The sequence below is a fragment of the Chelon labrosus genome (assembly GCF_963514085.1).
Source record: "Chelon labrosus genome assembly, chromosome: 17".
Classification (NCBI taxonomy): domain Eukaryota; kingdom Metazoa; phylum Chordata; class Actinopteri; order Mugiliformes; family Mugilidae; genus Chelon; species Chelon labrosus.
The window spans coordinates 2089906-2203697 of NC_140350.1; the positions used below are offsets into that span (position 1 = coordinate 2089906).

At 39.5% G+C, this 113792-nt stretch overlaps 3 protein-coding genes across 6 annotated transcripts; 1 reads left to right on the plus strand and 2 right to left on the minus strand.

Moving 5' to 3' along the window:
* Nucleotides 1-5381: 5381 nt before the first annotated feature.
* Nucleotides 5382-30254, minus strand: LOC311502509 (GDNF family receptor alpha-4-like). Its single transcript, XM_084564762.1, has 8 exons — nt 30022-30254; nt 18758-19024; nt 18580-18672; nt 18103-18472; nt 15969-16078; nt 13969-14103; nt 12341-12477; nt 5382-8248 (listed from the first exon to the last, which is right to left on the minus strand). The coding sequence occupies exons 1-8, from the start codon at nt 30074-30076 to the stop codon at nt 8057-8059; spliced, it is 1359 nt and encodes a 452-aa protein (XP_084420888.1). The 5' UTR covers nt 30077-30254; the 3' UTR covers nt 5382-8056.
* Nucleotides 30255-33965: 3711 nt separating this feature from the next.
* Nucleotides 33966-37060, plus strand: LOC311502640 (ADP/ATP translocase 2). The gene is made up of 4 exons (XM_084564960.1): nt 33966-34184; nt 35010-35496; nt 35589-35729; nt 35834-37060. The coding sequence occupies exons 1-4, from the start codon at nt 34074-34076 to the stop codon at nt 35989-35991; spliced, it is 897 nt and encodes a 298-aa protein (XP_084421086.1). The 5' UTR covers nt 33966-34073; the 3' UTR covers nt 35992-37060.
* A 3934-nt stretch (nt 37061-40994) lies between these two features.
* On the minus strand, nt 40995-73654 carry zbtb20 (zinc finger and BTB domain containing 20). 4 transcript variants are annotated; one of them, XM_084564954.1, is made up of 6 exons: nt 73445-73654; nt 66415-66521; nt 64027-64105; nt 55088-55232; nt 52271-53794; nt 40995-50196 (listed from the first exon to the last, which is right to left on the minus strand). In XM_084564954.1, exons 5-6 carry the CDS (start codon nt 53772-53774, stop codon nt 49661-49663), a joined length of 2040 nt encoding a protein of 679 aa, XP_084421080.1. In that variant the 5' UTR covers nt 53775-53794; nt 55088-55232; nt 64027-64105; nt 66415-66521; nt 73445-73654; the 3' UTR covers nt 40995-49660. The 4 variants fall into 4 exon arrangements, with proteins under 4 accessions (XP_084421080.1, XP_084421081.1, XP_084421083.1 ...); XM_084564955.1 differs by lacking the exon at nt 66415-66521; XM_084564957.1 differs by lacking the exon at nt 64027-64105.
* Between the last annotated feature and the right edge of the window lie 40138 nt (nt 73655-113792).

The following is a 113792-nucleotide window of genomic DNA, read 5'->3' on the forward strand; positions in this document are numbered from 1 at the left end:
TGCAGTTTCTTCGTGTTAACGCTTTTGATTTACGTCTGTAGGTGATGAGTGATGGTTATTTCTCACCTCACACATCACCTCCTCTGGGGTACCTTCACTCTTTCTCACATGCAATCACCATAAACTGTAGCTAGGCCTTTTTTTTCTTTGTATATTGTCAGCACACAAAGCAATCAAGCCTGACTGTGCGTCATCTTTTTAATTTGCATGACATAAATCTGCTCCGTGTGATGGCTGTAGTTGTCTCTGCTGAAAGTTTTGAGGACACAAGTCTTATTTTTATTTATTTTTTTAAGAAAGGATTGAATACATTGTGCATCGAAAGCTTTGCACTAGAATATCAGTATCTGTGTTCTTCTCTGCATGTGGCAGCCCAGAGTCTGTCGGAGAACGCCCTCTGATAAGAGGTCAAATGTCAGGTGAGATATTCTGGTTCAGAAAATTACCAATCACAATTCCAATTACAACCTATTTCAAATGGGCAAATCCTGATGAGCAGCAATACAGAAACCTGCAGGTACTGTATCTACTCATTCAACCCCACTGCACTGTAAACAACTCAAATTAAGTGTAGGTTTCAGCTAAGAGGCAAAAGAATGGAATAGATTTAAACTGTTAGTTTAGGACTAGGGTGGCTGTGGCACAGTTGGTAAAGTGTGTTGTGCACAAAGCAGAGGGTTTCGGGTAATGTGCAAATAAAGTGTCACTGAGAAAGACACTGAACCCAGAGTTGGTTGGCACAGGTGTATGAATGTGTTGTCTTATCACTGTGACTGTAAAGCACTTTGAATACCAACCAACCAGGTAGAAAACCGCCATGTAAAGACAAAATCATTTACTGCTTCACTAACAAAGACCACGTCTCAGTTGATGCAAGGAGTTTTTTTGGTTGACAGGAGGTGAGGGAAATAGAGGGAGGGATGAGAGGAGCAGAGGGGATGGATAATGGGGTCTGAAGGAAAGGAATTAGAGGGAAGGAATACGTAGATGGATGATGGTAGAGGACTGAGACTCAGGGTGGCGTCACTTCTCAGGAAGCAACAACAACAACAAAAAAAAAAAACATTCAGCTATTGTCCTCAGACCACTAGAAATCACAAACTGTTCATCAGTGTAAAAACAAGTACCCCCCTTAGCAAACATCACTTTGGAAACTCAGCATCTCCGAGTCCATTTGTAGCTCATCACAATAGAAAATGTGCAATGTTTACAGCTCCGCCTGTTCTCCTCTTGCAGGCAAAATTATCTCAAAGTAAAAGTGTGGCTTCACAAGAAGCTGAGCTGGAATGAAGTCGCTACAAACAAGAAACCCAGCGCTGCACTTGCTTTTGCTGATTAGTTTACCCTTTCTCATCCAAGGTGTGCTAATCAGGGAAATCATCCACTGCTGTGTTTTTATGATGATGAAAGGCTACAGATATTTGACCTTCCAGGGCACACTGTCATCCACCCCTGCTTTACTGTTTTCTGCACAATTAATTCTCCTTTCACAAATCTGTTATTCTGCTCATTAGGCTACACAAGCAGCATTTGTGATTCTTTCACAAAATTAGTGTCAGCTGTTTAGGGGACTTTTCTCCCCTTCAGAAATAATTCATTAGATACCAATTTGCATTGCCTGTTCAACTGTAAGACAGTCCAAGTCAGGTTGAATAGACTTCACAATTATTCGTAGTAATTAACAGTGCCCAACAGAGCACCAGTTCCTGGACGGTGAAACACTGGATTGCAATTGTTTGGCCAAGGTAACATTCTGATGTTTTTTTCAAGGTTTCACACTCACTTGGCATCAGGAGCAAATAATCTATATATGTCAAGTTAGAACTACATTGTTACCAAAACACCCAGACAGTCAGACAAAACCAAAGAGGCAAAAGGTATACCTCATAAAATGGGTTAAAAGTGATGACAACCTAAAGTTGGTAAAGATGTGACTGCTGGAAGGTGTACTAATGGCTAATCAGGAATGTAGGCCATTATCTCATTTGGACTATATGCTGCTGCAGCACTGCAAAATTAAATTATCTTATCTTAACTATGTTAAGTGTACCCGTAAGTCATGATGTTGAGCCACCAAGCACAAGACCGGGACCTTAAATTGCAGCAACTATACTGAATAGGTCTTGATTTATTTTGTTTTCAGTCTTCACATAGTTCTTCTGTGGAAAGTAGAGATGGGATATTTTAGATGAAGCTCTGCGAGGCCAAAAAGAATTTCTTCCCTAAAATATCTGTAGTTCGTAAGCTGCGTAATGTTTCCTCCACACTTTATGAGAAGTATTCAAATATAATACTTCTGACTTACAACATACTGAATAATGCAGATTTCCCTATAAACATCTGGCTTCTTTTAAGGAAGTCTACTTTTTGCACCAAACCAACATTAGAAAAAAGTCTTAAAAGTGAATATAATCATTTGCGTAGTAGAGCTTGCAGTCTTTCACAGTCCTTTGTCTTTTGATGCTTTTGAGGGCCCCAACCCATAAGTTGAGTACAGGTGGACAGAACAACTTTATTAAACCGTACAGGTGTTAAAACTCATGTGAGCTCGGTGGAACAGTAGGATGCCGTTAAGAAATGTGCATCAGCATTAACAATCTAATAATGTAACATGTGATGAGATATTTCAATCCAAAAATCTGAACATTTACTTTGATACTTGAGTACATTTTTGATGATAATACCATGCACTTACTTGGCTGAGTGCAATCATGTTGCTTGCAGTAGAGAGTTTTCATATTGAGTATGTTATATTACTCGAATATTTCAGACGATGCTTTGAAGAACACTGTGTTTTTTTGATGAAAAAAAATCCGATCTGCATCTCTTCCCTTGTTGAAAATCTGTGATCTATAATTATGCAAATAGTTTTCATTTCAAAAGGTTATGATGATGTGTGTTACATCACTGAAAGAAAAGGGCCTTGTCTATTGGACCAGGACTGGCTTCTAAAAAGTGGCCAGTGCCTTAAAGTCAGATTTTAAGTTGGGCTCAGAGAAGCTTTTCATTTAAACTGAGTAATTTCAAAACAATCCTCTATCATAATCTGCATCGATATGATTCTTTGCAGTGAACCTCAAATGAACATAACAATGAACTTCAATGAAGTAACATTGATCAAGTACATTTTTAAATAGATAGGAACTTCAAGTAAAGGAACCGGTGTACTTTTCTTCTTCCATCACCAGGTGACTGAACTGTCCACAGTCCTCACATACTCATGTTCATGCGGCCTTTATCTGAAATGATTTCTTACTCGATAATTCATCATTCTCCTAAAGTAGAATGATGGAGATAGAATAGAATAGAATAGAATAGAATAAAACTTTATTGTCAACCGAGGTGGAAATTTGGCTTCGGCTCACCAACACAAAGGACAGTACTAAAATACCAAAGTTGACAAACAGAGGAGAAATACAGGAGATCTGATTAGACTTTGGAGTTTTTTTCCTGCACAAATTGTCATGTTAATAAAAAAAACTCATTTTATTGGTGCTTTAAGATTTTGAGTTCATGCCTGAGTTCATATTAATAGTCTATGTACTATATTAAGACAAGTACTGCATGCTGACATAGGATTATCCTTCAAACGAATGTCCTGATTTAACTATCTAATAACTAATAATTAACATAACTGCTTATCTTTTATACATATTATGAGTACATTGCTGGAATATAAGGCAGTTCAAGTGTCTCCCGGGGTGGCACAGAGGCTCAGTTGTGATTACTGTCGCCTCACAGCAAAAGGATCCTGAGTTTGAACTTAAATGGAGCTGTGCTGTGTGTGGAGATACTGTACATCCCCATGCTTGCTGTCGTTTCCCTTCACCCAGCTTAAACACTGGAAATTACTGCTCCCGTTAAATTACCACATCTTTGCAACACATATATCATGTATATTATACACTTTTGCCGACAGTTTGCAAATGCATGCCATTTGATTTGACATATGAGGATGTTCTTCTATTAATCCTGCGGCCATTGGTTGCCATTGATTTAAATATGGTTTGAATTTCACCAAGCACACTTATGAGGGTTCAAAAGTCTGCACTCTATTACCTCACAACAACAGGCTAATGTAACATTAACAAACCACTGTGTTTAGCTTCATACTTTAAGGGCCTTAGCAACACAAAGCTCGTGTGGCTAAATATCAATTGTCTGAGTTCTGTAATCTGTAACAGTGAGATCAACATTAGCAGGTCATTGATAGGCCTGTCTCACATCTTTGATATGTGACAGTAGTTGAAAATAATAAATGAATGGCACAATTTCACTTATTTGCCTCGGTTTCATGGTCTTACTATGGTCATAGTAAAAAATGGCTGCATGTGTAGTTTGTTCAAGCTGCTTATTTTGACCAATAACAACACAAAGTCTGCGATAGCCTGCAGACCTGGCGACCTGTCCTCTCGTCCTATAACAGCACCCCCAGGACCTTTCACTAAACAAGCGGTTACAGAAGATGAATGAATGAATGAATGAGCAACACAAAGTAGGAAATCTGTTGTTCTTGTTTTATGTCTTATTCTGTCTCCAAGATGTCATGGCCTCAAATTGTAACAGTAACTGTAAGCAGTGACACTGCCGCTGCTAGGCAACTGTTGGTATCTAGAAGCTACCAAATCAAACAGTCTATCAAGCTAACGACTGGGTTACTTAATGTAGGAAATGTAAAGGCATATTGAAAGGATGAGGTTATAAAGAAACAAAGACAACTCCCTACCACTAAATACTAACAATATTTTAACTGATTAACTTAACTTACCATTTGTGAGAAAGTCAGCAAACATGTCACAAGGAAGTTGTGAATACCGCAAGAGGGAGCATTTCATGTGAACATTTCTCGTGAGCAGTCACAAAGTGTAGGGAGAAAGTTGGGGTGGATAAATGGATCAAAAACTTTGACCAGGATGTTCCACAACCACAACCTGATTAGTACTGTAGCCATAAAGAAAGTTCTCTAAATCTTAATGTAGTTTTCTTTATGACAACAACAATAGAAAACCAGTATTTATTTTTAAACAGTGATTTTTAACTACGTGTGTAAAAGATTATGGACGAGCAGCAACATCAGCATGGTCTAGAAAATGTTTAGCTATGATTTTACGTGGCAATGTTTTGTAGTAGATGGGTTGACATGAAAAACCACATATAAATTCATAGCTGGTGGCCGCCCAAGACTCATGAATAGGACAGGTAAAATGCTGATTTTTCCTCAACAATAAACTTTGTGTTGGTTGAGTTTGGGTATGGGTATAATGAACAAAAGCCCAATGCCAGGATCTTTTTAAGCTCTTAAATTTCTTTTCCTTCTAAAAATCATTCCACTGTAGCTTGTTTGTGCCACGGTGGTGTCAGTTTTTGATGTAGGACTCCCAAGACTCTGTAATCGTTTCTGTTAATCAGGGGTGAAATGTTAGAGTCCTGGCCAGAGAAAAAATACTTATCAGCATGCTAAGTCCCACATAGTACTGTATATTTTACAGTGCAGATTTGACAGATTAACTCACCAATTATCACAAAATTTAACCTTTTGGACAGTCCCATCAGGATCAATTCCTGTATCATCTGTAGAAAGAAGAAAGGTAAAGTAGAAGAAAATGCAAATATAGTAAAACACAGCAGTCAATTTCTGGTCATTCGTTCGTCAGACCTGCAAATTTCCAACGTGACTTTTATTCTTTTAACAAATCGGCACACTTTTATATGTCAGAAGACTACATAGTTGTTACACATTATAGTCACGTTTTTACAAGAAGGTTAGCATGTGGAACAGTACTGTACATGGTGTCGCATCTTTCATGATGTAACCTACAAAATGGGATATTCACATATTTTCTTTAAGAGTTTGATCACAGATGGAGAGTACAGTGAGCTTTCAAAAAAACGTTGAAAAAAATACAAGCCACGTTTGATGTACATGTTTAACTTTACATAGTTTACAATATAAACAAACTTAACTGTGAAAATACAGGTAGACTCATGGCTGGATGAATGCAGTCACTGATACTAGTCACTGGGTGCTGTGGATGTGAGAGGTCTGAATTGGCAGAAGTGCTGATATATTTCTTTATCGTATTGATTTAACGGGATGTTTCTTCCATGGTTTATACATTTAAACACCAGCTGGTTGACCTTTTTTTTTTTTTTTATACTTTTTAGCTTCAGTTATTCTGTTCAAATATGTTTTCTGTGAACCGACTAAGCTTGCTGTCACACTTCAGAGCTTTGCGAACTGGCCTTTCCCATCCTTTTCTTGGCTTCTCTCAGCAAGAAAGTGGTTAAAAACCTGCATGATGTAATTTTGCCCTGAAGTGCGTCAATGCAGGTCCACTAACCTTACAACATCTAGACAAAGTCTAACTTTAACTTCCAAAAACTCTGGAGCAGGATAGACGTCCACTCAGGAAACAGAGCTTACATGCTTCCAGTGCATTTTCTGCACTTGGATACAGATCGACAATAGTCAATCTATATGAAATAAAAAGAATAAAAAGAATAAATAAAAAGTTGCAGTGTCATACAGTCTCCCAAAGTTATATTTAAACACACAAATGTTTTTTGTGACACATAATTGGATTTTTTTCAGTGCTGATGCTTTTTTAGAGTGGACTGCAGTTTAAAGTCACCCATCACTGCAATTACTTTGTTAGATAAAATTATTTTAAAAACATGACTGTATAGCTGCAATGAATTGACAGAATAGAATAGAAGCAATATAAGAAGTTTTCCTTGCACAACTCAGATGGGTTATTTCTTGCAAACTCATCATCAGATTAGACAAGTTTGTCCAAAACTTCCCTCTACTTTTTCTTTACCTACAGGCCAACAGCGGCCTAATTTCACAGGAAAATGAGCCATATGAGAAAAAAATCATTAACATCAGCAAAAGATATTTCAGGCAGAGAGAATGGCTCAATGTGCTGCTCAATGATCAGAGCAGCCAGCAGGCTTTACAGCCTCCTGTGTCCCTATCGCTGCATCTCGCTCTCACAACATCTAAAGTACATGATGGGGAAGGAGCACTAAAACCACATCTCCTAAGGATAAAAAAGTGAGAGGGTATGACAGCAGTAAATTGGCTTTTTCCTCCCCTGAGCCTTACTCCAGACTTGCCCTGCATGCTGAGCAATTTGAATTGTGCTGTAATTGCTTATGTTGCTTTTCTCTCCTCGTCATTTCTACAGTAGAATTTGATCTCATTACTTTTGCCAGTGGTTGAATTCTCAGCCATTCACTGATGTAGGAATAATACTAAGTGGCGTGTTAACAAAAGAACAAGAGCAGAGTGACTGTTTCACTTAGTGTCTGTTTCACACTGCTCTGGTGAGAAGAGGTATACTTAATGCGACAACACATTAGTTTACATCTTATCGCTTTTTAAATGAAGCAATTTTGCAAAGTGTTTTTTCAATGATACAAAGCAGTCTAAGTGAGGAGCATTTTCATATTAACTTGTTGTAAAGTGGATTATCTTAATCAACCACCATATGAGGGAGGGAGAGGAAAAGCCGAAGGGGCAGCACAGAAACGGATGTGACATGAGTCATGAAATAGAATTCAAAAGCTGTGCTTGTGCCTGGTTGCAGTGGAGTGGACTGGTTACGGTTTTTGGAGCACGTACAGTGTATGTGGCCTAAGGCGATGTGCTTCTTGTTGAAAGAGGGGATGTACTTTGAGTGTGAAGCAGGCTCTAGATAGAGTATTTGCCCAGACAGCACTTCTCAATCCACCCATGCACTTTGTGTATCTGCTCACGTTGTTCCCTTCCTTTCACAGGAGACGGCTCAAGCAAAGACATGGTAGATACTGCAGGACTGCTGATAGCTTGAGGAAGCTCCAGAGGAAAAGAGGAATTATAAAAAATAAAGCCAGGACATTTAAAAAAAAAAATAAATAAATGAATCAGGGAAACAGAAAGAAATGTTGTAAGCATTTACAGTTCTTCTTCACAACTGTCCTGTGTGATTCATTTTTGATGAGATGGACTTAACAATGGCAGCAAGAGTAAAATATAAGCGAAGTAGGTGATAAGAGTCTGCTGTTGCTCCAGTCACTCCCAGTCAAGGATGATTGCGGGCAGCAGCAGCAGCAATGGTAACACAGGTACTGCTAGGCTGGCTGCTCCCCGCTGACTCCCTCGAGCACCCGATTCAACATTAGAGTCCTTTTCAGAATATGGCGGGATGACATTGAAGTCCTTGCTTGCTTCCTCCTCCTGTTCATCTTCCTCACTGTCCTCTATCTGTAAAAGCAGGGAAAGAGTGATTCTTTTAATTAACAGAAGTGCTGAAGCGTGGAGGGAAGATCAGGAAGAGAAAGTCCACATTAACACAACGAATTTACATATGATACCATCTCAAAGCTACAGCCATAAAAACAAGGAGACTGTGGGTCAAATGACAAGTCAAAGCTATGTCAATACATCTATATGTTAGCCTTTGGAAATACATTTTGAAGAAGGTTGTTCATGTATTGCTTTTCGTGTGTCTTACTTGGATTTTATTTATATTGTTACATGATTTCAATCACCAATTACAATCACAACTGCAGCTATTTTTTCCCGATGACAATGTTAGTGCAAATGCAGTAAAATATTGCCTTACTTACATTTCTCCTGATTTGGTTATACAATAAAAGAAGCCAGTCATGTATATAAGAGTCTTCCTATGTATTGTTGCTTTGAAAACAAGTATGCACTGGCAAAAATCCCACATCTTGATCTACACCAAAATCAGTTTGACAGTTAATTTGCTCGAAAGTGGTCAGTCCACTAAAATAAGTGCCTGTTGTTAGCTGCTGGCGGAAATACAAACCTATTACAACAGTCTGTATCAAACATTACTGACCCTTTTTTTAAAAAAAATCAGATTTAGTCCCTCTATATCATTTTGCAACTGTGGGACAAATTAATGGGACACTATACCGTATATAAGGTAGTAATCACGCTGCAAGCAAGTATGCTTTATCCAGATGCATGTATGAATTTATCTGATTGCTTCGAAGTCTCTCTTCCCCCTCCCTCTATTTCCCAGCCAGTCCTCCCTCATGAGCTGGGTTTTGCTCAAAGTTTTTTCTTTTTAAAAGGGAGTTTTTTATTGCCACTGTCTCCTTAGTGCTTGCTCTGGGGGTTTGAGACTCTGTGTTGAGTAAAGCGCCTTGAGACCATTTTGATGGTCTACTGGTGCTGTATAAATAAAACTGAATTGAATTTAATTGAATGAAGCAAGAAATAACTGTCAGCATCAATGGTCAGCATGGATAGTGACACTAATCAATTTGGATACTCTATAGACTAGCTGATCTCGAGACTCTTGATGCAATGCTATAACCAGTAAGACTGCCACTGTGTACTTTACAAGATATCAAATAGTGAAGTAGTCTATAACACTTGATGAAAAATTATTAAATATTCCAAAAATAATTTTTTAATATAAAAACAGCGATCATAAATACTCAAGACATGAAGTAAGCCATCTTCATTCAGAGTACTATAGAGTCCATGATGTATATTAATAATTATCTGAAAATCCTTCTTACAGATTCCAAAACCCTTTGTATTACTCTCTGTATTATTCTGTATTATATCATTTTACTTTACTTTACTCGGCCATCTTTGGTTGACCTGTGTATGGTGGAGCACTGTGTAAAAGTTTCAGACGTTAAAAGTAAAACTGAAAAAAATAATGGCAAGGTGCAGCAAACAGAAAAAAAAGATATCAGAACAGCACCAGGTCTCCAGGTACACTTGCACATATATATATATATATATATATATATATATACATATATATTATTATTTTTATTTATTTTTTTCACAGTACACGGCAGGCAGGTTGTTCCTATCATCTCGGAGACCTTCTGCAATTCTTCTGTGGAGTTTGGCTGCCTCAGTGTCTGCTGTGTCTTCGTGTAATTCAAGACTGACTCCAGCTGAGATCTGGACTCTGGGGCACCGCAACATCTGGTACACAGCTGCTTTTCTTGTCATAGAAGACAGCTTTGAAACTCTGGCTGTATCTTTGGGCTTGTTATGAATTTGGGACAGATCAGATGCCTCACTTAGCCATCAGAGATGGATAACAATATAAATAAAAAATGAAAACTCTAAAGTGCCTAAAGGTTTTGCACAGTACAGTATAATAACCAGTAATGGGAAAATCCCATGGTTTTGTAAAAAGACACCAAATGTTCATTTTTTTTTTCATTGGTTCATACTGAAATGTGTCCCAAACTCAGACCCTGTTGACGTTTGGTATTAACATGCATCCTGGATGATCCAGTCACAAGTGGGCAGTGACCACTTCAGCTCTCAGTTCAGCACTTTATATGCAAATAATATAACCATCATTTGGGGTGCAGTAGAATATTGCGGAAAACGCTGTTCTCTCACAACAGCGGATCACTGTCTGTTGCTGATTCAGAACCATGAAAAGCCCTGCTTGTTGTGGGTGGTGACATGATAGAACATGTGGACCATTACAAGCTATGAGTCAGTCAGCGAACTGTAAACTGGCTAGCTGGTTACTTCAGTAGTGGTAGCGCTACATACAGGCTAACAGGTCCTGCTACAGTGATGTAGAAGTGTACTCCAGCATGTACATCATAGTTGGGTTACAGGCGTAACAGAGCCCATTTAGGACCACAGCCAAACACACCCACCAGTAAACCTGGATGTGGTCAGAGGTGTAGCACAATTCACCCTTCGTTGGCTTTCTGATTGGTTTGCAGTCCACCAACGAGAGGTCCCCTTCCCTTAGTCAAGTCCTGACTGCATATGTTAATATTGCTGAGTTAGATGCGGGGGTCCAAATGTTGAAAACTTGGAGGTGGAGAAAACAGCTAAAATTAGCAACTGTGCTAAGGGAGACATCGGAAAAGCTACTAGTCTTTTCACCAGTTTTCAGTATTTATGTAGTGTTATTTCCTCCACTATCAACACTTGTCAACTGTATGACAATAATTGTAAAGAATCACAACTGGGAGTTTCAATGCTAACTTAGTCTACAGGTTTTCAAAGTTTTTTCTACAGGAACCCCCAGATCACTACTGTTTGTCTAACCATGCAACAGTAACACTGAAAGTGAGGACTTTGCAAATGAAAGGACCCCTCTGCTCGGTGGTCTACAGACCAGTCAGAAGGTCAGCACTGGTTCAATTGGAACTGACAACCAATAGTCCTGAAGCTTCCATGGTTTGCTCTAAAGTTATTTATTCAAATAAGAAAAATCTATAACTTTTTTTTATTTGCATTCATGTGTGTTACTTTGGCACATCTCAGCCACCTAAATATTGTTGAAGACCAAGCACAGGCTCCCATAGCAATGGCACTCTCCCAGCAAAACAATGCACACTGCCATACTGCCAAGGAGTTTACCCAGCCTCCAGATTCTCCAGACACCAACGCAATTGATCATCCATGGGATGCAGTGGAACAAGCGCGATTACCTGAAGCCCCATTACACAAGTCACAAGGCCCAAAAGATGTCCCAATGCCAGACAACACAGAACACACCCACAGGTCCCTTGTTGGCACCAAGAGGACCTATACAGTATTAGGTAAGTGGTTTTAATGTTGTTGCCGATCCATGCATTGGATAATACAATTAAAGTGAAACCTTCACTTCGATGTGAGAGCGTACCCACTGGAATCGATTATTCACCTCAGATCTTCGCCTGAGCTTCACTTTTGCATTCAATACTTTCAAAATGGCCTTGGTCTGTAGGAAATAACTTATTCCTCCTTTCTGTTGCAGCAATCGATTTTTCAGAATCCACTTAAATTCTCAAATTTAAAGTATAAAAACATCATGGGAAGATTTGATTTACTGCAGAAGATGCTCACTGTATGATTTCCACTAGAATACATCATCTGTGAATTTATTTCAGTGGTAGTACATATTCATAACAAATGAAAACTCAAATGCATAATTTATAAACAAACTAAGTTTCCAAACGTGCTTATATAGCAACCTGTGGAAGAACTTCTGTGATGTAATGGTTCATGGGGTGAGATTGGAGGAAGAGGAAATGCAGAATAATGAGGATTAAAATAGTGGGAATACAGAATATAGAGCGGATGGGTGTGCATACATGAATATAGACACAGTAAGAGTTGAGTCTTATGCTGCAAAAACCTAGGGCTAATCCTCTGCTACAATGTGATGTAGAGAGGAGAGGTGGGGGGAATAATCTGAGGTTATACAAGGAGCTCCTGGGCCCAGCTCACAGCTATAGTCCCTGGTGATACTCTGGTGTTACTACCTGATATACAGTCAACTCCCTTTTCACTGTGTCTAACATATGCTGAGACAGCGAAGAAGTAAAGAGTACTTACGCTGTTGAATTCAGGGAGAGTGTTAACTCTGACATGGACCCTCTCCTGGTAGACACGTGGGGAGGGCTGAGAAGCTGGCACGGGAGTGTTTTCCACCGGAGGAGGTGCGGAGATTCCCATGGAGCTGATGGCAGTGCCTGAAACAAAATCAGCAGGGGCCGTCTTCATTAGATTCACATCATTATTCATCTCTGAAGTATCACAAAAATATTATCAGGGACTTTTCATAGCATTATAAGAACTACCAGCTCTGCAAATACCACGCATGATTGGACATGATATGACCATATCTATTTAAACATTTATTTTATTATTTTATTAATCATTAGACCAAACAGAGACTTTCTGTTAGATTCATACACGCATAAATGGGATAACATAATTTAACTATACGTCACACATGGACTTTATTGCACCTGATCTAAATCTGAAAGAGCAAAGAGAGACTGCCACGGAGAAGAAAAATGTCAGCTTGTCAAATTTTCTACTCCAAATGAAAGCTTGAACATCTCAAGTACATGTTACAGAAACTGATTGAGTCAGATGTTGTTGAAGCTGTTCTGCAAGTTAAAAGATGGAAAAATAAATATTAAAACCTTAACTTTAATAAACACTGATCGTTAGTGCTTTTTAAAAAATAAATGACATTGGGGGGTAGAGTTTGTAACACATCTGAAGCCCAAAGTCAACTTAGACTATAAGACTACAGGGTTAGGTTTAAAAACATGCTTTGAGTTAAAATAGACCCTTTTACAAATTTAACCATGTGTCAGAAAGTCTGTCTGCCAGGAAGGCACTCTGTTAGCGCCAAAACAGCATTGTTGTCTACTGACACCAGGATGCAAATAGCACCTGTTGAAATATTAATTTGTTAACTGACCTATGATCTATGCTCCCTTTTTCTTTCTTCGTTGTGTGATCACACCTGATTTTTTTAGTGTTTCATAGTGTTACATACAATTTAGAGTAACTGTGATCTTTATATTCAAATGGCACTTCTTCCATAGAAACTTTCATTGCTTGTCCATCCATTCAGGTTTGGCAACAGTTTAACAAGAAGTCACAGGATGTTTATCAGATGTGGTGAAGGGATTCATTGATTCCACAGAGCTTGGAAATTACATTCACATTTGGCAGCCAGCCACACACCAGGGACAATGTCTCTTGCCATTCATTTATTTATAAGAAAACATTACGGTTCAGTGGTTTTGCCCTATCAATCATCAATTATGACCCACCTCATTTGAATTATGTATTAATGCACGTGATAAAATGCTCAGTTAGAGCAGAATCTTTCAACATTAATTTAGATAATAATCACATTTGACAGCTAAAAGTTAATATTTCTTCAATCATTATGCTGACACAAGTACTGTCAGGTACAATTGCTGGGTTTGATTTGTAAGATGAATGTTTGCTCTTTGGAACTTGTTGCAATACCACAGAGTGTAATAAAATATCCACTGCTATGTAAATAGAATAAAAAATTGCAATGAAGCCCAGATGTGTGAATGTTAATAGTCAAACACTCATCCAGTTCTTGAAGTTGTGAAAACTTTACATACATTTTTTACTCAAGTTTGACAATCCTAAAACTACAGGCCATAACCTTAAGATGGTTTACTCACGCAGACATAAATTGCTGGTGAACATCTGCAGGATGCGCTGGCAGCCTTGCCATTCATTCCCACTGCCGTCACATGTGCACCACTGGGACACCTCTGTAGTGCTATTGCTCACATAGTTGGGAGTCATTATGGTTCCTGGTTACAGAAAGAAGAGTTAAAGTCTGCAGGTACAACTTTAGGAAAGTGTTGAAACAGAATTTCTCTTAGGTACACAAAATTACGCTCTGATTATGGGAATAATATTACCCATGTCCAGTGTTGGGCAAGTTACTTCAAAAACATAATACATTATGTATTACTTGTTACTGTCATTTCAAAGTAATTTGTTACATTATAATATTACTGTCTCTGAATTGTAAGGCATTACAGTACTTCTGCATTACTTTTAAGTTACTTTCACCAAAATAAATATATACTTATTCTAAATGTATCTTATTATGCTCCTAGGCTTAAGGCTAACAACAGAAGAATGTAATACATTCTAGGGTCAGAGCTTTAGGGGTGCTGAGCACCCCCCACCAAAGACTGGAAAGACAACAATAAATGAGACAACACATCTTCCTTTAATGGCAAACTACTGTGTCACAAAGCTATCATTTGGTTTAAAAAATAAAGAAAAGAAATTGCATTTAAATGAGAAGATGAGGTAGGAACAATAAGTGCAAAACAAACTTAAGGTCAATAAACGTCAAAAAAGCAACCCCGCCTAACCTCCTGACTACCAGGAAAAAAAATGTTATCCAATCACAATTTTTTCTTTTTTTAATTCCCCAATCTTTGTAAGGTAATTAGAATGCTGAAAAAAATAAATAAATAAGTATTTTAAGATTTCATATAACTGATGGATGACATTTTCCTTAATGAGAAAGAGAAAGGTACCAAAGCCCCACCCCTTTACGTTTGTCATCATTGCAAAAGCTGTAAATGTCCTCTGTAGATAGGCAGTATTAGGTAAACGAGAGAGGTGGATCATACCACTGGGGGGGTCCTCGTTAAAATATTATTTTTAAACCACATACTTTCTTCGATTGTGCTATTTTTGTCATCTCATCATAGACAAAACCTTTTAAAATAAAACAACCAATTTTTATTTTTTTTCAACTCTTATTTTTAGGGGTGCTGGGACAAAGTGGTGCTGGGACAAAACGGGCTAGAGACGCCTATGGGCGCAGTGATGGCTCGTAATGCAATACAAGGAACAATCATAGCCAGAATTTAGTTAAAAACAGACCTTTAACTGCTTTGTCTCCGCTTTCGTCCTCAGTTTGCTTTCTTTTCACTAACTTAATGTTAGCGTGGCACCGCTCTAAATGTTTCGTTGGATTACTTGAGCTATTTCGCGACATAGATAGATCTTTTGGTTTCGCACATAAAGTGCACTTAACTACTATGCTCCTCATATCTTTGTCTCTAACAAACTGAAAATAATGAGAGTAGGCTATGTCCATCTCGAAAATGTACCGTTCGATGTCGAGCCTACTTCAGCCATAGGCCTACAGGAAGAAACGTTCTACAATTTGCGCGGAATTTTTCTCCTCTGCTGATCTGGCGATAGTATAAAAACAAAACACCACTTAATTTCAGGTTATGCATTGTAACGCGCGTTACTGACCTTTGTACCGAGTAAAATATTACCCAATTTTTTTTGGAATGCCTTACATTACCGCGTTACAGCAAAAAGCAGTACATTACAGTAATTATATTACTTTTGTAACGCGTTACTCCCAACACTACCCTTGTCACTTTGTTGAGTTGCTGGAAAAGCAATTTTTGAACTGATCTTGAACTGAAAGTTTCAAAGTGATTCTGACTGGATCCCTGGAGCAACAGTTTTTGGCAGGTGAGTGAGCCTCTGTCAAGATATTTTGAGCAGAAACTTGAAACCCATATAAGCCAAATATCACTGATAAGACACCTACTGATAACAATTCAGATTTTTCTCTCAACTATTCATACTTTTAGTCTCCTCTTCCTATTTAATTTGTTTTTCTCCATCTCACCTATGAGTCCAGCGTAGGCCTTCAGGCACATGGCTCTGCTCTCTCGCATACAGCCGGAGGCGGACAGGGGGGAGGGCTGGCAATTGTGTTGGAAATCAGCAAACCGGGATCTGAACATACGCAAACAGAAAAACACACAAAATAGTTTTTCATGCGTCAGCACACAAAACCAGAAAGTGTATTTTAATGTGATTTGGCAATATGCCTGTGTCTTTTTGGATGTGTTTTGGCAGTTTCATTTTGGGATTTGAGGTGGTGTTAAATCAAAACAAGAAAAGCAACAAGAACAGCACGAAATACAAACCAGAGACAGAGATATTGCTGCACTTGTATGACTGTGTTTCTTTTAGTTCACCTTTCTAGTCTATCAATCACATCTGTGTGGAAAACCAATCTCGTAAAAAACCTATACACCAATAGTCACACATACAGTAGTTTAGTTCAAACCATTTTACTTGTTTTCACTTACTGGTAATGAGTTTGTGAAAAGACCTCTTCAGTGCTGACAGTGAGAGCTTATCACAGAGGTTTACAAGCCATCGATTTTACAGGCTGTTTCTGTTATTAAAAAGGGACCTGCTGCCATTTTGAAAAGGTTGCAGAGTTTGGCACACTGAGCTATGTCCGCTATGACTATGATTGAAATGGATGCAGTGTCATCTGTGCTTCATTTCTTTTGTGTCAGATTCAATGGAAACGCAATTGAGAATTCTTGGAATATAGACAACAGCATTAGAGTCTACTGTGTTGTTGTTGTTGTAGGCTGTTTTAACTCTGTAATTTAGGATATTGATTAGGCTGAGTTTTCAAATCCCACTCTGGCCAGCTGAAAAGTGCAAAGAGTTATTGTACTTGAAAATTCTCTTTTTGTCTCTTTATTCATAAAGCCCATGGTTGTTCTGTGTGCCCTTCCAGTTGTAGAGCTGTTCCATGTCACCTGTCATCAATAAACATAAGAGAGCTTCACTCTTTACACTTTTCGTTTTAGTTCTGATGCCATTAATGGAGCAGGGCATTGTTACTAACTTCTGCAGCATTTACACACAGAGAACAATTATTGTAAGATGAACAGTAAATATACAAAAACTGCTGTAGTCATACAGATGAGCTGGGGCGTTCTGTTGGGCAAAATGCACCAACCATTAGCTCCCACTTCTCTCTTTTTTTGCAAGCCGATTTCTCAAAAGATACATTCTAAATATAATCTGACTCCTTATATTGTAAGAGTTTGATCGGTGAGCTAATAATCAGGTATATTCCAGGATTTATGCACAGCAATTCACAGGTTGTCGTTATTTCCAGGACGTGGATAGACTGGGTTAACATGCTAAATTACCACAGGCAAAATAAAGCTTGAGGCCTAACGAAGCCACTGAATATAATCTTTGCGTATAAAAAAAATGCAAATATGATTTTTGGATAATTTGACTAATTAAAATGTTTACTTCCATGTTTACATCAGTTGGTGGTTCTTCATTGTCAGTCTGATGGAGTACAGCAGTACCAGCATAAACGAAAGTACATTATTTAGCTTGAATGAACAACAGATTTATATCAGTACCTTCTCTTGTCAGTGTCTGTGTGTATTTCATTAGTATCACCTCTTGCGTGTCTACAGGTTCGGGCTATTAGAGCAAGATTAGTCATTTACTTGATTCACTAGCGAACGGAAAGTTAATTTGCAACCGTTATGATGATTGATGAATCAATTAAGTAATTTTTCAAGCAAAATGCCATACATCTGAGGTCTAAAATATGTTGATATGCAACTTTTCTGTCATATTTGATTGCAGTCTGAGTATGTTTGACTCAGTGATAAAAACTGGTTAAATGTATCATTTTGGGTTCAAGAAAAGGAGATGGGCATTTGTCTTACCTATAGTTTCATCAAGAAAATCCGGAAAAGAAGACTAATCAATCAAGTCATTCATTAAAAACTCATCTGCACCTTTAATATTGACATTTTTGTGGCCTGTGTTGAGTGCTGTGTTGTTGTACTTACCTAGTCATTCTTTGTGGTTAACTTTATCGTAGTTTGTGGCACATTCAGTTACTACTTTGTGCCATTTAATGTACATGGTAAAACTGTATTTAGTTAATGCACTGTATAAATACACTCAAACAGCCTTCTTACCTACACAGCTCATCTTTGGAGCAGTAGTTCTGTAGGCTGAAGCAGTTGGGCTTTCCCACTCTTTCCTCCCCTCTCGCATTCTCCTCATAGGAACATGACGGGACGATGGTTTTTCTCCGGCGCTCCCCACACAGGGTGTCAGAGCATGGACAAAAGAGCAAAGCGAAACTGTACTCCTCTGGCACACGCTCCAAGAAGCGACGCAGGGCTTTATGGCATTTCTGGCGGTTACAGCTGTTGTCAGAGACCGTTGCGGGCTTGGTACAGGCCACAACATATTCTGACCGAAGGGAGCCACATTTCTCAAATAGGCCACAGTCCTGAGCGGCCTTCAGACACTGATTTTGGCCATCCACAGAAACAGAGGAAGCTGGTGGGTTTAAGGAGGAGAACTGATTAATGTACACCAGAAAATAAAAACCATGACTTACTATATATTTGAGATTTGAGATAAACAAAGTTAAAGTGGTGCTCTACCTGACATTATGGAGGCCATACGTGACATCTCTATGTTCCTCACTAGATTTAACTCCAGTTCTTCATAAGGAGACACTTCATATTCATCATATGCTAAAACAACAATGCAGAGCACATGTTATATGCAGCTGCGATCAAAGAGCCTCCCACACAAACAGATTCCAGTGCATAAACTCACCTGCAAATCTCACAGTCCAGTAGACCCTGAGGCAGTGTTCCTCCCTGCGAGAACCACGCTGACACTTGCAAACTTGAAGGGGGCGATAATGCTGCAAGGAGTTCTGGGCCTCCAAGCACTCCAGACGGGCATCTGAACTGAGGGGCGACACGGCCTCCTCGGATGCACAGTACTCCAGCAGCCGATAGATGACCTTGCAGGACTGCTCCTGGATGCAGCGCTGCTCTGCGACCAGACAGTCTAAGGATGCAGATACTGGCACACTACCTGGAAGGGAGGTTGATAATAGTAGTGGATTGAGCTTTTCCTTGCCAGCATGACTGGCTTTATGATCCCACCATCCTAAAGCTAAATAAGTTCTAATTAAGACAACAAGGCGAGGTGAGTACATTTCAGGTCACGATAATATCCAACATGAATGTTAAATTGAAAACATGCAAGTGTAGTAAAGTGGCAAGGTGGACAAAACTTAAACGCTCCTCATAAAAACACAGGAGTCTTGAGAATAATATAATAACGCCATAGGGTATGTTGTAATTGCAATTATATCAAAATAATTTTTTATCTAATCTTTGACTTTTTTATTAATGCATAATCTTTTATTTATTTATTTATTTTTATTTAATTTAATTCAGTTTTACTAAAAACACAATAATTCAGCACAGCATCTCAGTGTTGGTACCGATGAGAATTACAGATACATCCAAGCTTCTGGAAATGCTGCCAGCCATCATTCACTTCATACACAATGTAGCCAGGCACTGCGAGTCAGCCTCATCTTTCTTATCACACACCACAATGTTCCTGGACAGGTGAGCTCAACACATGCTATAGCATTTTTATGAATCTATGGTGGCTTCCTGTCAGGTTTCAAACCAGACTGTCAGCCAGGAGCTTATCCTCCTCCCTGCAGCTGTTTTTCCTTGTGGATTTCGCATAATCTCCTGTTGTTGTTGATTTTGGTGCAACAAGTGAGAAAAAGAGGAGAACTTATTGACATTTCATACATTTCCAGCTTCTACACATGCACAAAAAGAATTTACTTTGTGAATTAACACAACATGACTGTATGATTCCAGCAGATCCATAGTGGAGGACCTTGCTTGGTCTTTCCAGGAGTCATCATATTAATTACCTCTTTACACGCTGTGATTTATCTCATTAAGTGCAACATTAGGACCGCTGACAACTTTCCAAAGCGTAGTTTTAAGATTGATTTCCTACCTTTAATTTTTATTTAATTTTTTTTCCCATATGTTTATTTTATAGCTACAATATTTTACAGCTTTAATTCTTGTCTCAATCCTATACTAATGTCACATTCAAAACCGTAGGTATCATTATGTGTAATCTGCCTAACAGCTTTGCATTCAAAAGCCAGACTAAAGAAAACAGGAAGCTGTTCATTAGACAGCTCTTGGGTGACTCTTGGACCTGCAAATACTTGAACCACAAACAAAAAAGCATTTCTGGAATAGTCCCTTCATACATTATGTGACAACAATACCATTTGGCCTAAAAGATAATGCATGTGCTATTAAAAAAATGCAATATACAGCTGAAAATCATTGTAAAATCTATAGCAAACATGGGTATGGTGCTTTTACATGTAACATATGGTATATCATATTTTCATTTTTTTATTTTTTGGATACATGTACTCATGGATGTCTTGTCAGAAGCACTGTTGCTTTTAATGTTACATGAACAGCTGGGGCTAACGTCGTGGCCAAGTCCTTTCCATTTGGAACAAGCTTTTCACCAGTGTCAGACACTGTCTGTATACATAATTCTAGAGACAAAACCTATTTATTCAGCACTTTCCAGCAAACCAAACAATACTCAGTGTGGATTTCGCATTCAGAGAGTGACTCAACTCAAATGTCCAAGATGCTTTCACTCTGAAGGTCTCCATTTGAAGCAAATGTTTCTTTATCTGACAGATGCATCAGGAAATACACCTAAAAATGTCCTTCTTTAATATACTGTAGATACATTAGCCTTGTGTGTATTTAAAGTTATCCATCCATGAAGTTAAAACTGTCATTCCATACAATTTGGTGCAAATCGCTGACAAAATGTTCTTTTACGGTATTTAGTGGAAATTCATGTTGGACCATAGTGATTGAGCATTGAGCTTTTTTTGATTGGCGGGGTTCTGTCTGTGAGTGAAAAACTACAAGTCATTTCATAATGCTGATTGTTGCTCCATGAAAATCACAATGCAGGAAGGCCAGAGGCAGCCTCTTTTTTTAAAAAAAAAAAAAAGTATTCACAGCATTTCAGGAAATTAATTTTCTCAAATGTGACACCTAATTGTCCCCACAAATTACACTTTATACACAGCACTTCCACAGGAAGACAGAAAATAGCTTGGGTAGGCAACATGCACGCACTTTTCCCATTTTATCTCGTTAATTTGTTATATCCTGTCACTTTTTATCGGCACATAAGAAACAGGCTTGCAGACATAAAAAATGTGTTGTGTAGTTTGGAATAAATTGAGTAAATCTTCACGTTTCTTCACTCAATGCAGGGCTGTTAACGAATATCTGTACCTACTTTATCGTCACATGTGCTCATGCTTTAGTCTTTAAACATATACAGTACATCACAATTAAACACACACAGCATTGTGTTAGATCGGTCACACACTTCGATTAAGCTCCTGCTGACTGGCAGCACAAAGCGCACAGCGATCCAATTCTGCTGCAGCATGTTTTGCAATCTCAGGCACCACATGAGGTCCACGTCTCACTTCGGCACAAGACATATCATAAACAGAAGCTACGCTTCATCGCCGCTGTAAAACGACATCCAAAACTACTGCAGTGAATCCATAGGGGGAGGTAGGGGAAATTAGACGACACACAGGGCAATGAGTCATATTCACAGTCAGAGCTCCCCAATGTATGCAAAGGTGATGATTACCTGGCTATGTGTCTGTCTGCCTATCAATGTATTGTGACACCTTTACAATTATAGCAAAGTATTTATCTTCAGTTTTAAACAGGCTTCGCGTAATCTTTGTTTGGGCAGTGAACAGTTTGTTCAAAATTTCTTTTCGGTGTTTGTTCCCTCAGGCTTACCACTGACAAAGAGAGACTATCAGCAGTTTTAGTTTCTGACTGCCTTTCTCTGTATGCACACACACGCATGCCCATATATAAATGTGCTGATAACAAAAACCTAAGAAAAGTACACAGCCGCTCAGTCAGAATGATTTTAACATTATTTAATGTTTTGATGATAAGAAAGCACTGTGTTCCATTAGGATATTCACCATGGAAGAAACTGCTAAAGTAAAAGTCTGGGTTAAAGGAACTGCTGGTGTGATGGGGGTGTTTTTAAAGTAAGAAGAGCGAAGTGAGCAGGAAATGAATTACTGTGATATGTGAGTCACAATGCACTCTATTGATTTCTCACTGCGGTGATTAATAGAATTTGTGAGGCAAAGCTGATGAATGTTAACACCATGAACGGCAAACTACACACCACCTACCAGCATTTGCTGGGGGAAAAAATGGTTCTAAAACTTATTTTCCATCCTTTCAAACACACTGGGATTGGTTGCAGACAGAGCTTCCAGATTGTTGGGCAGTAATTTGACTTGAGAAGAGGCCGGGGCGGGAGAGTGTGACTCTGATGTGAAATGTGCTTGGGGATTGTGACAGAAGGGACTTCTTGGAAGGAAGTCACAGGCTGGAGGAGGATATGGGAGCAAGGCGACAAGACGGAGCTAAAGGAGAACCATGCTTATGACTGACACTACGTCACACTACTTACTATACTTGCGCTCATTTACCTCACCTGTAGTAAAACCAGGGGGATTTGTGTCTCGTTTCACTTGAAGGTCTGCATTTATATTAAATATGGTGACAATCAGTATTTATAGTTTTGTAAGTGGGAATATTCTAAAGCTTGAATGGACTTTCACATGTAACTGGACGTCCATTACATTCAATGCCTTAGTTCACGGTTAATCAGCGGCCAGTGAATGTATTACGCAGACTAGTGGAGTTATAAATCTGTGGTGATGTTCCTGCACTGGTGTACTGGCGCTGATGCGTTTTATGTCAGCCGCCAATTTTCCACAGCTGAAGAGGGGTGCAGCAGCGTAGGAGTAGCAACAGAAAATAGAAGCAGGGTAGACACTATGGAAGAGAAACTACAATGTAACTTACAGTCTGTGAATTTACCATCTCCTGAACCTAGAAATCATGCAAGAAAGTTTCTGATGCTCGAGTTAAAGAGGATGATTTAAAGCGATACACAGAAAGGATTAACATGTGGACTTCGTGGCTTGTATTGGTTGGAGAGCATTGAAAGAAGAAAAGGAACTGAAGGACTGTAGACTGTAAGAATAGGTACAAACACACAGCGATGTCGACTGGGCTTGTGTACTTACTCTCACTGCCTGAAGTGGAGACAACAACATCTGCATAGCAGCTTTATGTAGAGTTGAAGGGCAATAAAAAAAAAAAAATTCAGCCTCCAAAAATGAATACTTTATGGTTTTCTCAGTCCTTTAGTAAGGATTTTTTTTGGGAGATTTGGACTATAGTCAAACAAACAGTTTGATGAGGTTCAATTTGTAAAAAAAATCTGTAGTAGTAGTAGACAAAGCCTGTATTTTTACAGCTGCAGTGACAATTAAGTGTTTTAAAACGCTGATCTGTCTAATGTTCAATATCTGCCCTGTTGTGTTCATTGGTAATGCTTTATACAGGGATACTGTGCTTGCATGCTAGGGCTGGGGACTATGGATGGGTTTAAAAAAACAGTTTTCTGATTCATATCGATCTTTGTTTTGAAAGATCCAGCACTGTTAAATTAAATCCTTGCATCAATCTTTTGAGTATGTGCCATTTCCTGCATCCTCTCATTAGAAATCTCTCTGAAATCAGTAGTGACACCACATACCAGAGCTAATATCAGGCTTCTCTGCAGAGGATGTTATCCTGGTTGATGTAAATAGAATATAGCATTTACATATATATTTATATATATACAGCGTCTATGCAGTTCAGTTAACTGAATGTTAATGTGCAGGTTATCCGACTAAATGATTTAATCGGAAACATGGGACTAATAAATGGGAGCGAGTTACAGAACAATAGAAAACATATTTTATGGCAAAAAAATAATAGCCCAGGCAAAATTATCAAATCTAAAAATACACAAAACACTTAAAAATCTCTGAGTGACTGCATGACCCCAACTCATTCTGAAAATTAAAACGCCTTTTCACACAGTAAACTGGATTAAAAGCATTGCACCATCTTGTTCTGTTAGTGTTAAGCAAGGACAGACATTTTGCTGAATACTCCAGATTACTGAATCATATTGTAGTGTGTGAGTGCAGAGGTGTTTCTTCAGGAAGGACACAGATGGTTAATCAGCATTAATTGAAGTGCTTGTGTGGCTCAGTCATTTCTGCTGAACACTAAATTCTGCAAATTCCACCACTCACTTCAGCGCCTTCAAACTTAAAACGTTCTAATAACATTAAACATATGCTTAACAGTTTGCACATATTCTCTTTGTTATGAGAAAAGTCCTGGCATTGCTCCCGGTGACTCAATGAAGCGAATCATTTTAAAGTAATGGGAAAAGTTCATTCTCTTATAAAAACTTATTTTCTAAAGCTTCATGAATCCAAAGGTGACATCTCTGCTCATGCGTAGAAAAATTGTGCACCATTTTGTGCTCTGAATCAACAGTTACAAATGCGTATAATACATGGATAATGTGTCATTTAATGAGCTGTGCCTGCCACATCACACATGCAGCATCCATCCGCTGTACTCCAGGTAAAATGAATCAGGTGCCGCACAAGCCAATCAAGGTGTTGGGAGGTGTGCAAATATTTCAGTCCAAAATTTCAATGTGCAAAATCATTTCTTGGCCAAACACCAACAGTTGTCATCGGGCTGTGGGTATTTGTTTTGGCCATCAAGAGTGTGCGAATATAATCGTGATAATCAAGATGCTGAGCACACACAAACAAATTCAGTGCACAGGCTCGGACTCATAAGACAAAAATTAACATTTGAGAAAGTCTTTTTTACACTATGAGCTCGACAATCAGGTGTCATTCAGAGCCACGTTCTGGTGTTCTCCTTGATGTGATCATTTTAATGAAAACCATTCTCTCTGTATTTCATGATTTTTTTTTTTAATCTAAGTAATTCAGTAGTTCAGTGGGCATGCTGCCAATTTCATTTGTGTGTGCTGATGTCCTCAACAAAGCTGAATTACAGCCGCAGAGTACATAAAGACAATGCCTCAGCATAAAGACAGGAACAAAAGAAGAGTCTATAGCACAGCGGGAAAGATAATGAAGCCAGGAATTGGATAAAGCTGTGTGCAAAAGGTGAAGAAAAACAGTAAAACAGAAAGCACCCAAGAATATAGTATATAGTGATATTGGTCTACCTAATACCTAGTAACTTTACACAGCCAGAAAATTAGCTTATGACAAGCATGTTATGGCTCAATCACGTCCAGTAAATGAGGTGCTAAAATAGCAACACTCAATCAGCAGTTGCAGTCTGTATGGGGACTTACACAATAATCCACATGGGACTGGCAGCAAAGGGTCAAAGTTGGGTTAAATCTCATTGAACAATAGCTTTCCATTGATATTTCCAGCGAAAGACACTATGACCACTCAAAACCATTCACAGTGGTTCTATTCTTTCTTTCATGTTCTTTTAATTTAGAAAAGAAATATGTGCAAAACAATAAACATAGATAGAAAACAATAATTAAAAAAACAAAAAGTGGCACAACTACTGCCTAATGAAACAGTGTTTATACTGAGATTCCATTTGAATGTAGCTGTACATTCATGGAGTAGTTTGGCTGTGGCTGTGTGGTGCCCTCTCTAGTTAATAATTTCCTCTGCCAGTCTTTCTACGTTGCCAATTTATGAGAGGCGTGCCTGAGGTAGGTTGCAAAGCACAACACTGCATGCAAATACTGCATATTAATGTCTGTATGTCCTTTGGTTGAATGAATGAAAAATATTAGGTTTAGTAACTAGGTTTAGTAAGTTGTATTCATGCATGATTAAGTGCCTTGTTTTTGTAGTAAAACCATTAGTTCAAGGAGAGTGCAGGAGGCCTGAGGCCTTGGTGCCACCTCAAGGAAGACACTCCCAACATGCTTACTCCCATGCTTGTTGATAGGCAGCATGACGTGTACTGAAAATAATCTACCATTGTGTATAAATACTGTTTAATTTTTCTGTTGTGGGAGCTCCTCTCCCATAACCTTGTGTTGTGTGAGATTCTGTGCACTGCTTGAATAAAGAGACGCTGACTTCATTGCAAGAATGGTGATTCATTTTTTCACCTCACATTGAACATATTGTTATGATTTGTGGGACTGTTAATGCGAAGTACTGTGAGTATGTTTGTTCTGCTTTTTATGTATTGAAATGGAAAATAACGGCAAAATGCACTTTCGAAGCTAGTTAGCAAGCATCTGTGCTAAAATAACTTGCTGTTGTTTGCAGAGTGCAGTGCTTGAGCTAATCCATGACTGACCAGTATGTATGTTGTCCTGTCCAGGAAATATACTGTGGAAACCAGAGATAAACAAGACTCCCGGCCATCATTATCAACCAACCGCAGAGTTGAGGGTTTATTTAAACCAGCCAGTTACAGTGAAGTGTAGTTGAGCCTGGTTACACTAACTTAGACTTAGATAAACTTTATTGATCCACAGGAGAAATTGCTTGGTCACAATAGCTTAGTTGCACATAAAACACTCTTAAGACCTACAAGTAAAAAAAAATGATTAAATAAAATAAAATGTAAGTGAAATCTAGAAAAATAAAATGAAAACAGTATAAGCAAAGAATGTACAGAAGTAGCATATGAACAAATGTACAAGAAATAGAGATGGAAGAAAATATATTATATACATAGGAATGATAATAAGGTGCAATAGTGTCCATTAACATGAATAACATGGAGTTATCTGTTACAGAAGGGTGAGTTGTTGGACAGCTGGACTTTGAATGGTATGAAAGAAGTCCTGTAGCGTTCACTGTGGGAGCGGAGCTGGATCAGTCTGTTTGAGAATGAGCTCTGCTGTCCCTCTATTATCTGGTGTATTGGATGAGATGGATTGTCCATGTTGGAGAGCAGTCTGTCCAGAGTCCTCTTGTCCCTCTCTGAGACGAACGTCTCCAACTCACTGCCAATCACATGACCAGCCTTTCGGATCAGTTTGTCAATCCTACTTATGTCCTTTTTGCTGGTGCTGCTCCCCCAACAAACCACAGCAAAGTACAGGGCGCTCGCAACAACAGTCTGGTAGAAAATCTCCAGCAACTTGCCGGATACATTAAAAGACCTAAGTTTCTTCAGGATATAGACTCTACTCAGGTACTTCTTGTATACAGCATCGCTGTTGTCCTTCCAGTCCAGTCTGCTGTTCATGTGGACTACCAGGTACTTATAGTGGTCCACTACTTCCACCTCCAGGCCCAGGATGGTGATGGGCTCCGCTGGTGTCCTCTTCTTCCTGAAGTCAATAACCAGCTCGTTGGTCTTGTCCACATTCAGGAGTGGGTGGTTTGCCTGGGACCACTCTACAAAGTGATCCGATCAGTGTCCTGTACTCCACCTCCCTTCCATCTCTAATACACCCAACCACTGCAGAGTCATCAAAGACCTTCTGCAAGTGGAAGGGCCCAGAGCTGTACTGGAAATCAGAGGTGTAAAGAGTGAACAGAAATGAAAACAGGACAGTCTCCTGTGGTGCCCCCACATTACTGACAACAGTATCAGACAGGGAGCCCCCAGCCGCACAAACTGGGGCCTGTCAGACAAGTAATCAGTAATCCAGGAGACAATGGAGGAGCTGACACCCATCCTGAGCAGCTTCTCACTCATCAGAAAGGGCTGAATGGTGTTAAAAGCGCTGGAGAAATCAAAGAACATGATCCTCACAGAGCCCTTCCCACCATCCAGGTGAGAGTGAGCACGGTGCAGCAGGTAGATGACAGCATCATCCACACCAACATGAGGCTGATACGCAAACTGAAGAGAGTCTAAGACAGGGGCCACCAGGGGTCTCAGCTGAGCCAGGACAAGTCTCTCCAGGACCTTCATGAAGTGTGACGTCAGTCCAACCAGTCTGAAATCGCTGAGGCTGCCAGATGGGATGGGCTTCTTGTGCACCAGCACTACGCAGGATTTTTTCCACAGCACCGGTATCCTTTCCAGCTTCAGACTCAGGTTGAAGATGAAGTGTAGGATGCCAGTCAGGTGTGCAGCAAAAGTCCTCAGGACCCGGGGGTTGACACGGTTTGGGCCTGCTGTCTTGCCTTCCTTGATTCTCTCCAGACATCTTCTCACCTGGCCTGTGTCACAGTCACAGGACTGGTCTCCTCAGTGGGGGTGGGAGAACAGAGGTGATAGGCAGGAAGGGGTCAGTGGTGAGTTGTGGATTGGCCGACTGGGGTGGTGTCAAGACTGGAGTGGTGAGTGGTCGAGAGACAGCAAGGGGTCCAGTGCTGAATCACTTACACTTACAGCACAGAATTTGCTTTCAGCAAGCAGATGTGGAATTTTTGTTCAAATGAGAGAAAATCTGTCATCTACTCATACAGATGTGATTCTCCTGTTTCATCTAAAGCATTTCAGTCTTGGGTGTAGATATTTGGGATGGCTCTACCTCTTAGGTTCTTAATGCCATTGTTGAAGTCACATAGTGGTACATGGTCATATTTATATATATATATATATATATATATATATATATATATATATATATATATATATATATATATATATACATAAATATAAAAGGTAAATATAACATAGCATGAAATGGGATACAGTTCAGTGGGGGGAGTCTATTTATACAATGCCCCAATGCCCACAGACATGAAATACCATACTTAACATTATAGAGAAATGGCATGTAGAAACAAAGCATCTGATTATAAGATTTTGCTCATATTTCACTTTTCTTTTTGATCGAATTAAAAACATTTGAATGCATGAATTTATTTTGCAATTAGGTGTAACGACATAACATAGCATCATGACAGACTTGTTTGAATGTGTAATGATTCAGATCTGGATTAATTAGAATAAGAAAATAATTGCTTTTCCTGGTGTGATTCCACCTACGTCCCTGGCAGGTGGGGTTGACATGATCGCGGCGATTTAAGTATTGCATGATGTTTTGCAGCAATGAGCACAGAGGGAATTTATGTTTTGTATATTTTATATGTTCTGCATTAACAGTGGGCATGTAAGCAAGCGCAATGCTGAAGAACACTTCAAATCAAACAAGGATAAAAACTGATGTAATTCAATACCAATAACCACAGACAAACAAGCTTATGCTCCTCTGGGAGCCATCTTATCCAGCCACAGTCACATTATCGACTTCAATCATCATAACTTGTTTGGCAGAAGGCTAATGTGTGTGTTCATGGCAGGGGTGGACTCCAAATTCATCTACTGAAATATCACAGGCAGGTCTTTCTCCATTTGATCGTCAATAAAGACTACTACTCCACTGATACTGTTCCACTGTGTTACTACCACAAAGTCATGAACGTTTACTTTCAGGTCTAATCCTTCGTCTTCACAGCTTCTAGTGTGCAATTTATATAAACTATAAAGGTGAGGTTTAACAGTTCATGTGTGATATATTTCCATGATCTGGGACACTCCAATCAATACATGGGAGAACACATTAGCTCTTTTTGGAAGGGGTCCAATGCAGAGATAGTAGACATGAACCCATGATGTCATCCACATGTAAAATCCAAGACTGCTGCTCTAATGAAAGTGAATTAGACCCCTTTAAATGGATTTTTAAAGGCTGCATAAAAAGTTTATCTCAAACCTTTGGTATTATTGCCTATGAACCTGAACATAGTTAATCTTTTGCTTAGTCTCTCCCACGTTTCCCTTTTTTTTTAATTCTATACATTTTTGAGAAGTAGCCTATTGTTCTTTGTTAGATTACATGGTTGAGATGGACAAAGACTTTTTAATTAGCCTACCAAAAAGTTTGAGTTTTCAATTCTATTCATATTTGCTCATGTGCATCAACTGGGCTTTTTTACAGTCTATAATATGTTGCCCTATACAGAAATTCCTGCAATACTTTCATGCATTCCTGTAGTGGATGACAATGTGTTTCCACCCGACACCAGACTGTTTTAAGTGGATGATACAATCTCTGTGATCGGTACCGCCGTTCGAAATTAGAAATATGCAGCTTACCATGACAGAAGACATTGAGCAGAAGTCCAATGATCATCATCCTGTCCGGTGACATTGGACAGTTGGGGGGTACTGGGAAACTCGCACCCGGTTCGCTGCAGATCAGTGACCCGTCTCCTGCCACATCCAGCCTCCCACTCCTCTGCTGCTGCTGCGCTCGCTCGGACTGAGGCAGATCGGAGGGTCTACACAAAGTTGGCAAAACTGAACCGGAGCGATTCAAGTTCTCGCGATTTGTGTTGTCCCATTTATTTTGGAAGATTAAAATAATAATAATACTAATGTTAATTACCACCCACAATCTACAAAAAAGAGAAAGTTTCTTAGCAGCGGATCACCGATGAGCTCCTATCAGCCAAGGCTCCAGTCTCCGAGTGCGAGTTGCACTTGCGTGTGGTTCCGTCGCAGCTCCACAGTTGTCCAGCCGGAGTTGAGGTCAGAGCTCTGAGACTGCACAGCCCAACTCTGTTAAAGGCACGCTGTGATTGGCCGATGAAAAGAGCGTGCCCATGGGATATTTCCTGTGGGAGAACAGCTGGGTTGATGCAAGTTCGGGTGATAACTTGATGGACAACAGAAGGTGAAGCTACACTATGAATTACTTTAATAGTCCATTTAAAAAAGTCAGATTTATTGCAGGTTTAAAATGTTCAAAGCAAAACTGTACTAAATGATCATCTTTGTCTTTGACCTTGAAACTGAGCTTAACAATAGTGTTTTTTTTTGTGTTTATACCAAGCTGCATCCAGTGAGATCCTATATCCATTTAGACCATATTTCCATGGTGATAAATACTGGTTATGCCTTTTATACTCTTTTGCCACAGGTGCCTCAGAATGTCTGCTGAGTTGAGCTTAAATATGAAACTAATAGGTCCCTCCTCTGCCTTGAAAACAGTCTAGTTTTCCCTTCATATCATCTCGCAGCAGGAGTGAAAGTGTGAAATGTTTACTTGTTCCAGTTGAACTGTGAGTAAAATGTGGTGACGTGGGGAGAAACTACTAAAATATAGGCTTCTCACCTGTCCTGAGGTGTCTTTAGTGGTGTGTCTATGCATGTAGACAAAGTCTGCCATTATATTATTTCCTCCTAGAATATTAACCAAACCAACTAACATTTTATCACACCATGGCTCTCATGCAACCTTATCATTTCGCACAATATTTTTTTTTGCTTCGTTCCATCAGAAGGAAACAATTAGTCATAGTCACCAAATTTCTTTTTCACTTTAATGTGTTTACTTATAATTTATAAGAAGTTCACAAAATTGACAAATTCAAAGTTGCACTCAAAATTTGTTTAAAGTGACCCACAGCTGCCTCTCACTGAGACTGAACAAAAGCAATTAAAATTTGCAAAGTGCATGCCACTGACCTGCTGTCCTTGCTGTAATTAAAAGACAGCCGAGGGATTAGTGGATGAATTTACACATCCTGTTTAATTGGATATGCAAGTGGCAGTAAGAAAAACAAGTGAAAAGTGACTGTCGTTAAATGCACATCGAACCAAACAAGAACAACAAGGCAAGGACTTTAATAAGGCTACAGTGTCAGCACAAGACCTCTAAAGGACCCTCTTTTGCTAAGGTTGCCTCTACCATCAAACCCAATTCTGTGATATGAGGGTGACTAATTTCTGACAAATCACAGTGTGCTCCCAATTAAGTCAGGTTTTGATTCACTGTTATCTCCTCCCGCTTCAGAAGTCGTTCTGTGGCAGGATTCATCATAGGAGCTTTGGCAGACTCTACTGCATCACAGCAGCTCCTCCCTGTGGTCAACACTGCACATGAGATAAAATATGAAGGTAACAGTTTATTATACAGATTCAGATCCACTGACATTACTGTGAAGATTGCTTATTGGGCAGTCAGTGCTTTAAGCAGAGGAGAAGATGAAGTTTGAGACATAATGAGTAGTTTTATTAGTAATAATAATGTTATGAGATCCACTAATGTACAGTGTGAGGGCAACTGGAAGTCACCATTATAGGTTCAATATAGATAGATTTACTACACACCCACTTAACAGTTCACCTAAAGGGACCCTTCTGTGAAACTCCTGAAGTTTGCAGACGACACCACCGTCACTGGACTCATCCGGGACGGCGACGAGTCTGCATACAGAAGGGAAGTGGAACAGCTGGTCCTCTGGTGCAGTCAGAACCACCTGGAGCTAAACCTGTTCAAAACTGTGGAGATGACAGTGGACTTCAGGAAGAGACCCCCATCAACCCCTCCTCTCACAATACTCAACAGGACAGTCCCTACAGCAGACTCATCTTCTACACTGCAATAGTCCAGTCTGTCCTGACCACGTCCATCACAGCCTGGTTTGGATCCGCCACCAGGCACAACAGGGACAGACTGCAGAGAACAGTCAGGTCTGCAGAGAGGATCATTGGTACTGACCTTCCCTCCATCCAGGACCTGTACCGGTCCAGGGTCAGGAAGCAGGCCAGGAAAATCTCCACAGGCCACTCACACCCCGGTCACAACCTGTTTAGACTCCTCCCCTCAGGCCGGCGTTACAGAGCACTGTACGCCAAAACCACCCGCCACAAGGACAGTTTCTTCCCCCGGGCTGTCGCTCTGATGAACTCTGAGCAGTCACAGAGTGTGAGTCCATCCACATGACCAATAAACAATAACTCTGCACTATTGTATATACTCACTGTACAAAACCCTGGTTTGGTGTATATATCTGCTCTTATCCTATATTTTATGTGTAGAGATTGAGATTTATTTTATTTTATTTTATGTTTCTTTCACTTATTTAAGTTGTTTCTGTACAAGAGAGCAAAGTTGCCAGAGTCAGATTCCTTGTATGTGTACAATTCATGCATTCTAATACAACAGTTCTGCATCTTAGTTTCATGAAGGTTAGAGTATTCAGCATTTGCTTAAAATAACTGAGAAAACTGTTGATTCAACTTTGTTTTTATTTTGGAGGCTGTGGTTTATAGGAAATAATGCAGAAACAATCCAGTTCAATCCAGTTTAACAGCACCACAAAACTACATCCTCCAAAATGATCATACAGTTAAATTAACAATTTTCTTATGCTGCTTTAACATAAACTGAACATTATTACAGTCATAAAGGAGCATTTAGTGCAGGACTGTAACAGAGTGTATTTGTTTTCACTAAGTGTACCTAGTGAGTGTATGGCATACCTTCTTCTGCTGTTTGAAGGTGAAGACACGGGTCCTCTTCCGCCCTCTGGTGGACATTTGGGATAAAGTCTAATCTGGATGAATGAAATTTTCATTTTATTCAGCGCCACTTCACCTTCACGCTAAGATTCCGCATTGGGCTGTAGTGCCAGCAGAGCAGGCCCAGACACGACCTGTAGCTCAAGAACATTTTGAAGATGAAACCAAATATGTTCCATTCCATAGCATATGTGGTACTGGCAAACAACACAAGGTTAAATGGACTCAAGTGTCATTCGAAAATCCACATCCTGTTAATAGGTCACAGATTGAAAACATATATGTTAATGCAGAAATGCATCTCACTGAAGAGTAACCGTGGACATTAAGTGTCATTTTTAATTTTCCCCGTACAACTGTAAAGATTAATTAAAGCGATTAGGCCTCCATGCAGACCTTGACAGACAGAGTTTGTGTGTCCCAATGACTTTCCTCCAGGAGAGCACTAATCTGTAACAGACGGGTTGTTTTCGTGTACATGGGCGTGACTGTGAGCAGCAAACCAAATAAGAGAAATTCCACACAGCAACTCGTCTTTAAAATGACTCACTTCACGTGTATTTAATTATAATAGTGTGTTTTTTGCTAGATAGAAAATACGCATAGTGACGACGTCATAGTACGAACACTTCGATTGGACGGAAAGCGATGCGTGCACAGGCATGACCAATAACGTCAAATCACAGTTCCCGTGTATTATCGCGATTTGTTGCACTCGATAAATCCGCAACGCGGCTTTGCAATCGGCCATTTCGTCGGTGTAGGCCATCAGTCGAAGAGGGCAGTTGGGTATATCGTTTGTACTGGTTATCTGAAAGGCACATCAAGAACATCGCAAGATGAATGAGACAGCTATTTCATTCGCCAAGGATTTCTTGGCCGGAGGTATCTCCGCTGCCATCTCCAAAACAGCCGTCGCCCCAATCGAGAGAGTGAAGCTTCTCCTTCAGGTAAAGCCCTGCCTTCCGGGAGGCTCCTTTAGCCGGCTAACTTGTGTAATCTTGCTAACTGCTATTGAACTCGCTTTTCAGGATTTACCGGTTGCTGCTGTCAAATATATATCTACATACTACGCGTTTCAGAAGGATCAATTGTGTCAATGTGTTGCTATTATAGAATTAAGGAAAGACTTAAGAGTGATGGTCTGACGGATTTGAGGTCACCATAGGAGGGAAATGACCTACACGCATCCGGCTGCTAGCGTTAGCTTTACACGTTAACCTTAGCCGGCGTAGCTAACAAAGGGCAAACGCCTGTAGTCAACGTCAACTCATATGGTTAAAGTACAGCTCCAGCATTTAATATGCAGATACAACAGGATCGTATATCCGTTATACTTTCGATTTAATTAACATCTAAATGCTTGTGGCGGCTAATGTACCCGTTCATATTAGCTACCGCTTAGCGACGGGGCTTTGCTAAGGCCCGGCAATTCAATCCACCGCCGGGTCGACTGGTTTTACATCCTATCTTGTTCGACCCGGACAGCGACATTGGGCTTTTATTTAATGACCACTGACCATCTAATTGTCATTAATTAAAATCTTTGATGATTGACAAATTGACCCCAGGTTGATTGATCACATTACTGATTGCTAGTAATTACTGATAGTTGTATTAAATTGCTCAGGAGCAAAGATTTTAAAGCAACTTTTACAACTTTTAAAACAACCAAGGTCGTAGCAAGGGGACCTTGTGATGTGACTTGTCATGTGCCCAACAGTTTATTAGCTTCCCTATTTTAACTTGCTCTTCTTTCTTCATTATTATTCCAGGTCCAGCATGCCAGTAAGCAGATCACAGTAGATAAGCAGTACAAGGGTATCATGGACTGTGTTGTCCGTATCCCCAAGGAGCAAGGAATGCTTTCCTTCTGGAGAGGTAACCTTGCCAATGTCATCAGGTATTTCCCCACCCAGGCCCTCAATTTCGCCTTCAAGGACAAGTACAAGAAGGTCTTCCTTGATGGCGTCGACAAGCGCACGCAGTTCTGGAGGTACTTCGCCGGTAACCTGGCATCTGGTGGTGCCGCTGGAGCCACTTCCCTCTGTTTCGTGTACCCCCTTGACTTCGCCCGTACCCGTCTGGCAGCTGATGTGGGAAAGGCTGGAGCTGGGAGGGAGTTCAATGGTCTGGGCGACTGCCTGGTCAAGATCTTTAGGTCTGATGGTCTGAAAGGCTTGTACCAGGGCTTCAATGTGTCTGTGCAGGGCATCATCATCTACAGGGCTGCATATTTTGGCATCTATGACACGGCTAAGGGTATGTGGATTTTACATTGATAGTAGTTGTGTCAGAAGAGGCCAGTCTGAACCTTTTTACATTTGTAATTTGTTTTCCTTTTGTGCTTGCAGGCATGCTTCCAGACCCCAAGAACACCCACATATTGGTGAGCTGGATGATTGCACAGTCTGTGACAGCTGTTGCTGGCCTGACCTCATACCCCTTCGATACTGTCCGTAGGCGTATGATGATGCAGTCTGGACGTAAAGGAGGTGAGTTTATTTGTATAAGTACAGTTCATGCATTGTATGAGTCTGAACATGCATTAGTTTTTATGTCCGTCCACTTCATTTAACTTTCTCTTTACCTTCCTCAGCCGACATCATGTACAGCGGGACCATTGACTGCTGGCGCAAGATTGCGCGTGATGAGGGTGGCAAGGCTTTCTTCAAGGGAGCCTGGTCCAACGTGCTCAGAGGCATGGGCGGCGCCTTTGTGCTGGTGTTGTACGACGAGCTTAAGAAAGTCATGTAATTCCTCTGTCACGTCACTGTCCAATATGGCTAAATGTAATAACTTTCCATTTGTATGGACTCTGCATTCTGCCTTATTTATGGGAACAAAACTAGTGTCTCACCAGTAGCCGTGGGCGATGGCTGTACATTGCATCTTCATGATTTTAAACGTTCCGCATCCTCTCTTATCAATGTCATTCCTGATAAATCTGATACCTCCTCCTGTTATTCACTAGGTTTGTATGGTCCCAATTTAAATAAATTTATTCTGGGGAACAACCTTAAACCACTGCTGTCTCCTCCACTGTCATAGAATGAGATGAACACTCACTGGATAATCAATGCACGGAGTGGATTACTCCCAACTGCTATATTTACTCGCGCTTATCTCCTCCTGAGCCTTTCTTGGTTTGACCGTGGTCACTTCTAGGATTGTAGAGTAGAGCACCTGGAGTGTCCACTCCGACTTGCCACTTGCACAGTCTAGCACATTTTATTTTATGAATTTGGATAGTTACTAGGATACATTTCACAGCACTTGCAGCAAGGAAATGCAGATTATCTCATGGGAAAATTTCATACCAAGGTTTCAGTATATTTGGAAGGCTCAAAGGAACAAGAAGTGTTGAATCATGCATAGGTCTATATTGATCTAGGCTACAATCCAAATATCTTAATGGTGTAGATTGGCAGTTATTTTGATTAACTTTTATATAATTTTGTTCTTGGATGACAGAAATTGCCAGCTGATGTAAGGTGCGGTGAGAATTGGTTGGCAGAGAACGTTCAGCTTGATTACTTGTTTTATGTGTCACATCTTCAGCCAGAGATCTCACATTGACGGCAAGCTGTAGAGAAAGGATATGCTGTCTAGGTATTAACCCAGAAGGTACATTTAATACAAGTTACTGTTAAGATAATTTCTTCCAACACCATATGAGACCTCCATTCAATCTCAAAACAAGATTTTCATGGCTCTTCTATTTAGCTTGAGCTTCTCTAGACTGACCACAAGGGGGCGCATGTGGCAAGCAAGTTTGGTCGTGCTTCTCAATGAGGAGCTGTTAAGCTCAGACAAGCTTGGGGGGGGGGGGGAAATAATCTCATAAAAGTATCCCAAAACTTTGTCTCAAGCCTATTAATATGGACACAGACCCTTCAAAAACAAGTGAACAGTATAATTCTACACGATATGCTTAAATACAGAGCTGCCGTTATGACATATTAAGCTCAGACACAATAGATTAGGATGTTGCAGCCTGTATTGTAACTTATGTTGTTGTTTCCTCCCATTTCATTGTACAAAACCTTCCGATACAGTACAGTAACAACTTGACAAAAATAAAGAATACTTGTCTTGTGCATCAAAAATAAGCATTAATAATTAACGTGTTCTTAAAGCCGCTAATAAAGTGGATACGGAAACGTGTAGCTTTGCGTCTTAAATGAATTTACCTTGTGTGTCATACACTTGAATATAATGACATTCCTTTTACCCACGCGGCACCAAAAGATGAAAAGGTGTGATCAGGTATGACTGACCATCCATGAAAAAATATGTAGGATCACAAATCATTTTCGGTCATTGTTGTTGGTTTGTATTCAAAGGTGGTATTAGGCATTAGGGAAAACTGAATATTCAGGGGCAAACGGTACAAAAGATAAAGCCAAGGCAGTGTAAAGCAACCTTCTTTATCGTCACACAGGCTAATTCTATCACAGTTGACTATTGAAATGAAAATCACTGACGAGTTTCTTTACATTTTTTCTGTGATAGTGGTTCTAATGTCTTTATTTGCATTTAATGGTTGTCTGTGGGTCATAATAATCTTTATCAGTAAAAACTAATATTGATCTTGTTCAGGTTAGACATGCAGATAACCTGAGTGAGCTATAGCTGATTTGGTCATCTTTATTCATGGCCTGTGTGTCCTACAGTAGAGCAGACACCTCACAGCGGGACCAACACACTCGTTGGTTCCTGGAAAATCTTTTCTGTGTAGAAATTCTGCGTCGCCTGCGTGAGTTTCCTCCCACTGTCCAAACACTTGTGAGTCAAGTGGACTGCACACTTGAATCGCCTGTAGGTGTGAAGTGAAGCTTGAGTGTGACGGTTTATTAATCATTGTTAGGTTTGTGACAGCTTGTCCAGGGTGTTTCCTGCCTTCTGCCCAGTGGATTCTGGGACACAGTCCAGCCTGTTGTTCAGGATCTCGTCACTTCCAACTGTATTTGGAATCGACACACACCACAACGCACCAGGCTAATATTATATATTGGCTTAATTTTAGGTACAGCTGCTAATTCATTTGATTATATTTACTCCTAGCACAAAAGCTAACTGGTTTTATGGATTCACTACACGTCAGAGCGGAGAAATAACCTTTTGCAGCTGATGTTATATGGACCTACAGGTGCATAGAGCAGTGCAGGGAAAGAAAATGGCAACAAGACTTTCTGTGAAGTACAGGAAAGTACTAGTTTTTATTCCTTCATAATCAAACTTCACAAACAGCTTGAACTTGTACAATACCTCAGAGAGTGAAAATTACAAAAAAAGTGCTGGTAACATTTACAAAAATCATCCTTACTTAGCAACAATCAGTTTATTCTTCCACACTTTTTTTAGTCTTTTGTATTAAGGCTTAATACTTCTGTATAAAGTATATGCAAGATAAGTCTTCACAGTTTTTCGAAAAAAGTCACAATATTATGTAACATAATGAAGCTTTTACGGCTATTTTCTTTATAATAACAAATACACATCACTGGTAAATATATGTGAAATACAGGGCTTATTGTAAAATGGCAAGTAATGATACTGTTTGCTGAGATAAATTGATTCCACACACTGTTATAGGAAAGTTTTGACATACCGTTGCTATAACTGAAGGAGGAGGAAAAGAAAATGATAAGCATAAACACTTGGGAGATCGCCTCCAAACTTTGGCACATCCCATGAAACAATTTCACAAAATATGAGATTTTAGTTTTCAAATCATACTTTTGGAAGAAGAGCTAAACTGGCATAAAGTGAAAACATGCGCGTAGTAAGGTGCTAAATCAGAGATATTACATTGCCAGCCTTTTTTTTTTTTTCTCCACATGGACTGACATGAATAAGGTGCATTTGTAAGACTCAAAGCATGTAGGCCTTTCTCAGATGTCAACAAAATATGTAATAAATACACACACAAAAAAAAAAGAATTAATTTTTGACCAATAGTCTTGAGGCGACCTCGTATACTCATGCATTCCCATGGATTCAGAAAAATGAATATCTCTTCTGCAGTTGTGTAACTCTAACTGTGGCATGTGAAAGTAAAAGCTGTATTGTATTCATGGTATGTGATATTTCATTCTTTTTTTTTTCTATTTTTATTTTATTTTAACTGTTGAAATAGTGAAAAAACTTGATGAGTAAGGAGATGGGGATTGAAAACTAAATGCGAAACTAAGCCAAGATATATTCACAAGATCCTCTAAGCTGCACTGGTTTACAGGTCAACAGATGAGAGCTCTAGCCCTAGACTTACCAATTTCACCCTCATGCATACTGTACGGTTAAAGTGACGCAACAAGCTTGCTTAAATAGTCTACATCACGAAAGCAATTTGGTTTTAGTGCAAACACAATTGGCTGGCTTCAGCTTCTCAATAATAACAAGCTCACCAAGGAGATTACAAGAAGGCACATACTTATGCTTCCTCTAACACGCAACATATTTAGACAAACCGCAACATCTTTCAACAACACCACAAAGCGGTGAAAACAGGAAAGCTACTACATCCAGATAAAATGGTGAAGTTTGTGAATTATTGAAAAATTTACACATCCATCAACAAAATAATGATGCCAAGGTCAGCAGTCGCTGCTATATGACCTCGTTGGAAAAGGATGATTTTGGTGGAGACAGATTCTCTACATAAGTAGCCAATGACGAAAAAAAGGTGCGTTTGAATTTTTTTTTCTTTTAGTCTTAAAGCATTTATTTTTTTGTAACATCCCAGAAAAAAAAAACACTCAGAGTGACCAAATATGCAAAGATCTATGTGTTTTTACGGGAGAGCTGGGTTTCAATTTTGGCATTTGTCTTTAAAAACATGTGTTGGAGTCTGTGTGATGAAGACGACGCGACTCATGGTGAATGATTCCTTCCCTCATAACATCCCACATCTCACTTCAGATCTGTCAGAGCTGCTTGATTTGTCCAAAACAATCACAGGAGGAAACAACAGTTTTAATGCCCCTCAAATTTGGACACTAATACTCTGGGGAAGGTGGGGGGGTGGGAGGGGGTTCTGCTGGGAATACAAGAAAAATAAAGAAAAGGAAAGGATACCCTGCTACAAACAACAATATGTGGATGTCATTTAAAAAGGTGACCAATTCTGTACCTCTGAATACAAAAAACATATTCGTCAAATATCACCATTTACTCAGCATTCCCACTGCGGGGGACAGCTACGACCGTCCGATACTATGGTTCAAAAAGGTGTTGAGTGAATTATATTGCTTTTGATAGAAGAAGACCTAAAATCAGTCTAGTGCAAATCTCTTTTCTGGTTTGAGAAGTGGTGGTTGGTGAAATGAGACACAGCTGCTCTACCATAGAAAGAACATACCAGGTGAATTTGATAACCGGATAGCGAGTGTGAAGTGGTATCCCTTTATGATTAGTTACTGAATATTTAAGAGAGCACTCTTTCAGAAAAGAATAGAAAAAAATCCATCACCAGTCTTTGCCACGTAGCAATTTGGAAGGAGAAACCCTAATCAATACTTCCTAATATTTCTCTCTAAACATATATGTATATGTAACCCATCACCCAATTAACCAGCAGAGAGGAAATATATTACGTCCAAATGCCTTCTATTTTGAATGGGAGGGATGGCGGCCATGTTAGTCGCCCTCCCCAGTAGAGCTTGGGAGGATGCTCACAGCTCACATCTGTGCTAACGGGTGTCGTTCGTCTGTGCAGTCATGTCTGTCAAATATATCTCTCAACTTGGAAATGTTGGAAAACTCACTCCAGTCCAGTGTTTGACAAATCATATCATATCATATCATATATATATATATATATATATGTATATATGTATATGTATATATATATATATATATATATATATATATAAAACGCCCTTGCACATACATTTAAAAAAAAGAAAGAAGAATCTTTATCCCCTATTTCAAAACAGCAGTCAATACATTTCAAACAAGCTTGTTTCATAACAATAATAATAATAATAATAAAATACAAACCAACTTGGAGCATAAATTATCAAAAACAAACTGAAAACACATTACTGCAGCATATATTTCAGGGTTGCTTAGTTGTGATGTTAACTACCTCTTACTACAACAGCTCCACTTCTGCCAAGTTCATAACTATATAGGAGAAGTTTTTTTTTTTTTGTTGTTTTGTATTTGTAGGGAAATAATAAAATATCGAGCTAACATAGGCCAAAGAAAAAAACAAAACAAAACAAAAAACAATAAGCCTAACAAAATATACACATATTTATAAGCACATCTCATAGTTTGACTCAAGTGCATGTTTACAAAAGCATCTAGATACATGATATGGCACCAAAAGCCTGAAAGCCTGATGAAAAACAAACAACAAACAAAAAAGAGCTGCTTTTTATTAGGGTGCCTGTAATTTCAGATTTACAATGTTAATATCTTCGGCCCAGGTACAAAACTTTGCCTGGATTACAGTAATTAAATGTCCTATTTTGAATACACAGGATGAAAAATGTACAGCAGATTCACCTAGAATGAGAGCTTACAGTGATACTATATTGTATGTTGCCAGATTTTGCCAAATGGTTTGCTTTCTACTTGCAGATGACGTGTTGCTATTACAAAAAATATATTGCGTTGTTTCATGAATGATACCTAACCAGTTGAATGTATTTTTGTCGTATTAGTGATGGCCGGCCCTGATGCTTTTTATCTGGTGAACATTAAATATTTGTATCATTATTCTCTTTCCTTTTTTTTTTTGGCTTTATAAACAACTTACAAATATGTGCAAACTTAACATCTTGGTCCATCTCAAGTATAAATGGCTGAATGTACTCTAAGTCAGATTCAAAGGACACCCAATGTTAGAAGATAAAAAATCCGACAAACTATTTAGTTAGAATCCAATGTGGAGGTGAAAAAGGTGTACGCTGATTTGTTAAATGTGTGTGGTGACCGATGAGTAACTACGCGACATTTACAATCTTCTACCTATTTTTAACGTGCAATAGTTGACATCGCAGCTGCTGTGATTAATTTTTATGTTTTGTTGCATTTCTTATCAAAGAAAATCTATTTTGGTCTACAACAGGCAAATGAACACAACCACAAAACAACCAATCAAGTGACAAAACATATATGCAACTTCACAAGCACCCTGGCATGAGAAGAAACCCCATAAAACAATAATAACTGTAGCAATCTAACTCAAAATGTACGAACCCCACACACATTAAAAAGAAATGTTATTTTCTCCATAAACTATTCTAACCCTTCTTTGGTTTGTCAAAACAAAACATTGTCTAGTTTATTTTTTATTATTGTCCTTTAATATCTAATGATTAGCATGGCCCCATTTTGAAAACTACCAGCTGCAGCCCCTTTTAGGAACAGTGCTGAAGTTTTGAATCTGCAGCGATGGCTGAATACGTGTTGGCTGAGGCCAGCATCATGGACATCTCTTTTTGCGTTTTTGTTTTTTGAAAACGTAAGTCTCTGCACTATAAAAGAGTGACCTACACACACAGAGAGAGACAGAGTGTTAGAATAGTGCATGTTGTCTATAAAACCAGTCCACACAAGCATAAGCTGCAGTGCTCGACACTCATGAGGCTTGTGATCTCGTAGCAAAATTTGATTTTTTTTTTTTTTTTAAACCACAGAAAAAAGGGGGATTTATATTAGGGGAAAATTTTGCGTAACTTTAATGCAACGTTTTTCAAATATGCAACAGGTGTGTAAAACGATTAAGCGCTGGAATTTCTGCTTAATATTAGTTAAGTGTGGAAAAAAACAAACAAATAACGACTGCCAGACCCGGAGTTGGAATGTGCTGGACTTTAAACAGGAATGCATGTTTTTAGTTACGCTGCTGCACACTTTAAAAACGTCCCATCAAGCTGAACTAAGCCCAAAAGACTACAGTGACTGAGAGCGCAGGGAGGGCTCAGTGTTTAGTCTTCAGAGGCTAATTGTGATAAGGAAAAGATACTGAGCGCTTGTTATCGAGGGACACTCAAAATATAGTTTGTGCTCCGTCAACGACAAAGTACTCCCCTACAGGAAGGAAAAAAAAAAAAAAAGGCTGGCTGTGTAGGCAGGACTGCATGCTTCATTTGGACTGATCCATGGTAGTAACCTGATGATGATGCTTTATTAAAAACCTCATCAGGGGTAGTGTAATAATTGCATCATAGTGAATATAATCTAGCTTAGTTTAGCTGTAGAAATCTGAACAGCTGCAAAAAAACAAATCAAAATCTGGATATTTGACAGGGAACAGATGCGGTTTCTGAGTCCGTCACAGTGTGACGTTTGGATGACAGGGACTAGCTATATCACATTGCCTATATCTTTAATGCTTCATTTTAACAATAAATGTCTATGAAAGTGTATTTGATAATCATAGCTGTTTTCTCCTATTTACTTGAAAGCTATGTGTTATGGAGGATTTAAAGATTCAAAATAAAGGCAATCACTTGCTTTTGCTACGCTGCTCGTTAGGTTTTACAAATGTCTAATCTATTCCTGTATTTCTATTTTTTTTCTGCTTGGTTCTCACTTCAATAGTGCAACAATAGTGGTATCATTTAAAAATGCCCCCCCCTCATCCCTAAATTTGGCTCAGTAACTAGGCTGGAGAAGGTTAGAGAGAAAACTGTGGTAATTAGTCCACAGGGAACAGAAAAATCAGCCATCCCAAAATGCTTTTATCTCACAGCCACCCTGTCCTGAAACTTGATTTGTGGTTTTCATTTGACCATATCTTCTTCTAGCTTAGTTTTCATGTTGTTCATCCAGCCACTTAAACGCACACATTGTGTGTGGAGGCCGACGTTTATCTGTAGCCAAAACTTTCAATTTGCAGTTCTTCCTCCAAGTTGTGGTTATAATATTTAGTGTAGAATTGAATATATTCTTTTTCTTTTCACGTTGCTCTTTGCTTGCCCTTTACGATTTCAAGCTATACTTAAACAACAAGGCTGTCAGATAAGATAAAACTTTAATGATCATTGTGGGGGGGAAATGAGCACTGGCTGGCACGTGGAAGGGCCTGCCACCAAGGTCACAGCACACGAGGTGCACTTTGGAACCAACCAAAGCGGTTAACAGCTGTTTCATTCATTTTTAAAAAAGTGCCGGTGGTGTCGCTACTGCCATACTTATGTTATTACATTCTTTTACCAACAGAAAGATTCAAAAATAGCCAAAGAGTTGAGGTCATGGTGGCAGGCAGTGTGTAAACTTCCACTCTTCCAGCTGATACGGGGCTCCCCCTGCTGTTCACAAAACACCACTGCCCGTCCCCCCCCATCAAACATACAGTACGTTGCAGCATATGGCTTGTTTGCAAGTGACAAAAAAAAACTAAAAATAATAACGCCTTATCGATGAAAGAGAGAGCAACGCGAAAGAAAAGATATTTCTAATTCCCATCTACTTCTACATTTTATTTAGACGTGTGATTGCAGTTTATAAATATATCTTTGAATCCTCCAAATGGTATAAATGTAAGATAAAAATAAAACTTGCAGATGTAGCCTTTATATGAATAAACCATTTCAGGTATTTTAAAGGGTTCTCTTACAATGCACTCACAACCACCAGGTTTTTAGCAGTAATAGTATAAATAGTATATTTTCATTAGTCCATTGTGTATATACTGTATTTGTGCAATGTAGGAGAGAAAAACTATGAATCTTCTGTATAGTTGCTGTATGTACTGATAGGCACTTGATAGGCATATTCCCTATATCCCACAAGGTATTGTATACTCTAGCTGCAATTATGATTTTATCAAACTATCTGAAAATGTATTCTTTATCTGTGTGGAGATGGTGATACTTAAAATATATATAGTATATTTGTAAGATCTATTTCACTCTTATGTGTTCTGTAGAAGGACAAAAATGCAGTTACTGTACGTATTATATGAACGGTTTTATGTTCTCTGTGTTCTACTTTGTGACTTTATTGATGCCTAAATAAAAAGAGAAAACTGACTTAAAATGTGTGGAGACAGACTGAAAGACAAACAGGAAGACAGACATGCTTATCAGAATAAAAATGATCCTGTTCCTTACTCAACATGACCCTCACCATTACTATCTTCCATTTCCTTGTTTTCAAAGCCAAGCATATATGCATATATAGTACACCATGAAAAATAGCCAACTATCCTTTATCCAGTCGCATGAAGCTATGTATGTATTAACAACACCACTATGACCACCAGGAAAAAGCAGGAGGAATTCAGAAATAAAGGAGTATAACAATGAATTCAACTTACTGCAAGAAGGACAACAATGTACTGTAGACCCTGTGTCTCTACGCTAAGATAAACAGAACATAAACAGGAATATATTTCAAACACAACACAAACAGCTGCAGGCTCAAGGCTATCATCTACTTTTCAATATGTTTTGTTCTGGAAAATATGCGTACACTTTTGAAAAACATAAAGTCTAGACTAACAACTAGAAGAAGCACGATTGAGATAAGGACTTATTTTCTGGATAATGTTGCAACTCTTCAACAATTTTCAACCGACTCTTTGCAACACTGAGAAAAGAGAATTAAGCACCACCACGAGTAGCTGAAGCAGTATAAGGAATATATAACTATGGACAGTGAAGAGCATGTGATACTAATGCAGCGGGGGTAGGGGAGAGGGCTGGGTATGCTATAGCACGTTATGACACACTGGAGAAAAAGTTCTTCCCCTTCCGAGCCTGGTCTGCTATCAAACACCTTATGATACAAGAAGTCAACTGACGATGGGACGAGTTATTAGCCCTCATCCAGATAACGTTGAGATTGGCTACTTTTGTTATTCCAAAAAAAGTGATAGAGAAACAATTGATAGTGTAATTCTGAAATTAAATATTTCAAAAACCAACATCGAGCTACTTAACCTACTATTTAGACCAATGATACCACAAAGCTGGTTGTACTCATCTAGCTACAGTCAATAGTGCATTTGATATATGTGTTTACACAAAATATGTAAAATTTAGGTGCCATGAAGGAATGCTAGATTACTGAACACACACGTTACACTGAAACAATTCAATTCATGTCTCTGCCTTTGCTGTTAAAGAAGTGAGGATGTTAGTTTGGCAGTGTTTAACTCGGTACTGAACAGACAACGAACACCAACATCATGAGCTGTGTGCCATACACGTGGCAATACTTTTGGAAAGAGATCTCGGCAGTTGCTTACATATTCTATTTAGTGCATTGTCTGTTAAGGCATGAGATTACCCTCCACGTGCTGTGTAGAGACAAATATAGCACTAGCATGCAGCAATATTGCCATCCCGGCAACGACAGCTACAAACAAGAACCATACAGTTTAGGCTTATATGCACACCATAAGAGACAGGCCCAATCAAATGTTAAATAATGTGCTACTTTTACTGAGGACTAACCTCACAGCTTTTCACTATTATTCTCATGTGTGGTCAATATTTTTTTTTTCTTAGCTGAGAAAAAACAGAATGCAGAATTTCTCCAGGTCTCATCGCTGACTCCACAGTGATCGGAAATATAGTAGCAATCATGTGAAATTTAACTTCTCCAAACTTATCTGACAAAGTCAACAGTACTTGACCTAAGCTTTTGTCAAATCTCAGAGAACAAATGTTCCAGGTGTCCTATTAGCCCAAAGGATTTGGAGAGCTGCTTCTCAAAGTACCTGCGCTGCATATTGCAAAGGAAGCCCTACAGTTCAGATATTCCACTTATCAACAGTTTGATTAGGCTATATACCACACACAGACACTCACAGACATACAAATACTAAGGAAGGGACACAAGTGTGTACAACTGACGGACAGATATCAAAGAAGCTGCATTCCATCACCTCCCCACACCCTAAACCCACACAAAGTTGTTCTAGGACACACATATCATTTATGTTACACACACACACACACACAGTATAAATGTATTATTAATAATATAATAATAGGTATTATTATTATTACCTCCACCAACAGAGTTGGGCAGGAGTTTGTCTATTATTACTGTTGTTGTTTCACTGTTTTATGTTGTTTGGCTTGGATGCTCTCATAGGAAAACTCGTATTTCTAAAGCAATCAAATAAACTGTTATAGGGAACCAACTCCATAGAAGAGTGAATTCAAAGGTTAAAACATTGACGAGCACACATAATGGTACAGGTTTAAATAAAAACAAATGCTTGCATTAACACGGCACAAGAATATACTGTAAGTAACTGCAAGCAATAACGAAAGCCAAGAATCGCTGAATTACTTAATGAAGAAATTGAAACAAAGCTATTCTATTACAAGTGAACTCTACAACCAAATGTTTGATTTAAAAAAAATCCTCTTTTCTAAAACTATAATATCTCTGTTAACAGTAGTGCACTTATTGGTTTAAGCAGTGCAACATATATGCAAGAAAATAATGCAGTCCACTTATCAAGATTTAAAAAAAAAAAATGTTTGTTTCTTTTTTCCTTTGAAATTGAATAAAAGAAAAATCATAGAAGTTCATTTCAGGAAAAAAATGATTAAATAATAAGCACAGGCATTTTAAGAAAATGTGCAAAGTAGCACTTTGTTTTTATGAATCAACAGCAGGTCTTTTTAAGACCCCCGTATGCAGTTAGTTATTCTTTTAACAATACAACTACGAAAGTGTTTGCTCACATTCAAGGAGCAAATCCTTCAGATTGCAGTTGCAGGCAGTTGCATGTGTGTGTGTGTCTGTGTGTTTCCTATTTTGGATAAAAAGATATATAAGAATTCAAAAATTGGAAATGAGTCTTAAGTGATGTGAAGTGTGGATGACAACTTGCGCACACTAGCTTCCAACTCTATTCTGTACATGCTGTGTCTAGGTTTTTAGAAACATCAGGAATGTATGCTATTGTCTACAAAGTCCATTTGCAACTTGTGGTATATCATGAAACAGTGTGATATAAATCAGTGGAGCTAGTTGTTTAGCTTTCAGACTGTATTTCAGTTTGACATGTTGCAACACTATTTGAGCCATCAGGGAGAGCCAATACATAAGCAGTAATGCATTTAGCTCCCACCTGCTGAAATAGCTTTGCAACCATCATGAACAGGTTATACAGGGGTTCTAGGATCAGGATGGCATTTATTTCAATTTCAATTTTGACTCAAATTAAATTACCCCCTCTTCAACAACACTGTTCTAATCAACAACTAGCCTAACAGCCCCACCACCCCATCCCATATTCTAATTCAGTTCAGTCAAATTAAATCCGCATAGGCTACTCAATAACAACAATAGTTGAAGTGACAATTTTTTTTATCTAAATCCCATAACAGTCAGGTGCAAGTTGAGGAGCAGCAATTATGAAGGAGAGAGTTTAGTCGCATATTCCAGCCTGCCATAACTGTGAATGGTAAAAGGCTAAAAATAGAAAGAAAAAAAAAAAAAAAAAACAGCAAAAGAATCTTTCTTTTTTTCTTATGTTTTCAAATGGAAGAGGACTACTAGCCTTAACAGTCTTTTAAGATATTAGTGGCAGTGTATGCAAATGAGTTAAACTCCAAACTTCAGAAAAAAAGAAACAGATTTTTGCTCATCAACACACCATAATTTAGTAATCATCAAAATGCATGGACGAGAATTATAAAACATGTGAGAAATATCTGTCCCCGTCACTGCTGACAGGAAGTTACATTTCAGTAAAATGATTGAAATTGGTACCTTGACAACAGCTGCATTATAATCCCTTAATACCATAGGAATAAATAAAACCCAGTGTCAAATTAACTACTCTCCTTTGTTATTTTATAGAAGAAGGCAATCTTGTGACCATCAGTATTTTTAGAGGGAATATGTAGCCCAACCCCAAATGATTTTTTTGTTGTTGTTATTGTTGTTGTAAGTTATACCACAGTAAGCTTGGACATCTATAGTTTCCAAACTGGTCAGTATGGGTTCACAACTGCCATGATTTATGTTTCATGGCAATGTATACACACACACACACACACACACACACACACATACACACACACACGCACACACTTGGACAAACAGCTGGACACATGCAAATACATAAATGCTCAAACATATATGCACATGTATATTCATTCGGACCAATCTACACTAGGTGTGTTTGTGTGTATGTGTTTCTTTCGTAGGCCTTTCGGTAGTGTTCAACACATAAATCAGTATTTTAGGAAAGCATACATTTAGAGGCCTGTAGTTAGGATCCATCCAGTAGATCAATATCAAACTACTAAGCCTTAAGGCCACCATCTTTTTTTTCTTTTAGAATAACAGAAAAAAAAACTTTTTTTTTTTTTTGGGAAACTTAATGTGCCAGTGTCTATACTCATTACTCTTCATACCTCAAAATAAGAAAAGGAAAATCTAGTGCCATTTTATTTGTCATTCTTTTTGAAAGAAGTTTATCTATTTGTACTTATCCATCAGAGACATGCATTCGCATGTGGTCATTGAAGAGCTCCATTTGGTCGAACTTGGCAGGGCAGACGGAGCACACGTAGGTGGTCCCTTCTTGGCAGCTCGCTTCTGCAGCTACACCCACTCCTGTTCCAACCCCAGCCCCTACTCCAGCACCTCCACTTACTGGCATGGCGAGGGCCACCACTCCAGCTCCTGGCTCAGGGACAGCCATAGGCATGGGAATAGAGACTGGGCCCGAGGTGCCTGGACTCCCTGACAGCCCTGTGATGGCGTTGGCTGTGCTGTGCAGGGCCATGTGCCTCTCCAGCAGGGTCTTGTGTGAGAACTTCTTCTTGCAGATGTAGCACTCATATGACTTCTCTCCACGGTGCAGCCGCATGTGGACATTGAGAGAGCTCTTCTGGGTGAAACGCTTGTTGCAGATGCTGCACTGGTAGGCCCGCACCCCTGTGTGTGTCACCATATGTTTAATTAAGTAATCCTTCAGGGAGAACGAGCGCCAGCAGATGCTGCACTGATGAGGCTTCTCACCTGGATTTACATGCAAGACAAAAGCATTGAGAGGAAAGAGAAGAGAGACATTTTGAGGATTATGTTTAAAAAAAAAAAAATCAATTGCTGAAATCTTTTGGTGTAACTCTGATGCCACACTTGAAAATGTTGTGTACATAAACTCAATCCTTCAGGAAGCACAATTACTGACTGATCAAGCAATGTCTCATTTTTAGAATAATCACTCCTAGGAAAATTGTCATGAATCTAAACCTTTCCACTCTATTTCCATTTCTTTCTCTAAGGCTAACCTAGCACCATCTGTTTATCACATCAACAGCCACCTTGATAAGGGCATTCACTGAAATGTCAGAATCTGTGCGGCACAGCCATTTTTAATGAAAGATTTCAGCATGTTGCTGCATGTACATTACTCATTATGGCAGCACATGTCTTTTATTAATGACGAAAAATTTGAGCAAATTAGTAGTTGGGAATTGAATCAAGGCATATTTTGATGCTAAATGCTCCTGAAACACTGCCAACAGACTCTTAGTGCTGAGCAGACAACGTGGCAGCAATAAGTGACTTGTGCAGCAAAAACAGACGCCTGGAGCCAGCAGTGTTGCCTTACCAGTACAGGAGTAATTTAAATCTGTAGATGCCTTGTTTTGATGTAGGTTGCAATTTTACAAACATTTGAATACAGCTGCAAACGCATTAATGTATGCCCCTATTCTATATTTCTACCACTTTGTTGAGATGTGAGATAATTTTCCGTAACTGACTCGGCTGACATTACGAGCTGTAAAACGTAAACATATTAATAATGACGTGAAATGAACAGGTAGAGGGAGAGACTGATAACAATGCAAATAGGCAAACTGTGCCACACACGTTAATGAAGTCCTGTCTATCTACTGTTTTCTGCTGCACGGACTAAATTAAAATGCAGCCACCTGCTTTAATTTAATGAAGTCAATCGTTTACATTTCTTTTCTTCTTCTCTAACCTGATCCACGGAAAGCTCGGATTTCGGGATCAGCTGCACATCAGCATCATGCAGCTAGCATATACTGTATGTAACAGGTATGTTTACTCATTTCATTCACAATACAGTGACTCATACAGTTGAAAAGCTGCCTCCTGTCTCTGACAGATTTTTGCACATTATCATGCAGGTGGTCGAATAGCTACTATATTTGTGAAGAAGTATTATATTACATTTTTTTCTTTCACAAATAAACATTTTGTATCAGATGTATTCTCAAAAGGACAGGGATACCGTATCATGCTAAATCATACCGACACCCTATTAGATTGTGAATAATATTTTTTACAAAGGTAATCAATCATTGGCTGAGATGTTCAGATGATCGCCTATAGGATTGATCGATCAGTGACTTTATTTATCAAAATCTCATCACTCTGGTGTGCACAATTGTTTGAGTAAAACAGGAAATTTAGTTTGCAATAGTCTTCATGTGACAAGTGGTTCTGGTCGAGCGATGGATTGTAATGAATAATAATGGCTATTTGAGTAGGCAATTTTTATGAGATCATCTAATTATATGATATTTGACTCTTTCTTTCTGTGATGATGATTTCTGCAGCATGTGATTGATAAGGCTGTCAGAGCTAGAAGAAAGCACAGAGAAATGATGCATGCGTACTCGGCCTGCATTGTAAGTCTAATAGAAATGGTAACAAAGACACTAGTCAGCTGTGACCTAATGGATGTGATTGGTAGGCTGTTTTTATCAGTCTGTAATTAAGTCAAATTACTGAGATAAGTACAGGTTTATTATTTAATAGAAGACTGTAGCAGTTTGTGAAATATTCACACAATGTGGTGCTGGGCCTCAGCTTCACATTGGGCATTCTGCATTCTGTTACTATACACTATTCTGTGTAGCATGAGCAACTGACATTTCATGATGAGGATCTAATGACTCATAATTAAAAATAAGGCATTTGATGTTAAAGCTTCGTACCCACTAATCAAAATATTTCTATAGTATTTCAGCAACTACAAGCACCTATACTGACATGGATGACACAAGGATTTAACTGAGTTGATTAACTTTACTACATATAAGGCATTTTGACTTACCAGTATGGACAAACATGTGCTTGACGTAGTTCTGTTTTGCAGTAAAGGTTTTACTGCAGAGAGTGCATTCATAGGGTTTCTTTTCCCCCTGACCAATTCCTCCAGCAGTCTGTTGTTGCTGAGCTGGCGCTTGTTGTACCGACATGGTGTTCGGGAATGATGGCATTGCAGGGGGCGGCACTGTCACAAACTGGGGTTGCTGCTGGCCAGGAAGGTAAAGGAAAGGCTTGTGGTCTCTAGCCGGCTGTGTGGGAAAGAGTGTGGGCAGGAAGGTGCTTCCAGCAGTGCCCATCACTTGGGAATTGCTGGTCACGGTGAGCGGCATCCTCAGGTTGCTGGTGTGTGATTCTGCCTGGCGCATGTACTGGGACATAGGACTGAGTTTGACTGAGTTTGGCAGGGTCTGCATCATGCTACTGTCACTAGTGCTGTGGGATGTGTCCCCGTCCTCTGTCTCTTGCACTTGCTCTGGAGACGAGTCATTGACCTCTATCTGCACTGGTGCTCCTTCAACCTGCTGCCCTTCCCCGCCCCCCTCTCGGCTAAAGCCCGTCATGTACGGCTGCTGCTCCATGGTATCTGGCTCCGTACTGAGGGAGGAGCTCACCCCTGAGTCAAAACTTTCAACCTTGGATTCACTCTCTACACCCTCAGTGTGGTCAGTGTCATCTTGGCAGTCCCCCATATTTTCATAGCAGCTGTAGTCATCTTCGGCCTCTTGCTTTATGTGCATCCCTCCTGTTTGTAGGCGTACCGGTCGGGGTTGCTTGCGGCAGTGAGTGGACTCTGCTGTGGAAATGAAGCGATCGACCTGTTGAGATCTTTCCCGTGCATGGTTTATCCAGGATGAATCTTGAGATTGCTGGTCCTTCTGAGTATTGAGATTCTGATCATAATTTGACAGAGGGTTAAGGTAAAGGGGTCGCTCGCGGGTGCCATTCTGCAGTGAGAGGCCAGAGTAAGGGTACAGTGATGTGTATGCACGATCCATGTTTTGCTGTGATGTTGCTTGCATATAACCTGACTCTGCATCGCTGCTGGGCCCAGAGGTGCCAGACTCTGGTGTGCCGCGAGGTGTTTCCTGACCAGAATCTCCTGGTATAACAGGGAACCCCCCTGGCCCAGCCAGGCCCACATTCTGGGACACAATGCGGGTACACTCATCAATGACGGTCTTAATCTGTAGGATGCTGGCAGCAGTGAGGATCTGCAGAGCCTCTGACTGAGATACCCGCAGAATCCCGCTGTACATAAAGTCTATCAGCTTTTGGATGGATTGCACCGAGACCACAGAAGGGATCTCAATGTCGCTGTAGCCCAAGAGCAGCTTGTCCTGAAAGAAGGGGCTTCCAGCAGCCAGCACGCACCGGTGAGCTCGCAGCATACTTCCATGGATCCGAACAGTCACGTCACAGAAGTGCCCACGGTTGCGCTGCTCATTGAGGGTCTCAAGTACAGAATTGCTGAAGTTGTGGAGATTGATGTTATGAATGCGCTCGGTCATCCCCTTGCAACTGATGTCACCTGCAAGCAGGAAGCAACACACCTGACTGAAAAAAAACCTGGACAGCTAAAATAAAAACTTTAACTAATAGTTTTTCTCATATAACAACATAAAGTGACTATTATATTATTGATAATTAAACTGCGCTGTGTACATACTGTTACTACGTACTAATTAGTGTATGTATCACAAAAAAGAAGGACAGTGCCTTTTTCTAAACCACTTTTGCATATATAACAACCATGACGCGGCATTACAATCAGTTTTAATGTATGACAAGTAATATTGCAGTTTATTATAAACCGATATCATACAATTCATTAGAAGATTCCCAAAACAATAATTCAGGTTTGGTAATGGTAATATTTTCCATTCTCAGAATATTAGAATGACATTCAAATAATTTCAACATTTAATTTTCAGCTTCCTAATTTATTTCCTGAACTGCATTTTTCAAAAAAAAATCCTCATCACCATGGTGAAAGACAATTTAGATGGATCCTATCTAATTACTCTCAAGTTCCTTTTATTCAGTGCGTATTTGTGAAATTCCTCCAATGACCATAAGGTGGCGCACTGGGCTTAGAGGACAACAGGCCTCTTTTGTTAGCCATGTGTTCACTGTGATGGCGTTTTCTATCTAAGGAATACACTGGATGTGACCCGGCTGATCAGCCTGCAAGTTAACTTTAAGGTGCCTTCTTACACAGTTATGTGTTAAAGAATGGATTTCAAACCTAAAATCTGATAGATGGTAAGTTTAAAAATTGTGTTTTTTTTTAAAGTGACTGTGAAATGAATTTATTTGGCACATAAACATGCTGGACTATAATTTTGGCTTTAAACTAAAGCACCTGACCTCAGTTGAAAGGTCAGATGCTTTAGTTTACAGTTTACTTCATATCAGGAAATCTGTCATCATGGAAAAAAAATATATATATATATATTGTGGATATGATTCATGTACACTACATCTGTCAGTGTATACAACATTTATTTATGAAAACATATTTACGATAAAATGTCAGGCATGCTAGAACACGTTGCTATTGTTTATGTGACAAAAACCTGAACACATGGTGAAACACTTAAGATTTTGGAGGATAATTATATTCTGAATATAAATACATTTAACAGGGTTACTAACAATTCAATTATATTTGACAGTGACAGATTTTTTCCTCCATTCGTGTATACTTTAGCTTAAATTGCTACAGTGTCAGTAAGAGTGCTGTCCAAAGTATTAATGATTATTTCCCGCTTAATCAAACCTAAAGGGGAAAAAATGATAACGTAAGCAGCCCAGTACTCACAGTTAGATGACGTTTTGATAACAAGATGCTTGTGTGGCTGGTGATGAAGTGCGGGTCAAGCTTCAGTTTGCTGGTGGAGATGGCTGATCAGAGGCCTGGTGCTAGGCAAGGCTGTCAGTCCTCTCTGTCCAAATCTTGTGTTGCTCTGCCACAGTGTTTGGAGGAGGGGAGAAAAGACAAAGACAAATCTTAATGCCACAAACTGACTCGTCGATACTGCCACTCCTTTAATGAACCCGGAGCCACACTAACGTGAAGATCTGCCACCGACGTGCTGCAACAGATGAGCGAGTGAGTTTTTTAAACGAATGGGCGTTCCTGTATGCACATGACCACAAATTACAAATCAAGGTTGGAAAAAAAATATTGGCACTGCAGCCAGTTCTTTTCTCAACAGTTACCTTACCTGCTGAGCAACAAAACCACGCCCTTCCCAAAGAAATAGATTTGAATTTTTTCAGCAATGTCTCCCGCTTTTTTTATGTGCTCAAATACTATGATATTTGAGTATAATACAGATGTAGAGCAACATTGCAATAATAGAAAAGAGTCAAATATTAAACACACGAGGCATTCATTGAAAAATACAAGAAAGGCATTCAACAACATTAAGCATGTGATGAGCTGGTTTGGTGACGCTAAGATAGGCTCACACAATTGCTCTTATACTGTACAAACACATTAGTAAGCAAACCGGCATCAGAATAATATAAAATCAACCACATTAAAATCACATACTCATGGTATCATTTAAGGTCAGGCAGGGTGGAAAAACTGAATTTACAAATTCTCTCTTACTAGTCCTACATTGTTGCCAACAAGAATTACAACAAATGAAGCTTTAAAAGTATCTGGAAATTAAACAGCATATCAGAATGTGAATATTTATCATTAATTTGAGTTGGGATTTTAATACCACGTATAATCTGACATGACTTTTATGTGTAAAAGACACGCTTGCTACCGCACGGACATCAAGTGCTCTCTGTGAAATGCCAGTGAGCGCAGTGTGTTGCTGAATGAACAGAGTGTGGCTAGGATTTGACCAGACCTGCACATTAATGTTGACACAAATTATTCTTTTGCAGCTATCGAGTAAAAGAACACACCTCCCACTTTAAGACACCGGGGAGAAAATCCACAGATGAAAACAATTTCATTTTAAGCAGGTGACCTCACGTACCCTCTGGTAGAGGGATCACTATCTGCATGCACTTCCGTATGCTTTTGCGAAAAGGTAATAACATATGTTAGGCCAAAAATGCTATATTATCTATAATTTTGAAGCAGAATATCTGGGTGAAAAGTGTAATATCTGTGGTCGCAGGCTGCTTTGCTTCCACAGGCCTCATTTAAGAAGTACAACAGAGGTGATACGACTGTTTGTTTTCCTGAGACGTTGTTTCGACTAACAAATTTGATGATCAGATATAGACAAGTAATAGCGTGTTTAGCAGCAGAGGGGATTACTCGATACTGAGACGGTTTATTCTTTGACACTAAAGTGCGCACACACACATTTGGTGTATTCCTCCATCTTGGTCAGGAAGAAAGGGTATAGTAAAGTGAAATTCTTAACCACTGCAACAAAAATGAAGTGTTAACCCTTTTCTGTTGTACCTGAAATAACCCATCAAAACCTTTTATTATAGACCTCAATAAAGGCCTGAACCACAAGCATGATACCTAACTCGGCATAACCCAAAGCATAGCCAAGTATACTGTAGGTGTTACTTTCCCCTTAACCTCAGCGCTATTACTTAAATAAATCGGAACTGAAAGTCAAAACTAACAGAAATGCCATCATTACAAAGCCTGCTTTTTATCACACTGCGATACATGTACAATTTGACCTTTTTTGTTTCCTGCAGTTTGAAATCTAACTGTGCGCTTTTGTTGTGTCTACTGTAAAGACAATGCAAACATATATGTTTCCTTTCCAGCTTCCCTCTCCCATCGAGACATGTAAATCCACCTGCCCAAGGGGTAAAGTGAGGTGAATACTGGCAACAAAGGAGCAGGCCAAGGCAAGCGGGCTTCAGTTGCCCAGACTGCCACTCACAACACTGATTCCATTTTAGCCGTGACACAGTGGGTGAGCAGCAGCCAGCGCCTACCTGCAGTGAATTCTAATCAGCCCAGGGGTCTGTCTCCCTCCCTCCCTCCTGTACCCTGCCTTGGACTAAAGGGGCTGATGATCCTTCAAAATTAATTAGATCCTTGTAGGAGGCGGCCATTTTCTTTCACTTCCCAATGCTCAGACCAAAAAATAAATTTTTAAACCAGACTAAATTAAGGGTGTGTACCCCACCCCCCATATTGATTTCTTTCTGTGTGTGTGTGTGTCTACCTGTTTCCTGTTTCATCATGTTGAAACTCTCTCTGTCTTTCCTTCCATCCATCTATCTCTCCGTCTGTGCCCCCTCCCTCCCTCCCTTACAAACCTTCCCCGACACCCTCCGCCCCTCTCTAGGCTGCCTCCATTCTCCCAGCTCTGTGTCTGCCTCTGTGGAGTTTGCTGTCAATAAATCCCCAGAGGTCAGTTTGTCTGCTGGAAATCAGACACAATGCTTCAGACCGCCAAGGCAATGCATGCTCTGCTGCTGCCGCCACAACAAAGACTGAGAAAGGGGTGGAGGATGAGGGAGAGGGAGGGGAGGGGGGCAAAAGAAGAAGAAAAAAAGAAATTAAGACAGGGAGATGAGGGCTGCAACTTCACCAGCCAGACTCCAGGTTAATCAGCTGCCTGTATTAGGTGACAAGCTCATGAAATACGCTGCATCGAATTGGACATTAGTTAATCAAGGGGGGGTGGGGGTTAAAATTGTCAGGATGGGGGATGGGGGTTGAGAACAGACATAAGAGGCATGCTCATGAAAGGAGCAGTATCAGCCATGTGAATAATGTACATCTTGAATATGCAAATACTGCTTACAACACACACTACAAGCATATATTCAAGGCCCCTGGTGCATTTCAGTCTGGAGACAAAGGGGCCACGGGGCATTATGAAAAGCTCATGTCCATGCTTGTGCATACAGCATCCTGATGAATCTCACACAGATTTGCATCTATCAAGAGCGTCTCGTGTTACACCTTATTAACAATAAGTTTGCTTAACAATCACTGTCCAACGTTGGAATTATTCATTTAAATCATCCATTCATCTCAAGCGCATTAGCATATAAACTACCAGAAATTATGCTTTAATAGTGTGGTTTGGATAGGTGATCTAATGTAATTCACTTCACAAATATGCAAATATGTAAATATGCAGCGAGGACAAATTCTACGTGAAGTGTCGATCTGAGGGGAGACAACTGAAGGTGTGCTTGATTAAGACTCAACTTCGTTTCTCACCTCTGATAAAACACATCCAGACACACCTCACTGTTATCGTAAACTTTTCTGAAGAGAAACAACAAAATAAAATAATAAAAAAAAATTTCAATGCTATTGTGTCATGGGTTCCCTTTGATCTGCGCTATTAAAAATTATTCATCTCTGGCCAACAACAGTGCCGGCTGATTAAATTGGAGTAATTCAGAGCGCCCTGTCTCTTATTACCTTTTGAGTGTTGCTCTATAAGGCAGCAAAACACTTAACAGGTAAGTAATGCGGTGTAAACTCCTGTACAATTCAGGAGAAGTTGCAGAAAACACATCCCAGTCTCGAGATTTAATTGATTTGCCTTTATAGCAGTCGCTGAATATCACCAAGAAGCACTCGTAGGCTGTTGACAAGTTGAGCCAAGACTTTCACACACTGTTTTTTTTTTTTGTTTTTTTTTTTCATTTCTCCTGCTCCCTTGACTGAAATTGTAGGGTGCAACATCACATAACCGATGAAATATTTTTGGAACCTGTTTGAAATAATAATCTTAACACATCTGAATCACATTTGATGCAATTGCCACATGAATTGTCTTTCTGAACTTTGAACTGGCTCTTCACCTACAAAAGACGTGGGACTAGTGATTCTTCCTACTCTAGTATAGTTTCGATTTTAAGCTCCCCACCAGAGACGGTTTCAAAATATGCAAACATCATAAAATAGTATCTCAATAACAATTTCCCTCTGTCGATTGCTGTCTTACTCAGCCGGTGCCTTGTGTTGTGAAGTAATTACACCAGTATAATGTTGTGACCGCTGCTCAGTTAAAATTGCTTGAACAAACGGTATTACTCTCGTGCGTTTCTGTGAATCACACACTAACTTGTACCACTGTTAACTCCTTATAGCACACGAAATGTAATCAGACTGCTCTCGCTTAGTTCCACTGCCACTAAAAATGTCTCAAATAGTACAGCAGATTAATGTGTTAAGATATTCGGCCCAACAGAAAGCCACTCGGTGTGACAGGATGTGCGGCTTTCAAATAAATTCCTCAAGCAAACAAATAACAATAAACACTGCAATACCATTACACAAGTAGAAGACAGTTAAAGGAGGACAGCTTGTTCAACTTCGTCATTTTCTGTCAAAAACACACCCACTGCCACCCGCTATCCATTGCAGTTCCATTGTGTATTTACAGATGGGAGGATAATCTACTTCTAATATACTTTCTTCAGACAAAGTCCACACAAACACTCAGGAATTAGCAAAATTTCTATAACTGTATTTTATGAAGTTTCCTCTAAGAGCACAGATGGAGGAAAAAACTAACTGCCAAACTCTTGGCTTACGTCCATTTAAAATTAAAAGCAGTACGTCACTTTGGTGATGGAACTGAGTTTTTTTTTTTTTTTTTTTAATATCTCCGATTTGGCAAATGGCTCCGCTTTTGTTAATGAGCATTTGACCAAAAAGAACCATCTGACTACTCACATGATAGTCTCCAAAACACCTCTAACCCCCCGAAGCAGATAATGCTGAATTCAAGAGTTATCATTTAGGCACAAGTGTCCACAGCAACTGCCTCTCTACTGCTACTACACACGTCAAGGACATTTTGCCACTCCAAAAAAGGACCTCACAGACCATTAAGAGATCTTCATGAACATATGCTCACATAGGACTTCTCCGTCTATTACAATAAAGAGCGATTAATACGTGCAGTGAGCCAAGAGGTCTTATGTCTCTATTTATGCCTGGACAGTAAACAGAGGTGCCATAAAGCCAAAGAAAACAAAGTGTCTCTTGACTTTTTGTCCTTGAGAGATAAACAAGGAAAAAAAGACTGAATTATGAGAGGACAGTGTGGGACCTTTGTTGCCAGGCAAGCAGTTCTTACACTGTGCAGTATTGCACAGGCTCTGGATGCGTTGAGAGTAAGTGTATACTGTGTTTGTCACTAGAGAGACCAAACTAAATGAAGACACACACTCTTATGTGCTGTATTAACAGTTCAGGAAACAGAAAAAAATGTTTGATATATATATATATATATATATATATACACGCACCCACGTGGTCTAAACAGCATTAGATTCAGCATTAGAACTTCTAAACAGCATTAGTATCTTAGATATGTAAACACTTTTTTTCTACACTGACACATGCATTAACACACGCACTATAAATTTATTTGACATCTGAACCTATAATCCAGATGATAATTTAACCACCTGCAGTGAATGCTGACATTATAAATCCACCATGTGTTTGAAGTAATTGTGAGCAGCTTCAGGAGTTCTGCTGCCATGTGTTTCACCAGCAGCTGCACGAGGGAGCACGAGCCAGTGCCGTGATGGTCCAGCATAGAGCTGAACTTTTACAAAACGCACAAGGGGGGTGCTTAAAGCAGTTCAGCAGCTCTGGTAGCTGGGCCTGCACTTCAAGGGTCAGCAATCTAGTGTCTCTCACAGAATATGGTGAGCTCAGTTAAAAGGATTCGCCAGGCTACAAAAACTGTTAACACGCTGCATGTTTGCCTAGGAAACAGTGAAAGTGGTCATTTCAAAAAAGTGATATGATGTAACGTAATTCTTCTGCCTGTAGCTACAACAACACAAATGCCACCAGGCTGAGATAAAAACTGAGTCATAGTTCAGGTTATATCCGCAACATACTCCTCCAGTGAAGATTTACCTCATTAATGTGAATAAGATATTAAATCCAAAGGACTAAATATAAACATTTTGTGCTTATTTTGAGCCCTATGTACATTAGAGGGGTTTAGAGTATTTATAGTTTGGCAAGCTGTTGTGTAGTAAATACAGATTATATATGTCACCTCAGCTCATTTGACATCTAAAAGTGTAATGCTGACACACTGTAACACAGTCGACCGCAAGATTGCCCTATATACACCAGGAGCTGGCAAGTTCAGTGGACTGCAGGCTGGCTGACCAGTTAGATGTAGTGACTGAAACAAAAGTTGGCACAAAGGGTTTCTGTTAATACAATGGGGGTTTTGGAAGGTGTGTGTGTGTAAGTTTGTGTGTGTGGGGGAAAGGGGGCAATGTACCACATTAGGAAACTTTATCCATACAATACTGTGTTGCAAGACAAACTTGTTAAGCAAGCCAACTACAGAATTTCACAAGAAATGAGAGAAAGGCCAAGATTTCCCCCTTCTAGTATTGTGTTAATCTCATTCTACCATAGAAATGGCAAAGAAAATTGAGGCCTAGATATTTAGGAATTTGAGCTAACTGAAATGTTACGGTGCTGCATAACATTTCAGTCAGCTCAAATTTCTAAACACTGAACAGACAGATAGGTCCCATGAAAACATACGAACAATAAGGTCATTCAGTCTGAAGACAGTATCAGTTGTCATAGGGTATTTATGAAGAGTAGAGACAGTTTGCAAAACTGTACTCAAAGAAAAATATAAGATACACACAGCTACTCAGTTAATATGAACAGATAGCATCACAAAAATGTGTGCACAACCTATGATGTTCACTGCAGTGCGGTACACATCGTAACAGAAAACCAGTAAAACTGTGTCTACATTTGAAGTAAAATGACATACTCTAAACGCCTTTTTAATGTAATGCTGTTGTACAAGCTTTTACTGTACGACACTGTGTTGTAAATTTGTCTCACATATGCACAACCTGTTTTTATAAGGCAGCTGACAGCTAAAGACTATGTTGGGGCCTCCAGTTGGTGCGGTTACACGAGTTCTATGGCATACATGTGGTGGTGCATAACTAATTACACCATGCCAACTTTCTTGTACGTACAATAGATTTGTATGCCAGATTGTGTGGTTAGGTTGTGTTATGTCAAACTACGTCAGGTGTGTGCCTGACATACCAGTCAAAACCGGTGGGTACTGGCGGGTTAGTTGTTAAGTGCACGATATTTAGTGAATGGACTACCCCGTTACCTAAGATGTGTAGTTGTCCAAATAAAATACATATATTGTATTCATTCATTCATTCATTCATTCATTCTTCTGTAACCGCTTGTCCTCTGGGGGGTCTTGCACACCTACGGCCAATTTAGAATCATCAATGAACCTAACAGCATGTCTTTGAGGCATCAGTGCTAACCACCACGCCACTGCCCACACGGAAAGAACCTATATAAACATATAGGTTTTAATATAGGTTTTGAATGTATGTGACATACATAAAATTGGCCGTTTTCATATATACGCATATATGCACAGATAAACTGCATATAGGTTTCATATATCCTCATATACCCACACAGAACGAACCTATATGAGGATATATGCGCATATATGAAACCTATATGCAGTTTATCTGTGCTTATATGCTGCATATATACGTTATATATGCAGCATATATGATAACATATATGCTGCATATATATATATAGCATATATGCGTATATATGAAAATGGCCAATTTTATGTATGCGTGCTGCAAGTGTGTGCATTCAAAATATATTAAACATATAGGTATTAAAACCTATATGTTTATATAGGTTCTTTCCATGTGGGTGTTCTGTCCCACATATATAAAAATAAAAAAGTAAAGATATTTTAAGAAATAAACTTGAATTAAAATGCACAAGGGTGATGAGGTGGCTATTTTTACTGGATAATAAATGCAGTTTCTGTTATGTTCTTTTATATCTGCTTTTTTACATCTTCTATTGGGAAAACCAGTGTAGCTGTACAAGCTGTAATTAAAGCAAACCCCAGTTGGTTTGTAATGTGTTTGTATTACATTACTTGGCTATCGTTGTTTGTTGCTATGCAGTCACTACCAACACTGTATCATATTTGTTTGTTCCCTAGTAGTAGTCCTCTGATGTATAGAAAACACTACGAGTCAATACAGAGTGAATTCAGCATGAAGTAAAGTGATAACATGAGCAGCCATCAGCCGTGTTTATAATAATCATATGGCCATAATCATATGTGTGGTCTGTTGTAGCAGAATTATTATGTTTGATGGTAACAGACACCAGTGTAAACTAAGCTGATCATTTGTTTTGGGAAACAGTACTAAAACCAGTCAATGCCTCCACATTGTATGCCTCCGGTCAAATTGTAATTTACATCCATGTCTGTCAGTTCATATATGAAGTGAACGATTTTAAGGAATTTAATACAGTTCTTACAATATCGTTATGGGACTGCTCTGTCACATTTTCTGGTAATATTAGATTCATTTTAGATGTTAGAAATCTGGGTAAAATTTTGTCATAATTACTGTGTGAATTCTTCATTTGTTAGAAGTCCCTGTGACCTGACCTAATCAGTTTGTCCTATAGTCGAAGTGAACCTCTGTCCCAAATTTGGAGAAATTGAGAAATCAAGCAGTTCCTTAGATATCCCATCCATGAGAATAAGACAAAGATACGTCCATATTGACAAACCAAAAACATTACTCCTCCAGGAACTCAAAGCTATGAACATCAAGGTACGTAGGCAAGGTATTTTCAGTAGGTCATATTACAAAAGTGCTACTTCTAAATCATTTGTACTGCCCTGGTTAGATGGAGAGCTTCAAGAATTTTAGGCTTTAAAATCTAATAGTATACCTTTAAGAGCTAGCTCCTATTACCTTTGTGGTTTCTCCGTTTGTGTGTTAGCCCAGTGACCTGCCGTCTTCTAAATGCATGCTGGGATACACTGGACTGGCCCTGAACAGAAGTACGAACAGAAAAAATACTGCATGAATGAATGAATGTTGAGACACTAGTCAGCAACAAAGCCCACTACAGTCAAAGGGCTACAAACGACATTTTGTCTGTAACGCATTCAGGTGAGTTAACCCATTCATTGACATTTTCCAAGAAAAATAAGCTTAGTTTACATAGCAGCTGCTACAAGTTCTTATTTAAAGTTCTCAACGAAGTTTAAAGTGCTGCTAGTGCTGAACCATTACACATCTCAAGAAGCCCGACACAAGGACTGCATCTGCGGTGAAAATTTGATGCTGCTTTATGAATGCCACTGGAATAATCACATTGTTATTTTTCCTTTCTCACTGATAAATGTCAAACCTTTTGTAAAACAGAGCAACGTTGATAATTGTCTTGCCATTTGTTTGTTTTTGAACAGGTTAAGAATGCATTTCCTTTGTCATTTGGACCAATTGTCAACCGTATAAAAAAAATAAGCATTTCTTTACTAGTTGTTAAAACAGTGAGTCGTTGGTCAAATTAACAATGGCTTTGAGCTTCTTCATTTTAAATATGTCTCAACAAGGTTAACATTTACAAACGCGTGTGTGTGTATATATGTATATATATACACGCACACAGAATAAAGGCACATTTTGGGGCAATAAATGATGAAGTATCAGAACAAATATTCCTTTCATTATCACTTAAAAATGTACGAAGTGTTTTTGTTAAAGAATTTCAATTTCAAAAAGCAAAATTCCTGACAGTGATTTCTTGCAGTTAAAGCTTTCTTGCTGTTGATTATACCCCTAAAAACCTTGACATCTCTCCTAAAAGATCAATGATAATAGTGAAATTAAAATGTTATGGTGAGGTGACGGTTTTCGTACTGGATAAATAAATGCTGTTTATGTTATGTACTTTTAATTTTGCTAATTTACTATTTCCATTGTGAAAAAACAGAGTAGCTGTACACGCTGTCTTTAAAGCAAACTCCAGTTGGTTTGTAATGTGTTTGAAGAATTACTCAAATTCAGTTACTGTAAATTGTTGCTATGCAATGAATCAGCAAACTTAAGATATTTTTCTGTTGACTGTCACTACACTTCCAATTATGATTGCTGTAGTTCAGGTAGTCCTCTCTGATGTACAGAAAACACTACAGGTCAAGACAGAGTGTCTTTAGTACAAAGTGAGGTGGTAACTCTCTTTTCTGTCTCGACCCAGCCGGCCTTAGGCAGATGGGTCCCTCCATATGAGCTGGGTTCTACTCAAGTTTTCTTCCTGTTTTGCTTAATTTGCCTCGCCCTCATGCTTGTTCTGGGGGTTTCAGACCAGGTTTCAGACCGGATTTTGTAAAGTGTCTTGAAACAATTTGTAGCAGAAATATTATGCTTGATGGTAACAGAAAACTAAGAGGATCATCTGTTTCCGGGAACATTACTAAAACCAGGGTCACTGCCTCCTCATTGTATGCCTCCACCAACTAGCCAAGTTGTAGTTTACATCAATGTCTGTCAGTTCATATATACAGTGTTAATTTCATAATTATCGTATGAATTTTTCAGTTATGAGAGGTCACTGTGACCTCTGACCAGCAAACTCTAATCAGTTCATCCTGGAGTCGAAGTGAACTTCTGTGCTAAATTTGAAGAAATTCCCTCAAGGCATTCCTGAGATATCACATGAATGAGTATCTTCTAAAGATTGTATAGCAATGTGCTACTTCTAAGTCATTTGCGCTGTCATGGTTTAATGTAGAGGTTTGTAGAATGTTGTACATTATTTAGATTTTTCAGTCAGCTTTTCTAGAAGCAAATCTAATATAGGCTACTGTCTTTATCCTATGATGACATGTATGTGACCTGTAAGTCATAATTGTTGGCCAGTACATGACTTTTAGGTAAATTGGTAAGATATACAGGACAGGCTTAGATACAGAAACTGGTTGTTATTGTTCTATCATGCGATATCCTGTGATTTCCTATGACTTGTTTAGATGTAGCTTAGAAATTTAGGTCCATTGAGGTCAGCGTTATATCTTCTACATTATTCTTGTTTTCTTTTAAGTTGTGTGACTAAGTTCATTGTTACTGTTCCTTGGGGCTGAACAGATGGATGAAAGGAGTGAACAGCATGACCTTTAATAGATAAGGGGTATAAAGCAGAGCATCGTTGTGCCCTCTTTGCGCATTTGCCACATGGATTGTTCCGTGCTTTGGCTGTGCTGTGGGTACAACTACCAAGTTTGCATTAACACCTACTGAAAAACCAGTGTTCTGACTTCATTTTATTTCAACAGAAATTTCCACCACATACTATACCTTTAACAGGTAGATCCTGTTGCCTCCCTGAGTGTCTTTCTCTGTTTGCGTGTTATCTCAGTGACCTGCCTTCCTCTTAATGTATGTTGGAATATGCTGGACAGACCCTGAACAGAAATAAGTAAGACAAAAATACCGCAGGAATGAATAGATGCTGAGACCAAGCATGATTTCTGCAGTTAAAAAAATTAAGCCAACAGGGAAATGGTTTAAGCTGCAATTCTTTTAATGGCCACTTGAGGCTGGCTCTGAAAGCGAGTCATCTCAATAGACCTCCATTTGAAAGTGCCCATATGTGCAGCAGATACAAAGGTTTACATCTTGGGAATTTTGTTTTTTTTTCCATTTATGCCAACAGTAGAGAGGTTGACTTAGTATTATGGCTTAAAGTTATGTATAACTAAGGGTGTGGCCTGAGTGAGAGGCAAGTTCCCTCACAGGTTGCTAGCTCCCGCCTGAGCTCCACTCAGGCTCCGCCTCTTGGATCATTTTTTGAATTAACCAGGAGTGAGGTGGAAGTCAGGTGTTGCCAAAATGCCAACGGCCGGAACGACCACACTACAAAATCCTTCCTTAGGAAATCCAAGGCTACTGAAGACATTTTGCCTGTGAAGTAATCTCGTCACTTAACCCATTCAAATACACTATAAAGTAAACATAAGCTTTACATAATAGATGCCACAAGGTGTCTTATTTAAAGTTCTCAGCAAAATGCTACGACTGAACCATTACACTGGTGTTCAAATCTCCTGAACATTTCATGGAGCCCGACACACTGACTATATGTGAAGCAGAATGAAAATGTGAAGCAGGTGATACGATATCCACATATCAGCATATTATAAAAGCAAACTAGCCACAATTGTCCTGCCATTTGTTGGTTGTTGAACGGGTAAGGTATGCGTTTCCTTGCACCAATAACCAACACTGTAAATCAAACAGTAATTTCTGTACTAGTCCTTAAAACAGTGAGTTGCTAATCACATTGATAAAGTCTTAATTTAATTTAAACATGTACAAAAATAAATAGAAGGTAAATTGCATTCTGATATTTAAGGTATCAGAACACATATTCCTTTTATTTCACAATGAAATTTTCCAAAGAAAATTCTTTGTTTAAAAAATATCTACCGGAAGGCAAAATGCCCGACAGTGATTACCTACAGCTACATTTCAACTCGATATAAAAAAAAAAAAAAGAAAAGAAAAAAGAAAGAAAAAAGAAAGAACACAGCGCTAGATTCTGTGGAAATACTAGAAGGTTCCAACAATCATTTATTTTTATTTTTTTTTAAATAAAACCACAACACAAATACTATTGTGTAAATAATTCCCCCTGAGTTTACCCAAAGCACAGCGCATACCGATGTACAGTACTCTGAGTGAGACCGTGAACAATCTTAACATTTTGGCTGCTGTGAGAGAAGTTTACTGGCATGAGGCTTAAAAAGTCATCCGAATGCCAAGAAGGAAGTGGAAAATTTACAACACTTACTCTCTGTATGATAGTTTATAAAGTTACGAAGGACTATAATACTTTTTCATTTGCTTAAACTCTATGTGGATACTTTCCCCTTCAACTAGGCAGTGATCTAACCATGACTTGGAGAAAACCATATGGGTAGCAGGGTGAACTGAGGACACACATGCACCTTGGCAAACGTACAACTTTGCTATTAGAATCCAGGATACATTTTTGAAATCAGTTGCATACCTAAGCCTGCATGTGTGTTCACAGAGTGAGTTTCATACAAAAAATGAAATTAAATATTTCCTGTATGATTCAATTATATTTTATTACAATATTTTTTAGTTGATTTGAAAATGTGAAAGAAGGACTTCTGTAACAAACAGCTGACTTTAAATAAAAAGCTTGGAAAAGAGCATCAGGAATATTTAAGGAGCGTGACTCAACAGTCTGTTAACAATTTTAGCATAGGTAATGGAAACACATGTTCACATCCAGGATTGTGTTTGTACTGTATGTACTGTACATGTTTCAAACAACAAGTGAGCTGAATTGACATCCAATGGCAAAACACATCTTGAGACCAAGAAAGATATTTTATAACTATATAACAATGATCTTGAACAAAAGTCAATGCATTCAGATTTGTTTAATCTATATCAACACGTAAGATAAAACAAGTTTATCCTGGGGCCGTGACGAAGTGTGCAATTCTATCCACATTTTGGAAATACTGAACGCTCCTCTTATATTTTACCATCAAGCTATGTGGGAATTAGGGAGAGTAACTGTGTTTCATAAGGCTTCATAAAGTTTTATAACCGAACAAAAGCTTCCTGACAACTGCCTGGCACATTCGCAAATACTTATTCGGTCTCAATGTGTGCTTTCATTTCACATTCCTGTGATACTTGCAGGGAAGGAAGATTCCAAAACAAATGTCCTTTGAAAACTGAAAAGCATACCATAAGTTTTTTGTTTGTCCGTTTCCTACGCGCTTGCATGATCTCAAAGTCATCGTGACCAGTCTTTTGGATTCAGACTGCCAATTAACTAAAAAAAATATCCTTCTCAGTTCCTTCTTCTTCAAGAAATATGAATTAAAAAAATACAGATTGATCATAAAATGATGATCTTGTGTTTTATTCCAAAATGTTCTTATCCTTTCCACCTCATCAATAAACAAGATGCATATTTCCTCCCCTTAAAACCAAAGAATAATCTGTTGTTTGTCACCATAACTCATTGCAACAGTGTTTTTGCGTTCCACAAAGCTGCTAATGCTCTCTCATTAATTACAATGGCGGCTTATACTGATTGTCAATAGGTGATTGTGTTATTAGTATTTTCAAGAATAAAAAATAAATAAAAAATAGTATGAAGCAAAGCATGTTATGTGTGAAAAGGGTGATTTGGGGTTGAGAAATCCGAGCCAGTCAGCCAGGAGGTGGCTAGCCTGCCAATTAATTTAAAACAAATAAATAAATAAATAAATAAAAACAATCCCCCAAAGCAGAACTGCTAATGTTATTACTATGATCAGGGGATGTAGAGAAAATCAATGAGTATGTTTCATACAAAATTCTTTCCTTCTAAAATGCTATAGGGGTTACAGATTTTTTTAAGGTTGCCATGGTAACTGGGGACTCAAACATAGTGTTACAGCTGTAACTGCTGCAAAAGTGTTTGCAATAAACTTTAGGTGAGAAACTTTATGTTTTCATCTTAACCAAAACCAAATCTTTACGTTTAAAGTCTATTAAAACCTTAAATGCTATTACGCAGTTAATTACTAGACTTATTAAGTTTAAGATGTGCACGTGCAAATGGTCCCATGTGGTAATCACGTCAAAGATGAGCCTTACGCCATGGGGGAATGCACTTCTGTCTAGTAAGTATCACACAGGAACAAAAAAACAAAAAAACAAAAAAAAAACAAAAATAAAAAAAATAAATAAATAAAAAAAAATAATAAAAACTGGGAAAGATCAACTCTGCCTGAGACAAAAAGGCCAAGCAGTTAACAAGCACTGTGACATTCTGGATGCTATCCACAAAGTGGCTTGTTATATCGATGGATCTCTACTGCATTCCCAAAATGGCTGCCAAATATGCTCAACTGGGCTAGACAAAGTGCCAGAATGAACTCAAGTGTGAGTCTTTTGTCATGCGACGGCAAAACACTCAACTTGGAAATTTTAAATTGCAATATTAATTTCTCTTCATCTGTTGAGAATTTTTTCTTAATTATGTATTTTATTGTTATATTGTCAATACATGCCTAAACCAAAAATACACTCTCTAAATTTGCATTATAGATGAATACAATTAAATTTACACAAGGCAAAAAGAACGGCTATGTGTGCTTCAGTGAATTCCACTCATGACCAATATTACACGCTCACTCCTACCGCTCTCGTCCTTTCCACTACGTGCATATAAAGAGATAAATTTAATTGTGTAAGTTAGGGGCCACCAGGATTACCTAGTAACAGCCTGGTAAAGATGGCTGGAACCTGTGGGAATGCCAGAAATGTATAATTGCGGAGGCTTCACAGAGATGTCTCTGTCTTATCTATTTGGACAGCAGTGCCTTGACTCCACTTAAAAAATTATTTGGAATACCGATTTGCCATCTGTGTGCATGTACAGAACAAGAAGATTGTTGTTGTCGTTTGTTGTATGTCTCTTCCAAAGACGCCCTGATTACAGTAGTACAGCATAGTACCCTTACACATTTTTTTCACTTGAATCAACCCAAATAATCAGGTGAGAGAAATGTGGAAAAGTGTGACTAAATCAGTCATTTCAAAACTGAGTGCTGTGGCCGCATTTTGCCAGTTTTGTTGGTCAATAACAAAACACCTGATAAGAAGAGACACACGCGAGCTACAGAGGACGAGTAAGGGATGATGAAGCCAAAAGAAAATTGGGATTGATTGCCGGGTGTGGATTAACTGAACACCCCTCCACCCCCTTGTCCTCACGATAGTGCAGGTCTACAGTGTATCTGCTGGATTCTCCTTGATATAATAATGACTTTCCTTGATCTGCAGACATACTCTTAAATATTCATTAGTCATCGGTGGGTTTTAGCCGTGACACAGAAAGCGGGCAAATGGTGATGGCTCAAACACTGTGAATATTAATGTACATGTGGAATATATACATACAAATACTCATTAGCGACTTAACTGAAATGAAGCTGGGCACCTGATACTGGGACTACAAACACTCCCAAGGCACATAATGGCTGACTCTCTTCCAGCAGCTACTGTACACCACTGTGCTGATAGAGTTTTTGACATGAAGCTGTGGTGAGAGCCCACTTACAGGCAAGCACTCTTAAATTCATTAAACAATATAATGCCCACAAATACAGGATTTTTTATTATAATTTTTTTTCTACATTTTGTAGATTCTTTTCAGATGAAGAGGATTCAATCCAGCATGCACACTATGACAACTGAATTATTTTACTTTCTCAACTACACACAACCTGTCAAATCCATATGCTCCTCTGCAAACATGCTAGTTGAAAATCTTAAGTGAAGTGTTGCATGTTCTGTTGTACGAACAGCTCTCTAAATGTGTACATTCACAAAAAATCCAGTGCATCCACCAATTACATAAGACTGCAACCCATTTACGTTGTGGTATTCTGAATGAAGGGGAGGACGTGATCACAACAAGAGTGGAAAAGGATAAAGGCACACCTAAAAACCTATATGTACACGCAGGTGCACAGAAAGACCGTGCCAGCGGAGGGAGACGGACGCAGCGCTCTACACGGTGTCCTCCCCAGGGTCAAACCCGGGACCGGCCTTCTTGTTTGCGGCTATTAACAGAAAACCCTTCCACGCCGGGACCCGACCCCTGACATCACTAACGTGTTGCCGCACCGCTTTACACCCCCGCACAACTTCTGGGCTCTGAGCCGTGTCTATAAATCGGGCACAAAACGTGATGTATTGTAGAAAGTGGCGTTTCAAGCAGACACAAGAACATGCTGTATTACTCTCTTTATCTGACAAAGCCAAGCGCTTTGGGACAACATCTGTTTGCCACACACACATGCACGGGCGTTCTGTCCTTTCCCCAGCCACACACATCCCGTGCGCACAGATAGATGGAGCCCTAAAGACTGACATGTTGCTCGGGATAAACTCCCTCTGGCCCTTTCGGTAAATTTTGAGGAGTCATTGCTCCGCGTATATATATAGATATACAGGATTTATAATATATATAATTATATAATATATATATATATATAATTTTATTGCACCAACACTTCCATATTCAACTTTAACCAAGAGCGACTCTATATAGCCATCTAATAAGCTCAGGGATCACGAGTTGCCCATGAATATTTTTGCAACAAAATGTCTCAAAAGGCACACAGAAACGCGTCTCTTGCAACTTTAATTACACCAGAGCGTGGCCCCCATATCTAGGCCATCCTATGCCAAAAAACAGCCTCCCATCGTAAACATTTTAACACACTGTAGGCTATGAACAAAAAGCGGATTGCGACAGTAAAGGGGAAAAAAAGTGATCATTCATTTTTGGAGGAACATGGCACCAGAATCCAGAGCAGAGTCCCGGTGCATCTGTACTTCTTATTTATCGCCGAAACTGAAGCAGCAGTATTGTTTTACACAATATTAGCCAGCTTTCGTCCTCCTGCTGAGCAAATGTAACCCCATCTCATAAATGCCACGCCGTATTGATATTAATTCAAAAAAAAAAAAAAAAAAAAAAAAAATGTAGGGTAGACATCTGTCTGAGTATTACGCTGTACGAGTCGCTCGCTGCTATAAATGATCAAATTCGGGCAATCTTTCCGAGCAAGTTCAAGAAACCGAAATATATTTTAAGAAGCAGATTTCTAGTGCGAGCGTGTTGTTGAGGTAAATTTGCACTAAGGAAACGCGTTTCCTCTGACTCGAATGACTGACCTAAAAGCCAAATGCGCACGTCGGCGCTGCCACAGTTGTTCCGGGCTCACAGTGTGTAAAATGTGAGCGAGCAGCCAGCGAGCATCGCTCAGGCTTTCTCTGATTGAGAGAAAACAGACCTGTGAACACACTTTGACCGGAGTGCCCGGCTCACGGGTGAACCAGAAAGTAAAGGGCTAAAGGTAAAGGGGCACGGAGAGAATAATGACAGATGGGGAACTTGCGTAATGCCAGGGCAGCGCGTTTTTGTAGTCGAATATAAATGGACAACAAGAAAAATAAAAAATAAATATCTTGGCTGCTAAAAACTGAGTCCACTAACACGAGGGACTCGTTTCAGTGCATTTTCTAACCCTGGCGTCACGTTTATTTAATGATTCACTAAAGAATGAAGTTTCCGATAACGTAGCGCTTAATATTTGGATTCGTAAAGCCAGCCACAACTACATGGAAGTCGGTGACATTTCATGCATCTCACCTTAAAGTCAACGAGCATGTTTTAATCCCCGAGAAATGAAATCCCGTTTATTTCTCTCCTTTGATAACAGCGTTATAGATGTTGTAAAGACCCATCCCTTTTCCTCCACTTTTCTCAATTTCTTACCTGCACTTCGAAGCTCGTTCAAAAAGTGGCGACAGCGTTTCCACGGCTTCCCCCTGTTTTCCCCTGACGAAGCGCGTTGAGTTTGTTTTAATAGCTATGTTCCCTTACTTTGTTTCATTTCTCACTTCCATCTTCTTTTCATCTCATCAATAAACACACGCTGCAGCCTACCTTCATAGAGCAGCTCGGTTCAAGTGTGCCCTCCCATTTTTTAACTATACATCGAGTACTTTGAGGGGTAGTGGAGGAGGAGGAGGAGGAGAGGGGGGAGGGGGGTGCGGGCAGGCAGGCACGCCTTTTCACTTATAGCTGCTATTGGAAGAACAGTCTACTGTCTTGGGTTGGATCAGAAATCCGTCAACATTATTATGCCCCAATCGCGGGGAGAGCAGTAGGACAGTGAAACCGGCTCCATTATGGCTCTCTAGAAGTGGTGGGAGTTATAGTAATAGTAGTTGTAGTCATAATGTTCGTCCTACTCGATGTGTGTAAGTTTGCTTCTGCCAGAGCAGCGACAGTCATTTTATAAGTGGAAGTCGATTTGCGAAACAGGCTCGCAGTGATGTTACACCCAGGCCAAAGCGGCTCCTTTACGAATAAATCCTTATTTTTTATTTATATATTTTCAGTGTGTGGCTTCGAACGCCCGCTGTTCAAAATATCAGCGTTCGGAAATGTGAATGAACTCAGAAATCTAGCCCCAGTTTGAATCTAAAGGACAGGGGAATTGTCAGTTATACGTTTATCACGCGTCTGAACTTTGCATTGGACGCAGCCTCTGCCAGTACAGTGAGCCAGCTGCGCCGCGGTTTCCCATTGGACGGCGGCGCTGTCAATCATCTCCGGCACCAACAAGCTAGATTGTCTGCCGTGTCTTCTACTTTCTACGCATTTCTATTTTCTCATTTATTTATTTTTTAACGTCCCGAGCTGACCTCGGGTTTGCGAGCAGGGGAAAACATGGTGACGGTTCAGCTGGCCAATCAGATGTGGAAGAGCGATTGCTTTTCTCTCATGATGTTGTTGATTTTATTTTGTCATTATCCAGAGCCTTGAGATATATTCTGGCTGGCGTAGAAAAAAAGCAGTAATGGGTCATGTGGGATCCCCCCCTCACCCACCGCCTTAATGCCCCCTCCCTGTCTAGACAGTGACAGGTGTGCGTGTGTGCGCACACGCTTGTCTGTAGTTCAGATCAGAATAATGATCCTCGCTGAGGGTAGTGTCTAATAGATACTTTCAATAAAATATTCATGCGTGTGATTAGTGTGTAGTATACAGTGGAGAAGATGTACAAAGTAAGCAGCCCAGGATATTGAAAGACAAGCTTTTACTGACAAAGAGGTCAACTAAGGTTACGCTCGATCAGCGTGATGAACAATCCTGCCCCCTGAGCTGCAGTGTGTTAAGGGTGTGAAAAACTCTCGTGAAGAAAAGCTGCACTCTTGAACTTTGCTTGCACAGCGCTCCAGCACTAACGGGAGAGACAGAGGTGTCGCCTCAGACAATCGCCATCTCTGAAGCTGGGTACAGCTCCATACGGATATTGTTGTGTGAGCGCCTCGGTGAGCACCCAGGGCACTCAGTTGGCTGTGCGCGCCATCTGCAGGACTGCGATGTGGATTAATACCGCGGGTTCAACGGAGGACACCCTTCCGTCACTGCTTTGACCTACATTAACCAGGAACACCGTAGGAACACCACCGCCGGCCTTAATGCGATGGCTCCAAATCCGACAATGAATCGCGTTTACAACAAAGTGCTTATAACATTCATTAAACGTCAGAATTATGGCATTTTAGGATCATGAAGGGCACATCCGCGTGGCGCGCGCCTTCCCGGAACAGTGTTTAAGATACATCGCTTGATTAACAGGCTCAGCCGGCAGCACGTGCAGAGAGGATTCACCGTAGAGAACATTTTGTTTCTGTAGTGGCTTTAAGTGCTTTGCCCGATTCCCCTTGACGGGACATTATGGCTGTGTAGCTATTGTTGGGACTATGGGGAAAACACACACAAACACACACACGCACATACACACACATACACACACACGGATAGAGATAGATAGATAGATAGATAGATAGATAGATAGATTGTAATCTAAAATGCTCTATTTCTTTGTAGTCCTATTTGTGGAATTGATACAAAAACACATTGTGCTATATACACTTAAATACCTAATGCAATAAATATAACCATAAAATATAAATTACAAATATACACATTTTATTTCCCCCAATCCTACCATAAAATTACAAATGAAACAATGATAAGAGGGAAAAATAATAATAATGTGACTGAAAATATTGCTTACATTAATCAGTGCTAGGCTATATAATTTTTGAAAATAAAAATTAAAAAAAGTCACCTTTGGCAGGCAAGACCTACACTGAGAACCATGAACTGCACAGAATTGTGTCACAATTTCTAAATTTCAGGAGTAAAAATAATAAAAAATAAAATAAAATCCTAAACAATATAAATAGTAATTGTTGGCTATTTTTTCAGATTGGTTAGTAAAATAAAAGAGACTGTTGACAATGTATAAATCAGAACTAAATGCTGCCTTGAGATAATGATATTATCATTTATAAACCTGCACAACCTGCATAAAACTGTCATCCTATAACAAAACACTGAACCGTTTTAAACCCTTAAATGTACAATCCTGGCAAAAGTTAATTTGAGCATAATGTTTCAGCTTAGAGAAAACCAAATGTAATTGCAAAATGTGTAAAATAGATTTAAAAAAAACAACAACACACCAAATGGCAGCTTTTACTTTGCGGTTTTTATAAACAAGATTTCAAAACCAGTCACTTAAACCTATGAATGGTAGTTGTCAAATTAGATTTCACAGTTGACATAGCCAGAGACGAATCCATCTGTAGAGCTCTTACTCGTTTTTTATTCATTACTAACTCTTTCCTCATAAATTCCTAAGATACAAAAGAAAAGATGCATACAACAAACAGCCAGTTAGTTTAGACGGAAAGAACGATTATCATTTTTAATTAGTTTGATTTGATTAAACTGTTACTTAACCTTTTGCAACCCACAACACTACAATCAATTAAGAAAGACTTTTTACCTTTTATTTTTTGTGATTAATATTTTCACAGAAAAATTCTTGCAACAGCCAAAATCTCTCCTTGGGAGCAAAAACAGGAACATACTGTAATTTCACATTAGCAGGTCAAGTCACGTCTCATACAGCTTTAAATGTAACCAACAGAGGGCAGCACTAGGGCTTATCTTTAAGAACGTTTATTTATTAATTTACTTGCTTGTTCATTCATTGATTTTTTTCTGCCTCTATGCTGTATGTCCCTATGCAAACACAAGGTGCCCCTCCGAGAATATGGAGGTGTATTTCTCGTATTTCATCGAAGTACAGACAATAATATCATTGTTAACTTGCTTTTTTTGGGGGGAAATCAGCCTCATGTGATATCAGCTACAGTATCAACAGCGGGGCCTTGCAAGCTACCATGCTGACCACTCAGATGAAGGATTTGGGGCTGAAAACAAGGCAATTATTACTTCCCACTACCCCGCATGAAGGTACATTAATATTGCCTGTGTGTATTAGATATTGTACAAGTTCTCTAACGGGTCTTGTCCTTGTGTCTCTTGTTCTCTTGTTTTAATACATTCCACTAACTGAATGGCCCACGGCCTATTCATTGGCAGACAGTCTAGACAACTTATTATGTGTTGCAGTTGACAACGTACAAACTCGTTAAGGTCAGGTGGAACTATGATTTTCATACAGGTTGTAGTGCAATTATATTGCCATTTCCGTGCTGCATTTATCTTCCTTTAAAATTGCTTTATTTTCATATATTTTATTTCTTGGTTGAAACATATCAATTGCGTCTTATCTCTGCATTCTTTCTCAATGTTGCAATGTTGTTTTGTCCTCAAGGCGCAGTCTGTATGCTTTCCAAACTGTTTTGGCCTGTTCAGCGATATCTAGATAGATGAATAAGTGAGACACACCTCGATACTCAGTTTGTTACTAAATCAGTATGATGATTCAAAATGATTCACAGAGTAGAAGCACCATGCATGCATATAATTCTATTCTTTACATTTTCTTCCCACTGTTGTGATCTAATAAACAGAAGCTACTGTGCAGACATCTAAGTTGACAATGTGACCTCGTTTGCTCCCTCTGTAATTATACACAAGGCCTGCCAGGGCATTTATTAAAGACATTTCACGCTTGTTGTTTTGGTCGAATCTTCTACTTCCCCATACTTCGCATATTTTCACCTATATAGAAACAACAGCAACATCTTTGCCTTGTCCCTTGTAAAATTTTATGTTTTTGAAAGAGAAAATTAATAACCATAAAAATTAAAATTACCAACAAACTACCCGAAGCGTGCAACATTTTTGTAATCCACAGCAAGTTTTCAATGCAGAGAGCTGCTCGCCTCTCATCTTCAAAACTTGCTGCAGGCAGATTGTTGACAAGTGCAGACAATAACATTTCTTTGTTAGTGAGTCCTCTCTTCTTCTTTTGGTTATTTGGTCTTAATTTGTCAATTACAGGGCCTAAAAATAACTTTTTTTTTGTGGCTGTGCAGCATGTCACTGACAAGTATTGGTGTTACATGTTTCATTGAAACTCCCTAGGAACGTTCACAGACGAGACAGATGTGACACGAAGTAAGCTTCCTCACATCACAACAAGTGTGATTTTTTTTCTTCTCATTTTTGGTCGGGACTCCTCTCTGTTTCTAGCTAGGTGTGATCACATTCTGAAAAAACTGTAAAGCTGCACTTGTTCAGGTCGTGTTACATTTGTGTGAGGCAAGGCAAATACTGAAGCTCCTTTTCTTTACAGAATAGCACCAACTGTTCCATAAGTCATCCATTCCTTGGGGTTAAACATTTTCAGAAGAAACTAAAGTAAAAGAAGAAAAAGAAAGTATAATATCACTGGCTTTTTCTTCAAGGTTTTACTCTTTGCCAGTTTGAAATAGCTTCACATCCTGGTATACTGCTGGTGCTTCTAATGTGCACCTTCTGACAGAACAAGTGGGAATCATTTGTGCAAACAAAGTGCTATATGATGCACAAAGCTAGAACGATGTTTGAATAGAACTGGATGGATACAGTGCAAGTCCCAGGTTTTCCAAAATAAACTAATCAGGGTATTATTCAATCTGATCAATTAGTCGAAATATTATTGAAATCACAGTACGGCTAGTGCAATGTCCAAATCCCAGGAGGTGTAATTTTTTTAATAAATGTGAAATATGTCACAACATACAGTATAAATGTATAAATTAAGTATTGTGGTTCTACAGAGGTACCCCAGCCTACTAATCATATTCTCCAGACATAAGGAAACATGTTTGTGCGGTACACATGCAAAAGTTACATCATGATTATTTAATTTTTTTCTGTGGAAAGAAATCATCATTCCCACTAAGCCATGGTTTGTTTCGCAATCACAGTATCTGTCAAGCATGCAAGCAGATGCATGTATCTGTGGTTAAAGCAAAATCAAACATTATTTTTTACGTGATTAACACAGTAACGATACTTGAAATGAACTGCAGCGACATCTTGAGACCAAACTTCTCAACAAGACTTCGGTCAAAACACTGCCTAGTGCTTGTCGCTTTTAGAAAGACAATGGGTGTAACATAAATGAATTATCACAATACTGTCTTTTCTGGAACACAGTCCAAGTGACATAAATGATTAACAGTCTTTTTCACTTGTCTTTCAGCTCTCAAGGGGTCAAAAGAATAACGTGCCACGGGTCTCCACAGATACTTCCTCAACTCTCTGCTTTAAGATTCATACTTCATGTCAACTCTGTTTGCCACAAAAACAGAAAAAAACACTGCCTCAAAACTGTTATTAGATGGGGATGGTTCAGCCCTTCTGAAAAGTACTTCTTTCCCCTGATTGTAATTGTCATACCATCTTAAATTGCCTGGAGGCAGCGCATACCCTTTACTTATTTTTACCTGAGACATTTTTATGTGTGGTTGTCTTAAACAGGCTATTTATCATATTTAATTTTTTCTCATTCATGTGAATTTTCGTAACCAGTCCTACATGTGTTCAGAATGTCTGGTGTGCAGGTATCATGCAGCCACGCAGAGGTTTTTTTTCACAGGAGATGCCGTTTTTAGTCATTGGCTTCACCCTCTCCATCAAAATGTAAATCGTGTGAGTAAGTGGAACTTCATAGGCACCACTCACCATGTCTGTCTTTCAACAGTCTCTTCAGAGCTTTCATGGATGACCTGATGATGATAAGTGCCCCCAGAGCAGAGCTGCAATTGACTCCTCCGGAGGCCTTGGGAACCTCGTCAGCTGGACATGGCTGTTCTTCAAGAGAGCAAATTCTAAGTGTTGGCGGGAAAAAGTGTCTGAGCAATTTTGCTTCTCTCTGGGAGGCGCGGACATTCATCCTTTAATGACTGCTCTGTCAGAAGCTTGGCCAAGACCTTGAATGACCATACAGGTGACTGGCTGGCAGTCAGAGCCGTGGCAGGTGGTAGTGGGCACAAGAAGGTATGTCAGAGCAATTCAAAGCCCAGACTTTGACATCCCCCCATTTGTCCTGCTGTCAACTGCTGGGGGGCTTTGAGGGGAAGTGCTCTTTCTATTTCTGCACATTGGCGGTTCTAACACAAACCCCGACTGCAACTGTTTCATATGGGCAGAAGTAGAAAGCTAAACTCCCTCTAAGCATCTTGAAATGATTTAGTGGGCTCATTGAGTACTCTGATGACTGGAAAGAACTGGATATGATATTTCAGCGCTAGCGGTTACAGCATGTATGATATTCATACATTGTCACTGTTGCTTGGAGGCATAATATGCAGTTTCAATGCCTCTAAAAAGTATTCAAAAGATGTTTTCCCCATTTGTTGCTTTTATACATGAAAGCATGGTCAATATAATTTGATTTTTTTGACAAAACATTGCAAAAAAGTATTCTCTCGTGCCAAAGTGAAAACTGATTTTTACAAACCAAAGTAAATATATAGTGTAAAATAAGTGTGCATAAATATTCACCCCTTCAAAGTGACTGACCTAATTTAACAGAGGTCCTGAGTGCAGTGCAGTTGATGTGTGTCAAGTGACTGTAGTATAAAAATACCTGTTTCTGGGAGGTTCAGTCTCTGGTTCATCAGGATTCCTACTACAATTAAAACACGAAGACAAAAGAGCACTCCAAGCAACTCGGAGAAAAGATTATTGAAAAGTATAAGTCAGGAGATGGTTACAAAAAGATTTCCAACTGACTGGACATCCCACAGAGTTCAGTTACATTCATCATTATAAAATGAAAGGAGTATGGCACTTGTTTAAATCTGCCTAGAGCTGACTGTCCTCACAAACTGAATGACTGCGTAAGAAGAAGACAGGTGATGGAGGCCACCAAGACACCTACGACCACTCTGAAGTAGATAAAAGCTTCAGCGGCTCAGATGGGAGAGACTGCGCATACAACAACCGTTGCCCTGGTTCTTCACCAGTCGAAGCTGCACAAGAGAGTAGGAACGAGAAATGCTGCCTGGAATTTGCCCAAGGTCAATGGGAAGAAGTTTCTTTGGTCTGATGTGACAAATATTGAGCTTTTTGGCCATCAGACTAGATGCTATATTTAGCGAACACCACAAACACACCATCTCTACCATGAAACATGTTGGTGGCAGCAGCATGATCTGGGAATGCTGCTCAGCAGCAGGCCCTGGATGAAATAGAAGGGAACATGAATGCAGGAAAATATCGACAGATCCTGGAGGATAATCTGACTTAGCCTGCAAGATAACTACAATTTGAGAGAAGATTTATTTCCAGCAGGACAACAACCCCAAGCATACAGCAAAAGCAACCCAGTAATGGTTCAGAGACAACAAGGTGAATGTTCTGGTCTGGCCAAGTCAAAGTCCAGATCTCAACCCAATCGAGAATTTGTGACTGGACTTGAAAAGAGCTGTTCACACCCGATCCCCAAGCAACCTGACAGAGCTTGGCTTACAAGGAAGAATGGAGAAAAGATGTGTCCAGATGTGCCTGCCTGATAGAGAAGTATCCACACAGATGCAGTGCTCTAATTGCAGCCAAAGGTGCATCTACTAATACTGACCACAGGGGGTGAAAATGTATGCAGTCATTTACTTTAACTTAGTTATTTTTAATTAATTTACATTATTTTGTAAAAATCTGGTTATGGTTGAATTTCATTTTTTTTTTTTTTTTTGACCATGATTTCATGTATAAAAGCAACAAAAAGGTGAAACATCCAAGGGGATGAATACATTTTATAGGTGTTGTACCTTGAATCTTGTCAGTCATCTTAAGACTCGAATACCTGGAAATAACATCAATAACTTGTAGCGCAATTATACCTCAGTTGTCTATATCTAAGACACTATACTACAGGTCTTGAATAGCACAGATTTCACCCGAGTTGAACTCTCTTTGAAAGACTTTTCTCATGGTAGACATTTTGACATGTAGCAATAGAGAAGACACGGCTATATTAATAGCAGCTGAATTAAGGGTGCGAGTAATATGTGACGATGAACCATCATGCACAAAAGGAGGGAGTCTCTGGAGTGGAAGGCCATCATTAATATACCAGTTATTTCATTACTGTGACAAGTCATATTTTCTACTGTGACTCTCCTCCCTTCTGTTGTCTATCACCTCTTTTTATTCCATCTTTTTTTTTTTAGGTCTGTCTCTTTGTCTGGCTACCCTGAAACAGAGGCCCCCCCATATGAGCTACCCATGGTTTGGAAGGGAGTTTTTCTTTGTCTTTTTGGTGCTTGATCTGGGGATTTCAGGTTCTGGGTAATGTGGTGAAAATGCTGTTGGAATGAAACAAGTTCAGAACACTCTGATCTTAAGGTCAGTTTTAATTTAGCATCTATTGATGGTTTAGTATGTGATATCCTGGTCCATTTATTAAACTGACTGGTCAAAACTTGACCAGCAGAGGGTGATCAAGTCCATGTAATAGAACACCAGATTTTCTTTTCAAATCCAGCACAACTCAGTGTTAGGTAATATTTTAGAGAGCATTTTAACCGTCATATTCACTATTAAGGTAGAAAAGAAAAGTTTTAGCAATGAAGTTCTATCTATCTATCTACCTATCTATCTATCTATCTATCTATGTATATATCTATCTATCTATCTATAGTCATAAAATGCTATATAATCTGCATTAGCCACATCTATACCAACTTTGAAGTCATAATTAATGCTTGCCAGCTTCCCACGCCAACTTAAATCCATACATTTTTCCCACAAGGTTACATAATGCCAATCACATTCTACTGTCAAATGTACTGTATTTTTTCAGATTAACATTAGGGCTTTACTCCCACCACCAGCTCTGTTACTCAGGCTGATATGCCAAGAGGATGAATTCGAGCTACATCATTACATGCTGCAGTGGACAAGTGAATGCATTAGCACCCTTAGAATTCCCCAGCTGCTTATTAATTAGCAGGCTGTGGGTTGGTGGGAACTATCAGCAAGAAAAGGTTACTGCAAGCTAGCGAGCTAGGCTAGTGTTAGTCAGGGAAGTACCTTGTTCGATGAGTGTGTGTGTGTGCCTGGCTTTGCTTTATCAGCATGCCAAATGCCATTTCACCAGAAAGCCCGCTGAACAGACAGCATGCACTGACAAGTGGAAGTGAGGTGGCTGATCATAGAGCAGTGCAGTAGTGAGGCATTTAAAATGTGCTCTCTGTTTACTGAACTGTCTGTCTCGATGCCAATTGTGAATAAATGCATGATCGTATTGTATAATTCACATCCAGATGCAATTAGCAAAGACCCTGAAATGTAAATGATCCCTACAGTGATTTTTCAGCCGTATTGTCATGTATTAGTCACGCTGGAGCCAGCATGTGTATGACACCCACAAGACTTTGCCATGTTCTCTGTAGCAGCCTGGTTTACTTCCACTGTCCGGTGACGCATTGAGGACCACAGGGACGGTTTTAGTTTCATTGGTGGTATCAGAGTGCATTCTAGCTGTCTAGCTGACTACTTTCCCTGCTTATCTGCTAAAAAGGAAATTACGGAATAGTTGTCACTGTATAACACATAATCGGAGATGAGTTTCAAGCTGGCAATCATGCTTGGCACCAGAATCAATGCTAAGTTAGGCATGAATATAAAGACCTAGTCATCGTCTAACTAAATTGACAAGATGATGATGAAACCACACACTTTAGCATCACTTAAGTATACACACCATGAATCTAAAGCAACGTCAACGGCTCTCGTTTTTACTAGAATCATTTAAAAGAGTTGGATTAGTCAGGAGTAACTGACTCTTCACTAATGTGCGAGACATGTTGGTACATGGAGGCGACAGACTCTGAGCTGTAGAACTAGCATTTCTTGTCAAGCATCAGTGGCAAATTATAGAGTACACTGAAGTTGTGTCTTATCCTTAAAATACCATTGGCTTCCACACAAGTTTGTCCACACAGTTCGCAAGATATTTCAATTGCTTTAAATGTCATGGAAGTTCATTTTTTTCAATTAGCTTACTCTGAAGAAAGACTACCTACCCATGAACGTGACCTTTTCACGCACAGTTAGAATAGTTTGGGTTATTTTACATGAAATATGTACTGCTGTTTTTTTACAGTGCTCCTCTAATTAGTTGGAAGTGGGTAGGACTCAGTTGGAAAATGGTGCTGGTATGTAACAACCAAGATTTAGAAATACCTGACTTAAGCTATGAGTCAGAGATAGAAATCTGATCACCACACCCAAACAATACTAACACATAAGTAAAAAATCTGGCTTCCTTCGAATCATAAATTTAGTGATAAAAATTCCATCATGCTCGTCCTTTATCATGGCCATGGTCACACTGTTAAGTATTTTCCTGCAAAATAACAGTAAAGAACTGGCAGCAGGGTTGCCATTATGTTACTGTAAAAATTAACATATTTTTACTGTCACTAGAATTTACAGTTTTGTACTGTTATTGAGAAATACAGCGTTTACTGTTTGTTAAGATTACTTTCACAATACTTTACAGTCAACTGGTTTGTTTAAAAATACATTATCGGTCTTCACAAAATCTACAAACTATGTGCTTTGTGAAAGAACAGATCAGCATGTAATTGCACTGGGGAAAAAAGAAAAAACACAGCTTCTTAATGCACTTTGACTTTATTTTAACATGAATTTAGAATGTTCAGAAACAGGACACAAATAAGTCGGCGAGAATAACAGGGATTCAGACCTTCTACCCTGTAAGGGAGAGAGAAAGAGGGTGAAATTGAGAGGGAGAAAGAATTAAAGCAATAAGACAAGCTGGTGTCTTTGTGTGCGTTTGTAATGGGATTGAATAATCTCACCATTTTAAATAATGGTGAGATTATTCAATAATAAGTCCCACTGAAGGTCCATGAGTCTTCTCAGCAGAGTGGATACATGTGGGTTGACTGTTGTCCTCTTTTTGCTGGTGGCTTTGCCAGTGTTTTTTGACAAGACTTTGCCATGTCCAGCCTTGGTGCCTCGCTCAGGATTTGTACCAATGAAGCGCCTGAAAAACAATAGTGTCTCTTCAGACACTGTAAAAATCAAGTTGTGTAACTCACTATCATCTGTGAAAATTTAGCTATAGCTAATGAATCATTCTGTCAGGCCATGCACATATTCAGTAGGCTGATGAAAACAAACTGAAAACATCGCCAATATACTTTGCACCAATTTACAAATGAAATAAAACTGCTACTCACCAAATAATTTGCTAGATGGTGATGGATAAAGAGAGGAATAGATCCAGCTTCCCATGTGTAGTTCGGGTTAAATTTCCCAGAATGCAAAAAATACAACATGATACCGTGATTTAGAAGGTTTGGATGAATGATTAGCAGGAAAATGCTGTATTTTAGGAAAACACTATAGTTTAGGAAAACAGGCAAACAGTAAACCACAGTAAACCACCAAAATTTCACAGTTTTTTGTTTGTATTAACAGTAGAGTGGTGTATTCAAAAATAACAGGTTAATACTGTCAGTACTGCTGTAAATTAACAGCAATTGCTAACAGTGCAGAATTGTGTTAATTTGTTTAACAGAGACCTCATACATTGGACGCTTGGTAAAAATAAAACAGCAAACCACAGCAGCACAACTGCTATGCACAAGCATCTCAATGGGGAACATCTGGTGTCTTTTCTGACCTCAAAACAACAGGACAGCAGGGTCAATAACTGGTCAATTACGATGAGTTTTGTCTCCTTGTTCGCTGGTGGTCAGTGCGTGGGGGTATCATTGTCGTGTCTTCATCTGTTGTGTTTCAGGCAAGAACTCAACAAATACTCTCTAAAACACATGGCTCGTATGGCAACACCACTTTCCAGTCCCTCTGCAATTCTTTTTTGCGCATATAGCCCTATAACGTGAAAGGCAATCAACAATACACCCTGTAAGCAACCCTAAATAATACAAGGGCATTTCAATTACAATCAGCACCAGTCATTGAAGTTAAAATATTCTCAACACTGTATGACTGTATGCTAATTAATGGCAGAATATAGTAAACAACATCCTTCTAATTAGGCCTACACTGCATGAATCTTATCTTCCTTGATGAATAGTATCATTATGTAAAAGTTAAAGTTTAAAATGGTTACTTCATTCACAGATTTTATGTTAAAATATGCCATTATGAGATGGCAGAGTTATTACGAAGTGGCAAGTTAATCAAAGGATTAATTAACTACTCAAAAAATAATCGCTTGAGTGTAGTTCTTGTCAGTGCATAAATATCTACTTAGGCTCCAATTTTCACCTCTGCTGAAGCTTAGCGGGTGTACAGCTCCTCAGCTATGGGTGTCTAACAAACCCCAAAGCTTGCTTCACAGACCATACAAAAGCAAACTGGTGAAACAGTTTTTTGTCACATCCCTTCAAAACAAGTGCTTCATACATCAGCCAAATGAGTGAACATCTGCCTTGGGACCCACGACAATCCCCGAATCCGAACTGCAGCGTGTTCCTGAGGAATTCACACATGGCACATTGCACACATCACCTGCACTAAGAATAGTTTACTTCAGGGAAGCTGCAGTAAAAGTGAGAGCAGGCAAGCTAGCAGCCGCCAAAATCATCTCCTTCACAAAGATAACCCTAAGCAACACCAAAAAAGTGACACTTCTTCGAGCGAGCGTGCAGACACCTGTGGGTGTCTCCTGCCCTTGACAACGTAGGAATGGTCTCGCTTTTTATGCCAGCTGAATATTTTTGGAACACGGAGAGGGAGATTCTGCAAAGGAAAAAGCCAAGGAGACCAGAAATGTGTTAATATTTGAATAAAATGACAAAAATATTCGTTAAATAGAGGCCTGCACCACCTGCATCATTCATTCTAACTAGGTATTCTTGGTTGTGAAATGATGGATATTTATAACATAATAACGCAGTAGGTTAGGAAATGACATAAGTAATATACATTTGATCAAAGCAGAGATAATAAATTGTACCACTGATCTCTACGTAACAGAGAAAGCTGGCTGCTGTTCTAACAGCAGCCCCATGATCTGGATGCTCTGCTTTGGTTTAGCCTGTTTAGATGACCAGTGCTTGTCCTTGGCCTACTTTTTGGTCAGAGGCACACCACAGAGCCAAGACTGTAGTCTTTAAGCAAAGCAGCTCAGCAGCATGGAGTCGGCATATTTATGGGTGAGTGCTTTTCAAGTCTTATTAAATGATGGTTATAATGTCAGTTTGTGGATGTGCATCAGTGTACTGCTCAGTATTCAAGCTTGTCCACTGGGAGATTATTTTCTTTGCTACTTCTAGCATGATATATTTTTAACAGCATGTGCATGTGTAAGTGTGTGTGTAAGTGTTTGTGTGTGTTTGTGTGTGTGTGTGTGTGTGTTTGCGCCAGTGTGCATGCGTGGGCGTCGTACGGGGAATGAAAGGTTTTTTGTTTGAGATTCATACTTTCTCCTCATTTACATAATTATCATCAATACGATGCAGTTTGTCTGTAACCACTTTGTGTTCACTTAAAGTTCATACGGTTGAAAGAAGAAGAATAACTTTGATAATGTGAGCGTACTCAAGTTTTGGCAAAGGAAATGCTGCCTGCTCACTAGAGAGCAGAATTATATAATCGTGTATACAGGTCAGGCATATTAGGATCATTTTGTGAGAGGGAATGTGTTCTGCGCACAGTATGTGGTTAATAACTCAAACAATCAAATTCATGTGCATAAAAACTTAGATTTGTTACTTACAACTGAACATTTAAAGCTTCATATAGTCACCTGATGGCCTCATGCACATGCTGGTACACATTAATTACTAATGCATTCACATAAACATGTTGGGCTCCCTGTTTCCCACTAAAATATTTACACAGACTTAATGTGTTTTTTGAACCCATTTCTGATGCACACAGCAAATGTGTGCACCTTCCTATAGGGGGAATGTATTAACTGATCTGTGCAGGTTAGAGATGTTTCAGTTTATACTTTGATTATAGTGGAAGGGGAAGCTGTCAAATCTGTCACACGTAGTAAGCGAAAAGAGCTGTGGGCACAAGCGCTACCATACAAATGAACAACTAAATGAAAAACAGAAATACCACATCATGGTGACTTGTAAACCCATTTCTGATGATACTTAGTCAAGACTAGAGCAGAAAGAGGCTGAGCACAGGAGGCTGCAACAACACAATAACACCGTACTGAAGAGAAAGGAACAAATTTTAGTACAGTGATTTTACGCAAATTTTATGAAAAGATTTTAATAATCAAATCATACCCAGAACGTTTTGGAATTTTTGAAAGGATATGTTAACAGTGAAATTTAACATTTCATCTTTCTCCAATCATTCCTCTATTCCATACCCTATACAATGTACGTTAAGTGTAAGTAAAGGGCAACAAAATCCACTGTGCCTCATTGCATTTTTGCAAAAGATCACTTTATAGGTTAAAAAAAAGGAGTATTTGGAAGCTTATTTATTGATATTAAAGTCAGAAAAAGGTTTTAATATTAGTTTATTTGTTCAGCAAACAACAACTGTGGATTTAGTCCCCCATCACTTCCACTTACATTTTAGCAGATTCTATGACATCAATGTTATCTTTTTTTTTATTTTATTTTTATTCTATTTTGGTTTATCTATTGGTCAGGCAAAACTAAATTAAATCTTTGATTTCTGACCACAGTCAAATCAATACTGTATTTTTGGACGTAGTGGTAATAGATATAACTGACCCAAGGTGGCATTTTTATTGAACCAAAACAAATCCCTCATGGACACATGCTTGGACATTTTGAATTTCTGTACACACGCACACATGCATGCACATTAGAAAACTTAGAAAACACCCCAGACAAAGGCACAAATTCTCAAACAGTTTATGCAGTTATTCATACTTTCAGACATGTTCATTGTCTGTGAAGTGTAACCCATCTACTGCCACATTGTGACACAAATAATGTGGTACCTTGAACATAACTTAACATTACGTATTGCTCTCAGTCTAAACAAAGACATCATGATATATCCTCTAGTCCTTTATTCCCTCCTATCACTGCCACTGCTATTCACTCTTAATCCATAATTGAAAACAGACAAAATTATTCTCTGAAAAGATGAATCTGGAAAATACCATTGGTTGCCATCTTTTAAACATAACAAAAAGAGTCTGGTGGAAGATATTAAAAGTTATATGATAACAGTGCGAAATATTGCTTTCACTACCTCTGCTGGAATCTCTGCAGGCATTAAATGGTCACATTGAATTGCTCTCTAAGAAGTTTGCGCTCCAGTATGGGTGAAAAGATGATGATTAGAAGCTTGTTTAACAGGTATTTAAAAGACAAGAAGTGTCCATCTTTGCATTTAATGTCAAAGCTTGACATTTGTGAAAGCATGGCTGCGAGTGTATTTAAAACAGTGACCATCTGCAGGATGTGGCCATCTGTGGATGTAAGCGTCCGTGTCTGTTGCATTGTACTGTACACTTCGATCAAAGGCCCTACTCTTCACCCCGGGGAACAAATGTGTGTTCATCATTTAGAATTGCTTTATTGCTGCACCATTGCTCCGGCATTGTGGGGTGCTGGAAAGCGGGGACGAGGTGGGGTGAGGGGTAGATTTGTACAATTATAGAACTGATGATGATGTAGAGACACTAACGCACGCTCCCCCTTACACAACCCCAAGTGGTACAGTCCACAGTCTTAAAGGTAGAGTGTGCTGAGATGAGTACATAGATTTTTTTTTTTTAATAATTTTATTTCAAATAAATAGTTACCATGGTTAAAAAAACATAATAATGAATTTAAGTAATATTTTTGAGTGTGTTATAAAAGTTTGAAAACTGACACATGCTGTGTGATGAGTATATTTAATAATGGTCAGATGATCCATGAGATAATATCTAGTGATAAAGCTTGAGGTTCTCTGTCCTCTGTTGCTCGATGGAAAATGCACAAACACACATAAACACACTCAAAGGCTTAAACACATGTTTATGCTCAGGTATGTAAATCCAGTGCAGTGCAGTTGCTGAGCCCTGAGCACTACAACTGTGACCATATGACAACAACAAACCTAGCTATTGCCATGGCAACAACTGCACCATTGCTAAGGCAACAGCTGCAGAGTGCTACAACAAGCAGAAAAACCTAGATGTGCTTTCCATTTCATTCTATCACCCGGTGAAAATGAACTCCTCTTTAATATGATCTGGTCTTCTTTAAGTCGCTCTCACCGTGCTTTCTTTTTCCGTGATGCATATGTAATTCACACTCTCCTCCTCAACACATTTTCTTTCGGTCTAATTCCTTCTGTCTTCACACAAACACACACACACACTCACGCACTCACCCACTCTCCCTCTCCTTTTCTCTCTCCTTCACTGTCCCCTCCCTCAGTTCTTCCTCTCCATCCTCTGCTGTTTCGCTGTCTTATTCTCTGTTTCTCTTTTCCATTCTCTCCACAGTGTGACCCCCCCTTTCCCCCCTATTTTTTTTGTTGTTAATCCCACCACCTCTGCTTTCCATCTCCATCCTCCCCTTCCTCCATCTCCTTTCATATTCACCCCATATTCCTTTCTTTTCCACCATTCCTCCCTCGCCTATGAAAACGGATATACTCTCACCTTCCCATTTCTCGGCTCTTTCTCTCTCTCTTTCTCTCTCTCTCTCCCTCTCTCTCATACTAAATTCAGAGACCACCCTCTCTCTTCTCCTCTCTCTTTTCTTTGCTCACTCTCTCTATTTCCCTGTGGCCCTCCCCCTCCCTTTTCATGTTTCCCCCTCCCTCCATCCTCTCTTTCCCTCGCTGGTTCAGTTAGTCAAAGAAGAGATTCAAGGAAGGAGAGAAAAGGGGGGAAAGGCAGGACGAGAGTGAGAGAGCAGGAGTGGGGCAGGCTGGGGAGAGGGCTGCGGGGTCTCAGCCCTCTGTCGTGGGGGGTTGGGGGGATTGAGATACACCCCAATATTTTGTTCTAAGTACCATGGACTGCCTCTGCATTGTGACTACAAAGGTAAGCCTATCTGTTGTTCATTACTCTAGCTCTGTGTGTGTGTGTGTGTGAGAGAGAGAGAGAGAGAGAGACAGAGAGAGAGGGAGAGAGAGCAAGCTGTGCCACAACTGTATCTAAACACAGAGAAGAAGACTTCTTCCCGTCATCTCTTAATTATAGAAGTAATTTCTTCTACTGTATGGCACAAATGTGTGTTTTTTTGGGGGGGATTTGAATGTTTCAGAAAAACCACAGTGTGAGCTAAGCTGACAGAGTGGGGTGCAGACTGAATACTCTTTGATATCTCCGTCTCTGGATGACCCTCTCTCCCACTTTCCGCATCTCCAACTCTGTGTCATGCTTTGTGAGTGTTTAAACAGAGGCTGGCTGACCTGCGTGGATGTAGTAACAAAGCGGGAGAGAACCGTTGCCTGACTGAGTTGCCTGTGCAGGGCTTTGTTTCATGCCGGAGCTGCAGAATATGTCAGGGAGAAACCATGGGAAGGCTCTCTGCATGCTAATATCCACACATTTTCAGCTGCTTTCACCTAACCTCGACCGTAGGCACGCGTTACAGTTACTATATGTGCATCTGCACACATCTGCCTCTCACACTTGGGATGTGAGTGACGTGTTATGTCACACACATGTGGTCAGCGCTCAGCCTGCCGCTCCGTGGAGGCTGTCCTAGACATGAAATTGGCTAATAAAGAGGAAAATGAAATAGCTTTGATGTAGTCTGACTACAGACGCACTCTGGGGGTTGGACCCTGTTTGTTCAGACGGCTACAATCTGTTCAAGACCTACAGAAATGCTGGTAGAGATACTTACACACAGAGAGAGTCTAAAGCAGGTGAACAATATAATGTAGCAGCTGCACCTGAATGCAGTTTCTGGCAGGAAGTGATGACAAAAAGGGGGAAACAGAAATACACACACAGCAACTCTTACAGCTGTGTGAAGGTGGTGATCATTGGAAATCTTTATTCTGTGTTTGTGGAGCAGACTTGAGTGCAGCTGGTGCTCTCGCATGTATTACGTAAAATTTGTGCTTAACCGTGTGGCACATTACATTCATTTGCTTATCAAGTTCTCAGTTTCCGTGGCAACAGTGATTATCGGTCAGTAAAACATAGATAAGTAGGAGCGGAGAAAATGAGGAGGGAGGTTTACAGTAAATTAAATATATGTTTCTTTATGTTGATTACATCGAAATAATAGCATTTCACATGATTTCATGAAACTAAATGAACCAACTGCAAACCTATTTCTGTTGCCCATCACGACACAGTGTGACAAGTTCTTTTGAGATGAAAATGTCAAGGTATCTCTCAGCAAGCCCGAAACATCAGTCCCTCATGCATCTTATTTGCCTTGAGCGTGACTCACTGAGTAAGCTCGGAAAAAAATGGAATAAATAAATAAATAAATAAATAACTCACAGTGAAAGACCACAGTTGGAAACAGTGGACGTTTCACCCAACTTGTTCTAGTCTCCTGCATTGCTATCAAAGTGAGAAAAGACTTAGTGTAAAGCTGGCACATGAAACCTGAGTATTGCCAAGAACTTACGTGACAGATGGTCAGTTTATAAAAGGGAAAGTTGCTGCACAAAAGTGTGTGAAAGAATGCAGCAAGCCACTAATCAACCAATGAAATGAGTTACTATATCTAACTTTTAACGCACCATGGTTAACTCGACAAAATGAGCTAAACCTTTAATATTCAGCCACGATCAGTAAATACAAACTGAATAAGCCTTACCCTCACCCTAACCCTAGACATGAGTATTTGTGACAGGTAGCTTAAATACAGGTCAGATAAAAGATTGCCAAAACCCTTGGTGTATTCCTTTAAATGTGAGTTATTAAACTTTAATGGAGGCTGGCTGCATTGCAGGTAAGGAGTGTGGCTTGCCGTCATGTAGCAGATGATGGGTGAGCAGCTCCCTGAGTGAGCTGTTTCCCGACACCCACATACTGTATAACAGGTTATGTGAACAATGTAGCTTCCCTGTGCAGGTCTGTGCATAAAGTTTTGCTGTGTGGGTGAAGCCACAGTAAGCCAGTGAGTGACAAATATCTAATAACGCTACACAGAGCGCACCAAGTTGAGCACTACCGTCCTCACTGCTCATTTGAATTAAGAGAATATCTTCCCCTAGCAAAAGCTAGACTTAAATGGCATCCCCTGGTGAGGCTGTGTGTTCAGAATTTTGGTGAGACCCTGAAATTCCAGCGAGATTTCATAAATGGGCCTCTTTTGACAGCAAGAGAGGCAGAATTTGTTCAATTCGGTGAGAAGAAATGAAAATCAATTAAAGCAAACTGAATTTACAAAAGAGTAGGTTTTCATTTTTGAGGCAACATGGTCAAAATATTCCCCCTTCTTTCATAATTCACATGTTATCTTTTCAAGTCTACCTAGCCATGAGAAGTTTCAGCATGTGGCTTGGATGAATTGTGAATAAGGTCTTCTTAAAGATTAAATCGCGATACAAATAAATGCAATAAGCAGTTAAATTAGATTTGTCAAACTCTCCCTTAATAGGTTCTCTAAAGGTAACCATTCTTTGGCTATATGCTGCCTTAAACAGTCCGTTAGCATGTGTGTGTATTGCCATGTTTACATTTAGAGACTTGTCTTAAAGCTTCTGCAATTGCTGCTGGTGTCTTTCTAAATTTGGTGAATTTGGTGAGATGGTGGATCCATAGATGTTCTTTTTTTCAGTGTATTTGTGTAATTGGGCTTAAAACCAAAATGTGCCCACATGGGTGCTGTTGTGTTTGGCTTTTCAACAAAATCCATTAAAACCGAAATTATGTTAGTCGAATATTAGAACTAAAACACCTTCAGATAAACGTTTGGAGGCATTAATGCTGTTTACTGTGCTCAAGAGAAGAGTCAATAGCAAGGGCTCCTTGTTGTGGTATTCACAGCCTTGTGAGTGGAAATGTTTGGAAAGGTCCGAATTCACGATATGTGACATGTTTGCTGATATCTTAACATATTGTAATATGCCTTATATTGTAAATGAATATACTGGAATTCATATAGTCTCATCATTTCCTTCCTAATTTTCCTGAGGGGAATGTTGATATTCCAAAAGGCCTCATCTTTTCATTAGGTTTTTCCATTTCCTACATTAAGTCATCCAGTCATTAGCTTGCTAACTTGTTAGCCTTGGTGGCTTCTATACCCCAGTTGCCTGGCAGTGCTATTCTCCTAACGTATGGCTGAAGTTACCTCTTGAACACCAACCATTTTGTGCACACAGCTTCAAATACTATAACCATAAGGTCTCAAGTGACTATCCCGTTCAATTTAATTCAATTTCAACGGTGGCGAGAAAGAAAATTACCTTTAACAGGAAGAGACCTTGAGCAGAACCCAGCTATATGGAGGGACCCATCTGCTTAAGGCCAGCCAGGTAGAGACAGAAAAAGAGAGAGGGAGGAGACCAGCTGGAGGAACAAGACAAAACATACATTTGTCATAGATGGAGAGGGGACATACAGCTGTTGACATGCTATACAGTAGTAGCACACAAATGCATGAGTAGTAATAGAGAAGAAAACAGATGATAAATTAGGGGATAGGAGCTCAGTGCCAGAGAGGAGAGAGAAGAGGACGTGTGCTCAGTGCATCGTCCCCCAGCAGCATAGGCCTATTGCAGCATAACTAAGGGATGGTTCTGTGTCACTTGAGCCAGCCATGACTATACTATATTCTGTCTTCCAAAGCCTCCAACATGCCCCTGGATTTTTTTGGGTGCTATAATGACACCAATATTTTAAAAACCCAGTTTTTAGACAACAGTAACGCCAAAAACACTCCAACAAAAATGGCCGAAGAAGTTCTCATTACTGGTGTAGAGTACACGCTTCTCTATGAACTTATTGTAATTTCAGCTATGAAAATAGATGAACGCTCACTGTTTCAGTTCAAATACTATATCTTCTTGGGTGCTGAACTCGACTTTTTAACAGGTTATGTAATTTTCTGCTCCTTCCTACACTATGATCTTTGAAAATATAAACAATAAATGGCAGCATATGATTAAACTGAATCATACAGAAGTGTCATAACATTTAGAACTGGAATATTAGGGCATATCTGCTCAAGGAGACGTCACAAGCTTTATATTTGGTTGCAAGCCTGACAATATCTTTGACTCTCCCTCCCTGTATGTCAGAGAAGGATGGTTTGATAGTTTGAGAGACCAAAGATGGTGCATGCACTAAAAGGGATTTAAGCAACTAATCTCACTGCTATCTTAGAGCAAACGATCGCAATAAAATCAAGTGCTCCTGTGTGGAAATGAGGACATACGGCACATTTCTGCTGCCTCTTTCTGTTTTGATTATTACTTCTCTCCCTGTTGTCACCCTCATTCCACTTCCCCGCGCTCACATTTCCATTTCCACAATTTTTTTCTGCCCTTTCCGCCTCCTTCACCTCCATAATCCCTCACTCTGTCCTCATCTTTCCTTTATCTCATTTTACCTCCTGTCCCCCTTCTGCTCACTGTCCTCTTCTCTACTCTCCACTCTGTAGCTTACCTTCTGCCCTCTTCTTCAGCACTTCCGAGGCTTCCCTAGTTAGTGCTCCTTGTAATAAATTAATCATTTGACAAGACGTAGTCAAAGCTAACGTACACATTATTGACTTCATGTATGGCTACATGCTCCAGCATGAACATCCTCTTCCCCGGAATGGTTTATCACTCGCAGTTGTAATTATTTTGTGCTATTCATATGGTTTGATATATATGAATATTTATATCTCAAGAATGTGTTATTGTGTGTGCATACAAGAATGAGAAGCTTACGGCTGCTGCATCCCGCTGTAGCTCTAAGAGTCTCTAAAATGGAGTTAGGCTAAAACCCCCTCTGCTCATAAATCAAACAGAGACTCCTCAGTATTCATTCAACCTATCCACCTTAACAAGTGTCCATTCAACACATTGTGCAATGTGTGTCTGTATGAGCTAGTTACAGCATAGTGTGTTCTGCGTTAGGATTAGTGATCCAGTGGAGAGCTCATATGATCTCCACTCAAGGGCACGAGCGTCCATGAAGCCTTCATATGCAGCCACAGAGACACTGATCCTGCCAAGTTGCTCCCAGGGCACTGTGAGCGAAGCAGGGCTTGCCTCTGTGCAAATCTGATGCCATGACAGCACAGTTCTGGGGTTCTCTGCTGTCCGATAAAAAACCCACAGCAGAATCGAAAAGATAACAGAGATGTAATTATACTGAGATGTGTTTTTTTTCTTTCTCCTTCTTGATTTATCTGTCAACATTTCAGCTCTAATGACACTTACTGTTGTGCTCGTGGAGAAATACTGGGAACATCTCGGGTTAGCCGTGGTTTTGTTTCGTCTTTAAGTACATGTTGCACCACTCACCCACACATTCAACTGCTTTCCCGAAAGAAAGCCACACACCTACATGATCAGACAGAACTCGAGCACACACACACTGCAGAGCATGTTGCTGAAGCACAAGTGGCTTCTTCTCTGTGGAATGTAACTGCAGCCTTGATTGAGTTAAGAAAACGGTGTCAGGTTTAATTAAACAGGAGGTAGACTATTGCGGTATGGTGCTAATTTAACAAGTGTAAGTGTAATCAAAAATCTGATAGTATTAAATTTTTGTCAAAGCGGTCTTGAATTGAGAAAATCAAATCCTGGCATATTAGTTCCAAAAAACAGGCTTGTTAGTCACCTTGTTTCACCTTCATGCGTTCACACCAGAGACGGCTCACTTCCCATTTGAGCTATACGAGCGTATTTCTGCTACTTTATAATGCCTACAACCCCCACCAGACGCCTTAGCCATCATGGAGGCTGTTGAGAGCTTCTCTTTGTCAAATGCACACAACACAATCTGTGCTCCACGCATTTCTGACCATCTTTTTCTTCACTCTGCCCTACAGTGTCACCCAGTGAGAGGATGAGCAAAGCCTTACTTTGAACGTTTGAATAGTGTAGATGCTTATTTGTGCCACAATGTGAGAAGGCCAAATACCATACTATTTTTTTATTTTCTTCTTTCTGTCTATGGAAACAAAACTGCATTGATTCTAGTGATTTTCACTACCACATATATTTGTTGCATCTTTAGGTAATTTGGTTTTTGATTTAACAAGGACAATGGGACAATGATAAATATGGTCAGTAAATGTCAAAAAGCCAATACATTATCTAGTTTCAAGCAAAAGAAATCCTCAAATCATTCTGCAGTTTCTATTTTAAAAAGCAGCATACGAGCTGCCCACCAGCCTGCTTACAGGCTATGACGCTTATTTCCAGTGTTTTGGCTGTCAGCATCGATGTCCATCCTGAAATTGTCCATATGACAGGTGACAAATTAGATCCATCATTAGTTGTTTAAGCTAGAGCCTTACACTGAGTGAGAAGGCTAATACTGTCCGAAACATGAGCCTGCTATGAGGAGCATGTTGGCTCCTCATAGCAGGCACTGTGTGTTGTGGTAATTCTTTGAATGACAGAGGAATATCTAAATCAACAGGAATTATGTTGTACATTTAAAGATGTTGATGGCTTCACATGACGGAAGTCATGTGGACTCCATCAGGTCGAGAGCTGAGGTCAAGTAGGGTCAACTTCTCATCTGGGAATCTTATAGTTAAATAGTATGACCACATAACAGGCAGTTTAGTCAACTAGCATATGTTCTGTGTGTGGTGGGCTGTGGGTGTCGGGGGTGTAGCAAAGAAGAAGGTGACAAAACAAGAATGACAGGGATGTGCTGTTCAGATCATCGATATGAATGGCATTAGCTTTGCAAATGGGATCAGAGTTTATTAGAGCTGTGATCATTTTTTTCACCAGAGCACACAATGACACCTTGTGGCACACTGTTAAACTACAGCACAGGAGTCCATGACTGCCCTGGCACAGGGATAATGTCAAATTTCAGCTGCTGGTGTCGTCCATGCCAACAGGTTGACGCTAGGATACTAGACTGCATTAGTGAAGGCCTTAGAAAACATACGTGGTAGCCTATGTGTTAACTACTGCTGAGCTCCTGTGTGTCACCTCATAATTAATAGGATGTAGGTGTCTGAATTACTGGACTGAAACTGTCCCTCGTCAAAGACCTTCACAATGTTCTCGGATTCTGTGTTTTTAAACTGTCTGTTTGGCAAAGAGCACAAGGCTGCCCAGGGTACCAGTTACATTTGTAATATATGCTTTCCAACTGTAATGATACACCTTGCTGCCTACATATTTGGCACTGACATGATTATCTGAATGAAGAACTTGACGCAAGCTAATGACACCTCAGGAGCTCAAACACAGATGTGCTCACACTCAACACAGAAATGTACAAGCGCACATATTCTGTGTGATTTGTTTTCTCTGGCTTTGTATCTTCATGTTCCTCTTATAGGTGATGTCAGTTGCCTAGCAACCAAGCAATCAGGGCCCGATTGTTGCCATGACAACATGGCAGGGGTATCATCATGGAGAGAATAGAGATGAAAGGAGGAAGGGAGGGAGAGAGGAGAGGAAAAGAGAGATAGGAAGAGATAGAGAGAGACAGCGAGAGCTCTGCCATTGAAGGGTGTTGATAATGTGAAGCCCACAGCGTGCAGGTAGGAGGATGACCTATGTGTAGGCGGCTGCAGAGAATGCTCATGAATGCGCAGAATAGAAAATTAATGTTTGGTCTTATGCGGCTGGATCCGCGGGTTACACAGCATTTGACACTGTTCTAACAGGCTTCACTCCAGATGGAAATGTCACGACGTGCTCCAGTTGTCTTTAGTTACAGACAGAGAGGCTGATGCAGAAGCCACAGCTCAGTGTGTCGCTAAGGTCCAGAGGACTTTGGGCCTAACCTCCGCAGGTGTCATAACCCATCCATCACCCAACAGTCCACATTAAAACAGTCCAGTTGGGTCATGGTGCATTCACTCACCCACCCAAGTGAGCTTCTTCCTTAATACAGCTGTATAGCAACTACACATGATGATAACTAAGCTATGTATATTAATTATATTTAATGTCAAAATAATGACATTCACTGGTTAAAGACTGGTCTAAGCTAAAACACTGGCCACGTATAGTATTGTGCATTCATGTGGCATGCAGTATTCATACTTAAAAACCTTTAAAACTACTATACAGTTAACTACTCCTGTCTTATTTGTTGGTACCTTCAAAATGAAGCATTAGTTTTTGACATTTAAGGGGACTGAGCTATTTTGTTTCACTGTAAGGGAAAACACATCACTGGGGAGTGATTCAACTTTTTAAGCTAAAGGGTTAAATTTAATTCTTGTATTCCTAGTGGCAAATCATTACTCTAACTGTAGACAGGGGTTCATGTGAATGCAAATTATTGTTGTTAAGACTTCGTACAGGATGGATCTCATGATAGACTGAGACTGTAGGCTAACTGTGACCTGATTCAAAATTGATGGAGAAATCCTGTCAGAGGGCAGCACAGTGGCGAGGTGGTTAGCACTGATGTCTCACACCGAGAAGGTCCCGGATTCGAATCCACACATTATCTGTGCGGAGTTTGCATGTTCTCCCTGTGACTGCATGGGTTCTCTCCGGGTACTCCAGCTTCCTCCCACCATCCAAAGACATGCTCATTAGATTAATTGGTGATTCTAAATTGGCCGTAGGTGTGAGTGTGAGTGTGAATGGTTGTCTGTCTCTGTGTTAGCCCTGCGATGGACTGGAGACCTGTCCAGGGTGTACCCCGCCTCTCACCCGATGACAGCTGGGATAGGCTCCAGCAGACCCCCGCGACCCTTAACAGGAATAAGTGGGTACAGAAGATGAATGAATGAATTAAAATCCTGTCAGAACATTGCTTGAATGTTTGTCTAATATTAACATTATCGTCCTGACTGATATCAAACTTTCCATGTTTAGGATTTCAAATTTGGATGATTATGTCAGGATTTCCAGTTAAAGAGAGAAGTGCATTAGGGCATTCTTGCCTGTTAGGCTAACATTAGCAAGCATACTGACTGTTAAAATCTCACCTGCAGTTGCTGCTGACGAATAGACATAATTTATCAACTTACAGCAAGACTTTGCACCACAGTCTCCTTTTTCTTTGGTACCACTTCGCTGCAAGATCACGTGAGGCGGTGCATTCAAGTGCTCCCTGATCTAGCATGATAATCTGGATAATATCCTGTAGTTTGTGCTATCCTTTTCAAATCAGGTATCAGGTGTTTGAGGTTAGAGAGAAGAATATAAGTGAAGTTTCTTCTGAAGAGTGTGATGCAACCTCAGTTCAAAATTAGGTAGGTTTTTAAAATTCCTATAGTCTGAGCCCAGCTTTACCGTACTTAAGACCTGACTACTAAACATTATCAACATTATTATTTAAGTGTAATGTGGGAACAAAGTGTTTAATGGGGTCTATATGCATTTGTGTGCATCTTAAAGAATTGTGGATCTTTAAATAGTGTTTTAGGTATCCTCATGTAAGTGAGGATACCTAAAACACTATTTAAACTATTTAAATTATGTTTATTTTTGAAGAAGAAGAAATAATACTCTTTTTTTACACTATTTATAACAATTAAAGTTTTAATCTTCTAATTTACCTGTTTACCTGTCTCTGCTATGAAGATCTGAATTGGCAAGGTGAGAAAGTACAGTAGGTTATACTGAGATCTGATTTGCACCAAAGACTGTCTAGGATTTATTTATCTTTTTTTGAAACTAATAAAAAACACTTTTTATGTAGAAAGAGGTTCAGCGTCCAGCCAACAATACAGGCAGATACAGTATCAGTCACATAACACCGTCTGTACAAATCACTGATATCAAATCCATCTTGTGACACTGGGAAATACATCAACTTTCATGTCAGATTTAAACAAACAAAAACAAAAACAAAATTAAAATTATTTAATTACATTAAACAAAATCACTTTCTCTTGACAAAAGCCCTCCAATTGAGACAAGCGCCCCAGTTCTCTTTGAATACTGTACATCTATTCTTAAGCATAACATTAAGACAGGATTTGCATATAAAACAAGATCAAATGGTTGTTTCTTTTGTTACTGTGGGTTATTTAAAGAAATTGGGCTTTCTGTGGGCAGCATCTGCAACAACAGATTTTTATTGCAAGTCAATAAACTGCTGGGGCATTTTAATGAACAAACTGGCCAGCCATTTTGTTTCAAGTATTATTGTCTTTTTCCCGTGTCCAATGCTGCCTTCAAATGGAACTAGGAAGCTTGCGGTTCCAGCACTGGAAGACATGCATATAAAAGACTTGGTGTTCAAATGGTAATGTCAGCCGTAAATCGTGAGAAGACCGCTGCTAGGCAACTGTTGGTGTCTAGATACTACTACGAGGCTAACAGTTAGCATGCAGGTAACTTAATGTAGGTCAGATAAATGCATAATGAAAAGATGAGGTCACACGTTAATAAATAACAACAGCAATTTAATGTACGATTCTGTACGATTAGACGACAAAATATTAATGCTGCCATCCACCTTTGCTGTTTCTAAAAATGTCAACATACATGTCATAACTCATGAACTTGGATGCTGCCTTCAGATGGATCTTGTGAATTTGTTATGACATAGGAAGCTGTGTACACAATGCAAACATCTGAGTGTAAGTCGTGAGAAGACGACAGATATATAGGCTGTTGAAACCTATATATCACTAAATTACAAGATATTAACTTACCATTCACTTCTGACACATTAAAAAAATCTGCAAAGGCGTCATAACACAAACATTTCTATGCTGCCTTCAAATGGAAGTTGTGAACTTGTGGTTGTGACACGGGAAGTTGTGTACACAAAATGTGTGGCATTCAAATGCTGTGAGTACTATTGAGGTTAACAGGCTGATGGCCGGATAACATAATGAAGGAAACGTAAAAGAAAAACAAAAAGACTGAGCCGTTTGGGAATGTCATTATTTTGCTCACATGTATTATAAACCTACAAAAAAACCTCTATCCAACTCAATTACAATTTATGAACTTAACCATTGACTTCCATCATTTCTGAAAACGTCAACTTGAATTTGGAGATTATTGAACATATATTCTTACAAGGTCACGAACACCACAACACCTTTTGAAGGCACCATGGCAACACAATACTCTGAATATTATGGTTTCATGTCTTGTCTAATGAAAGCAGAAAAAGGGTCCATAATATTGTCGTATGTATTGTTTTGTCGGACCAAGTTATTCATTTGGAAAAGAGAGAAAAGCTCGAATCTGCAAATGTCAGTTTTTATTTAGACACAACGTTTTCAGAATCTGCACAATGTAATTGTGGAGGATCATGAATCTGGACCTGAGACATGAGAGTATTGGCTACAGTTAAAATACTAGCTGCAACGACATAAATATGTAAATGCATCGTGGTTGCATAACTGAGAGATATCTGTGTCATAAATTTTAAATCTTCACCACGATATTTTGCCTTTACTCGACAGACGCGTGTTTGGTAACGTGTTTGACAGCGCGTCACAGAGGGAGCAAAGAGCAGAGTGGAAGCATACCGTAGAGAAAAAAGAAAAAAGGAGGAGAAAAATAAAATAATAAAGAAGGGTTGAGTCTCCATGTCTACGTCTCCTTCCCTCTTCCCTCCCTCACTCACCGGCAGAGGCAAACATATTTTATGAGTCACGGCTGGATCAGGCTGCCAGTCCTCTCTATTCAGACCCTTGCCTTTAACATCAAGATATATCCAACACCAACAACTCTGGCTTCCAGGAAAACTCTCTCTCTTCGTCTGCTACGACACCCCCAACCCCCTTCCCTTCCCTCTCTCCCCCTCCCTCTTTTTTTTATTTCCCCTTCCCCAGCCTCCCATCTCTCTCTCTCTTTCTCCCCATCCCTCTCCTCCTCTACTGCGGGTGTCTGGGAGGCTGTTTTTCCTCTGTCTCTTGCTCATGAAGGGCCGCACTAAGCTCCCTTCTCTCTGCCCGTGTGTGGTAGGTAAATTCACCTCTCTGTTCGTGTCGTCCTTCTCCTTCCATCTCTCTGTTGCTGCCTCTGTTTTTGCATGTTAGCCCAAAGTCTGCTAGTCGTTCTGGCAGGCTTAGGGGAGGTCTGTATCTACATCTGTGCATATTGCATCGAACATGTCTGTGATCTGCTCCACGGTCATAGATTAATCAGAAATATGTGTGTGACGTTTTTTTTTTTTTTTTTTTTTCTTTTTTGCTCTCCTTGTACGTGTGCTCTTGGTAGGTTTAATCACCCAGTTTGGGTTATTACGTATGAACGTGGCCTGGCACGTGTGGGTGTGTATGTGTCAGTGAGCATGTTTAGACACACAGGCGTAAAACTCCAGTAGACTTGTTGATTTAAACATTACAGATTCATGGTATGGACAGGTTTTGTCAGAACATATTTGAATAGAATTCGTGTGCACCCCTATCCCTCTCTAATGATACTAGTGTCCTACTGAGGCATAGAAAATTCTCCACACAAAAATCTGCATCTTTGAAAAAAGGGAATTTCATTTTTAGGGTTACAGTAAAGACTTCGATCAATATCAGGTTTAAGGGCACAGATTAAGGTTAAACGCAAAGGAGCTTTCATCTCACGTCCAGTGTTTTATGAGTCCTATTATCTAGATGTGCATTTTTGTGAAAATGAAAATACTGACCAAGAAAGAGAAGTCCAGCTTTCCCCCTGTCTTAATTAGCTGAGTAGACATGATGAGACTTGAATCACCCATGTTGAGTGTTATGCTAGCAAGATGTCACTTAATGCAGTTACACATCCAAAAATCACTGTGTGAGTGTGTGAGCTTTGAACTGTTTTCATGGTTTATTTGTCAAGTTGAATTGCAGATTTATGGTGTAAGCAGCCGTGATTAGGGAGAATCATTATTATTTTATTGATGCCACAGTTAGAGTCTACAACCAATACATTAAAGGGCATTAACCGTTCTTTATAGTTTCTGTGGGTCAGAATGTTGGATATTAAAAGAAAGAATGACAGAAGTAAAATGTCTGATTCTCTGATTTAATTTAAGAATATTTATATTCACTTTAGACAAAGGTTTTTGTGAGTATTCTCAAGTTTTAATGGAATAAATTCAAAAATAAAAAAGGAGTTCTCAAAGGATCTGAATTTGCATCTGGGGTCAACATAAAGACCAAATAAGTGGCAGTCAGACTGTCCAACAGGTTATGGTAGACTCAAAGATATAACTACCAGGACAAGACTACATAAGACCACATGAGGTGGGTTCACCACAAGATGCAAACCTCAGAAAAATGCAAGAAAACCTTTACAGTTTGGAATTAAAGAGGTTGGAACAGGTGAGACAGAAGGCTGACCTGTGCATGAGAGATGGAAATGCATACCTCGCCTATCAAAGACAATGAAGATGATGTTATGGCTTGGGTGTGCATGGCTGCTAATTGAATTCATTGATAACTATCGGCATTAGGTAACATTTTGACCACTTGGACTCACATGAATGCATCAGAACGCAGGATGTCCAGGAGGATGTTTGTTATAAAAGCAAAATCTTCCTCTAGGGTGAAACACCGTAATGTGTTTAATTGAATGAGTCAACAACTTGACATCAAGTCCAGCTGAGAATGTGTTTCATTTCTGGAGGAAACAAACAAACCTCTAAAACAAGCAAGAAGTGAAGAATGCTGCTATTCAGACAGATGAGGGCACCACCAAACCCAGGTAGATACTAGGAGGCTATTGAGGTCTCTGGGTCACGAATATCAATCAGTCATTGACGGTAAAGATTTTCAATGACATTTAATTTGGTTACATTTATCTGCTTGCCGTTCTGGCCTCATAGAATGGCATGTGATGGTTAGCACAGCAACACACCACGTCTTCTTGCTCATTATCACTGCATTTTAATGGCATTTGAGTGCCAGTTCACACCATCTTCCAGAAGGACACCCACCCTCAACCTTAGTCCTAACCACCTTGTGCATCATTTAATGCAAATAGGTGCCACGACACATGCAATGACAGGGTGCCAAGGTATTTAAGACAACGTGCCACAACATATGAAATGCCTTGAAAGCGGATAAGCTTTGTGTAGATTTAGGGGTCCATGTGTATGCAGAACTGATATTTCCCTCACACTTAATCTGATACAGATGTAAACATCACGATTTTATAGCTGTGAGTCAGCAAGTTAACATTGCGATTTCATATTCGGTCTAAAATCATGTCTAAACATGTTGTAAAAAGAGAAAACTGACCCATATTACAATATTTACATGACTTTATTTTTAAGTGACTGATGTGGGGCCACAAAACTACTAAAGCAAGATGATCATCAAATAGTCTTGTCAGACAGGCAGAGTGAGAAATATGAGCTTTACATCATGTTTGGCGAGCCAACATTACTACTTGGCTTCAAGTAGTGCAACACAAGGAATAACCCATTTTTTTTGTCAGTGCACGCTGTCACAATACTGTACTGACAATAAAAAAAAGACATTTTCTGTTTGTCATTTCTCTTATGGGGAGGCACTCTTTATTGCCATGCACAGCTTTATGATGAGCTCGATGGCCCATGTTATTGGCCAGCTGCTCTACCCCATCACCAATTAGCTGGGAGCAACGCTGATGGGCCTCCTATCATGTTCATCTGGTCAGCCAGTGGGATTCGTTTTTTGAAACAGATGTGATTAAACATATTTGCAGAGAATGTGGGAATAATCAGAACAACTGACTGTGATATGGCACAATATGTATTAGGCCTGGTAAAGTCTTTTATGGTGTTGTTCTATCTATCTATTTATCTAGTTAACACACTGGGTAATTACGTAAGCTGATAATTACTATGTGCTCTTAGACCACTGCTAGCCAGCAGCTTTTTTTTATTGTTACTTGGATCATCAGTCATACCTAATGATCCATGGTGTCCATTTAAAATATATTTTAATGCCCACGGAGCATGTGGGGTTGTCAGAGCTAATTGTGCACTGGGCATTGTTAACAGCTTATCTAGCTATGTTGAGCATAGCATTAAAATATGTAATATTATATTGTTGGCCATAATAAATCAGATTTGTGTCAGAGGCATTTAACCAGTTGAGTCAACTTTTCTGTCTGTGTTGGTTGCTCCAATTTAAAGCTCAGTCAGATCTACCTGTTGACACCTGACAACTCTGTTTTCATCATCTAGGCTATAAGCTGTGCTGTGGCTAACCAGACTGATACCCCTGCTGCGCACACTACTTGCCGAGCCAAAGCCACAGGAGGCGGGCTGAGCCTCTTTGTTGCATTTTATCAGAGGTGGCTCCAAAGAAAATCTACTTTTACTCTGACAGGCTGTTAAAAGTATAACACCGAGAACTCACTCAAACACAAGAAATACAGACTTGGTGATTAGTGTGAGTTGATCACAAGGGAGGGGCCTCTGTGGATCATCTCACAGAAACTTTATCAGTTTGGGATCTAGTGAATTTGGAAGCTAGTTTTTGTGTGTGTGTGTGTCTGTGTCAGGCTGCATCCTGCTGGGGATGGCTGCTGCCATCAAGGAGTATCATTGCTATGGGGTGGGGGTGCCTGGTCTGGTCTAGGTTGGTGCTACATGTCTAAGTAACATCCACATGAATGCCAGGTCCAAAAGTTGATGTTATTTTCTTCTCCTGTCAATGGTTTTAATGTTGTGGTTGATTGGTGTAAAGTTCCCTTCTCTCTGCCCGTGTGTGGTAGCTTAACAGCTTAATTTATGCTTGAAATCTGTCTAGCAGTCAACACCGGAACACAGAGCAGACACATAAAGCTAAATCAGTAAACATAAAAAACAGTTGCTGACTGAAATGCTACAGTGTTGTGTGCAAATGTGTGATGCCAATGTGACACCTATAAGTTCACAAATCACTTTACACTATATGCAGTTATTTCTCTAATGAAAGAAGGAATAATGAGGTGCATTATAATGAAAAATATTGTCTTATTTCAAACAATATTACTTTAAGTAATGATTAACAGCACACTGCCCAGTAAGTGAACTCCAGTGAGTCCTGGTCAAACCAGAAAACATCCCACATTGCAAATTGCATATCTAATTATAGAGTGGCAGTCACAACCCTAGGCAAATAAAATGGTGATCCCAACTAAACCATAGTCTTGCCACCATTTACTGCTATCAGAATATTTCAGCAAATTATGAACCTTGCTGCTACAGTTGCCACAGAAATGATGGCAAGGTTTGTCGACCCTACGGGCTCACCACTTGGAAAAACTGTTAAAGATATGGCCAGGGCTTGATCCGTTACTCAGAAAAAGACATATATAGAGTATATCTTGGCCCATGTGACTAAAGTGCATGGTATTAGTTCTAGTGGTTTCTCACGAACACAACAGTTAGGATCTCATTTGCATTGACTTAAATTAAAGGAATAAAGGAAACATAAGCAACAGGGCAGCATTTATAATGGCCTCATTTATCAGATATATGAATTATATTTGTATGAAAATATGTTGCACTCTGATCACGCTTTTTTTTTTTTTTTGCATTGTGTTCATCATTACTGAGGGCAGAAAGTGTTTTAAGAAGCTTATTTCATTTTAACATGCTGTGTTTAATAAAGTTATCTGTATATACTGATCAGCTATAACATTATGACCAACTGATTATCCCTTTATCATAGCACCTATGAGTGGTTGGGATATATCAGGCACCAAGCACCAAGTGATCATTTTGTCCTCAAAGTTGATGTGTTAGAAGCAGGAAAAATGGGCAAGTGGGAAAGATTTGAGGGACTTTGACAAATTTTTGATGGCTCAACAGCCCTGTCAGAGCATCTCCAAAACTGCATCTCTTGGGGGGTGTTCCTGATCTGCAGTGGTCCTGGGAAGGAAAAGTTGTGAACTAGCGACAGAGTCATGTGGGAGTATGGCTCACTGATGCATGTGGGGAGCAAAGGCTGGTCCTTGTGGCCAGATACAGTATCTTATCTTGGAAAGGTTTCAGAACATAGCCCATCACAGTTTGTTTTGCAATGCGTTGCATAGCCGCACACCAGTCAGGATGCCCATGCTGACCCATGTCGACTTCCAAAAGCACCAGTGGAAGAAAGTGGTCTGGTCTGATTAATCACATTTTCTTTCACATCTGGATAGCCGGGTACCTATGCGTTGCTTATCTGGGGAACACATACAGTAGCACCAGGATGCACTTTGCTGTTGCCATGGGGGGTCTGCACTGCAACAACGTTCATGATGGTACGTATCAAAGTAACATCCACAGTAAATGCCAGGACCCAGGTTTCCCAGAAGAACAATGAAGAGACAATCAAAGTAACCACTGCTGGGTGGTTTTAATGTTGTGGCTGATCGGTGAATATTGTCCATTACATACATCCCCATAAACTTGAACAACTACCAGAAGCCTGAATTTAGATGAATGTGATTATGGTGCTGCTCATTGCAATTGCTTTGACTTGGGGAAGAGCTTGTATAATATTAAATAGTAATACAAATACAGTATACTGTGATGTACTGTATACATAGCAAAGCCAGGCATTGCATTAGCTTTGTCACATGATAAGAAGTGAAAGAGAGGCACATGATGGCTGCACAGACACAAGCTGAGAGAAAGCCTTTTAGCTTGTGGGTGGTTCTGGTTTATGTTAATGGCCACATTTCGGTACAGGTTGGAGCCTGAGTTGACAGACCATAGTGATCTTACATCCGCATTTTACATTTTTTTTTATGTATTTTTTATTTTTTTTTACATCATAAATAATTAAATCTCAGATGGAGGACAGCTGGGAGAGGATAGTCTCAGCACTGTGGACAGTACACTGCTGCTCTCCTTAGTGTGGGAGGAGGCACAGCAGAATCAGCCTGTGACGGAGAAAGAGAGGAGATGGCTGGAAGGAATTAGACTGATAGCTGCTGTGAGACGCTTGTCACAGGAAGAGAATCATCTGTGTGCTTTCACGATTACAGTGTAGATGGTGCAGATATTCTCATCCAATATGAGGGTGGTGCCCATAATTAAATCTAAGAGCTCAATTTAACCATTGAATCTCTAAGCATGTCTGCCAAAGGACAAAACACTTTCCTGGGTTAATCATTTTTTTAATTTCTAAGTGTGTTGAAGGTGTAATAAGCACATCACACTTGATGCATAATTCATGTCTCCCTGTCATTGCTGTTGATGAAAACTCCATTTGAAGAAAAAAAAATAAAATACACAGCTGGGTGATGTTTTAAGAGACAAACCCTGGGATTGTAGATGTGAAGCATTACAGATTGCCTGTACAGCAATCTTTGAAGTGTCCACGTTTTGGATTTAATACGGATTAGGTTACAGTGGAAGGGCCACAAATCCATCGTATCTTTCTTGACATTCTCAAGAGTGAAGTACTAACAGTATTATTGGGTACTAATTACACCAATAATACTGTTTAAACCAACCTGATTTTAAATCGTGTTTAGCTAGCCTTGCCCTTTCTGACGTGACCAAATTTTTCACGCGACTAGAGAACTGTAGCTGCTGAAAGTAAAATCCAATATTCAAGCGGAGAGAAATCAGATACTGCGGGTTGTGTGTAGGTGTGAATACTATAATTTTCACCTTGGGTGTTTTCCTAGCCAGTAGAGAAGAGGCGGTCTCAGAGCCTCAGGAGATCCTCAGTTGTGTTTGCACTCAGGTTAGACTATATCACTATCAAAACTGCTGAGTGCTGGAGGTTAGAAGTGGCTTAAGACTTGAGGCTAGTTGTGCAAGTGTGTCCACGATTTACACTCCTAATTTAGGTAAACTGTGCAGATTAATCCTTATTACTCATACAGAATACAATCACTGTAATTCTGTGGATGTTTTCCTTCAGCAAACAACTGTTTAGAAATTAAGTCCAGAAGAGAATGTTAATTAGATTGAAACAATTCTGTTTTTATTCCCCGGGAACTGGGATGAACTTCTCCTTCATTGAACGAAGGATAAGTAAATGATAATTTAAACTAACTTATTCATTCATTCATTCATTTTCTCTAACCACTTGTCCTCTAGCCTATCCCAGCTGTCATTGCAATGTAACTTATTTCAACCTAGTATTCTGTCCATTAATATGGTAATTGTTGAGTTGCACAAAACACAAGTACATTGTAGTGTACAACCATCAAACTGAAATTACTTGGAATCATTCTCATTATTGTCACTAGGGTAATCTGCCAGTAGCTGTTTCCAGAGTTTCTGTAGTCAGTCCTACGTGTGAAAACAAATCAAGCTGCCAATGCAGGTTGATAAGTCAGATGGCAAGTATTGCAAGTAGTAGAAATGTCCAAACGTCTACATTCTTTGTTTACAGTTGAAAACCAATGTTTAAAAAGGTTCATTCTCAAAAGAAGCAGGCAACTCCTTTCCCCAGATGTGAAATATGCCAAATTAAACTACTACTATCATTTTGCTCCATGTGTGACTAAAATTTTGGACACTTTCTTGCAATATATTTAGATTTGGCAAGGTATAGTTTGGTGATATTATTATTATTCCTACTTAAGCAGAGATGCTGAATCTCCAATTAAACTTTTCTAGTCTAGGAAGATTTTGAAATGGTACTCATGATTTTATTTTCTGATTCTGGATCACATAAACTTAAGAATCACGAGCATCAAATATGTCTACAGAGGCTCATAGAAAAAAGAGAATTGGCACTGTATGGCACATGTGGCTCTACCTCTACAGCATAGGCTTAGCACCGTTTTTTGGCACTTGCACAGAGCTGTTCTCGTAGTCATAGTGCTTTTCTATACTCTCTGTCTATTTGAGGGGAAAAACTGTCACGTGTCTTGCTCGTGTTGCATGTAGTAGTAGAATGAGAGACCTGCTTTTATGTAGGCAATCACCCGTGACCGAAACACTCATGTTATGGAGACATTGACCAGAAAAGCTGCTGGCAAGTGGACTGTTTGTTAGGGATCTGCCACCCCCTGCAGATGTTGTCATGGAAACACTCTTTTGGGATTCTCTCTTTCTCTCGTACAATGCAGCATTAGGATGTTAATGCTATAGCCTACTCAAGACTGTTCAGGTTTCCATGTGACTCCCACACTTATGTAATGCTGTAGTGGAAGGAGAAGCCAGTTGCAGCATATGGTAACCACAGAAATGATACTGTATCTATAGTGATTAAGCAGTGTTAAACAGGCTGCATGAAGCTGTTGATTAAATCAAAATAAATGTACTTTAGTGTATAAAGACATGCACATTTTAGAAAAAAAATAATCTTGTATTATCTATAAAGAGGAACGTGGCAAATGATGACGTCAAGACCGCAAATTGCTCCTTGTAACAGGCTTGCATGCTGCTATGTTTGACGCACACGTGGAGCGCTTTGAGAACCACTCCAGTAGAAAGGCCGAGAAAAACCTATTAGCTACTGTATGTCAGCCAACGAACAAGCCCATAAGTTATGTTGTTGTAAACATTTTACATAAGACTAAAATTGCATATCATGAGCATACAATTAGAAGCAATTATGGAAATCTGAAAATAACTGAGAAATTCCTTGAAATAAAGCCGATATCAGACTCTATTGGTTAGTCAAGTCTTTAGTGTTTACAGTCCAGTTTAATGGGTAGGTATATTATATTGGTTCATTCAGTAACATGTCTGTGTTCCCGTGAAAGCACTAGGAGGAAGCCAGGACTTGTAGTACAGCCATGACATGCTAAAATAACTTCCTTCCTGCTGTTCATCGCAGAGCAAAGTGGATGAAGACAACAAAGATTTCGTGCTTTTTCTATGTTGGGGTTATTTGAAGTTAGGGTACCACTGATAGATCAGACACAGCAAATTTTACTTACCTTAGCAGTGAGTGCATTTTTACATACAAATAAATGCGAAGCTATTCAGTGCCAGGTAAATCTCTCTCTACTGTATGTCACATTATATATACCAGAGTTTAAATTCAATGTGACAAATGATTGATAGTAATATCGTGAGATTACGTCTAAGGAACATCTTTCTAAAGCTCAGTCAGTCTGTTTGAGGGCGTCATTTAATGTCAAGGGAACACGTTAAAAAACTGTGGATGTAATTTAAACGGAGAAGGAGAGGATAATGCATGGAAACACCCTTGTGTGATTTTGAAGAGGTGGCCCATTGCAAGCCTGTTAGTCACTGGTGCAATCTTTTTCAGTGTACAGTCAATGCTGCCCTTTATTAAAACGCATTCCCCGCTGTAATCAAGGACAGAGTGTGATCTTTTTGAAAGCAATATCCATGGTAACGGTTATGGCTTTCAGAAGTTGTCTCAGGGCTTTTTAAAGTGACCAGGGAGTCACAGAATAAAGTTAGGAGGTAAATCATAGTCTAAAATCTGGAGGACTACAATGTGAACAAGGCTATCCCCACACACTTAAGCAAGCAAACAGACACAAACTACACATCACACACCGACTACACATAAGAGAGAATAAAGTATGTGATGAAGGCTGACTATTCTCTGTGCAGATTTTCACTCTATAGTGCTAGAAATCATATTATCATACAGGGAGCTTTTTTAAGAATCATTAAAAATGTATGTCCTGCTTTCTCTGGTCTTTGAGTGAGTTACCTGTAAAAAATATTTTCCTAAGAAACTGACACTAGTAGTCTTCACGTGTTGAAATTTATGACGTCCCTCTGTAGGCCAGGCATAAATCTGCTGATGTCTTTAGCACATTGTAGATTTCCCAGAATATCCCCATCTCTCTGGGAGTGTGATAAGGTTTTTTTTTAAAAAAAAAAAAAAAAAAAGACTGGTGTATTTGGAACAGTCTCTGTGTTCGATTTAAAGCTGACGTCACCCGGGAGCACTGAGCCTTGCGCCGCAGTCGGTCCTGAGATGAATGCACAATATTTAAATCTAGCCTACCTGGTTCTCTCGCTCCACCCTGTGGGCTCACCATGTCAGCACAATCACACAGTGAAGTGGAGAGTCGTGGAACGCACATGAAAACTAAACGAGGCATTCATAAAGCCTGGTTAGACGTAACGATTTTTGGCAAGAAAGAAAAAAAAAAACAAGCTGTGTTATTTTACTTTTCAAATTCTGCCTCTTCTTCTTCTTCTTTTACTTTCTTCTTTTAGGTGTTGGATGATTTAATGCGGTGTGGGGATTCAGGGAGATCACTAAAACCAAAAATATGAAAAACTGTTCAAGTATAGTTTGAACTTAGGTTGATTTACTTTCAATTTTGAACAGCCATATCAGACCTATGAGTGGAAATGGCAGGTTTTCTATTCAACACAACTGTAGAACAATTACACTAAACTGATTTATATATGTTTTTCTTAGTCGGGGAACTTTTTAATAGCTTCTTTTTGATAAGTGCTTGCATATATATCTAAAATACCTGCAAAGCAACTGTCAGGGTCAAATAAATGCAGCAGTGTGTGGTGAGAGAATCAAAAATAGCAGCAGCAGGGTTGTATGCATTCTTTTTCCGTGTCACTTTATTTCACTTGTTTAATTATTTGTGAGGGTGCGTGTGTTTGTTTAAGCTCATGCATCGGTACCCCTGCTTGTTGTTGTGAACGCACTCTGCATTTATCCTGCAAGATGACCAACACAAACAAGAAGGTGCTGATGAGTGACAGTTTTACACGAAGACATTTTGCATCCTTCCAGGGCTGCCAACACGTCTGAAATCTTTCAGCACCCTGGACAGCTCCTGTAGCACTTTTCTAATGACCCAACAGGTGGCGCAGCAGTCACATTGTTACATGTGGTGGGGGAGCAAGGCGATGGGATGTGATCATAAATATTTCCCAGGTTCCACTGCTTTTAAAAGAATCCTGTTTTTCTTCTTCTTCTTCTTCTTCTTTTTTTTTTTT

What these genes read in the sequence shown, in the direction of transcription:
- zbtb20 (XM_084564956.1), bottom strand. Translation starts at nt 53,774, where the DNA reads ATGACCGAGCGCATTCATAACATCAATCTCCACAACTTCAGCAATTCT. An exon ending in GCACATGTTTGTCCATACTG is followed by an intron (nt 50,197 to 52,270) that starts GTAAGTCAAAAT and finishes ATGTAAATCCAG; the next exon opens with GTGAGAAGCCTCATCAGTGC.
- LOC311502640 (XM_084564960.1), top strand. Translation starts at nt 34,074, where the DNA reads ATGAATGAGACAGCTATTTCATTCGCCAAGGATTTCTTGGCCGGAGGT. An exon ending in GAGTGAAGCTTCTCCTTCAG is followed by an intron (nt 34,185 to 35,009) that starts GTAAAGCCCTGC and finishes TTATTATTCCAG; the next exon opens with GTCCAGCATGCCAGTAAGCA. An exon ending in GCAGTCTGGACGTAAAGGAG is followed by an intron (nt 35,730 to 35,833) that starts GTGAGTTTATTT and finishes TACCTTCCTCAG; the next exon opens with CCGACATCATGTACAGCGGG.
- LOC311502509 (XM_084564762.1), bottom strand. Translation starts at nt 30,076, where the DNA reads ATGTCACCGGACAGGATGATGATCATTGGACTTCTGCTCAATGTCTTC. An exon ending in GCTCAATGTCTTCTGTCATG is followed by an intron (nt 19,025 to 30,021) that starts GTAAGCTGCATA and finishes CCTCCCTTCCAG; the next exon opens with GTAGTGTGCCAGTATCTGCA. An exon ending in CTGGACTGTGAGATTTGCAG is followed by an intron (nt 18,673 to 18,757) that starts GTGAGTTTATGC and finishes TTGTTGTTTTAG; the next exon opens with CATATGATGAATATGAAGTG.